The sequence below is a fragment of the Rhipicephalus microplus genome, unplaced genomic scaffold, assembly GCF_043290135.1.
Source record: "Rhipicephalus microplus isolate Deutch F79 unplaced genomic scaffold, USDA_Rmic scaffold_24, whole genome shotgun sequence".
NCBI classification, from domain to species: domain Eukaryota; kingdom Metazoa; phylum Arthropoda; class Arachnida; order Ixodida; family Ixodidae; genus Rhipicephalus; species Rhipicephalus microplus.
The window spans coordinates 3,582,119-3,726,297 of record NW_027464597.1 but is presented as its reverse complement, the minus strand read 5'-3'; the positions used below and the strand labels follow the sequence as shown (position 1 = coordinate 3,726,297).

Sequence of the window (144,179 nt, the reverse complement as noted above, 5' to 3'; positions counted from 1 at the left end):
TAATTTTGAAGACGACGCCTCGATGTTTGCGGCTTTGCTGTGGCTGCATATATTTTTTACAATTTTTAATCCGCAACCGCAGTGTCGACTCAATTGAGTCAGCACTGTGTTTTTTGTTGCCCTGTTCTTTATGGCATTGAATAGTGTCGCACTTTACCCACATTTATGATGAATGCCAACCAACTGGCTCAACTTGCCGCCCGAATTACAAGTTCTCTTGTGATTGCGGCAGTATTATTGGCAGTAATATTGCGAATGTGGTATAACGTAATAGTGTTAGTAACAATGTTGCGCGAATGAAAACGTGCCGATGCTGATTGCGCCGAGGGCGAATCCTCCGAGCCCGAAAAGCAGCTCGCTTTGGAATAGCGTGCTGAAGTAGGAAACGCCGAGGCAGGACATGGCGAGGAAGAGGTCGAGCACCACGAGTAGCACCTGCGGGTTGACGGGTCTCAGTAGCACTCCACCTGGGTGTCAAAACAACCCATGCAATACTGTCGACTTCACTGTGCATACAAGTTTCTAGCTTGTCCGGTACTCCGGTGTAGACCTATTCCATGATTATGAACATCGGTAGGTGTTGTCAACATACTGAGGTGCTTGTAGCGACGTCATGGCGTGTAGGTTGCTCCCTGTCCAAAGCTCGCCACCCATCTGTATGATCACGTGATAACCGACACTACAGCTACAAGGATGCACGCCTCCGACCACTGCACGTCGGGGAGCGTTCCGCGTCCACGTGAGAAGCAACTCTGCAGTTGCTGTGCTAGTTGTCACGTGATCGTAGAGGGTGGTGGTTACCTTTGGGCAGGGGGCAGCCTACGCACCATGACGTCGCTGCAAGTGCCTTAGTATGTTGACGACACTTGCCAATGTTTAGAAGCATGCAATACGTCAATAGCGGTGCACCAGACAGACTAATGACCTTTATTAAGAGACCCGCGCCTCACTAGCAATGGCTCCGAAGAAGTAGCCGACGCCCCTGGCGGCCAGCACGAACAGCACGTGGAACAGATCAACGTCCATGGTCACCGCCAAGTCTTGCACCGTGGGACCGAACACCGCATAGTACATGCCCTGTGCAGATTGGAAAGGTTTGAGAATAATAATGTCCTTCTGAGTCAAACAAATTTTAATCGCAGCAGTACAGAGCTTTCATTATGAAACTAAACATTGTGCTACTATTAGTTCTTTACACAAATATATTGGAAACTATAGAACACCAAGATGTAAATACAGTAAAAGCTCGTTTTTTTTCTAACTCGGTTCATTCATACCTTGTTTGAATTGACGCGCTGAAGCCGTATGCACATCTATGAAGAGAACTCCCAATAATTTGGACGCGTATCTAGAGCGGCTAATTCGAACTGGAGCCTCGTGGCTTTTGTCTTTCTTCGTAGCTAACAGTCCAGAATTATCACTCAAATTAGTCATTACAACGCAAAACAAGTGTAGTTGCTGCTGTGCTGCTGCTGCTGCTGTTGTTCTTGTTGTTCTTGTTCGTCTTGTTTAATGGGTGGCGCAAACCAGTCAGTCACTGTTTGCCTTTAGCCTTGTCCCGTTCAGCAGTTTCAATGTTGTTTCAAATAGACTAAGAAATACGTCAAGTTTTTATTCCTTTAGCTCTGCGATGCCAATAAACGTGTTTTGGAGCACAGATATGGTTCTTATAAAGTGCTCACATGAATAAAATTGATTTTATATGTGAGTTTAACGTCCCTAAACCACGAGATGATTATTAAAGACGCCGTAATGGAGGGCTCCGGAAATTTCGACCACCTGGGGTTCTTTAACGTGCACCCAAATACGAGCACACGGGCCTACAGCGTTTTCGCCTCCATCAAAAGTGTGGCCATCGATGCTGGGATTTGATCCCGTGACCTGTAGGTCAGCAGCCGAGTACCTTAGCAAATAGACCACAGCGGTCTATTTGCTAAGCTACTCGCTGCTTGCTTTTTTATGGTAAGGTAGACATTTATTTTGGCAGCCTAGATAGATGAGTTGGGCTGCCCCGCCGCGGTGGTCTAGTGGCTAAGGTACTCGGCTGCTGACCCGCAGGGCGCGGGTTCGAATCCCGGCTGCGGCGGCTGCATTTCCGATGGAGGCGGAAATGTTGTAGGCCCGTGTGCTCAGATTTGGGTGCACGTTAAAGAACCCCAGGTGGTCTAAATTTCCGGAGCCCTCCTCTACGGCGTCTCTCATAATCATATAGTGGTTTTGGGACGTTAAACCCCACATATCTATCTAGATGAGTTGGGCTGAAGAAAACGAGGAATGTTTGAATCGGGAAACGTGCATAAGCCGTGATTATGGCTGCGCATAGATTTTGTCGTCTATTTCTTTATTCATCGTTATTACAGAAGAAGGTCTCGCAGTTATAAAACTGTCAGGGGGACCGCCTTCCTGCTGTATCACTGACTGATAAATTTTGTTCGCTGTTAGAGCATGTATTTAATTGACACGATTGCCTGCCATAAACATGTAACATTGCCGAACTTGAGGGAACGAGTACAGATTGGAGGCTTGGGATTATTTCCGCAGAGTGTCACGCGATGTCTGTTCATTCTAGCGCCTCCCCGCTAATTCGAACTTCACTTTATTCGAACATTTTAGAGTACCCTTCGAGTTCGAACTAGTTTTTACTGTATCTGGTTGTTTTGCTTCGGAATGCTTCGTAGACACCCGTGCACACCCCGCCTGTATTCACTGTTTCTATCTAATAGACGTTAAAGTTGAGCGAGATATACCTTTGGAAGTATTGAACCTCCTTAACTATATTTCTCTTTGTATACTTTCATTTCGCTGTGTGCTATTGCATATGACGAGAGCGTAGCCTGAAACGTTTTCAGGGAGGGGGGGAGAAGTTCCAGCTTCCTTTAAAGTATTTCCATTTTGGCTGTGCATACATTATTATTATTATTATTATTATTATTATTATTATTATTATTATTATTATTATTATTATTATTATTATTATTATTATTATTATTATTATTATTATTATTATTATTATTATTATTACTTCGCGCCATAATCTTGCCCAGATGAATTATAGTTTTCATTCAATAAAAAAAACATTTTCACAGCCCAATCCTCTGAGCCTTCCAGCATACTAACATTACTTTTTCTGCTTTTTTGTTTGCTATTTGCCTACCTTTTCGACACCAATCCCTGAGGCATCTTTTATTTATTTCCATCGCCATTCTGTCAACCTTTTAACTGTTGTCCCTTCAACCCCAGAGTTACTCTTCTACCCTACCCCTGTGGAACTCGCTCGCTGAATTTCGTGCCGACCGGTTGTGCCACCGCGATCTCCGACGAAAGCGCAGCTCTGGCCGACTGGCTCGCCCTACGCCATCTCCTGACGCCGACAAGAGCTCTCGCCGAGTGGTGCCCCGTCCTCGGACTCCTGCAATCATGTCCATCTTTCCTATCTTCTCCTTACTTCCGTATGTGCCTGTTCCTGTGCCTTGCTCTCCTTCCGCTCCCTCTATCTCTATACCTTCTAATCATATCATTTTAATCCCTCCTTACCCCCCCCCCCTTCGTGAGCTACTGTTGAGGTGTCCTGCCCATGAGAGACAGTTACGGGGCTCACTTTTCTTTTAATTTAAAGTCACTCCCCACCCCCCTACCCCTTGGCTATGCCACTGGCACATACTCACTTAGCTGAACGCACTACCACGTTCGCCGTGCCGCTTCCTGTGAGCCACGCAAACAGTATAAATATCAAAAATAACACGTCACTATATATACGCTCTTACTCGCAAAAGGAGGGAGCATCGTCTTTACTTGCTAACCAGTGATCCTATTTGAGGGCACTGCTTGCCGATGCGCGCTGCAGTCTAGTCACATGTCGTTATTGAATGTTCATGGGTTTTTTAGGGCGAAAAAGGGAAGTTTATTGTACACTTAACTTGTACGTACACAAACGAAACATCGAAAACAAGTAAAGACGGTGTATACATCTTACAAATGAGCACCAAAATCTAATTGATCACTGGGTATCCAAATGTTACAAGTGAAAGGAAAATTAAAAAGAATCAAGTTAATCACATTTTACAGGATAACACTTATGCATGCGTACTACAGTGGGCGCATGGCTAGTCCGGGACAACTGGAAACCTCAGCTGTCCCTCTCTTTGAAGAAACGTGTGTGCCATCGCCGAAGGAAGGCCTCTTCATCGTGCGTTTCCAGCTGCTGATCTAGGTAATTCCACACAATGAGCCAAATTTTCTGTGGTGCGGGATAGGCTCCTCTATGCGGCTTGTGCCGTACATCTGCTAAACAGCGTCGCCGCTACCGTACGTACAAGGTTACTGTAAATACCAGTCTTGCAAACATTGATTGATTGATTTGTGGGGTTTAACGTCCCAAAACCACCATATGATTATGAGAGACGCCGTAGTGGAGGGCTCCGGAAATTTTTGACCACCTGGGGTTCTTTAACGTGCACCCAAATCTGAGCACACGGGCCTACAACATTTCCGCCTCCATCGGAAATGCAGCCGCCGCAGCCGGGAATCGAACCCGCGACCTGCGGGTCAGCAGCCGAGTACCTTAGCCACTAGACCACCGCGGCGGGGCAGTCTTGCAAACAGCCCCACCTTCTGTTCCCATGCGCGCCGTGCGAAAGCCAAAGAGGCGTTGTACCATGTGCCAGACGCCCCTCGTCACCGAGCACTGAAACAGAGCATGTTGGGCTGTCTCTCTTTTGCCGCAGCTTGGGCAGCGGTCATTTGGAACGACTCCCCAATGTGCTAACCGGTCACGCGTAGGCAATGCCCTCCATCTTCTCAACGAGTAAAATTCGGGCACCTGGTTAGGTACGGGATTGCAACGCCATCGTTTTCATTTTCTCGTGCAGGATGCTGTTTCTCCTCTTTGCTCAGTGTTCTACTTGTCACCATTCCGCTTATTTCTTGCGATGAAACACCTTCCAGACTGCATGAACCTATTGATTCCACTGTTCTTTTAAAGCCACTGGCAGCTCTGTAAAACGTAAGCAGAATTTCTGCTCGTGGTCCGATGTACGGATTGGCCGTGAAAGTACCTCTTTAGTGTACTGCTCCAGTACATCATGAGCCTGTACCCGGGGTATTTGCTGTCATTGAACAGCTTCTGCGTTGTTTTTGCAGCCAGTGCTCTCGTGAACGTTGATATATCTAGGAGGCTCAAGCCTCCACGGTTTGTGGGAAGCTGTAAAAATTTCCTCTGTACTTTTGCTGGTTTTCCTCCCCAGAGGAAGGTCCCCGCCATAGAGGCGAGGCGTCCTGTCACACGGCGAGGTAGAAAGGCGATGTGTGCTATGTAAAACGCAAAAGCCTGTGTCATGACGACTGTTGCTTTAGCCGTTAGTGACAAGTTAAAATGAGTGGCTGCTGCTATGACATCGGTTGATCTCCTAAGCACGTCATCCCAGGTCTTTTTTATACATCTCCTTCCTCAAAGTAAACGCCCAACACCTTAACAGCTTGAAGTATTCTAAGTCTCCTGGCAATAGTTCTCTGAGGCCTCCAAAGCGCAATGCCTTACATTTGGTGGTGTTTAAAAGAGCACCAGACAGATAGGAATACTCAGCAAAAATATCAAGGAATGTACTATAGCTGGGCAGGTTACAAAAAAATACCGAAATATCATTGGCGTATGCGACAATTTAGAATGTTTCCTTGCCTGGCATGGGGAAACCCTCTCTGCGCTCGCAGTTTGCAACCTTTCTAATCATAGGCTCTGGAGACAAAATTAATAATACCGGAGACAACGGACAGCCTTGTCTCACCCCTTTTTGAATTGCAAAGCTTCTAATCACTTCATTTTGGAATAAAGACAGCTTGACAGGTCCTGATAAAGTATTTCTACCAGTCGCACATACTGCTCTGGGAGGCCAAATATGCGCAAAATAGCGAAAAGATACCAATGTTCAACTCTATGAAATGCTTTGGTCTGATCAAGAGATTTAGATCAAGGATTGATCAAGAGATATGCTCCTGAGATTTGTTTTTCTTTAGCATATTCGAAAAGGTATTTGATGATTGTAAGAGGTACGAAGACGGAACGTCCTGGTACTGCACATGACTGCAAGGGGGACACAATCTCTTCCAAGAAAGGCCGCATACGACATGATAGCAGCGTGAGTACTAACTTATAATCTGTGTTTAGAAGGGTAATGGGCCTCAACGATTTAGGATCTGACGGCTCCATACCCTCTATCACTAATATAATCACCCTTCCTTCGCTGAAGGACTGCGGTTTATGGCCATTACGCAACAAAATATTCACGATATTGATGATAGCATCTCCCAAGATACCAAAGAAACGCAGATAAAATCCCGTGAGTATTCCGTCTGGGCCTGGTGATGTGGACGTATTCATTGATTTTAGGGCGTACCATACTACTTCTTTATCAGTTTCTGCATATAATACTAAACCGTCTTCTGAGCCTAGCGATGGCAAACCTTCGCAAAAGGCTGAGAGTTTAGCAGTAAACTCGTCGTCTTGTGCGTGTCCAGTAAACAGATTTACAAAGTAGTCTCGGAAAACTTTTTGAACTTCGTCTGGGTCATTAACAATGGTACCATCCTCTTTCAGCACCTCATCGATGTAGCGGGGCTGGCATCGAAGATCTTGGTTTCTTTGCGCATATGTCAAGTTTTCAATTTCATCTGTTGATAAGTGCATTTCTCTTGCGAGCCTTGTAGCCTGGGACCTCTGCTTTAGAAGATTTTGATACTTAATTTTTTTGTGCTTCAAGGTATTCGGGCATAGTGAACGTAGTTGACCCACCTCTTTCAATAATTTGAATGCATCGAAGAATCTCATTCATCTTGGCCGTGAGGCGAGCGTGGCGCGCTTTTCCTGCCTGTTGAGCTATGAGGCACCAGCGAGAATTCAAGTGGTCCCATGCAGTCGGACTTATGCAACTCACTTCTGCCAGTGAGGCCGCCAGCTCAGTTAAAAGTACGGAAATGCTTTCGTCATTATGAAGAATAGTTGGGTCCATCCTCCATGGTTTGTGGATTCTCGTTGTTGTGAGTAACGTTAAACGTGAAGAGTAACGGAGCGTGATCGCCGAGTTTCTGCTGGCTTGGCACAAGCTGGACCACCTCACATGCTTATAGGTTCGCTAAAAAGTCTTCGGGCACATAGACTCCATCGATTCGGCTTTGGTGAATGCCACAAGCGCGGGTAGCGACGAACCCGACTCTATGTAGAGTTAACCACTCATCTGACAGCGTGAGATCTTGAACAGATTGCTGTAGTTCTCTGGCGTAATAATTGTTGGCGCCTTGGCCGGGACCCCTGACGTCTCGTGTAGTAACGAGCACGCAGTTGAAATCTCCGACAAGCACATATAATATCGGCTTGATCTAAAAAAATCTGACACCTTTATAGAACCAGTTCGTTTCTGACCTCGTTACGGGCGCATATACGTTGTCAAATCTTACTCGTTTGCAGTTAAGTGCCACATATACTGTTATGATGCGGCCTTCGGTGTCAACAAGACAGTGAGTACCCCTCCTTAGCGTTGCGTTCATGAAAACAACTTCTGTGCCACGTGCACGCGCATCTGTGACTGAGAATAAGGCCTCTACACGAAACCTTTCCTGAAACTCTGCAACGTCAAGCTTAGTACGAAAGTTTGTCTCCTGCAAAAATAGCATGTCTATGCGATGCGCCCGCGCGAGGTCAAGTACTGCCTGCTGCTTCACCGCGATTTCGGAAACCGCGAACATTGAACGACGTAAAAGAAAGTGATGCCATTGTTGAAATAAAGGCGGGGAAGTTGCTTAAAGGAAAGAAAAGGTAAGAGAGGAGTGAGTGAGTAAAAACTTTATTGAACATGTCCGGCGTCATTGAGCGGGGTGGGGCTAGAAGCACCCCGGCCTAGGTGACGGCCTTGAGTCCTTGGACCCGGGCGGCATCCTGGGCTTGCCGGACGGCCCACAGTTGATCAGCAAGGTCGTGGCTGAGCAGAGCCGCCTCCCATCGCGCCTCGCGGTTCGAGACTGCCATGTCTACCGGGTTCGTAGGGGACTGCTGCGCGTTACCGGTACACTTCCACAGCATGTGCTGCAGCGTCGCTCTGGCTCCGCACGCCTTACACGCGTCGGACGTATAAATGCCTGGGTAGCAGAGGCGAAGGATCACCGGATTCGGGTACGTGTGTGTCTGTAGTTGTCTCCAGGCAACCTGCTGTTTCTTGTTTAGTTTGGCGTGGGGTGGTGGATATTTGCATCTGTTCAGTCTGTAGTGTTGCGTGATGTCTCTGAAAGTGGTCATGCGTTCCCCCCACGTCCATTCCCGCATCGCTGTCGAAGTGTGCGAGACATCGGGACTGTCGGCAGGCGTCGCAGCTCGGCGTGTAAGTCCTCGAGCCGCGGCGTGGGCAGTCGCGTTGCCCGCAAGCGGAGGGTCCGTGTGGGCGGGGGTCTATACGAGGAAACTGTCGTTTTTGCGGCAGATGTTGCGTTCGTGAATTTGGAGAATGCGGGCCGCTTCGCGGGAGATCCGGCCGCTGGCGTAGTTGCGTATCGCCGCCTGCGAGTCGCCTATTATCACCTCGGCGTCCGTGGTGGCTATCGCGAGGGCTATGGCAGCTTCTTCGGCCGCCTCCGTGTCTTCCGTGCCTATCGTCGCACTCGTGACGCAAGTTGCTACATGATCCGTGATCGCGACCGCGAAGCCGCGGTGGCAGTCGTAACGGGCCGCGTCCACGTAAACTGTGTCTTTGCTATTGCCGAATTTCTTTTCAAGGTCTTGGGCGCGCCTGTTGCGCCGACCGATGTGATGTGTCGGGTGCATGTTCTTAGGCAACGGCATAACGACGATGCGCTCGTGAATACGTCTGGGTATCCCGACCTTTTCGCCGCGCTGCGTATGGTAGTTGATACCCAGTGTCTCGAGGATGTGTCGACCAGTTCTGGTCTTCGCCAGACGTTCGTACTGGGCGATGTTGTGTGCTTCGATTATCCCATCCAGAGTATTGTGCAACCCCAGCTCGAGAAATTTTTCCGTGCTGGTATTGGCCGGTAATCCGATTGCGCGTTTGTACGCCTTGCGGATGAGACAATCTAGTTTGGTGCGTTCAGTCGCCTGCCACTTGAGGTAGGAGGCGACGTACGTTATATGGTTCATAGCGAAAGCATGTACCAGGCGAATGGTGTTGCTTTCCTTCATTCCGCTATGCCGATTTGTTATTCGTTTCAGCAACCGGATTGTTTCATTGACCGCGCCCTCTAGTCTGCGAACGGTTTCGCCGTTGTGGCCGTTGGCGGACAGGCGCAAGCCCAGTACCCTAATGGTGTTAACTTGTGGGATGACAGCGCCGTCTGATGTGCGTACATTAATTTCTCTATATGCGCACTCGAATGCGGAATCGGCGTTCTTGGATTTACGGCCCCTGCGCGATGGTCTATAGAGCAGGAGCTCCGATTTAGCTGCGGAACATTCGAGGCCAGTGTCGCGAAGGTAGTCCTGCACCACGTCGACGGCTTCCTGCAGCGTTTGCTCTACGTGGCCGTCATTTCCCTCGGCAACCCAGAGGGTGATATCATCGGCGTACAAGCTATGGTGGAGGCCTTCTATCTCAGCGAGTTTTCGTGGTAATCCGACAAGCACGAGGTTAAAGAGCATGGGCGAGATTACGGAGCCCTGCGGCGTGCCCGTACAACCCATGTATATGTCCTGCGATTCTAGTTCGCCGATCGCTAATCGGGCCCGGCGGCCCGTAAGAAAATCCCGTACGTAGTGGTACGTTCTCTCGCCAAGTCCCAACGCTCGTATACTTTCAAGTATCGCAGCATGGCTAACGTTGTCGAACGCCTTTTTGAAGTCGAGCCCGAGTATCGCTTTGGTGGATCGTGTGGGATTGTCTACGATATCGTGCTTGAGTTGAAGCATAACGTCCTGTGTGGAAAGGTTACGACGGAACCCCAGCATTGTGTGTGGGAGCATGTTTCGGTCCTCGAGGTAGTTGGTAAGGCGAGCGAGAACCACATGTTCCATGACCTTACCAACGCAGGACGTCAGGGATATCGGTCGAAGGTTGTCAATCTGTACTCGTTTGCCCGGTTTGGGGATCATAGTTATGCGCACCGTTTTCCACGAGTTCGGTATAGCGCCCGCATTCCAGCACTCGTTCATGTAAGCCGTCAGTTGTTCTATCGACTCATCGTCCAAGTTACGTAGCGCTTTGTTGGTTATCCCGTCCGGGCCTGGCGCCGACTTTGTGTTGAGCCTGTGCAGCACCGCCCTCACCTCTGCAACGCTGAAGTCCTCGTCTAGCTCCGCGTTACCCTCACCCTCCCAGGCGTATGCCGAGTGCGCGAGGGGGCTACGTGACTGAAAGTAACGGCTTCGCACGTCATCTAGAAAGTCCGCGTGGGTGCCTTTGTAGTCGTGCAGCAACTTGTTAAGCTTATGTGCGTGCGATGTTTTCGTCTCCTCTGGATCCAAGAGGTGCCGGAGGAGATGCCACGTCTTGGCCCGTCCCAGCTGGTTCTCCATCCCATTGCAGATCTCTTCCCATTGAGTTTTGCATACCTGTAACGCGTGCTCTTCCATGTCCCTGCTTAGCCGTGCTATGCGTCTGCGCAGCGTTCGATTGTGGCGTTGACGCTTCCACCTGTCTTGCAGGCTGCGCTTGGCTTCCCACATGTGTAGGAGTTTGCTGTCTACCACTTCGAGCTGAGCTTCTGGCGGAACCTCCCGCGTCGCCGTTTCTAAATCCCCCTTGAGCGTCGCAGTCCAGCTATCTATATCCTCAATAGCCGCATCGCCACGATTCTACTCTTTCCGGACTTTGCGAAACGCGTCCCAATCCACCAGCCGTAGGTTCTTGCCCTTGGTACCTTCCCAATGAACGCGGTGGTGAGGTTCAGCGTCGACCTGGATCTCGATCACTGAGTGATCGCTACCCAGGTCCTCCTGTGTATTGTGCCATCACGCGCTAGCAACGTTCTTGGTAAATGTGAGGTCGGGTGAGGTGTCTGCACATACGCTGTTACCCCTGCGCGTAGGCGCGGAAGGGTCTGTGATGAGCTCGAGGCCCTCATTCTGCGCATCGTCCCAAAGGCGCTTACCTTTTGGCGTTTCGTAGCCGTACCCCCACGCCGCGTGGGGCGCGTTGAAGTCGCCCGCGATGAGCAAGGGCCCGTCGGCAGCTGCCTCGCGCGCCTCTCGCAGTAACGTGCTAAAGCGGTGTCTGGCTTTGGGTCTGCTATACACGTTCAGCACAAACAGGCTGGGGCCGCGCCCTTTCGTCGGAATGAGCTCTATGAATACATGCGGTATGCTAACGTTCATAAGTTCGCGTTGCGCCACGGTGAGGTTGCGTCGCACTAGCGTTGCAGCGGCCGGTGGGGCTCCCGCGGTCACAGCTTCGTCTATAGATTTGTACCCCGCCAGCTTGACCGGGTCATTGGTTTCCTGCAATAGTATTACGTCCGGTCGTTGCCGGCTGCGTAAGAATTGTTGGAGAAGCGCCCGTTTCCTCCTGTACCCCCTGCAGTTCCACTGCCAGATAGTGAACGTGTTTCGTGTGTTATGCTGTTGTGGGCGTTGTCTTTGTGTGGTTTCGTGTCGAGCCATGGTGACTGTACGTGTTATGGTTTGCCGTCCGGCTGATCCTGCGCCTCTTCATCGGGTAACGGCCTAAAGTACGGTTTCCCAGTCGTTCGTACTGGGCGACCCACTGCGGCCGGAAGTCGCATTTCGATATTGTCTATGCGCGTTTGCAGCATCGCGACCATTTTTGTGAGCTGAGATATTGCAATGCTCAACTGTTCGGTTTGTGCGGTTTGCTGAGCGATTGCGTTGTTAAGTTGCGCGGTTTGCTGCGCGTGTTGGGTCATCATAGCGTCTACCTTGTCGTCGAGTCTATCGACTCGTTCGCGGAGTTTCTCCTCGCGTTTCTGCGATTTGACGTCGAATTGTTCCCGGTCAAGTGCCTTACGTTTGGTGGGTGCGGGGTGCGCGTCTTGAGCCTCCATGACATCCTCCACTCTCTCGGCTGTACTAGCAGCCGCGTTGGCTGCGACGGGTTTAATTGGAGGAGGAGGAAAGGGAACTGTCGGGGCCTCCCCCTTCAACGTGGCAATTTCGTTTCTTAACCTTGCATTTTCCTGCTTTAGTTCTTGGATTAATGATTCGAATTGATCCAATCGTTTCTGCACTTGACTTTCTGGGTCGCTGTTGCGTTTGTAAGCAGAGCTGCCGCGTCTGTCTACATCTGGGTTTCTATCAATGGCAGTCTCGGTTCGCGTTAGCGGTGCGCTGGGCGCGCGTCAGGAAGCGACGTCCACCCACCTCAATTTATGGGGGTCAACCTCTCCTCCGCCTTTGGCTGCCGCTGTGTGGTTGGCTCGGGCCGTCGACGTGCTGCGAGGCTTCGCTGAACGGGGTCGGGAGACGCTGCGAGAGCGGGCTCGAGAACGAGTACGGGAGCGAGTGCGGCTCCGCGCGCGGGTCTCCCTCGAGGCCGATCGACTGTTGCCGCGACGTCGTCTCGGTGCGTGGCGTCGTCCGTAGCCCTCCTCCCCGTCGTTGACGGTGCTGCTCCTGCTGTAAGCGGCCTCAGCCTCCTCGCGCATTCTGCGTTCCCACTGTCGGCGCTTGACTAGGTAGGGCGTCTTGTACTTAGCTTTGCACTTGCGGTCTCCGGTGAGGTGACCCTTTCCGCACAGTTGGCACACCAGCTCGCACCGATGATCGTCGGGCGGGTTGCCGCATCCGCACCCACGGCACTTCTTGTCGTTCGGGTTGGGGCACACGTCGGCCCTGTGTCCCAGACGACCACACTCGTAGCACATATCGATATGTTTCTTGTAAAGAGTGCACCTTATCACCATCCCGCCATAGTTCACGTAACGAAACACGTAGTAGCCGTCGAAAAGGATTATCACGTTGGTCGTGTTTCCCATGCGCTTGGCATGCAGGACGTTCGGGTTGCGGTGGTTAACCAGACTTCTCACGACGTCCGCCGGCTTTTCGTCTAGCGATATGCCCCTGATGAGGCCTTTGGACGTGTTCTCCGGAGCCGCTCTGTAGGCACTCGCTTCGAACTCACGGTCGCCAATTCGCAGCTTGCAAATGCCTCCATATTGTCTAGCGCGATCTTCTGACGGCGTGCTTACCACAATAACGTTTTGTCGCTCATTGAGACAGACGCTGTCCTCCTCGGCTACCTCACGCCCTACCCCTGCAGCGTTGCGTATGCAGCAGTGGACGCGGTCCTTCTGGTAGTGGGATACGTTGAAGCCATCCCGGGGTCGCACGATGATCTTGTAGTCATCCGTTGGCAGGTTGGGCATTCGGCTCGTCATGGTGATCTTCCGCACGTACTGCGTCGCTTTCTGAATAAACGCCGCCTTCTCGGTAGACGCTGGCGTTGCTTGCTGGTTCTTCGCTGGGTCGGCGTCTCCACCCGCCTTCTTGGTGTTTCGTTTGATCTCGCACCATCCCTGCTCTTTTCCGAACTCTGTCGGCGATATCTCCTCCCCTTCGACTTGCACGAATTCCATTTCGGGCGCCGGTGCAGCGGATGGGGCACCCACTTGCTCCGACGACTTGTCAGGCCTGCCGTGCCTTGTCTACTGGCTTGACTGTCGTGCCAGCGTGGCGGTACGGGCAATCTTCGAAAAGTGACCGAAACACGGGCTCATCTGGACAAGTGGTTTCGGGAGAGACCGCAGGACTTTCGCAGTCACTTGGGAATACTCTGAACTGAATGGCTGGAAAGAAATCGCCGAAAACCATAGAAAATCTGCGGAGCCGATGCGACGCGCGTCCGCACACCGTGGCCCCCTAGCGGCCAATCCCAAGAGAGGAGAGCCAAATTCTAAATGTACATATTGCCACCAGCACGTAGTGGGTTGACAGCAAGAGCGGCTCTCAATCTGGAGAAAAAAAAGAAGATCGCGTGCTTCTTCTCTGCTTGAGAGCCAGCCACGACTGACGCATCGTCCTAGTGCTAGCTACCTGGTGGTTTAATAAATCCCCCAGTACTTGTGACTCATCGTGACAAACTGGTGGAGGTGCTGGGTAGTCTCACGGATGCTGCAGACCCCCCCAGGAAGCCGCGATACGAGTCCAGTGCCAGTGAATACTCCCGTGCATCGGACCAGCCGCCGAATCAGGGGATTGCCTCCGGAAGCCGACGATACTGCTCCCACCACGTCGACAAACATGACCAGCGCTTCGGTGCAAACATCGGCAACCGGCACGGGAAGCACGACGTCGAACCGCTACATGTTGGAAAGCCCACGTGCACCGGCGACGTTCCATGGCTCGGAGCACGAGGACGTTGAGGACTGGTTGGTGGATTTCGAGCGCGTAGCCACCTTGAATCAGTGGGACGACGCAGCGAAACTGGGTCGTGTCTACTTCTATCTCGAAGACGGGGCACGTACATGGTATCAAAACCGAGAGGAACAGCTGACGACGTGGCCCGAATTCTGTCGTAGACTTCTGCAGACCTATGCCAGTGCTGATCGCCAAGAACGAGCTGAACGAGCTATTCTGGCCCGCGTCCAGCTGCCAAACGAAACTGTGACCACGTTCGTCGAAGACATGACGCGCCTCTTCCGACGGGCTGATTCAAGAATGACGGAGGACAAGAAGTTGCGTCACTTGATGCGCGGTGTCAAGGACCAGCTTTTTGCCGGCCTCGTGCGCAGCCCTCCGAAGACGGTCGCGGAGTTCTTGTCCGAGGCCGTGACAATGGAAAAAATGCTGCAGCAGCGATCCAACCAATACAACAGGCAAGTCAATGGCATGTCTACTGCCGACATTTTCACCGCCACTAGAACCAACAACGACTGTCTACGTGAACTCATCCGTGGTATAATACGTGAAGAGTTACAAAAGGCTGGTGTAACACCTCATCCTACAGTAAACTCTATTGCAACTGTGATCAAGGATGAGCTGCACCAGGCCCTCCGGGACACCTTGCCTCATGATACAGCTGTGCCAGCTCCTGCTGAATACCGCCGTGAGACAACCTACGCGGAAGCTTTGAAACGCCCTGCTGCATCGCCGCCATTATTCGTCCATCCTGTTCCTGCTGTTTCACTACAGTCAGCGCAGCACATACCGTACTACGAAGGCACGTACACGCCACCACCATTGGCCTTTGTCCCTGGTGCTTCTGTCGCCCATCGTTCAGTGCAACCAATTCAGTACATCGACGATCGGCGCACGTCTCCTCGAAAGTCTGATGTTTGGCGCACACCTGATCGCCGGCCTGTGTGCTTTCACTGTGGAGAAGCTGATCACTTGTACCGACAGTGCCCATATCGCCGTCTTGGGCTTCGCGGCTTCTCTGCGTACTCACCACCACCCCGTTACGGCCAGAGACCGCGCGACATCGAAAACTACCTCTCCCAGCAGCATGCACCACCATCTGCCGGGCGCCAGTCGCGCTCGCCATCACCGAGGCGATTTTCATCAACGCCCCAGCGGTATTCTACCACACGGTCTCCCAGCCCCCGTCGGGAAAACTAGACCAAGCGACCTCTGGCGGCGGGGTCGCTGAACGTCGAAGCGCTGAAGACCTCCCATTGACTCAGAACTGTACAGAAACCGGTCCGACATCACGTACTGCTGCAAAGGATGGCCGACTTTCACTCGACATAGCAGTGACAATTCATGGTTGTGCAGTTAATGCGTTAGTGGACACCGGCGCAGACTATTCCATACTGAGCGGGAAACTGACAACGCAGCTGAAGAAAGTCATCACGCCGTGGCATAACTCGCAGATTCGGACAGCTGGTGGCCACGTCGTAACTCCACTGGGTGCCTGCACAACTAGAGTACAAATTCAAGGGTACACATTCGTAGCAAGCTGCCTTGTTCTACGCGAATGTTCCCGTGACGTCATTCTGGGGGTTGACTTTCTACAAGAAAATGGAGCTATCATTGATCTGCAAGAGCGCCGCGTCACGTTCTCAGCCCAGCGAGCAATCAACGTCCAGGATGGTGGAAGGCGTGTCGACGTACTACGTATTTCTGAACAGAGCGTGACGCTTCCTCCACGAACAAGTGTTCTAGTCGACGTAACATGCTGTGGTTTGGGCGATGGCGATGTGGTGGCTGAGACAAATTTAGAACACCTCCTGCAGCAAGGCATTTGTGTAGCTAGAAGTGTAATACACCTTCGTGATGGCCGATCTGAATTGCTCGTAACCAACTTCAGCAACGAGCATCGACATCTTTTCCGTGGCACTTCGATAGCGTTTGCCCACGAAGTAGCAAACGTCACCAACTGTCTCACGTCGGAAAGAGTGGATACCGCAGACACGTCACTGAGTAATATTGACATCAATCCTCATCTGTCCACCGATAACCAGACTGCGCTGTGAGCGCTCTTGTTCGAGTACAGGTCTTGCTTCGCAAGTTGCTCAAAGATCCGCCAGACGTCCATCACTCAGCACAGGATCATCACGTACGAGGACGCACGCCCAATACACCAGCACCCCTACCGCGTGTCGGCTAAAGAACGTGAAGCGATACGTGCGCAAGTTCGCGAGATGCTTGACGATGGCGTTATCGAACCATCCAACAGCCCATGGTCATCTCCAGTCGTACTTGTCAAAAAGAAGGACGGGTCGCTACGCTTCTGCGTCGACTACCGGAAGCTTAACAACGTGACGAAAAAGGATGTGTATCCGCTACCACGTATCGACGATTCGCTGGATAGATTTCGTCGTGCCCATTATTTCACTTCTCTCGATCTCAAAAGCGGGTATTGGCAAATCGAGGTAGATCAGCGAGACCGTGAGAAAACAGCCTTTGTGACTCCAGACGGCCTATACCAATTTCGAGTGCTCCCTTTTGGCTTGTGTTCAGCACCGGCAACTTTCCAGCGAATGATGGACACTGTCCTCACAGGGCTCAAGTGGCAGACTTGTCTTGTCTACCTTGATGATGTGGTGGTGTTCTCTACCACGTTCGAGCAGCACCTTCACCGCCTGCGCAGCGTGCTGGAGGCTATCCGATCGGCGGACCTCACACTAAAGCCACAGAAGTGCCACTTCGGCTATAACGAACTAAAATTTCTTGGACATGTAGTTAGCGCCGAAGGAATCCGTCCCGATCCGGACAAGCTTGCCGCTGTTGCCGAATTACCAGCTCCTGTCGATAAGAAAGCCGTCCGGCGCTTCCTTGGTTTGTGCGCCTACTATCGCCGATTCATTCATGGCTTTTCACACATAGCAGAACCTCTGACTCGTCTCACAAGGGACGACACGTCGTTTGTCTGGGAAAGCGAGCAACAAGCAGCTTTTGATGAGCTGCGACAGCGCATGCAATCAGCGCCCGTTCTCGCTCATTTCGACGATGATGCTGACACGGAGGTCCATACCGACGCTAGTAACATTGGGCTAGGTGCAGTGCTCGTTCAGCGTCAAGAGGACATCGAAAGAGTGATAGCCTACGCCAGCCGCTCTCTATCCCGTGCTGAGGCGAATTATTCCACTACGGAGAAAGAGTGCCTCGCAGTCGTGTGGGCAATCACCAAGTTCCGCCCGTACCTTTATGGTCGTCCCTTCAAGATAGTGACGGACCATCACGCGCTCTGTTGGTTGGCAAGCCTGCGCGACCCTTCAGGTCGGCTAGCACGGTGGAGCTTGCGGCTGCAGGAATTTGATGTCACCATCGTCCATAAGTCCGGCCGTAAGCATGAAGACGCTGACACACTGTCACGCGCACCCCTTCATGTCGTCAGTCAGGAAGCAGAGGAAGACGAAGGCTTTCTCGGCGCCGTTAGTGCATTAGGCTTGAGCAAACGACAGCGAGATGATGCAGAGATTCGTCCAATCATTGATAATTTAGAGGGCCAGGGCGCAATCATACCACGTCATTTATCCCGCTCGTTGACGTCGTTCTGCCTGCGAGGCGGTGTGCTGTACAAGAAGAACGCTCGTTCGAACAACCGTGCTTACCTCCTGGTGGTTCCTCGAGACATGCGAGACGACGTCCTCTTCGCTTGCCATGACGAACCCACATCCGGTCATCTGGGCTACTCAAAGACACTTGCCAGAGTGAGCGAGAGGTACTATTGGCCAGGACTTTCAGCAAGCGTAAAGAAGTACGTCAAGAGCTGTCGGGAATGTCAGCGCCGAAAGCAACCATCTGTTAAGCCAGCTGGTTTGCTTCAGCCCATTGAAGCACCCTGCACGCCGTTCGACCAAGTCGGCATGGACATTCTCGGGCCATTTCCTATGTCTGTGGACAGCAACAAATGGGTGATCGTCGCGACCGACTATTTGACACGCTACGCTGAAACCCAGGCGATCCCACGAGCCACGGCTTCTGAGGTAGCACAATTTTTCATGCGCCACATCGTGTTACGACACGGTGCTCCTTCCAGTATAATAACGGACAGAGGGACGGCATTCACGGCGCAGCTTACGGACGAAGTTTTCAAACTGAGCAACACCAGACACCGAAGGACAACTGCGTACCACCCGCAAACCAACGGACTTACCGAACGACTGAATAAGACCCTCGCAGACATGATCTCAATGTACATCGACGTACAACACAAAACATGGGACCGGATCTTACCTTACGTGACCTTCGCGTATAATACCGCCGTGCAAGAGACCACGCGATTCATGCCATTTCGGCTTCTCTACGTCCGCGAAGTGCAGACCATGCTAGACTCAATGCTACCGTGTCAGGACGAAGACGAGTTTGCAACAGACGCCAAAGAATTCGCAGAGCGTGCTGAGGAAGCCCGGCAACTCGCGCGACTTCACATCGGCCAGCAACAGCAGGCAGACGCACGGCGCTATAATACCCGCCACAGAGAAGTGTTTTACAGCCCCGGAGATCAAGTTTGGGTGTGGACGCCCGTCCGCCGCCGTGGCCTTAGTGAAAAGTTGCTGAGCCGGTACTTTGGCCCATATAAAGTGTTACGCCGCGTCAGTGACGTGAACTACGAAGTGGTTCCAGACTCAACACCCCATGCACGGAGCAGGACACGGCTGAGGCCGGACGTCGTTCATGTGTTACGCATGAAACCATTTATTGCGCGTTGTTCGTAACTTTTCCTTTACCGTACAGCGTTCTTTGTGTTTTTGTTTATTTTGTGAACTTACTTTCTCGTTCATTGACGTTTCCTATATTGGCACGCTCTTCAATTTTTACTTTCACTTTATCCGAATTTTCAATTTTTTTTCACGTGCCTATGTAGTAGCATCGCGGTGCTGCTATGTACTTTCCTTTCCTCTTTTTGGTACTTGTTTTTTTTCTTTTCGGAAGGGGGGATAATGCCACCAGCACGTAGTGGGTTGACAGCAAGAGCGGCTCTCAATCTGGAGAAAAAAAAGAAGATCGCGTGCTTCTTCTCTGCTTGAGAGCCAGCCACGACTGACGCATCGTCCTAGTGCTAGCTACCTGGTGGTTTAATAAATCCCCCAGTACTTGTGACTCATCGTGACAATATCGTCGTCGCTCACAGTTGGTGACGTTTGCCGTGGTGGTGATCCCATGCGGGGTTCCTTAAGTGTTCCCTGTTTAGCCAAGTCGCTGCCGCTGCTCCCACTGCCTGGCTTGGATCAGCGTTGTGAACTCTACGGATTCTATGCGTCTGCAGATCGTCGGGGTTTGGTAGAAACCTCGGTGTCCGCCGGTTTGCTCCACGTTGGTGGTCGGCTTCTTAGCTGCTTCATCGATGTCGAAGGCGTAGCGTTCATGTTCTTCAAGGTCGTCGACATTCCAAGGTTAGCGTTTGGTGTGCTGTCACTGGTGTCTGTCCCTGTCTTGGCAGACGAAATCAAAGCAGTGCTTTCTGCGATGCCTCTTGTAACGGGTACCTGGTCGTCCGGCGTTTGGCGCTTCTCGGACGCCAGTGATGCGCTGAAGTTATGTCGAGTTTCGATGCTGCCTACTAGTGAAGAAAAATAACTGGACGTTTCCGTTGAACTCCCATTTGGGTGTTCATGTTGCGTCTGAGCGGGCTCTTCATCCGAAGTTGCCCCGTCTAGCGTACTGGCCGGCTTGACGTGAGCAGCGACTTCCAACTTCGCGTCTACAAAATCATCGGGCAGGCTCTCTTCATCCCAGTGGTCTGGTGGCTTGACTCGTGTTGTTTTCTTTTCAGGACGCGGTACTTCATAGGTTCTAGATTGCTTGGCCACACTTGAGGAGCTTGAAGAGGATTCTTCAATTGTTGGGAAGTCTTGGACACTTGGTGACGGCGTCTTCTGAGCTGCGTCTGCGTATAATCTGCGCTTGAAACATTCTTTGGTCGAGTAATCACCTCCACACGTTCTGCAGGCTCCAGTGCACTCTTCCACAGCGTGTCCGTACGCGCTGCATCTATGACAAAAAGGTGTTGCACAGACCATGGCCATGTGGCCTTCGTTGTAGCAACGCGCACAGACGCGACGCATGCCACGGTACTCTAACATAACGTGGTTTCCATGGATTGAAATGAAGTTTAGTACCGGCTTTGCCATTTCCATCTTCACCACTCGTGTACCGGTAAATGTAGACTGACCTCGTTGCAGAGTAACATATGTTATACTACGTACTTTGCCGAAAGGCTGCAAAGCAGAGACAACCGCGTCATCGGGTACGTACGGCGGAAACCTGTACACACTCACGAGCACACTTGGTGGGCCGACGACTTCCCCTTGAACTTTTTTCTTCTGAAGGACAAAACCTTCATTCAACATGAGCTTGGTGGCTTGTTCTGCTGTCCTCGTTGCTACCAAGAGAGAGAGACAGAGAATTAACTTTAATAAAGGTCCTGAAGGGGACTGGGCATCCCTTACGGGGGCCAGCCCGGTGGCTCCACCCATGCGGGGACTGGGAGTCGGAGCTCGCCAGCCACCTTTTGGGCCTTCTGGACGGCCTGGTGTTGAACGGCCCTGTCGGGGCTCCTGAGATGGTTGAACCAGTCGTCCTCGGTGGCAGGGGACCCGAAGCTAGCGTTTAGCACGGGACACTGTCACAGCATGTGACTTAAATCGCACCTTGAATTTCGGCATTTGGGGCATTCTGGCCTTATATCTGGTAGGTATTTGCTGCAGATATAGGGGCTGGGGTAACTGTGCGTTTGCAGCAGTCGAAGCGTTAATTGTTGTGCTTTATTTAGTACTGAGTGAGGTGAGGGGAATTCCTTTTTAAATAACTTTTAGTGCGAGCAAATTTCATGATATGATAGGAGTGGCTCCCGGTGCGTGTCGGTGTCCCTGGCCAGTGAGCCGGACCACGACCCCCCGTGGCACGTAAGATCACGCGCGAGGTTATGGGTCAGCTCATTACCATTGGGGACCCCTGGTTGAACGTTGATCCCTTCATGACCAGGGAACCAGTGGATATACTTGTCTACAGTTATCTGAACAGATGCTAGAACTCTCAATGCCACCTGGCAAAGTGTACCGGGGCGGTATGCCAGTGCAGCGGGTTTAGAGTCGGTAAATACTGTGTCGCGCTGAGGGAGTGCTAGAGCAAGGGCAATGGCCACTTGTTCAGCCTCGCAGGCTTTCTGTGTTTTTACGGTAAGAGCATTAAGAGCTTTTCCGTCTGGGGCGACCGCCACAGCTGCAAAGTAGGGTTTGTCCACGTATTTAGCGGCGTCTACGAAAACCACGTCTGTCGCGTGTAGGTTGGCCGCTTTTAGTAAGGATTAAGCTCGTGCCCTTCTTCGAGCCTGATTGTGCACCGGGTGCATGTTCCTGGGGAAGGGTAGCACTGTGATTTTAGCGTGAAGGTGTTGCGGTAATGGTTCTGGTTCGTTGACTTGAGTTGGGATAGGAAGACCTATGTGTGAGAGGAGTTCCTGACCCGCAGCTGTCGAAGACAGGCGTATGAGTTGGGACATTTTTTGTGCTTCGATGATTTCTTGGAACGTGTTATGTACCCCAAGAGATAGCAGGCGCTGCGTGCTTGTGGACATGGGTAGACCAAGTACTCGTTTTGTGCATTTTCGGGTGAGGTTGTCTACTTTAGTTTCATCGCCTTTGCTCCACGGGTGAGCGCAGGCAACGTAGTGAACGTGGCACATTAAGAACGCATGAAAGATGCGTAGTAAGCTTTCTTCTGTGAGTCCTGCGTGTCTATTAGCGATGCGTCGGGCAAGGTGCATGACTGCCTCAGCTTTTTTGGTGAGATGTGTGATGGTTAAGTCGTTTTTGCCATTCTCCTGTAGGGTAACGCCCAGAATTCAAACCGACGACACTATCAGGATAACCGAGCCATCCATTGTGGAGAGGTGTATGGTAGGTTCGGCTTTGGTGCGGCCGTACTGTGGTGGCAGAAGCAGCAACTCGGACTTAGATGCCGATACTTTGAGACCCGTGGGCTTTAAAAATGTTTGTACTGCAGTGACTGCTTCCTGAAGGCTCGCTTCGATTTGTACATCACTCCCTCCAGTACGCCAAATAGTAACATCGTCGGCGTAGAGCGCGTGTTCTACGCCTTCGATGTGTCTCAGCTTTTGCGAAAGTTGTCTGAGGGCCAAATTGAAAAGAAACGGTGAGAGCACCGACCCTTGCGAGGTGCCACGCGGGCCTAGGTTGTAGGTGTGTGACTTGAGATGATCAACTTTAAGTGTGACCGTTCTGGCTCTTGGGAAACAGCGGACGTATTCGTAGAAGCGGCGGCCTAAGCCTGCCTCCTGGATCTCGTGTAGTATATGAGTGTGGCTTATGGTATCAAAAGCTTTCTTATAAGTCAAGAGCTAGGATTGCTCTGAGGTCTTTGCTCCTTACTCTAAGTAACGTCTCCTACAGCATGAGAAGTACGTCCTGCGTGGCCATAGCCGGCCTGAACCCTACTTGATTGAATGGGAAGAGGTGCTTTCGCTCTGAATATTTTGTGACTCGACGAAGAATGACGTGCTCCATGACCTTACCCACACAAGATGTGAGGGAGATGGGTCGTAGAGAGTCGAGTTCCAGGGGTTTGTTCGGCTTGGGAATGAGTATGACGGTCGCGGCCCTCCATTCTGGCGGGACGCTCCCTTGCTCCCAAACCTCATCCATGTCGGTGGCTAGTGATTCAATGTCATGGTCAGCCAGGTTGCGGAGTAGCTTGTTGGTGACTCCGTCAGGACCCGGGGCTGACTTAGTATTGAGCTCTGCTATTACCGCGCGTATTTCAGCGCTAGTTATAGCCTGCTCAAATGGGTCGTCTGTGGCCACCGCGTAAGGTGGATAGTCTTCATGTGAGGTAGGTTCTGTGCATAGATACTGGGCTGCTGTAGCATCTAAAATCTGCGCGTTGGTAAGTTGCTGTCCTCGCGCTTTGTGTAACAGTCTATCTAGAGTTAGTCGTTGCTCTGACTTAGTGGGCTTGTCACCGAGCAGATGCCTGAGAAGGTCCCATTTTAGACCCTTTCTCATGCGTGCGTCAAGCGAATTACACACCTCATTCCACTGATTGCGTGCTAGTGTGTGACTGTACTCTTCGATTTGTCGGTTGAGCAATGCAATTCTTTTTCGTAGCCTACGATTGAGTTTATGCATTCTCCATCTTTCTTGAAGACTTTTGTGAGCCTCCAGGAGATGTGCGAGGTGGCTGTCCATGTGGTCTATGTTGCGTGTTGTAGAAATATTTTTGGTAGCTTGTTTTACGTCCCGCTGTAGTCTCGCAAAGAGTTCAGAGAGTGAAGAGTAATGGTTTGTGTCTTGTTTGCATGTTTGCCTACAGAAGTTCCAGTCTACTACTTTAAAGTCTCTGGGCTCGAGGCTGTCTATATTGACTGTTGTGCTACAGATAAAGTGATCACTACCGAGGTTAGCTTGCAGATTAACCCATGTGGGATTCGAAACGTTGCGTACTAGGGTCAGGTCAGGGGATGAGTCGCGTGACACTGAGTTACCTATGTGTGTGGGGGTAGAGATGTCGTTAAGTAACATGCGATTGTGTTGAGTGATGTGTGTTTGTAAGCGGCGTCCTTTCTGTGTTGTGCGATTGTAACCCAATTCTACATGGGGGGCGTTGAAGTCCCCCACGATGATGAGGGGATGGTTGCCTGCTATCTGCGTCGCTTTAGTTAGTAGTGTGGTGAATGTTTCTGTGCTGTGTGAAGGTTAACTGTACACGTTAAGGATGAATACTGATTGCTTAATGTGAGCGTTGGGGATGATCTATATCATCTGATGCTCTATTTTGAGGTCTGGGCGTACTGCATGTGTCCTGTAAGCATAAGGCTTAGCCACACAGGCGGAAATTCCTCGAGCTTTGTTCCCACAGACGGCCTCTACTCTGTATCCGCGAAGAGCGAATAGGTCGATGCGCGTTTCCTGCAGGAGAATGACGGCCGGTCGTTGGGTCATAGAGCCAATGAATTGTTGTAACGTTCCTCTCCGCGTACGGAGGGTACTCGCGTTCCATTGCCAAATTGTGAATGATTGTGACGACGCCAATTTAAGGTCTAGGTATTAGCCCAGCGCGCTTACTGCGTGCCAGGTCCTCCTCCAACACCTTAGTCCTCGCGTCCATTTGTGCTGGCCACGCAGCCAACTTGATAAGTTGTTTCTGCATGCTCTCTAGTTTAGCGTTGAAAGCGCTATACTCGGCCGTGGTCTCTGCGCGGTACTGCTCTAGTATCGCGTATATATTGGCTGTAAACCGGTCAAATTCAGATTGCTCTTCGGCCTGGAGCGTCGGGCCTGCCCGTTTCTTAGCGCTGCGTATCGAGACGGGGCCGCTGATAATGCTACCCTCGCGCGATTCGGGGGTCTGTTGTTTTGCTAGCTCTTCTTTAAGCGATTGGATTTCTTTAGCCTGCTGCGCATACATGCGTTTTAACTGTGCTAGTTCTGGGTCAGGTTGCTGTGGCGAGTGTCCCTGACGCTGCGCTGCGTGGGCCTCACCTTTGCATGCCACCTTGTCGGCCCAGGTAGGCTGGTCAGTGGGAGTTGGATTTCGTGGGCCTAGAGGAGGTCCTTGCGGTTCGGTAGTCTTGGCAGGAACCGGGCTGGGTGCTGGGGTGGGTGTTTGCTGTTGGGCTTGCTTTCGTCGGCGACGGCGCTGACGACGACGGCGCACCAGGTAAGGCAGCTGTAGCGATGTCGGCATTCGCGCTCGCCCGTGCGGTGTGCTTCGCCGCATAAGGCACACACTGGTTGGTTGCACACGTGTGGGTTGTCCGTTGGTAAGTGACCGCAGTGGTCGCATACCTTAGTTGAAGGAGTGGGGCACACGTCTTGGCGATGGCCCACTTGACCGCAAGTATGGCAGGTGTCCATTTGGCGCTTGTACAACGTGCAGCGGTAGATGACCTGGCCGCAGTAGACGTAGTTGGGCACTTTGAGCCCGTTGAAGATCATAATCACAGTTCCAGTGTTCTTGATGCGACGCGCTCCCAGTAGGCTTGAGTTGCGCGGTTGGATTAGCATGCGGTTGAGTGCGGCGTCGTCAAAGTCAGTGTAGACACCGCGAATCACGCCTCGGCTCGTGATACCGGCAGGTGAGAGGTAGGCCGTGACCGAGTGTCTCTGGTCGGTGAGAATTATATCGGTTACTTGACTGTACGCTGCTGCATTAGTAGCACTGGGCGTACTGACGACAAAAATGTTTTGCATCGAGTTGGGACAAATAATGTCCTCCTCCGTTACCGACGGCGCTAGCTGAGCTGCCACGGTTAGTGCGGCGAGAATCCTGTGCGGGCTGCAGGCTTGCACGTTGAGGCCGCCTCCCGGTCGCACGATGACTCGATTGTGACTACGTGGCATCGCCGGCAGTCGGCTCGCAGCTGCGACGCATCGTAGAGTAGCGTTAGGCGTCGCTGTCGCGCTTCGTTGCGTTCCAGACTGGTGGGCTGCATGTGACTTCGCGAGCGATTCTTGCCGGCTTTTTAGAATGGAGAACCATCCGTTTCCTTGTAATTCCTCAGGGGTGACGTCGTCCTCTTCCATGGCAATCTGCTGCGGCATCTCGCAGCTGGCGTGCGAGCGCCGTAGGCAGGGAGGCTCGCCTAACCTCGTCTAGGCTTAGCTCGCTAGTGCAACGAAAAGGCCTCTAAAATGATGAAAAACCAGCCCACCTTGGTGAACCAGGTGTCGAAATGTTCAGGTGAACTTTGCGGAAGAGGTTCCGTGCAGCTCAGGAAGATTCAAGGCCGTTGACCGGTCAGAATTGGCATTCGCAGCGGAGCGCGATGGGTGTGCGTCCGCCTTGCTACCAAGAACTTCAAAGCGCCGAGGTGTTGCAGGAACAACACCCCTTCGCAACCGGTCGACTCTTCGAGACACTCGATGATCTCACCAACGGAGACCACGCCTTCAGGAACGGCAAACGCGAAACAATGTTCTTTTGGCGGGGTGCATACTGGCCTCGACGTTATCCTCCCAGGAGCCCCAGGGGTCGGCGACTTCTCGGCCGCAGCCCCGGGGAACCTGAATGCGGGTGATTAGCAGCCATTGGCATGTACATTGAGCACTATCTGACAAGAAAGGGTTGCTACGTCATACTCGCAGGGTGTAGCCTCCTTAGTTTCAGAGAGTTTTAGCGAGCGTTGGGCCGAAGTGCCATGAATACAGTGAACTAGTATATACCATGAACTCGAGGTGGTTAAAGGTGGGAAGTAGACCCGAAGCGCAAGCCGTAAGAAACTGTGCGTGTGCCACCTCTCGTTTAGTCCTTGGAATGTCCGCTGGATGGCGGTGCTTCTGTATAGGGAATATATGATGAAAAGATGCGAGATGGTGGTACTTGGAGTGTTGAATAGATGGACGAACGGACACACAGACAGATGCATGGATGGACGCATGAACGGACGCAGGGGCGGATGCATGGACGAACGTAGGGACGGACGCACGAACAGACGCACGCACGGACGGGCGGATGGACGCATGGACGGTCACACAGATGGACGCATGGACGGATGGAAGCAAGAACAAATGGACCGACGAATGCTTCGCCCCACTCTCCATCATTCACTCCGTGGATATGCTGCTATTTTTTTAATTAGCCAAAACAAATGCGAACGTGCAATTAGCACGTTGCTGAAAAAAGCGTAGTGAGATGCCATTTTAACGTGCATACATGTGGATCATTGACACTTAAATAATTATGTGACTGCTTGTCGAGCTAGAAAAAAAGTTAGGAGTAATTAAGTTACGCTCATTCACGCAAAAAAATAGTAGTGCCTACTACAGTATCCTAGGAACAATATGCGCCAGGTGAGCTCCACGAAACAGCGTTCCTCTTTCTGGAAATCGTTATGCGTGATATTTTGGACCCCCGTACACTTCTTATCGGCGATTTGACCTGATGTTGCCCCGCCGCGGTGGTCTAGTGGCTAAGGTACTTGGCTGCTGACCCGCAGGTCGCGAGATCGAATCCCCGCAGCGGTGGCTGCATTTCCGATGGAGGCGGAAATGCTGTAGGCACGTGTGCTCAGATTTTGGTGCACGTTGAAGAACCCCAGGTGAACGAAATTAAAGAAGCTTGTTATTTATGTGTTATGTTCAAGATTTAGCCAGTTCCTTTCTCACTCTGATAAAGTGCATATTGAGTTGAATACTCGACGCTCAACGCTTAGCGTTGTTGCTTCTTTTTTCTGTAGTGTGATGCATTTTCTTTCTATATAATTGACACATTTCCTTTGAAGGATTTTTAACTGAATCGAATACATATTTCTTTAAACACTATGTTGTCGACCTTACACCAGTTGTCGATCTTGAGTCAGTTAGCCAACCAATCGTCTGAAACGTGCAAAATAAAATTGGTTTCACCGCAGGAGTGAAGCAACGAATACGATAGCAACAAATCTAAGCGTTATGTGAATTAAGGCTATCAGTAACTGTTTTGGATCCCATATTGCGTAACTCTACGAAACGCTTGTTTATAAAGGGGCCATGGCACCCAATTCGCGATCATAGTCTGTGTTGTGTGAATCAATCTTTGTGCACGCATTCACAAACAAGCTGGCGAACTATTTGCAAATTTGGTCAAGTGCTTGTTTTATAACATTCTTATAAGCACGCCAGCAGCCTGAAAGTCTGTGCACGCGCAAGACGTGACGTAACAAGCAGAGCTTGCCGTAAAAGATTCTGCATTCAGGCGTATGATGATATCCCGTGATCAGCTGCGCGTGAAATTAACCTATTTTTAGGCTTCCAAAGCTTGCCACTGAAACAAAGATTGCCCACGGCTACGACTTAGTATAGAAGACGACGGCTCTGCTCTCTGCGGACGCCATGGCGAAAGAGCGGTCGCTGACAGTCGGCGCAGTCTACAGCCGGAGACTTCTAGGACTTGTATTGCACTGAACTATTCTTTTACGCTGAGAACAACCCTTAAAGTAGCTCCAGGGAGTGATTTCATGCTGTCTGTCGTCTCAACGCGGTGTAAGCGATGAGGGGCACAACAAGAGCCGTCCGCTAATGTCTGCCACTTTTACAATCAGGGATACGCAGCAATGTCTCTCGAGGCAGCTGCCATAACTCGAAGGGTGGGAAAAAATTCTCTGTTGTAGAAAGCTACTTGCCAACAAATCTATAAAGCACCGTGGACAGCACTCGGACGGCTAATGCAAAAAGATACAAGATAGCGTGCCATTCCGAAGAAGCTGAGATGTAGGCAGAATGTGTGCACGGTCTTGACCAGCCTTTCCTCCCTGGGCGGTGGCGTATACTCGAGCGCCCCCTTGCGGTGGAGCTCCGACGCCGGAATCGTGAAGTCGGCAATGGTGGCCGACTTCCGGGGCAGCGACTGTGTCGTAGCGGCAATAGCTGCGATTAGACATTTTATCATTATTATTTTTACAAATACTGCTGTCTGAAGAGACGAGACATAGCACAAGCATCAGTTAATAAAGATCAAATAAAAATCGTACAATCTATTTCAAAAGCATCACAAAATGCATTTAGGCCATTAGACAAGCTATTTCAGGGACTGGGTTTGAGCAAACGGCTACAGGGACATTATGGAACCAGTGAGCGCACGAAGACGGGAACGCGAAGACAGCACACAGACGTATCCCCAATCGTATTCGTTTTTCGTTTGGGAGCTTACAAGCGCTCTGGAGCGTTCTGAAAAGTGTCCACGTGTTCGATCAATAGAGTTCCAGTGCTTGGACTACCTTCGGTTGGTTCTTTCGGAGCGTCAAACTCTTTTGATGAAGCAGCGCACAAAAAATACGCAAATACAGAGAAAAGACGCAAAAACAAGCACTGTTTGCGTCCTTTCTCTGTGTGTGCATCCTTTTGTACGCTGCTTCATTAAGAGATCGTGGCTTACCAACTAGCCCATTAATTCATATTAGGCACGTCAAAGTGTGACTCGGAGCGCTCCCAACCACTCTGACGTCGTATAGCGTGGCACGATCTGGCTGGGGGGGGGGGGGGGGGGATCATGTTTTCAAACATTGCAGGCAAGTGACAGTGTGAGAGCGCATTTCGGAAGGGAACGTTGTCAGACGCCTAATACTTCTTGCGCATGTGTTGATAGTGGCGTTTTTGAGCGTGTATGCGTGGCGTTGACATCTACGTAAGCATAAATCAACCATGTCCGTTTTGAAATTGTGGATTTCTTCCACTTAGTGAAGGTGGAGGGAAAATGTAGTCATGTCAATGGGAAATGAACCGTATTGCCTGCTTGGGTATGGTCTCAAGCTTAGTAATTGTTATGGTCTAATGTCCCAAACCGATGATGGGATTTCAGGTTCGCAAAAATTTTCACCGCCTCTGCTTCTTTCACGTGCACCTAAGTCCAAGCGCATGGGCCTCAAGTATTTTCGCCACCATCGAAAATGCTGTTGGCATTCGATCCCACGACCTGTGGGTCAGCAGACGAGCTCCATGACCACTAGGCCAGCTCTGCAAGCTCTAACTTATTTATCCTGGTAATTGTTTATCGATGCACTTGTAAACAGCTAATAGTGAATATTATATGCCCCGAGAGTGGATGCCAAATCCACCTTACCACGGGCGCGATAGAACAATATATTCATATAAGCATTAGCTGGACTATACGCTGACTGCAGAGTAAGGAAATCTCCAATGTTCAGCCAATCAACCAGATCCCGTGCTTGCTGCTGCCCTGTTGTACCCGCAATCTTTCTGATCTCATTTGCACAGCTAACTTTCCGCCTCCATCTCACGCGTTTGCCGTCTCTTGGAATTCAGTCAATTCCCCTTAGTGGCCAGCGGTTATGCTATCAACGTGCTACGTAACCTGCCCATTTCTATTTCGTCTTCTTGATTTCAAATCTGATGTCCTCCACACCCCTTTATTCCAACATATCCTAACTGCTAAAAGACAGATTCTGCACATTGTGTCTCTTTCAAACTTGGAGTCTCGTTCATGAGGGACCGCGTTCTCATGCAGATACGTAATTTTGAACATCGATCTGTTATTTAATCATAACACTTTAGCAGATCACAAGCACTCCAATCTGGCATTACGCGACAAGGCTATGTTTCTGAGATGAAGAACGGACTAGCTCCACAGTTTTTGCTGAGAGATCTTCCGCTGCAGCATTTTTAGGTACGAAGCAGCTTAGGGGCTGGTCGGAATTTCCTGTCGTCATGGCGTGTGATGTATAGTCACGCTCCATCATGATAACGCCACTGGTCTACTAAAAAGAAGAAAGGCAACAAGTAGCCGATGACGTTAGCGAAACTGAGACGTCTTTCATTACCAGCCGTAGAGAGCTAAAACGGGCATGTAGGGAAGAAGAACCGCCTTACAGTATGCTGCATTCCGACGCAATTTTCCGAAAACGTGAGTGGAGTGGAAGCACCTGACAATGATATCACTCTCAATACGCACTGATTGGCTGGCTGAGGAAAAGCGGACGAGCAGTCGCTTCAGTAGTTGGGCGAGTGAGACGTCACTCAATGTGACTGTGTCCTCGAAGGCGGTCATCTCTAATTATGTCGCACTAACAAGGTCTATAGCTGCCCGAGAGTTACACTTCGACAAGACTTGGTCGATGCACGTACAAGGGCATTGTTCTCAATGCGTCCATCTAGTGGATCATTCATGTCGGTCTCCCCTGATTGGCTCAAGTTCCGCGAGCGCCACAAACCCCCTCGTTTCCGGTCTTTCATTCGCAACATCATTTTGACGTGATGAAGTTTTCACAAAGTTAGACAAAAATGCGAAAGACAAAATGCCTTTGAATGCAACAAATGCTTCCCTCAACAAACAGCTTTTGAATGCACATCTCGGAGGCCACTCGTGGACCCTTATCACGCAAGCCCTTAAATTATATATAAATGCAGCCGCCCGCCTGACGCACCTGAAAGCAAGGAGGTTTTCTTGGAATGCCTGTACGCGTTCTCTGCATCGCTGTCAAACATCTAAGCCCAATAATACCCAACTTCAGGCTTATCAAGCTTGTTTAGTTGTCCTGATACTGTACACTTCGTCTACTTTCTTTTTGTGCTTGGGGCTACGGTGCGCCAAAGAAGTCAACAGTTCCACGAAGTCATGACTCGCAATTTTTTTCAGTAAGTGAGAGTGCTCCGACTAAGTCGATAATACATCATGTTCCGTTTCGCGCCATGCTCTGGCAGCTATGCAAAAAAATTGATCAGCGAAATGTACAACACCGTGCGTTTCACGCTTGCATTTTGTCATTGTAAATGAGGCCTCCGTGAGGGCCTCCAGCTGCGAGCTGCCGGAACTAATCACGCAGGCCATGATACGAAAAGCAAGGACGCTCAGCGATCCTGGACATACCTCTTGACAGCCGCACAAATAATGGGATTTGCTTATATCGCAGGCAAAAAGAATATACATTCATTATTAAATCAAACAAAAAACACATTACAGCATCAAAAATTGGCAGATCCCACGTACAGTAGGAATCGACTATATGAGAACACGAATGAGGAAGGTTGTTATGTCACTTTAAAATCAGCACAACTTCACGAGACGGGGGTAAATTAGGCCGTGCATGACTTACATATCAGGATTATCATGCAGGGAATTGTCATGTACCTTCGTCATCTATTCACGTCACCTGATACCAAATTTGGTATATGTGAAGCTAGTGAAACGGCCGCGAGCGTGTTATGAGCGTATCATGTAGTCAAGTTTTACATGACACCCATGCCATGATTATTATGTTTTGGTGGGTGTTTTACCTCTGTCGTCTATTCACGTCACGTAATACCAAATTTGGTATATGTAGAGCTAGCAAAACAATCCCGAGCATGCTATGAGCATAGCATCTAATCATGTTTTACATGACAAACATATCATGATAATCATTTTTGAATGTGTCACCTAACTTCGTCGCCTATTTACGTCACGTGATACCAAACTTGGTATATGTGAAGCTACCGAAACGACCGTGAGCGCATCATGAGCGTGGCATGCAGTCATGTTCTTACATGACACGCACCTGATAATTATCATGTTTGCACTAGTCACATACCTTCGTCATCCATTCACGTCTCTTCATACCAAATTTGGCATAAGTGAAGCTAGCGAAATGGCCACGCGCGCATCATGAGCGTAGCATGTAGCCATGTTCACACATGACACGCATCTCATGATTATCATGTTTGCATCAGTCACATACCTTCATCATCCATTCACGTCCCGTAATACCAAATCCAGTAAAAGGGAAGACATCGAATTAGTTGCTAGTGCATGAATGTGGCATGTAGTCATGTTGTTACATAACACGCATGTCATTATTTTCATGTTAGGGTCTGTCGCTTGTGTTCGCCATGCAGTCATGTCATACCATACTAACTTTGCAACATGTCATGTGACCGAAACCATCATCGCAAGGGCAGAAACACCGTGAAATGTAAATCATGACATTCATGACATACATGTCGTGATTTTTATGTTATGACTGGTCAATTATGCTTCTCATGCAGTCATGTTATGCCAAACCAATTTTAGTATCTAACATTATTGAAACGGGCAGGAGAGCTATAAGTCATAGACCGCTAGCTAGCTAGCTAGCTAGCTAGATAGATAGATAGATAGATAGATAGATAGATAGATAGATAGATAGATAGATAGATAGATAGATAGATAGATAGATAGATAGATAGATAGATAGATAGATAGATAGATAGATAGATAGATAGATAGATAGATAGATAGATAGATAGATAGATAGATAGATAGATAGATAGACAGACAGACAGATTGATTGATTGATTGATTGATTGATTGATTGATTGATTGATTGATTGATTGACAGAGAGACAGATAGATAGATAGATAGATAGATAGATAGATAGATAGATAGATAGATAGATAGATAGATAGATAGATAGATAGATAGATAGATAGATAGATAGATAGATAGATAGATAGATAGATAGATAGATAGATAGATAGATAGATAGATAGATAGATAGATAGATAGATAGATAGATAGATAGATAGATAGATAGATAGATAGATAGATAGATAGATAGATAGATAGATAGATAGATAGATAGATAGATAGATAGGTACGCTCAAAGCCACCGAAGTTCGCTAAGAAGTGCTTCTCATTTAAAAAGATTTCGCCACGCTGCGAGTGAATCTAACGCAAGATGTGGCATTAGCTTCCGTAGCCTTTCATCTGATGCACAAAACGGAGCACAGGTGAATGCATCGAGGTTCACGCTGTACAATATTCCGCTCGCCTCCATGCACCAGACGCACGCACCTTTCGTCAGGCCAGGGGGCGTCGTCATCGTCGGCGTCCGCGGTGGAGAACGCCGTGGCACCACCGCCACGGCCGCCGTCGGGGGCAGCGGTGCGAATGACGACCTCTGCTCAGCGGGCGGCGACTCCTCCTCGGCGGCGCTGGATGTAGTGCTCGCCTGTCGATATGCACTACCATGCAACAATGCGCCACAAGGAATTCGGCCACCGTAATCAGGTAGTAGCTGATTAAAGTGCAGCATTTTGCTCGAATGCGTGGTGGAAAGAACATCAATAAGATCCAAGTATATAGGGGTCAGATGGTTGTACATAGCGCACACTTCCTGCGCGCTATGAGGAACCCCAATCGACGAACAAAGATTCGCGCTTGCGTAGTCTCGTGTTGTTATTTCTACGTATATCTTGTTCCCTGCAGCACGCAAAAAAAGTTTACGTATGACATCAAATTAGTGTCGGTGGCCCCTCGACTTCGTTTGTGTTTTCTATGCCACGGCTGGGGAACAGAAGAAAGTGGGGGGTTGAAAGATATCACTGAGAAGCCATCCTTACGCTACTGAACTTGATATTTTAAGGTAGAGGTATTAAAAGAATATTCAATGCATTCCCAAGTGACACACTCTTTAGGGTTCTCGACCCTCGTGGTTTTGTTCGGAGTGAAAATCCGAAAATGTTTAAAGTTCGTGCCAGTATTCCTTTCTTAACCTCAGTTTTGCGGTCTCGTCTCTGCTTAAAGGAGTACTGACACATTTTAAACAATTTGGAATTGTGGCTCTAAACACGTGAACGAGTTTCTAGAACCCTCAAAAAAGTACTGTGATGAGTGAAAATTCAACGCACATATTTTGGCATAGCGCTACCTTAAAAAGAATTTTTCCGTTTCTATATCGAGGGGGCGTTTTATCCGTGACGTGTTATGACAGTGTGCCGTCACGGGAAGACAGAAATTCACGACGTACTAGCACTAGAACTGTCATCTTCTCATGGTACAAGTATACGACGTTGAGTGCATTGTCAGTGAATCCGACTGTGATTTCTGTTATATAGGCTGCATGCAGGACGTAAAATAGGCAAACTAAGTGAAACTGTGTCGACTCGTCAGGATAATGTTTATTGCGATGGGGCTAACTTGCCGATGCTCAGCGACGGAAACCTTAACATCAAAGCAAATATTTCTTACATTTTAGCGGACTTCACAATTTCGAGAACGTTAACATTCCATATCGACGAAAAGAAACAAAAAACGTCCCTTTTCCGGAGTCTTCAAACCACGTCAGCACACCTTTGGCGCGTACGATGCTTTTACCATTTGAGCTAAGGTGCCAGTCATTTTCCGACGGGGGATAGCCATTGCTGAAGCTCGATTGCTAGAGCGTCAGACGTGTCATCCAAAGGTCTGAGGTTCGATCCCTGCCAGCGGCAAATCGTCTTTTCGTCTGCCTTGATTTCCTCATGCACTCTTATATTATGACTGCTCCGGGCGGCATGTGCTATGCTTTCCTTGGATCTCCTATCTGTTAGCTCTCAATATTGTATCCATGTTTTATGAATGATATATATTTGTTAGATACACAATATAACTGGCACAAGTTCAAATATGAGATCTTGTTTCACAGGGCCGTCGTCTGCCTCAATCCCATTGTTTTATTGTTCACATGCACTTATGTGCATCATCCATGCTATAAAGGTAAATCCCATAGCTTCAATAGGACAACAGAATAGAAAGTTGGGCGAGTTGGTGTGTATTCATATTCAAAGAAAAGCGGCGCACAAAAAAGACGGAGACAAAGAAGAGAACCACACACAGCGCTGCACTCACAACTTCGGATTAAATCTTCAGTTGTGAGTGCAGCGCTGTGTGTGGTTCTCTTCTTTGTCTCCGTCTTTTTTGTGCGCCGCTTTGCTTTGAATATGAGCTTCAATAGGAATTGTGAAGGTGGCCCTGATTTTGTTCATGGCCTCCGATATTAGCCAACGCATTCCGGAGGCAATGTTCTAAATATATCGTGAAAGAACAGAATGTAACGTACCGTAGGGTAAACAGTGTAAACAGTAAAGGCACACATACGACCGCGTAGTGTGCCTCGATGCGTACGCCACCTTAAGACAAACTAGGCGTGCATAAAGGCACCCGCCAACCACACATAGAACAGCGCTACCAAGGCCATAACTGGGAATTTCTTCGGGGGTCTCTATTGTATAGTTTAGAACGACAGACTTCGGCAACTTGTGGTCAATGTGAAGGCGTGTAAGTACTTTAGTATCACCCGACAAGTTATAGTATTAAGAAATTTCGACGGATGTCAGAACGTATTCATTCCCCCTCACTGTAAGTCACGGCCCTCATGCGCTCCGTTTGGTTGTATTTTATTCCTTTACTGCCCCGGTATTTCGCTCTGTTTCCCCTATACGATGCGCTCAACCAACTGGCCGACAAGTTCCCCATTCAAGAGTGCAACGGTAGAAATGCCGAACATTCGCATAAGACTGTGGCCCTGCATTGTCTTCAGCGTTGTTGCCTATTCGTGCTCGTGTGACTTACGCGCGGCGTGGTCTGGGTGGCCTTGACCTCGGCCTCCGGCTCCTGGGTGATCATGGGCCGCTCTTCATTATCTGCTCCTTGATCTCGGGGCTCGGCCATGGCGGAGGCCCCCGCTGCACCAGACCCGCTGTCTTCTCACTGTGGCAGAGTGTGGCTCATACCCACTGCCACGATGACTATTCATGGGGGCGCGACTGTATCGCTGCAAGGACGATTACTAGCAACTGATTTTTTTTTATTTATAAAATATGAATATATGATTCCGGATGTCAAAGAGATAAGGCGTGCAAACACAAGAGGGAATTCAGCCGACTAGAGACGCCGACTAACAACTTGTTTTGTTTTATAGCGCAGAAGAACATGGCTTAACAAAACGTGAAATTGGGCGACATGATGTACAGCTGACGGGAAAATTTTGAGCGCAAGAGCAAGACATTCGCAAGAACAAGGAGTAAGGACGGGAGCAACATTCATCTTAATTTGATGCTTGGCCAGCAAATATGTTCTGAAAGACGTAGGCATGCGCACACAGGTAAATGCATAATCGAACACGATTTCACTTCGCACAAAAAATTATCTAGATATGCAGTTTCTGATTCCAAAAGCCTCGCCGATGTGTCACTGACGCACGTACGCCATCTCTTCTTGATATGGTATGGTTCTAGCAGCTTCCTTGGCATCTGATCTCTACCTCTACCCAGAATTTTTACTTTTCGGCTCATACTATAGGCTCAGACCCAACAGAGGGATTGGTCACTTTGAAGCTGCGTACGACGGCGGAGAAGAAATAAGTCTAAGTCTGCGTTGTCAGTTTCTGAGTTCCCTCACCTCAATTATTGTTGGAAGAATCGATGGTGTTCCTCCAGAAAGACCGAGATCGCACTTACCAATATACAATGCTGAGTACCCCCACTGATTTTTTACCTACACAGATCTGGTCTGGTACAGTCACCTTTATTTCTCCATTACAATGAGTGTGAATCTCTTGATCATTTCTTTCTAACGTGCAGATTATTCACCAATCAGAGGAAAAGACTTCTAGACGAACCGCTTCAAAGGTTGAGATTAAATTTATCCCTTCCGGTTCTTCTTTCCTTTAAGGCTACCGTGCTGGGTTTCAGCCACAGGAGCGTTTGCGAAGCCGTTTGCAATTTCCTTCGGAAGACGAGAAGCATTCAGTGCTAAGTTATTCGTTAAAACAATTATCAAAATCTAGCATATTCATTAAAAACTTAACATTTCGAAATTATGAGCATTTCCTTTTAAATAGCAAGACACCGCTCGTTTCATGTCCGATCCCCCATGTTGGTTTGCGCCAGGATAGAAGGTACAGACAAACAAACAAACAAAGATTGGCTAATGTTTATCCCCCTTCAGCAATCTCACGATCAGGTGACAGTTTTAGCAAAATATCGATGTAGGAAGTATGAGAGGTTATAAGGAAACTTCCGACGGCAGCTCTAGGCCCGGATGAAGTCACTTCAGCAATGTTGAAAATTTTATTAAATGAGTCACGAGAGGATGTACTTAATGTAATAAATTATTCGAAAAGAGAAGCTTGGATTCCACCTGAATGGAAAATCGCGAAAATCATACCTGTTCTTAAAAAACCAAGTGAAGGCTACGTTTTCGACAATATCAGGCCGATTACACTAACCTCCAATTTTGGTAAGGTAGTAGAAGATAAATTTGTAGACCGAGAAATGATTCTTCACCCATGTCAAATTGTATTCAGGCAGGGATGTTCCATAAAGCAAGCGCATATTGACATAGAGAGTCGCACTCATCTGGGGCGATGTCAATGGCAGTATGCAGCTCCAGTTGCCCTGGACATTACAAAAGCGTATAATAGTGCCGAACATGGTGTACTAGTCAGTCGTCTGAGAGAAATCAACTTGCCAGATAATTTAGAAGAAGGTTGCGGCTGGCTTGCTTTGGTGAGCTTTTTAAGTGTTTCGTATGTGATATCATCACTAATTAAAGTCGTGTTTGTACTGGAGAGTGATAATAATGTGGCCTCTGAATTGCTGAAAAGTATCCATTTTCTCCCGTCTGCTGCCGAGTTTATAAACTTGATAGCATACAGAATAGCGAAGAGCTCAGCTGTTGTAGATGTCATCGCGCGACATGATTTAAATGATATGTGAATGTTGAGCTGTGGAATAAATGCTGATGTTGAAGAGGTTGCGATGCTTGAGCCATCTGCGTAAACGTGTATATATCATGAATACCACATGTGTATCTGATAAAGCACTAGTTGTTGAGCAGCTTGGGTGCAAATGTCTGTCTTTTCAATGATACCATCGACTGACGATTCAATACTTCATGTTCCTAGCAGCCATCTTTTACAATTATTGTTTCCTGCCTTGCGACAGCGTGTCACCATGTCTAGCATTTTGCAGGTATCTCTGTTTATTCCCAATGTATGGCACTAATTGATCACATGAAGATATTGTGAATCGCTTAAAAATCTTGACGCCGTCTCTTAGCCACAATTTCTTCAATGAGTGCTTTCTCAAAACATACACTAAATGGCAGAAGTGAAAGTTTTTCACAGCGCCAGAAACTACATCCCCGATGCATCTGAGAATGCCACAAACGATTTGTGAGAAATGACAACACTGGTCAGCTATACCGGCTCCGAGATACCCGCCCTGCTTTGCGGTTTCGTCAGGCGGCCTAAATTTCTCTCCGGCCAGACACATCTGCTGTGTTACCACAGGCGTCTTCTCAAAACTCGCGAACATTAAGTCCTGCTTAGTAGGCTGCGGGTCAGAGGGATTTCCACACTAACGACGTTCGGCTCGATAGTCAAGGTTGCCAGACCATAGAGGCTAGAACGAACTGCATCAGAAATAGCGTTTATAATTGACCAACCATTCTCTCCATTTGCCTCAGCGACCACCAACACTAGGCAGGGCTGGGCAGTATCCCAGATACGAGTACCTTAGATAGTATGTATACGTTAGATATTCTTTGAGTATCTTGTATTTGTATCCCAATACATCTCGCAAGACTTGTGTCAGTACCTACGTATTTCTGATATATCGAAGAAATATCAAGGCACCAGCGTTACCATTATTTTGCGTGTGTGTGTGTGTGTGTGTGTGTGTGTGTGTGTGTGTGTGTGTGTGTGTGTGTGTGTGTGTGTGTGTGTGTGTGTGTGTGTGTGTGTGTGTGTGTGTGTGTGTGTGTGTGTGTGTGTGTGTGTCTTGCATTGCACAATTCTGAAATATGCTGTATTTGTAGCTTTCCCAATTTTAGTATGCACCGTACTTTTCCAGTATTTTTTGGAGTTTTTCTTGCAATGCCATAAGCTTGCGTTTGTTTTGTGCATACCGCAATACCGATGTGTAGGGGAGGGGGTGGGAGCATTGCGAAGCCACGAGTGAGTGGCTCGTTTTTCTGTCTCTCTTCTGCTTAGCCATGTCTTTCTGTATGCATGTGCAGAATAAAGACTCGGACTCAGCTCGGACCTTGTGAAACAATAAACGTTGATTGAGCTGCACTTCTGAAACCAATGGTGCAGCCACTAAGCCACCAGCGTAAGGCTAAAGGCAGTTACATTACTGTAAGTTCGTCTCGACATACAAGCGCCTGCACACAGCCGAACTTTTGTTTTCTTGGTGTGTGTTTTTTTTTCAGTTAAGTGCTCTCAGCCACTCTCCTGTGCCGCATACTCTGTTGCGTGCGGCGTCCTTCGCTCAAGTTGGGATGTTACTGTGGTGTCGTAAGTTTCAGTTGCATTGTGTCGTAATCCAAGTTTCAGTTGCGTTGTGTTTCGTTACGAAGCCTGAAGAGTGCCCCACCAGCCACCACGGTGCATAGTGTGGTTGCTAAGGTACTCGGCTGCTGACCCGCAGATCGAGGGATGTAGCCCCGACTTCAGTGGCTGCATTTCCGATGGAGGCGAAAATGCTGTAGGCCTTGTGCTCAAATTAAGGTGCACGTTAAAAAATCCAAGGCGGTCGAAATTTCCAAAGCCCTCCACTACGACGTCTCTCATAACCGTACTGTCACAGGGTCGTGACGTGGCTGAAGGCAGGAGCCTGGATGGTTGGATAATAAACCGTTTATTCAGGCCTAACTTGTGGCCACGTAAAACAAAAGTCAGATTACAGCAAGACTCTGGCACTGATAGTGGCGAGCAGAACGTCAGCCGTCGGTCAACTGACAAGCGGAGAAGCGCGTCGTCATTTATACACTTGCCATCGAATGTTCTAGCGTTATCGCTAGCGGCGCCGTAGGTTCGATTGATTGATATGTGGGGTTTAACGTCCCGAAACCACTATATGATTATGAGAGACGCCGTAGTGGAGGGCTCCGGAAATTTCGACCACCTGGGGTTCTTTAACGTGCACCCAAATCTGAGCACACGGGCCTACAGCAGTTTCGCCTCCATCGGAAATGCAGCCGCCGCAGCCGGGATTCGAGCCCGCGACCTGCGGATCAGCAGCCGAGTACCTTAGCCACTAGACCACCGCGGCGGGGTGTGCCGTAGGTTCCTGAATAATCTGTAATGTTCCCGAAGTGGGCGTAATCTTAACAAAACGATCTGCTATGGCCTCGAAGCTTTTCGAACGTCGTAGGGGTTGTTTGCGCTGAACGTAGTGTAATGGGGTGATAACATAACTTGAGGAAAGGAACGTGCAAGTACGGTGGTTTTGGGACGTTAAACCTCACATATCAAATCGAGCCTGAAGAACGCAAGAATCAGATTGTTTTGGGTGCCGTTGCTTTCGCACACAAGCGATTTCAACGACCTCATCAATGCAAGCTTGACTTACATGCATTGACAGTTGCAGATAACCGCCGTGTCACCGCTATTGCCGATGCTGAACCTAAGAGAACAAACATTAATATAACAGAGGCTATCTTGGCCTACGTCTCTTTCCCTTTTATTCAATCAGTTTTCAGCATCATATTTTTTTATTGTTAGCACAAGTTGTTTCGCTGTCCTCTCTCTCTCTCTCTCTATCTTCATAAGGAATTATAAAATGGAAAATAAAAGTGCCACCCGTAACTGTCAATCTTTACGATGTCACCTCAACAGGTCGACAGAGAGTGGGGTGCGGGGAATAAAAGAGACAGGTAAGAAAATTGCAAGATAAAAAAATAGGGCACAATCGCTCCGCCTCCCCCAGCACGCGCCCGAACCACCGCGAAAACACGCAACCGTCAGGAAAAGCCGCCGAAAAGGCCGGGGAAAATTTTTTCGCCTAAGAAGAAGCATGATGAGCTGAAGTGGTGCATTTTAAGAGGGGAGTGCGTGAAGCACTCAGCTGGGCGCGTGTCTCAGGTACTAAAAAAAGAGAGCTCAGATGAGCTCATAGGGGAAAGGGGGGGGGGGGTCCAGATATTTTAGATGTGGTAATCCAGCCGTCTAACTCACCGGGACGATGACTTCATGCGCAGCGAGAGCCGCGGCACACAATCCGCGCACCGGAGAGTCAACCGGTGGGAGCACAATCACTGCACGAACTGTCACCGCAAGTGCGGCAATCGCCACGTCCAATCGCCACGCAATCGCCACGGCTGGAATATCCAGAGGAGGGGGTAATGGGGTTGTGCTCGCAAATGCAGGAGGCGCACTCGTAGCAGGACGAGGGGTGGTTGCCGACGTCCATAGGTCACAACCAGCGGCGGCATTGCGAAAGCAGCGACCCTTCACGACCACTGCGCTGCACCGCATGTCGATGTTGCTGACAGTGGTCCTGGCTTTCTCCAGCACTGGGTGGCGCGTCACGGGGCCATCCAAAGAGGCAATCATGACGGTGGCCGTGCGCTGAATCCGCCAGGAAGGGCAGCGCGGCTCGCTGACTGAATGGGTGCTGCTTTAGTTAATATAACGAGGGCCCTCCGCAGAGCACGGAACTTTCGGGTGACTGCCACTGCAACGGAGGCAGCATTCGTCTCACGAACAGGTGTTTGTGGCATGGCCGAAACGGCCCCAGCGGTCGCACTGCAGGGACCGAGGCAGCCTTGGACACACCGGCCTGCACAGCTTGAAGAAGAACACCTCCGCTGGTAGAATGGTTCCCTGAAAGGTGACGGTGAGGCACCTGCCTCTCCTTGCACGCCCACGGGTGGCGATTGATTCGCCGTATGGCAAATGCCAGGGATGAAGCTAGCAGTGGTTGCTGCCCTGGCTGTGGCGGCAGCCGCCAGTTCCGCATGCTTCGCTTGGGATGTGGCGTCATGTACCATCCCCGTGCGTTTCGGCTGTCTTCCCCTATTGGGAGGAGCTGACTCAGCTCCCATGACAACTCGCACTTCTACCGCCTCTCAGTCCAGCGCATGAGTTCGGGGCAGCTTCAAGAAGTCATCTCTCCAGCCAGTCGCAATGTATAGCCTATAAAAGGGTGGCGTGCACGCAAACGTGAAGTGGCGGCGGGAAAAAAAAAAGAAACAGGCCGATGAGAACACAGGCCAAAAAAATCCTAGCTTGCCATTTGAAAGCTCACACTGCCCTTCCCTTCTGTCCTATACCTGATATATACATCCTCTGCTTCCTATTGAGTAAAATATCGAAGCTGAGGAGGTAGAGAAGGAATGAAGGTTTATTGTTCGCAACAGTAGGGCGGTGCAAGTTGCTCTTCTACCCTAGGTGGAAGGTCATCTCATTCCAGCTAAGAACCCTCTGGCCTTCGCTGCCTTCTTGGCTCTGGCCATGAGACGCCGTTTTCATTGTATTAACGTAAATTATTAGCAGTCACCTTCAAGCTGGTGGTAACAAAGGGAGCGGAGAAAAATCCTTTTACCACATTATCTGTTTTTTTTTCTATTGAGTGTCCCATTAAACCACGTCACTATATATATATATATATATATATATATATATATATATATATATATATATATATATATATATATATATATATATATATATATATATATATATATATATTCTATGAGCAATGAAGTTTTGTGTGGTCTTAACCTAAATGCTAAATTTCACAGCTGTCTAGAGGTTACTCGCCATGGTGGTGCAGTTATTAAGGTGTTTGGCTGCTAGCCTGTAGTTCGCGGCAGCCGCGTTTTGTTTGCAACCAAATGCTGGAAACCTGCGCATACTATTTACAATATACAACCCCATGTGGTCAAAAATTTTTGAGGCCCTCTACTACGGCATCTCTCATTATCATATCGGGGATTTGAGGCGTAAAACGCAACAGTTATACACTGCAGTTATTGCCAGCTTTTGGGGGTGCCGCCTGTTTCGTGTTTTTATACTTGTTCAATGCGTTTGATATACAGAATAACTTTTCTGTTTTACTCTAATGTATTTTCTTGCCTTTGTCAAGCTTTCCTAAATGCTTGAACTTTTGGTAATCACCCGGTACCAGCAACTTTAAGTAGTAATAGCGTGTGATAAGTGGCGGTGTCCCGCAGCGCTTTTTGCAGTAACACAACACGTCAAGGCGATTCTGGGCTCTACTTGTCCCTTCATTGGAGGAAAATTGTTAAATGTTGGTACACTGTGCCCATTTGTTTAAATAACGCTTTACTGTATAGCAAATAAGCAGAATGCAAAACGTCATTGCAGTCTCATGCCCTTGTGTAAACCCGATACGGCGCGAAGTGAACCGCTACCACTACAAGCGTTTTTGCTAACATATCCCAGTCCTCTCGTCTGGTATTGCAAAAACTGTAATACGTTATGGGGAAACGTATAACTTAACAGTAGTAGTTGAACAATAAAGTTTTTTTTTTGCAGAGTCATGTCATTATAATACAATTTCTGTTATCAGATGGCGACCCGCTAGCTGGTGGGCAAGCGGAGCAGCGACTTCCGCCAATAGTAAACGCGATAAGCAAAAACCGCTAGTAGTGAATTGTACGAAGACCCGTCTGGTTAACCAGATAAACCAACAAATGCGCAGTTTTCGTTTTTACTTACAGACATATGATTCCAGTAAAACAAAACCGGCCACGCGTGTAATAAATTTTCGGGCTGCATTATATATACATACACAATAGCAAGTTTGCGAAGTATCTCAAAATACAATTAAAATATATCGTATTAGATATAATCAGTGTGTGGTATTTTCTATCTGTACCTCAAATACTTTTGGCTTAGTTATCTCGTATCATATCGTGATACAATTTCAAAGTACCTATGCCTAGCTCTGCCACCAGACGGACCCGGTATAGTTGCCGCGATTTTCCGAGAACCGCCGGCTATATACTTCTGGTAGAGGCACGGTGCTAATCCACTCGAAACCAATAAGCGTCGGGGACGTTGAGGATGAAACGGTAGCCAAACTCTGAACTGGTCTCATTGTGATATATTGCAACTCTTAACACACAGTCCTCGCCATACGTCGAGCACGTTCACTATACATGCAGTGTAACGTTTCAGTTGCGTCCACTAATATCTCTATTCAGTTGCGTGAACGTTCCCGTAATTTTTTCTTCTTTACAGGTATACACCGTGTACCATTTTCAGGACACCATCCTTTCTGGGCACCCAGGGGCCTTTACTCTGGAACCTTTTAAATGCGCCGACTTCCCCAACTTATCCAATGACGAGGGGTTCAGATCATTTGAACGCTCATGACACGAAAAATTACTCTGTATGGCATTTTTTATCGTGGCAAGATGTCCACCGAGTTCGGGATCATTTCTCAAAGCAGTTTCAAGACGTGGCGTGGCACTGTGGTAGAATACCTGACTTCCGGGGATAATGCTTGGATTCCGTTGAGGATATTCGGGTTTTTCTTTTGTTTCGCTGTGCTTGAACTTTTCGCGGTGATTGCACATGACTACCTGTGCTGTCCAGCTAGGAGAGCAGATGAGACTAGAAAGTTGGCGGGGATAAGCTGACCACAAAAATCACGCTACAGGATCGGCGACACAAGGGAGAGCCACTTGCCCTGCAATAGGCCCAAGCAGGACTAGGGTGGTGATTATAATTACCTGTACGGCCTGGATATGTTGCAAATCCATGTCCAGCATATTAAGAACATGTCCAGCATATTAAGATACTAAAAGAAGTACGTGTCACTTCGTAAAGCATGGAGCATCTGCACTCAAAATGTGCGAATGCCTCCCAAGATACAGAGGAAGACATATTATACATGCTGGTATAGCTGGTAATACTGACAATTTTTATTTTACTACTAGCGCAGTGTCCACACTTCTGCCAGAACGATAAAAATGAGTTAGTGATAACACTTACAAAATTTCAATCCTTGTTAAGACTTTACTTGAAGTAAATGAAGAGTTCTGATAGGCGAGAACATGTGAACATGTCGCAGCAGCAACGCCATAACGTTACGACACCCTGCTTGGCCTCACATTTCTTTTCCAGACACCAGCAATTTCTTACAAAACCGATAGAAATTTTGAGCTGACCACGAGAAGTGGCCTTGTTCACGACAAAAAAATGCTCAGTCTGAGCTTCAAGAAGTTTTCGTAGCTTATCGTGATGTAGCCGTCCTGGTCGGTGTCGTAACTCTTGAAGGAACAGGTGAACGTCTCAAGGGTAACGCGACAGAGGATGTAGTCATCGAAATTTATGGCTCCTTTCTTATCACGGTCGTATTTCATGAGCAGAACATCCGCAGCTTCATCACTCAGGTGGTATCCGAAGCTCCTGAGCGCGTCGCGAAGCTCGTTTCTGTCGATGGAACCTGATCGGTCCTTGTCAAAGTCCTGGAAACACCGTAGCCAGTCATTAATGTAGTTCCGAAGTTACACGAAGTCGTCGAAGCTCAGCGTGCCCGTGTGGCTGCGGTCGAAGATGTTGATCATCATGCGCACCGTTACAGGGTCGAAGGGCTCCCAGGTGCCATTGGACAGACACTGCTGCAACTCGACTGCGTCCACACGTCCGCTGCGGTCCTTGTCAACTTTGCAGAAGATATCGCGCAAGTAGTTGACGTCGTCTCTCTATGTCTGAGGTCTGGAGGAGCCATACGATCCGCATGTTGACATCGCTGGCCGCGGGGCGACACTTGTATTTCCCAGCTTGGACAAGGATTGCACGGGATCGAGCCGTGCGCAAGAGACCGGAGGCCGACGGACGGGTGCAGAGTTCAATTTGCCATGTGAAGTACTGAATCACTGCTCTGAATAAGATTGCAATGATAAGTAACCTGCTGCATCGACTGACCCCCTCTGTGTGTGGTTGGCAATAATTTGGTTAATACCGCTAAAAACATAAAAGTTAATGCTGATTCGGGCTCAACTGAATGTGCACCGATGCGATATGTATAAATGCGTCTTCACACATTCAGTTACGCATGCAGTTTGCGGCTAAATTTGTCAAGTGAATAAAGATGCCAGATTTTTCAATATACGGTTTCTCCTACAAAAAGCAGCCTATCTTTCAATCATTTGTCCCCTTGCCCCCTTTTTCATTAAACAACGACACATAAAGCTGTGAAATAATTCATTTTGTACACTGTATAAGCAATCGCCTGGATTTTAATCTCCTCTTGATTCTCCAGAAAACTACATCGTACCATTGTAGATGTGTTAAAGGGCCAGTAAAGATGCTCCGACATTTTTTTTTTTTTTTGACACCTTTCATACAAGCTCGGCTATTCGTAGATTAGACCGCAGCGATCACGTTTTCTGAATATTACAGTGCTGCGCACCGCGCAGAGCTTCTATTTCGAAAAACAATTCCAACGCATCTTTCCTACGCCTTACCGACCCCCTTGCACGCGCAGTGACGTCAACTCGGTGATCGGCGACGTGGCGTAGCGCGCAGCTCGCCGATTGGTCAGGTATGAAAAAACAGTAGTGAAGTCAATGTCAGTTCCTGTTCCCACTGCCCTTTGTTTCTTGTCCAGCCTCGAAATTGTCGCGTGCAGTTGTACACTCCTCGCACAACTACAGCGCCTGTGTGCACGTACGAACGTATTTCGCCCTTGACATGAGCGACACGGGTAAAAAGCGTTGCTCTGTCGTCGGCTGCAAATCGAGCGACTGGGGCAGCGTAGAAGTGTCGGCACCGGGTGCCTCACGCGCTGCATGGCTGAAGCGAAGCGGCCATACAGCGACGTACGCCGGGGACCTGATCGTTTGTGGTCGACGCTTCGCACCTGACGCTTACACGGTTGACCCGCGGCTGGTGCGGCAAACGGTAAACAAACAACCACGCTTCGCAGCAAGCGGAAGTGCGTTGCGACTGATAGAGTTCGCCGATGACGCCATCGCTGACGTGGTGTCACGTTGCTGAAGTGGGCGGAGTCAGGACGATGGGCTACACTCTCCCCTTCATGGAAGGCAGAAGGGCGCCGAGGCCGCGCGAAAATTTGAAACCAGCTTAGATCGATGTTCTAACCCCTGTAACTTTTTTAATATAGCACGTATTCACAAAATTCTTGCGGCAGCATGTTCACAAAGATAAACTGCACCTATATCTGTTTTTTAAAAATTTTGGACCTCAGGGCTGTTTACTGGACCTTTAAAGTTGCAATTGCTAGGCTATGCTGTCAAATACTATAATTGAATTTTCAAATGCACAGATGTGGTCTGTCATGCTCCCTGCTTGTTCCTTATGTGTAGAATACCAAAAAACACTTTCTCATCCTCTGTCAAAGATTTTACGCATTGAAGAGACTGCAACAGATTTTCAGCATGGTCAAAAAATGCTGCCGATCCGTAGATGAGCCTGCCGAGAGCATGCGCGCCAAAATTATCGTGCAGTGCGAGGCCTGGAATTTATAATTAATTCGCAAGTACCGACATCTTTGCCTCTTTCCTCTTATTTTAATAAGTAATGTCGTCCCGGAGTCGTAGAGAATTGGGCAGAGCTACTCGGAAAATTATTCTTCAATGTGCATATGAAAATACAAGTGTCGGAAGACTAAAATACAGATGTGAGGTATACATTGACTTTTGACGTAACGGTGTATTTTGGAAATATTTTGCAAAAATTTTGCAAAAGCATTGTGGAATGCACATACAGCAGTACAGATACTGTAATACGTATTTTTGTTTTGGGTATGCTGATATTGTACACTAAAGGCAGCATAATGCTCTTGGTAAAGTTGGAGCGGGGGGGAAGTTGCAGCTGATTTATTTATTTATTTATTTATTTATTTATTTATTTATTTATTTATTTATTTATTTATTTATTACAGCAGCTTCAACGCAATTACGACATTACAGAGGGAGGGGTTTACGCAGTACATAACTAGTTATAATGACATAATTGCAGCTTTTAGTTAGGGAAAACTCCACTACTTCCGAGTTCAAAAGTAACAAGCACCGGACACCAAAAAAAAACGGCATACCTGGTGGCAACAAGATGATGTATGCTATAAATAGTATAATTCAAGCAAATCACTCTATTCACTAACTAACACCAGTGAACAGACAATAAGTATACATTTATTTTGCCCGTGTTTCCACAACATTCGCTGAGCAGTTTTTTTTTTTTTTTTCAACAGCCGTTGTTATTTCATTTCGAGACAACGTAAAGACTCGAGCAACCGCTCTCTCTTTTTTTTTTTTTTCAAGACATTTGCAATATGCGCTAATGACAGAGCAAGCGCCCCACACACGCCTTTTCCGCCAATGGGCTCCCCTTACGGGAGCTCACTGGCGTCGGCCGCGCCACGGGCATGCTCAACCAAGGCCCGTTGGGCCATCTGGTAAGAGAGACCGAGCAGGAATGCCTCCCAGCCCTCCTGGAAAAAGTGGGTGAATGAGTAAGGTTTGGTTTTTTTTTTTTTTGTGCGCTTACACCATCTGGAAAATATCACAGGAATGTTTCCTCGCAGTGTGGGTACTTCCCCGTGCAAGAAGGTACAAGTGTTCAACTACTGCCGGGCACAATAGAGTTTCGGTGTAAAGGTGAACGATGATTCCTTCCGTCTTTGATGGGGTCTCACGGCGTTTCAGATAGATGTGAAGGATGGATTGGTAATATTTTATTATCTCCTTAAAGGTATAAACGGCATTGGTTACGAGTCGAGGTCCGGATTGGTACGGGATGAGGACGGTGCCCGGAGAATGAGCGCGCGGGCTGAGGTATCGGCGGTCTCATTACCAGCGAGGCCCGTTTGAGCTGGAGCCCATACAATCGTTCGTTGCACGGGGGCTCCAAGGTAGTTGATTCTTTGCTGAATTTCGTCGGCCAAAAACTGATCGCAGCCCTGTTTAATATTCCAGCCGGCACCCCTTGAGTCGGTGACAATGACCCCCAGGGTCCTTATCTGCGGCGGCTGGTGCGATGTCGATCTCCTCCGCGTGCGTGATGTTATGTGCATGGAAGGTGAGTGCGTGCACTAACTGCGGTGTTTCGGTGGACTACCACGGCCGTGTGCCAACCTCCGTGATACAGGCCGGAGGCGTCCACGCAGAAAACTCCGAATTTGTGGCCGTAGTGGTGAGCAAAGGGTTGTGCTCACGCCAGGCGTCGGCCACTGCCGCTAACGATTGCCGTTAACTTTACGTGACAACTGTAAGATATAAGTGCATGTGCCATGTTTATGAAACTGTATCATCAGCATTCCAACCACCACTGATGTTTCACTAACATTACGCCTGTCTTTTTCTCCAATGTTATCGAGGCCTAACGTCTCCGTGGTGGAGTATTAAATGCGAAGCTTTTGTTAGTGAACTTCGACGACTTTGAGCGTATCTATCTATCTATCTGTCTATCTATCTATCTATCTATCTATCTATCTATCTATCTATCTATTCTATCTATCTATCTATCTAGCCGCTTACGTTTGGGTAAGCGGCTAGATATTCACAAAGGCCCGTATTCACAAACCAACCTCATATTTTCCTAGAGTTTTTCTTATTGGTTTTAAACCATTATTGCACATGATAAACAAATTGACTGATTGATTTGTGGGGTTTAACGTCCCAAAACCACCATATGATTATGAGAGATGCCGTAGTGGAGGGCTCCGGAAATTTTGACCACCTGGGGTTCTTTAACGTGCACCCAAATCTGAGTACACGGGCCTACAACATTTCCGCCTCCATCGGAAATGCATGATAAACAAATTGGACCAGTCTACATAAACCAGTCTCGTCCTTACCTTTCACCCTGTTACCATTTTTGTGTCTTTATAGCGCATGTAGAGTGTACAGGAAGATTAGAAAAACGTGATGTAAGGCCAAGGTTGATTTGTGAATATGGGCTTAAGATGATTTGACGAATATGATGGGCTGGTCAAAAAAAAAAATAATGTCACGATCCCGTCGCGTGCGTCGACAAACACTTGCAGTCAGACAGTGGCACATATCCACGGGCGGGCATGTGCCGCTGGTATGCAGGTACGTGCCACGCGTGATTTAACACTTAGTGTCTACCCAGGAACGACGTGAACACACATGGGCAATTTTAACGCGTGAGCGTTAAGCAGTACCCGCCATCGGTAGCGTCGACCCAACGATGGCATAGAATGAATGTCAGTGTTAAAAAAAAACCTGACATATACAGCATTGATACCCCGACAAATGCAAATAATAAATTTCAGCATCCCAGCAGGAATCTAAGCCAAGCATTATGCGTGGTAGACAAGCATTCTACCACAGAGCTATGCCAGGTCTCGCAACTACTTTCCAAATAGACGCTAATCTTCGTGAAATGTCAGTAGTCGTTGCAGTGCTGCCTACCCAATTTTACAAACATACATATGTACTCCTTTGATACAGCCGTCACGTCGGGTTAACGTCATTCGTGGTTACGTGTAATGCGCTGAAGTTGATTTATGTGGCATATCCAGTGTCAGCATCCTCGCGAGCATTAGCGCTTCATATCAGCTTCTGGTGTTGCCAATACGCATGTTCCAGTTGACATCGTTGCGCAAGTGCAAACAACTGATTTTATAAACATCTGCAACTCTTCGATATATCTCTGCACGTGCAACATATCCACAAATATTTAGCGTCATTTCATGACGTGTTGCTCAATGAAAAAATTGCTACACGGACGCGTCCAGTGGCCCCGTCACCGCCATCTGATAGACGAGCTTGAAAAGCGAAATTTTTGTGCTGATTATGAGCAAACGTGCTGCGATACTTGCTCGTGGAGTGTCATTCGCAGCCTCATTACGGCTCATATCGGGACTCTACAATGAGCCGATAACGGCCCATTGCCGTTCTCGTGTACAAAGCATCAAGAGCCGTAGACGCTACCGTTCTCGTCCTGGAATTACGACGAGATTTCAACTGCGAAGGACGCATGTTTTGCGCCCCCGTCCTTACCCCGATCTTTGCAACACGCTCTTAGCGCGCAGCCAAGGGCTACAGATAACGCCTCAGCGAGGCAACCGGAAGAAAACACCGCAGCAGGATGTCGTCGTGGCAGCCTCGGCATCATCATCAGTGCCAACAAAGCAGCAGCAGGCACAATCCAAGCCGGCACGCTCCAAGAAAACCCAGCTACATAAAGCCAGCAGCCATCACACTGCCACCCTCTCCCCGGCTTCGAGCAAAGCGAAGGTGCAGACCGGAGCTTCCTCATCTCCTGCCACGGCCGTGGCTTTATGCGAGGAATGCCTCCCTGGCAGCAATACCTGATCTCGTCCCTCAACTACTGCGGCCGCCGAGCAAGCGGAATCCACCCTGTTACGAAAGTCGGCGACGCCAATACGGCCCCGAAGGCGCCACTGCTCCGATCTCCGCCGACACGGTCACCAGCCGTTTAGTAGCGTAGGTTTCTCAGGTCGCGACTGCTTATGCGCAGACCTGATAGATGAGCGGACGAGACGACGGTGAGTTAAACATGGTTTATGTACAGCATATATACAGAGTCGTTACATATTTTACACTGTGGCCGACAGCTTAGAGACCCGAAGAGCCGAGCTCTCCTCTCTAACACATAGGTCTACTGCTCGCGACGCACCGCAGTGCTTTTTTTATATGCACCGGGAGGATTCTTTGAGTAACCAAATGTCCAACCAGAAGCGCCGCTGGCCGTGAGGTCAGAATCCTCCAATGAGGTCACCGCTGGGCCGCGTCATTCTCATCGAATCCGGAACAGCTGCGCGTGGTTGCAGCCAAGGACGAGTGACGTTGCCACGCATTGCGTCAGACTCGCCAGACAGGGAGGCGCCGACTGCTTCGACGGGATCGCTGTGCGTGCGCGACAGAAAGGCACCGCCGCGTGATGACGCCGTTGAGTTGTTCGCGTCAGGCGGGCTCGCGTGCTGGCCTTGACACAGATTGCCTTTTTCAGAGGCATGGACGTTCGGTGTGGACTCGCAAGCCCCCAGTGCGCGCGGTGTGCCCCCAAGCACGTTTCCGCGTTCCGATGGTCCCCACGTCGTTGGCGACCTTCCTCTGAGTAAATGTTCGGCCCGTCTGGAAGTAAGCCAACTTCCTAGCTGCATCGAGGGATGCTGTCGCCGCCTTCCTTTTGGGGTTCCTAGCCACCCAGCGAGTACGTGCACGTGAATTTCCGGCGCAACCTCGTTGCTGTCGACACCCACCCTACCGCCGATCTGACCGCCCTACTCCAGGTTGTGACGATCTGCGGACCAAGGTTCGAGCCAAACAACTCGACCTGAACAACTGTGTTGGCATGGTTTCTGGAGTGTACACAACGATCCCCCTCGAGGACCTCACCGACAACATTGCTTCACCAGTGCCCCTCGTGTCCGGTGTGCGCAGAGGCAACTGCCTCACCCTCACCTTCGCTCAAACTACCGTCCCGCTGGATATACCCCTTTACAAGCAAAGGCGCCCTGTTCGACCCTGCCAGCCCCGATCCCTGCAGTGCTCCCGTTGTGACCGCTTCGGGCACGCAACCGCCACCTTCTCTTGAAACGAACGGTGCCAGCGCTGCGACATCAAGCACGCCCCAAGATCATGCTCAGCACACCCTCGCTGCATAAACTGTCACGGGAAACATCCTGCAACCGAGCCGCGCTGTCCAGCCTGGCAGCTCAATTGCAGGACCGTGGTCATCATGGCCTCAACCGACGGCACCGTGACTCACCGCCCAGCCCCGGAGCACGCTAGGACCCCTGGCAGCAGCGCTTCCATCATCAAGGGACGCTCCTCCCGAGATGCGCTCATCGGTACCGGCGACACCACCTCGGAGGCCACCCTCGTCCTACAAGGAGCGCGCCCGTCGTCCTCACTACAACGACGACGACCTCGCACTCTCAGCCAGCCTCTACCATCGTCCAAAAGCGCTCGACAGCGACGCAGACACCACGCGCTTTTTCACAACCACCGGTTCCTGTCGCCATCCCCAGAAGCGCGACGGCTGAGCCCGCTTCCTCGACCTCGCAAGAACCTTACATCAAAACCAGGAATGACATCATGACTGGTCTTGCTTCGGGACTTCGAATAGCGCTCAAGGCCCTCCCAGTTGGCTCTCACGAGCGCAATTTTTGTGTTGTGCCCCTGGTTGCCTTTCGAGTCCATGGCTGATCGGTTTGGCCTCTCCCTGGACGAACCGACTGCACTTCGTGAGTTCTTTCCTTGCCCGTTTTAAAACGTGCACATCACTGTACCTCTGGCCTTCTTGGTGTTATTCGCAATCGACTGCGTGTGGCATGCGGGTCTTCTTCCTGCGCGCATCTCGCTGATGCTGATGACCTCGGATGGATGCGCTCACCCACAGAGGGGGATGGGCCAAGAACCGGGTGGCAGGATACTTAAATGAAACTAAAATGAAATTAAAGCCAATCTGAAAAATTAGTTGAGGTTATACTGCCAATAAACAAAAAAATGTTTGCTGAGCAAGCGGTCAAACCATCTCTTGTTCCTGACAGACATCACTACGAATTATAAACTAAAGATCTGAAAAGGTTAGGGTTCACTAGCGCGGTAATCTTTTAGTTGCATTGATGTAGTCAAACACAGTGGAGCATACATCCCTGTGGCAGTAACCAAATGAAGTGCCGCCAAGTGATAAAAGTACTGCTACATTTACTTGTATTCCTAGCTTTTGTAATGGGGCTACTAAATATTTTTTTCTCTGTTAAGAGTAACGATGACAGAATAAAAAGAAATGTTCAATTGTTTCAATTTCGTTGCAAAAAATGCACAGTGGTGACGCCTCGAGTCTAGCTTTGTTAAGGTAATAATTTAGTTGTGGAACTGTACAGCACAATCTAGTATAAGTGACCTCTAACTGGCGAGATACACACTACTGTTTATACCAGCAATACCTTCAATGCTCGAAATCTTTAAATTTATCCAAATTACGTACTCCCCATTGCAAACAAGCATTTCGGAAGCTTAGCGCTGTCACGTAAGCTGTATCCGGCAAAACTGGGATGGTGGGCCCACTAAGGGATACTGCTGCTGGCAGATCGAATGCGCCTTTTTTTTTTCTTCCTCTACTTTTCTCTTGTCTCTTCTCTCCTGTCCCTTTAATTCCCATTCCCCCATCCCCTGCGCAGAACTGTGGAGGTGCCCTCATTTGAGAGAGGCAGTGATGGAACTGCGCTTATTTCTTCTTTTTTTTTCTTTTGAAAGTCACTTCACTTCGTCTTGGAATTATAGGTTTCCTTCGCTGAGGCACGCGCTCACAGTGCCGCAGGAAAACAGCCGAGCTGCGGCGCCAATCATTTTGGGAGAAGTGGTCACGAGCTTCGAAAACGGCCGCTTTCGACCTCAAGCGCTACAAAATAAGCTGGCAGCCGTGAAGACAAGCACTCACTGTGGGCTTCCGACACATTGCGTCATTCTTGAAGTGCAACAGCTGCATAAAAATGCGCATTCAGAACTCCAGCCGGCTATCAACAACGCGGTCATTCGAGTGGCGAGGCAGAGGACACGAGACGCCGGCGTGCTCTTCTTGTCCCACAACCCACTTCCACCACACTCTTCGCTCTACAGCTCGCATAGAGTTTTATACAATAATTATTGCATGAAACTCTATTGCAGCTCGCAATACGAGGGCCTCTCCTCATTTCCTTTCTCCAGAAGTGGCTAGAATGATCTACCCATGAATAACCTCCTTCATCGCAACTGGTGCTAGCGCCTTTCTTAAAACTCGTTTCGGTTTCGTTTTCAGCTGTTAGGAAGATTTATTGATCTAGTTTCTCTTGACAAAAACAGTTTTGTTTACTTAGAGTAAGTTAGCGTAAGTACACGAACACGCAATTTTTTAATAGCTGGCTTATGAGACGCTCGGTTGTGTTTTGCGTTTTTTTCTTTACTTCATTTTTTGGTGAACGGCGCTGCGGTCGCGACTGGCTCGTCTCAGCTGGTGTCATGGCAGCGGCTGAGATGAACTTCCGAGCCCACTACTACGACAAAGTCGGCTTCCGCGGAATAAACGAGAACAAATCGCTCGAAATACTGCTCAGCGAGAAGCCCATAGACCTGAAGAAGCTGTCCAATTTCTGCCGCAAGTTCTGTCTGCCCTCGGTTCACCGGCTCACGGTCTGGAAAGTGTTGCTAGGTGAGTCCCCGCACAAGAGAGAAAGGAAAAAAAAAAAAAACGAATCCATCTTGCTCTGTCGTCTGCTCCCATGTCGCATGCCGCCGTCGGTGTCACTTTACCCATTGTCTCGCCCGCGCCCATGCCCGTCCTCCGGCGCCGAAATCGTCTAAATTCGATCGCTTACCATCTTACGTCGCCCAGTGTTTAGCCAAAAAGGCTCGCTGGTGATCCGCTCTCGCTTGATAAACAAGTGATCGGCGAACCTCCACAGGCAGCTGCACATCTGTTCGCCTTCCTCTCCGGTCGATGGTATGTCAGTCTGAGGCTCGCTGTGGCTTTTTTTTTTTTATACTGTTTCCACGGCGTACTGCAGAGCGCTGGTTGCACCGCTCATGATCAGCTTTTGTGTCGTTCAAATAGTGAAACTGTAAAGGCACCCCTGTGGCTCGATTGTCTTTATGCTTCACGCGAGACATGTTAACTCGCCTAGCTAGGTAGAATCTTTCGCTTCTTTCATATGATCTTTAAACTACGCGCTGGTCGCAGTAAGCGTGAGCAACAAACGATCCACGCTACTGCAGGATATGGTACTCGCTATAACGACGTATCAGCTGGAATAGAACATCCGCAGCTATCCGGCCTAGCTGTGATTCCATCCCATTCACGCTTATAACCGGCCAAGACATCCAGAACATAAGGGAAAACTAGTTCCAACTAGCCGATGACGAATCGTCGGAAAGAAACTGGAGACACTTGACATTTCGACGGAGGTCTTCGTCAGGCTCTGGTGACATTCGCGATTGTTTCCCATCGATCCTCCTTAATCCCTCGAAGCCGTTTGAATTGCCACACGTGGGGTGTTCGAGAGGGACTTGACTGGACCAATCTGTTTGTTATTACTTCGCCAAGTTTTCTTTATTTATTTAATTACTCGTTGTTTATGTTTATGGGCTATACTTGTATGTTGACCATCCGCTATTCGAGCAAAGATGCACTACAGGCTGCGCAGTTCTGTGTGCGCTGGCCCGTTGGTCGTAGAATCGAATCCCGGCCACTGCGACCGCATTTAGATGGAGGCTTTTGCATGTACGTTACGGAAACCGAGGTGGTCGAATCTTCCGGAGCCATCCACTACAGCATTCGTTATAATCATACTGTGGTTCTGTAAAACCCCGACAGTTTATTATTATTATTATTATTATTATTATTATTATTATTATTATTATTATTATTATTATTATGGTTCTTTGTAGTCCAGCTGTTGTGTGTTTACTAGAATGACGAGTGGGCAAAATTTTTGATGGGCGTCCAGGGAATGATACATGCAGAGCTTAATTGTTTCTTCTTTTTGAGAGCAGCGCAGACGAATCAGTAGTTTGTGAGTAAGGACTGCGATAGATCACTCTGCTATGTTATAACACTTGAGTTGCCGTGGGACAAACAAGGAATCGCACTGGCAGACGTAAACAAGAAGATACGCAGTCCCTAAGTAAGGGTAAACAGTTGGCCTGGCATTTTGACAAGGCAACTCAAAGACGTAATCAGCTGTTCAAAACAATGCCACAGATGAAGGTCTCTTATTTCTTTTTTCTAGAATGCTGACACATGAAACTATAAAGCTTTTCTTCTGAGCATGCTGTTGAACTGTCGGGTTGAAAGGGAATTGGTTGCTCATTGCCACAGGTAAATTATTAGGACAAGCGATTTGTGAAATCGATGCTTGTACTGACACCCGACCAGTGAGGAAAGACACAGCGACAATTAAAACACAATGCTGATCTCGATAAAAGCAAAAGGCAAGACGAAATGTCTTGCCTTTTGCTTTTATTGTAGCCCCCGTTGTGTTTTGTCTTGACAAGGGATTTGTAGTAGACAGTGCCTTAACTGACTTATTTGGTCCACTAGCATGTACCTGAACAATGGTCAAATGTGAGGTTAAAATAGTGATACGTTTGGGAGCTGAGGCATGCAAAGGGTTCGTCAAATTAGGGAGGCCTCATATCACTGAAAATTGACCTGTCCCCCCCCCCCCCTCCATTTGTACAAGAAGTCCAATAGCAAATAAGCTCTGCAATGAATACAGAAATGAAAATGCAGCCTTGACATGCTTCTCCTGATGGCCTGTCTTTGGTCACCAGCTTTCTGGAAGAAGTAAGCAGTTCTGTGAATGCAGCATCAAGGGCCTTCGGGTGCCATTGTCATCTAATAAGGGAACCATGTTCTTGTGATAGCAGTTTATATTATTGTGATCATAATTAATAAACACAAGTCGTCACCATTGGCCGCATACTGAGGCCATCACTTAAGAAACATAACTGTGGTATGGCTTTTAATGCACGCTGGGAGCTGCTTGAGGAAAGGCAGGCCAGGGGCCACATCACTCATGGCTTTAGTGCTCTAGCACTGTCCGAAAATGACCAGTCATAAAAGGTGCCAGTTGGGAAAGATTATAACTGATTGTGCTTAACAAGAATGGATGTATCGTTTGCAGATTGCCTCTTCTTACTGCATTGAATGAAGGTTGGAGCACTCCATGCCCTATGAAGCATCCTGGCGAGTCTGAGAGTGTTGGAGATAACTTTTCTTATGTAACAGTGTTTGTTCTTACAAAGGAGAGCCTGCACTTCGTAGTACACATAGATGGGCTGTGGCTGCTATATCTGCGACTGCCGTTGCACTACTAGCTTTTCCTTTCTTCTTTCTTTTTCGGTAAGGAACTTTCTTTGAAAAGTGCATTGCACGAAACTTTGGTCCGTCATCACGACACTACAAGGTGGACGATTGGGCGAGTTGGTGATTCATGATCGACGTATGTAACTGCGCGGTAGTAAACACGGACGACAAGAAGATACAAGGACAAGCGCAGTCCTTGTATCTTCTTGTCGTCCGTGTTTACTACCGCGCAGTTACATACGACGACACTACAGTGACGTTGACACCACTGCTTCTTGCTTTTGTAGACCAACCTTAGCCACAAACGAGAAGCGTTTCCGAATCATTTTGCTTGGCGAGTGAAATTTGTAAAAGAGCCACACAATCACTTTGTGCAGATTAAAAACAGGTTTATATGCTCCTTCAGGAGAGCTGTTTCGACTGATGTCAATAGCACGCTACCCACTCGGCAACCAAGCTACACGAGTCTTTTGCTGACGAAGTTGCGATCAAAAGATGCATTCACAAATACATCCAAAAGACTCAAACATGCATGGAAAAGCAAGGACAATCCTCGAGGTCATGGAAACTGATAAACAAAAGGACAAATGTGTCGGTTGCTTTTTAGGACCATTCTCCAATAAAAGAAGTGCTCTGATACCTTCCACAGTAATCATATATGCATTAGAATTTTTTTCATAAAAATGCATCGTTTCTGTACAGTTTTGCTGTTTTTTTGATCATGCACCACTGCTGTCATAGTGCATGTGCCTGTTCTTTTATATGAGGTGAGTCTTTCGACAATGAAGCACAAGTTGTGGTCCAGCACTTGCGTCCAACTTATGTGGGGGGGAGTGAGTACTTTGTGCACGTCTTCATGAATATAATGGCCAACTAGCTAGGCCATCAGTACATGTTAGAGGGCCCCTGAACCACCCAGAGGTCGAAATTTAGTTATGCAGTTGCAGTTTAGCGCAGGTCTACAACAAACTTGTAGCGGTGAGATTTTTTCAAAGTGGTGCCTCAAGTGAACAAACGAAGCATATTTACATGTTTTTGATAATTCAAAAGAGGCCCTCACTCATTCTGCCCTTTATTACACCTCGTTTGTCAACTCGTCTCTCCTCCTGGCCAATCACTCTTCCTCATTGTGTGGGGAGAAAGAGCAGCAAGCACGGATACTTGCAAGCAGACAAATAAGTTCTTTCTGTAGATGACGGGAGCAGATACAGTGAGTGATAGAGATAAAGGAAAGGCCAGGATAGGTTGGGATTGTTTCTTGCAATTTGCGGGGTGCCTGTCGCTCATGGTGATGCTGTGTTTAGCATTTTGCTTGTGATAGCATCTGAAAGTGGACCATGACATCCAATTTCTTTCTCATAATCTGTGTTATGTGGGCTAATCCTTGAGCATTCACAAACAAGCTGGCGACTTTTCAGCTCATTTGGTTGAGTACTTAACTTATAAGAAATATTTTTGTAAGCACGTGTGTGGCCCAAGAGTCTGACAACACTGGCATTCCAGCAAGCTGCGACATCACAAGCCACTTGCTTTGCTAGTGCCAGTTTATCGGCGTAAAAATTTTTTTCGCGCTCAAATTCGCGAGCAATGAAGCAATTTCAGCTTTCCTCAGCTTGACTTTGAAACTTGAGCGATTAGTAGCGGCTGATACTTAGAAGGTGACGACTTCATTCTATGAAGCTCATGACATTGCACACACCATGCCAAAATGACGGTCGTCAGCGGTAGGTCGAGTTCATAACCGGCAGCTTCTAGCGCTCATTCCGCAGTGAAATACTCTTTTGTATTCTGTTTTTCATATATGTACATGCACAATAGACCCTCTACTTCTTTTTCCAATGAAAACCACAATTAGGTGGGTGACCGTGTCATGGTCCTTCAACTCAAGGGCTTACTTGAAATGTTAAAGTGCGTTTGAAGTGCTTACTTGAAACGTTAAAAAAAATCATAGAGGTGGTTTAAGGGCTTCTTGAGTTGTTTCTTAGTGCTCCTGGAAATTCACCAATAGCCAACTTTCTAGTAACAGAGCTTGTGCCAAAACATTCTTCCTATTTCCAACGTCCTTCACAGGAATTCTGCCGACCTTTGAGGAGAACATTACCAGTTTCGAGAAAGACGAGGAGGACCAGTACAACGACCTAAGGCGTGCCCTGGAAGTGATGAGGGTCGTCAGAAACGGCACACCGCAGGCCGACACCATCGTCCTCCTCTACCTCGTGGGCGAAGGGAAGCTTCACCTTGACATTGAGCAGCAGGTAACGCTTAAAAGGGTTCCTTTGGAACGACAAAGCAGCAGAGTCGTGCTGTCTCTTATGCATTTGTCAAAGACAGTCTGAAGGTGAAAGCCGCCTTCTTTTTTCCCTCATCAGTCTGATCCCCCTCCCCAAAAGCTTTCTGCACCGAACATGGTTTTTTGATGCCTGTAGGATCGCAGGCATTGGAATCCTTTTTGCACTTCATTTGACTTTGCAGTGGCTTTGGAATTGGCCCCCTTCAGCCAAGGGATGATGTCAGGATAACGTCATCATGCAACATCACATTATATGACATTGTAGCAATGTTATCAGGATGACGTCACAAATTTCGCATTGTGAGACATCGTGATGACATCTTTCGGTGACGCCATTCGTGATCATGATTTTATTTATGACTCGCATTGGACACCTACGCCGACGGTCGATTTTCACATTTTGGGATTGAATATTGGCTGAGGCTGCTATATTTTCGATGAAAGCAAAGATGCTGTAGGCCCGTGTTCTCAGATTTTAGTGCACGTTAAAGAACCCCTGGTGGTCAAAATTTCCGGAGCCCTCTACTACGGCGTCTCTCATTACCATATTGTGGTTTTGGGACATTAAACCACACATATCATCATCACAATTTTCACGTTAGATGAAGTATCAAAGTCTTTTGTCTTAAAACTTTGCTCACTTCACAGAGACAAAGAACTGAAAGGGGAAGTGCATGCAGTGACTGTTTAACCTACCGAAGATCATGCATTCACACAGTCTTTTTTGGCTGATGTCCTTTATCTGGTTTGAGGGCACGCTGCTGTATTCATCAAAGGACAAACTGACGGCTTTAAGTGCCGCAAAGACGTAGCCTCCTTTCAGTAAAACTGCTAAAGGTTTTCTTTTTTTTTCTTTGCCACAGAAGAAGGGACAGACGATTTTTTTTTAAGAAGGGGTCAGTCCAGCTAAGTTCAGTTTATTTTCCCTCAAAACCATCAGTTAACAGGGTGGGGTGCAAAGTGTGGATTTGCAGATTTAGTGAATAACCTCATCTGGAGGACACAAGCTTGTGTGAATTTCAACGTGAACTTGGCTTCTCAGATTTCATGTGCTCTTTGGAAAGGCACTGGGTGCAGGGTCTTAGTGCAGGGAGACATCCAGCAGCCTTATTGAATTAAATCTGTTACACTGCTTTAATTCATGCATAATATGGGCCGGCAGCACACATATAAACACACATATACATCGAGGTTTGTGCCTTGGCGCTTTGTCTACCCACCAAGGGGTCTAGTGCTTATGATGCTCAATTGTTGACTTGCTGGTCACAGCAATGAATTTTGGCCTCGGTGGCTGCGTTTTCGATGCATGTAAAAATGCTTGAGGCCCGTGTATAGTAGACTCCCAATAATTTGAAGTCGCTGAATTGGAAGTGGAATGGAGGTCCCGTCAGTTTTGCATGCAATTCAATAGATAAGAATGCTCGTTAATTGGAAGCTAGAAGTCTGAAATATCGATTAATTTGAATTTTCAATTGAATTCTCAGAGAAAATTCTGATAATATTTTATAAATTTGCTAGTTTTAAAGTGCAAAAGAACGATGTCTGTGCGACTGCCACTCAAGGGCATTGCCACTGACCACAGCGCCACTGTTCAACGCTTCCTGGAGCTTAATGGCGTTGTTGGCATCGCAGCTGCTTACAGTGCCTCAGACCACGAAGCGGCGAGGCGATTCTGAGAGCGGCCTGTGCAGTGCTAATGGCAGTGAGCAAGCACTGGGCTTAACTGCTTCTCTCGTTGAGCGGACAGTGTTTCCACGTGCAACAGAGCTCTATGTGTATTTCAGGTTCAGTCACGACTATGGCAACTCGCGGGCCCTATGAGACGCTAGACTAGGCGACGAAAGCCAAGATTTTAAAAGAAGTGGAAGTAGGAGGCACCGCCAAACAAGATATTGACCGGAAATACGGTATGTAGTCTAATACGCTGTCGAACATTCTCAAGAGCAAGCGCTCGTTGCTGGACTGGCACCCACCTGGAGTTGGAGCAAGCGTTGCTCGTGTCTGGATTCGGGAGGCGCGAAGCAACTGACTTCTGCTCAGTGGCAAGATATTTGCAGTGAAAGCCTCATCACTTGCGACTATGCTAGGCATCGAGAACTTCACTTCATCTGATGAATGGCTTACACACTTTACGCAACGCATGATATGGTGTTTAAAAGTGTGATTGGAAAAAGGGCTGTCGTCGACGCAGCAACATGTGCCACGTAGAGGGAAGATAAGCTTCGCGAATACTTGGACGAATATCAGCTGCAAGATATTTTCAATGCCAACGAGACGGCCCTTTTTTACAGGATGTTGCCAGAGAAGGTGCTGACCTTTAAAGACGATGACTGTGCTGGAGTTAAACGGAGTAAAGAAAGAGTGTCAGTGCTGATGGCGACCAACATGATGGGCTGTGAGCTATGTTGCCTGCTCTTAATCGGCAAAGCCGCTAAGCGTGGTTGTTTCAAAGGTGTGAAAACGTTGCCTGTAGACTACGTGTCTAACCAGAAAGCATGGATGACTGCAGACATATTCAAGGATTGGCTGATGAAATCGAATCACAAGTTCACGTTAGCGAAACGCAAGGTGTTGCTGCTTGTGGACCAGTGTAGTGCACACATGAGTGTGCCGCCCTTGAGTGCCATTAGTGGTGCTTACGTGCCAGCGAACACTACATCAGTGTTACAACCTATGGATCAGTGGATAATAAAGAATGTGAAAGTACTTTATCGAGAACATCTTCTTGAGCGGATGCTGTTGTGTATGGACAATTCAACTTAATATGAGGTGAGCCTTCTCAGCGCTATACATATGCTGGCGCAAGCGTGGGCTTGCGTAAAGGACGAGACCATCGCAAACTGCTTTAGGGCATGCGGTTTCGTTGCAAGCGCCCCAGATGACTTGTTTTGTACAGCGGGAGAAGCACACACAAGTGAGATTGAAGTTGACAGTCGCCTGCCAGCCCTCGGCGACGTCCCTTTCGAAGAATACGTTGCTACTGACAGTGCCGTAGAAAAGGGCGGTGCGTTGACGGTCGCTGAGATCGTCGAGATGGTTCGGCCCAGTGACGATAGTCACGAAACTGAGGTGGACGACGACGAGGTTGCAAGTGAGCTACAACCGCGAGCTGCTGATGTAGCCGCGGACCATGCCCTCGCGCAGCAGTTTTTTGCTGCTGAGAGCAACGCCGAAGAAGCTTTTGGGCCCATACCATACAGACTGTAAGATTTCCTTTCTGCTGCAAGATTTAGCAGGCAAAGGCAAACTGCAATCACTGATTCTTTTTCATGAACTGCTTTGAAATAAATGTATTTTTTGTTTGTTGTGGTTAATTAGAATTCCGTTTAATTGGAAGTTTTAGGTGGTCCCCGTGAACTTCGTATTAACGAGGGTCGACTGTACTTGGATTTAGGTGCATGACAAAGAACCCTAGGGGGTCGAAACTTCAGGAGCCCTACACTCCAGTGTCTCTCATAATCATGTTAGGGTTTCGGGATGTGTAACGTCAGCGATTATTATATTAACCCTTTAGTTTACCGGGTTTTTCAGCCGGAGATGATTCAAAACCACTGATTTTTTTATTTGCCTATTTGACCACAGAAATTGCCCTACCCTTTTCTCTCTCCAACGCAGAAAATGTCTTTTGGAAATTTAGAAAATAAAGCAGAGGGAAAACAACCTTCTGAACAAAACCTAAGACACTCCAACAAAGTTTGTTTACATCTATCGGCGTCTACTGCCAGTAGGTCGAGGCACAGTGGTCGTCCGAAACTTGTGACTTAGAGGGAGTAAGCTGCCCTATGTAGTCGTTGCTCTCACAGGAGAACTGAAATTCTTATTCCTTCCACAGAACTTCTTCAAGCAAGCACTCTTTTCTTTTTTTTTTCCCTGAACAGAGCTGTTCTTGGCGCATGCGTGCCACTCAGACTTGTAGAAGTATGCCACCTTCTAATTCTGATTACCAATGTAAAATATTTTCTCCACTAAGATGCATGCATGGACATGCTTTTAAATTCTTTACTGCACCACCTGTTGAAGCCGAAGAGAACTCTGCAAAATTAATCAAAATAGCTTCACTGCAGCAGCCCAACACGCTTCTTTTAGTGTGGACGAGCTCTGCTTATCATCGATAAAGAAAGGGTCAAAGGGCCCAGTACCACGCTTAAGGCTTGGTCAGAGAACACAGTCAACAAACAGCAAACGCTTAAACAGCTCAGCGAGATCTTTGAGTCCTGCACAGCAAGGAGAGTTTACAAGTAGAGCACGAAGTTTCCACTTTCTCAAGCGCTCTGTCTTCGTACAGAGTTTTGATGCTGCCGATGCCAGCTCTAGGTCATCATTCAGCAAGTTTCTGTTATTAACCTATGGCGGCGTTAAAGGAAGAGCGGCGTTTGGATCAGATGCACTTCTGTTCTTGTAGTGTGGCCATGTTTGAGCACTGCGCTTTGTAGTTTGTTACACAGTGGTAACATTGGTGCACTCCACAATCAAACTGAGAGCGAGCAACTACATTCTATGACGTACACTGGCATACTTTTTTTGTCAACCACTCATGTGTAACTTTTAGTGGGCTTGTCAAGACAAAAGAAGAGAAAGCTTGCGACAACTTCCTGCAACTTTGCTCATACAAGTTTAAAAGTGCTTTGGGGTAATCAATTTGTGAGTTAGTAAACTCTGATGCTCACGTTATTCAATGATGATGTACTTGGGAAAGTTTTTCAGGACTCTTGAAGGCAAGTCTTTATAGTAAAATAAAAAAGGAAAGAAAAGTTGGGAACTTGTTGAACACTAGCTAGCACGGGTGTAAGAGAGATAATAACACAATGCGCTAACTTCAACAATTTTATTTCCTGGAAACACCAAATTAAAAACATAATGCACTAACTTCAGCATTTTCATTTCAGAAAACACCAAACTGAGAACACAGTGTGCCAACTTATTTCAACAATTTTATTTCCAGTAAATGCCAAACTAGCTAGTTTGGCATTTCCTGGAAATAAAATTGTGGAAGTTAGTGCACTGTGTTGTCATCTCCCTTACATCCCTGTTTGCTAGCGCTCAATATGTTTTTGAGATCTGTTTACCAACACACCCAAAAAATGTCAATGGGAAAGAAAAGAAGGCTACTCAGCTACAATTTCATTTACGCTCTATCATTAGCAGAAATGCTGTTATGTAACACCCCCTCCCATCCAGACCACGCCGACCCTTTTACTTTGAAGTCTCATCACTTGGGGGCACTTGATCATCTTTAATTTTTCTTCAGTGCTTCATGTGAAGTAGGAAAAAAAAGTAGGTTATATGGCTACAACAAAGCTGTGCATATATTAAAGATATTGGAGTAGTTTTCCAGAGTGGTATTCTGTATGTGTGCACCAAGCAAAGTTTCTAGTATTTCCAATTGCTCCGCTGGTGACGCACACCTCCAGAGCCAGCTGTCTGGCACCAATCACGAACACCAACATCTGTTCAAACAATGTACGCCGAAATGGGCATAATCGCTTGACAGGAGACTTTTTAGGGAATACCGCATCATCTTCATTCTAACTGGATAGTTGCTTCAGTTCCACCAATTGACAGAAATAAATATGCTTGCTGTTTCTTGAAGAGGTGTAATAATTGGAGTTTTTCGCCATTTTTGCTTGCCGTAGATGTCGGACGACGAAGTTCAGCACATCAGGAGCATCGCGTCGGTCTTCACGAAGATATGCAGCAGGCCGGAGGAAGCATACTGGATGACGCGAAACTTCTGGAAGCACCTCAAAAAGCTCGCCATTGACTCAGACGCCATGGTGAGCATGCGCGGTGCTTCTCACATATTTTTTAAGCGAAGCTTCCATGAATTACAGATTTTGGTGGTGGCGATGGCATAGTTCACGAAAAACATGGTGTCAGCGAGTGAACATAAACACTGGAGTACACTAATTTGGCCATCGAAGCATGGTCACATGCTTATTTGTATGCACTGTTTTGTAATAACTGATCTAGTATATATAGTATTTCCAAATGTTTGTACTGTTTGCTTATAATCGATCTAGTATCTAGTATTTCCAAATGTTTGTACTGTTTTTTATAACTGATCTAGTATCTAGTATTTCCATCTATTCCTACTGTTTCCTAATGACTAATCTCCCTCAATTGTAGGATTGTTGCGGATTGGACGTGTCAGATACGGGAATATGATTTCTTATCAAAGTGACTTCTGGCTTCACATTGCCAGATTTCTTCATTGCATTTTATTGCTGCATACCGTTGTTTCACTCATGACCGTCATCGTTGCCTCTCACAGCAGAATCGTTGCACTGCTAAGCACATTGTTGAACATCAATTTGTGGCACAGAGGAAGGAGAAATTGGCGAAGCTTTTGTAAAGCTATGCAATGCTTCAATCGGCAAAGCTCGACTATTCTCAAGATTAATCTGGTTGCATCTAGGTCGTTTCTAGGGCTTACCTAGGTGACGCAGGTTTTTTTAGCTTGATTCTCAGCGCAGAGTGGTCCTAGTTAAACCATAGATCGTCACAGACATGACATGGATATCCAATGTCCAGAGACAGAACGTCGCGCTGAAACCAAGCGCTCACACCTCTCCGAGATGTACAGGCACATTGTCGTTGGCGTAGGCCTTTGATTGCGTCGCGCTCTTCTCGCAGCTGCTGTTGCCTTTCTTGTTCCGCTTGTGTTTTCTCATTATATTTACTTGCAGTCTTCGGTTTACCCTCATCGCTTCGCAGCCATTTGTTGATCTGACTGCTTTTTTCTTTACAAGTGAACCAGTGATGAACAGTGGGAGGAACCTAGTTTCTGTGGTGCACGGCCGCTTATGGTGGTGATAGTTTTCTGATGGGGCTGTGCGCACAAATTATGACTAGCCTAAACAGCTTTGCAGTTAAAAGCCAAGGGAAAGCATTGCGTCGTGCGATAAATAGATTGAAAGAAAAATGTCATATCAGGCAAGCACTCACGCCAAGCTATGCTTGCCCTCGTTTTCCCATTAAGGGAAGGGGTCCTGATTTTTCTGTCTTGTGAGGGCTTGTTTCTGGGCCCTGTCCGAAGGTTTTGTAGTCTGATGGCCATCACAAGGCGCCATCTATTGACCGTCACACTAGAACCGTTCTAAAAGATGGCTTATTGATCTAGGAGTTGAAAATTATATGAATTCTGCTAAACTCAATTTTTCTCAGTATTTAATGTTGCCCCTACTAGTACAGGGTGACCGGAAAAAAATACTGTAGCACACACAGTATTTCATTTTTTTTATTATTATCTTAGTATATTGTTTACATCTTTCAGCAGAGAGAACGTTACAATAGGGTTTGCGTTTCTTATTTTTTATATATGATTGACATTTTTTACTATTGTTGGGCTCCCACCTTTTTTTTTTTTAATGGAAACTGCTTTATGAAGGGTTGCACCACACAATGACGTACAACTATTCAAGAAGCACACTTTCTCTAGTCTGCTGAGTTGTTATACACCGAGACCACTTGATTAAGATTTCGAAAAGTTGTTCAAGACATCTTTAAGCAAAAGTGGGGGAATTATGGGAGGTGTGCATCCACTCAGCGCCACTCCTTCTTTGTGAACTTTGTTGAAAATCAGGCTCTCTTTGTTCATTTTATCACAATTCAGTGCCCTATGAGCTGTCTCATTAGATGCACGCTGCTTATCATTCCCTGTAGAATGATCCCATTTATGAAGCTTTGCACAACCCAGATATGCTGGTGTTGTGTACTAAGGACGCTTTCATTGCTGCTTGTGTTCTCTCTCTGAGCCATTGTTCATGGCCACTACTAACACGTGGGACAGAAACAAGAATAACGTAGAAACTTGGCAAGTCATTTGTCGACAAGGGTGAGTGATTTCAAGCTGACTGAAATTTGATTTCAGATTCCAGTGGGGCTGAACAATTTAGCCATGACATGAAGAGATGGATAGAGAGCCGAGTGAACCAGAGAACAAACAGGAGTAGCCGTTAACATAAATGACTTTGGTAAACCCTTGCAACACTTTTTGGACATGGTCAAAAAACGCCTTTAAAGTCGTCGTGCCCGCAAGCATTTGAAACTGTGTGAGCCAAACATTATAGCATGGCCCACAGCATAGAATCTGCTATCAAATTTCAGTCAGCTTCAAATCACTCGCTCTTCTCAACAAATGATGCCATATACCCAATGTCCACGGTCGTCCGCTTATTTGGGCATCATGGGCTGCGTAGTTACTGTGCCTGCCACAGCTCTGCCAAGTGTCCGTGCATGCTTTCGCTGTTGGCCGCGAGATTGAGCGGAGTTGCTGCCTGGCGGCAACTGGCTGAAGCGCGCCTAGTGTAGATCTTCCTGCACTGTCTGCTAGCCGCGTCGTGTTTGTGTGTGCAAGTACGTCATGCACATTCTCAAAGGATGGTTTGTTCGGTTCTGTCAGCAGGAGTTTAACTGCTTGTACCTATGCCTGAAATTATGTACGAAAGAATTCAGTTTTGCTTGGTTGTTAATGCTCTGTGGTAAGATTAGCGAAGCCAATATTCGAGAGTGCTGTGTATTGTCGTCGTAACCTGCATTTGCCAAAATCATTTCAATGTGGAGGCCACTTTCTGATTCAAGCACATCGTAATATGCACTTGGCATTGTCCCAAACATCTGGACTATTCAATGGTGTGTGAATTCGTCATTTTAGCGACTCAGTTGCAAACAAAAACGAGGCTCTATAGGCCAAGCACTTTCGCGTTGTTGTTAGCTGTATAACTATGGCGCTGTAGTTTCACCGATTATGCGATGAGCTTTAGTTTTGTTTATCTGACCATGGTACAACTGCAGAGTAATATTACTATCAAGTAAAGTGTGACACTTCAGTATTTACCCTGTATTTAAACGGAGTTGACGCACGCAATTGTAGCTTGGGGAGAAACTTACGCAGAAATACTCGCATGCTTAGATTTAAAATCACTTTAGAGAACCGAGACATTCAAAATTTATTCAGACGGCACCTTACATTTATGTTGTATTATTTCATAAAAAAAACTTACCTTTTTACGTTGTCTTGACCGATTGTGTGGCCTTGTTATTGACTGACTGAAGGCATATACTCCAGCAGTACTCGATGTTTGGCTAGTTGGTGTATGTCTGAATTTAATAATCAATTTTACGCCAAATTCACGACCACACTGCGTGTGAAGAAAATGCACAGACAGGACGGAGCTGCCATGCATTGATGAGAAGTCGATTTATGTTAGCTTGTTTCCTCAAGGAATACATTAGACAAGTGAGCACCCATCCTGTTTGTGTGTTTTCCTGGTTTGCAGTGTGGTCGTGATTTTGGGGTGACATTGACTATTGAATTGCGACGAGAGGCAGTGGCCATTTTTTATTTGAAAAAAAAAAAAAAAAAGCAAGCCCATCCCATAAAGTAACCAGACCTCCCTTCTTTCAGTTTTAATAATTAAATATGCATCAAGTGCATAACACTTGTACCATTGTCATGCATGTAATCCATCAATGAAAGCTTTCTGCTGAACTTTTATAAGCTTTTTATACTTTTACTGGTGCAAGAACATGTGCATACATGGTAAACATCAATTAAGCGCAAAGCGCTGTCAGCCACTAAGCTTTTCTGAATAAATTTATCGACTTTCCCACATTTTATGGTGAACAAAATGACAAAAAAAATTCTTATTCGTACGAACAATGGTACTGAAATCGTCGCATAGATATGCAGGCTTTCTCCTATCTTTCTCTCTCTCTTTTTTTTGTGTTACCAGATGAGCAAGAAGTAAACAAGTAGTTCAGTCATGCTGCAACAGTGTGTAGCAGGCGGAACACAAGCTAAACACGGACAAACAACACAGCAAAATTGTGATTTAGTGTGAAACTATGCAGATAGTCAGCTAGAGCGAGCAAGGCAAAATGCTCTTCATTTGCAAGCAATAGTAACATTGGATAAGCTTCTTGCATCGATTCGGCGGAGAAGGGCATGGATATTACCAGTAAACTACAGTCAACTCATTTCATTCGCTAACAATTGGCTCAAACCGCACACAACGAAGCACCGCTACATGTATTTGTATATGCACTGCTGACCGCCTATCCACACTACCGTGGGGACAGTGCTGCTACCTATAGCGCAATCTCATCGCAAGTTATTACTGAAAGTAAGCTGCTCGCTCGAAGGAAAAAAATTCGGCAGATCCCACGTACCTCGTGAATCGATGTTATGCAAAACATGCGAAAGGAAGGCGGCTGCGTTATAATTTTTTCATTGAGCAGCTACAAAGTGGCACTAAAGATATGTAGGAATGTGCGTACAGAAGTACATTGAGGGAGCAGTGACATCAACTTGATGCATGTCGCGTTTTTGCATTAAAGCGTAGTTATCGATCCCCTAGTAACTATTCAGTATTAATAACACAATAGAGGGACGAATTAATATATGTAATATCGGTTAGTAGGACCAGTATTGAAACCAATTCGAAATAAAGCCCGCCGATTTTCAGTGATGCCAGCACTTCCAGACGGTCACCTCCGACGGTCTTGCCCCATCTGACCACGTCACCACACAAAATGATGGCGTGAGTTTCAGTTGACTTTTCGTCTGCTCGGCGCACACGTGCATAAACATGTCATCGCCATCTCCATTGTTGTCGCCGCCGTGATCAGCATCCACAAGTGACGATGAAAACACTGAGGAATACGGAATCACGACGATTCACAGCGTGGTGAATCATTTTGGGTTCGATCCTCTTCTGAGTAATCGTGGTTCTGCAATTGACACCGGACCGAGCAGCAACGAGGCAGCTGAAGACGCACACTTGGGCCACGGTGGCTGGTAAGACATATGAGCACTGCGTGCTTGTTACTTGTTCGCAATGGCCGTAGTTTCAAATAATCATATTTGTGCTAACGACTCCACAACAAATCACCTGAAGTGGCACAACAAAAACACGGGATACACACGAATGTGCTGCATGAACTAAGCAAAACGAAGTAAGTGAAGCCGTTGGTAGGCAGCCAGGCGTCGCCGTCAGGTGGTGCATCGTGTAGACACTGCGATGACAACCTTAAAATTGACGTCATCGCTGCTCGCTCATCATCACTCAGCGCCTGAAGTATGGCCTAGGAGCTAGCTGAACACAGCAAAATGCTGTAGATGTCTCATGGGCGGGAACGCACCAATGACCTTTGGACGATCATTGCACTCGAAATAGAATAACTTATACGTAACGGACGGGATTCATACTTCGCTCTAAAAAAACTTGTGCATACCAAGTAGTTGAATGAATGCCACCTCTCAAGTTTGAAATTTAGTGTCACTTCTCCTTTGAACAGCATATGTTTTATATAACCACTAGTTTACAGTTGTGTTGCCATGCCAACAGCAGCATTGATATTAGCAACACCAGAAGTGGTAAGCTGAAAGCACTGGTGCTCGCGAGGATGGTAGCCCTGGACTCTGCTACATAAGTCAACTTCAGTGGATGGTGTCTAACTACAATTGACATTAAACTGATGTGACTGCTGTATCAGAAGAATACATATTTATAGTTCATAAAATTATATTGCCAGCACTGCAACCACAGTTGACATTTCACAATATTAGGGTCTATTCGAAAGTAGTTCTGAAACCTGGTGTGGCTCTGTGGTAGAATACTTGATTGCCATGCAGAATTCTCAGGTTCGATTCCTGCTGGGACCCTGACTTTTATTGTTTGCATTCCTCGAGTCAACGCTGACGATGTCAGCTTTTTCTTAATACGCACGCATTAAAACTACCCATGTTTGTTCTCGCCATGCCTGGGTAGATATAAACCGTCAATCACTTGTGGCACATACTCGCCCGCGGGCATGTGCCACACGTTTGGCAGAAAAGGTGTGACGATGTATGCAACATGATTTTACATTATTCCTGTCATGACCAGCGAGTACTACTATTCGTTAGATCATTCATTATCCTCTCATAGTAACTTTTGTTAGCGCCAAGTTGAGTTGGTGATTGCGGGAGCACCCAGTCGTAAGTGGCTAGACGGGCAGACAAGCAGACACTGTAAGTGGCTGCAGTATGCAAAGAAATGCATTTAAAAGAAGGGAAGTTGCTCAGAAGCATGACGTGCACTCATCAAGAGAACACATCTCGCCCTTTGTCATCTTGGCGCTGCGATCGTTCAGCCATCATAAAAACGATGGGCAGCGCACAAATTTGCCTAGTCATTGTGCTTGTCGGCTTCGAACACACCTGTGGCTTTGTTTGTTGCCATGCTTTAGTTTATTTTCAAACAAAAGAACGAACCGTTGGGAACTTTATGACCTGATTTGAATTAGTGAGCCTAAAAGATTAAGGTGGTGACCTGCAACTGTTGAACATTTGCCAATTGTTGTCTAGGGAGAAAGTAGCTTCAAGCCACGCGAATCGAAACGGAGCCGAAAGTACGAAGAATAGACAAATTTGTGTACGACCCATAATTCCTATGCTGGCTGAAGCGCTGTGGGTTACAGCTGCCGTGAACACTAGCCACAGGGTTCCCTCTGGTGTATTTATAGGAAACTCTATGGTATGAAAGGAGAGAGAAAGTGCATGAAGCGTATGACCAGTCCCTGTAACTCTGTGCATACTTGAAATCGATTCATGGTGTGATGAACTCTGGTAGTGAGATCATTCAATCGTTACTTTGAAAAATATTTTGGGGGCCGTTTTGAGAGAGAAAAATAGACTTGGACAGATCGCATAGTGCGAAGGACAGATAATGAGTGGCCAGAGTGGTGGAGTGCACACCACGAGATGCGAAACGTAGACAAGGGAAGTTAGAAATACGATGAAATTAAGAAATTTGCAGGCATAAAATGGAATTGCCTCACATGAGATAAGTTAAGTTAATGTTCGTTGGGAGAGGCCTAAGATGAGTTCATTTTGGGAGGAATTCTCTATTCTGTTACATTATAATATGAGTTGCTGATAGTTTTGATGCATAATTATGGTGATGCATGTGTTCTCTGTTGCCGCAGGGCAAGCAGGTGGAAGACACACTAGAGAAGGAGGACTACGAACTGTTCCAGCAACTACTAAAGATCAAGGCATTCCCGGTGTTGCCCATGGAGACGTGGTTCCAGCGGTGTTTCGCTGAAGTGCTCGACGAAGATGCCTTGGTTAGGTAATGTCATCATGCAGGCCCTTGTCACGACAAGTGGTCAAGGATAGGTGCACCTGCGCGAATTCAGCGATGGTGCTGCGCGAGAAAGGTTTTTAGGGGCGAAGCTCCTTAGGGCGTGGGCTGTGCGTCCCCTGTAGCCTGTATGTAGCCACCTCTAGTTTAGTTCTTGCAGTGTTCACTAGATGGCGGTACCGTCCCTTGTATGTAGCCACCTCTAGTTTAGTTCTTGCAGTGTTCACTAGATGGCGGTACCGTCTCCTGTATGTAGCCACCTCTCGTTTAGTTCTTGTAGTGTTTACTAGATGATGGTACTTGTAGCTGATGATGAAAAGATGCAAGATGTTATAAACTAGAAAGCGGTACTTGTAGTTGATGAAAGACGCGAGATCTTATAAAATAGGAATGATGTCACATATGGCGCGTGTCATTGGTTGAAGGCAATCGTTCAATTTAGTGCGGCGACGTACGCTAGGGGGAGCGTTGTAATAAAATCCGTTCGCTGTTGGCGCGCGCTCGGAGTCGCCGGATGGATAAGGCTGCACAGCGGAGAGAGCGCAAGGCACAGACCATAAAGCCGTCATAATGAAGGGACATCGCAAGCCATCCATCGTCTAAGAACAAATAAAAGTTGATTTGTGTATATACACACACACAGCGTTTCTCACGTCTTTACATCATGATCGATTGGACGAATTACACGGAAGATTCACAGTTTACCGATGAATCCCTCCGGAGCTTCGCCCATTCATCATCATTCACCCCGTGAATATGCCGTAATTTTTTTAGGGGCTCATTTCTAGTGGAGGGCGAATATACAAACAACCGTTTTACCCCCATAATTTGCGCCCTTACATAATTTGTGCATCCCTAATATTTTGCCAGCTTTCCGGCAAAAAGATATTTGTCCGCATATTTCACGCTCCCCGAATCGTCCAAGCCAGCTCGCGCACCTTTGGACATTTCGATGCTTTAGCCAGGTGCGCGTCTCGCTGAGCAGACCAGTGCAGTCAAACAGGCTGCGAGTGCAAACTCCCTTCTTTCGAGGACTTCCCCTGAACTAGGGTTCTTAGAATACCACACCCAAACAGAAACCGGTTGACAGGTTGCGGGAACTGCTTGAGCACTCGCCTCCCCTTATCTTCCAATCTCTACCACCGGGATAATGGCGAGAATGCACGATCACGTCACGGCATGGACGACTTTCTGTATTGGAGGCGTGCGAGGACCTGTCGCGCCAACTGTTCCCCTCGTTCTCTGCGTTCGCACTGCAAAGCACGCTCGGTCGATTTCAGAAGTTTAGGTTTTGCCATCCGGCCGAGGCGTTTTGAAAGTTCCTTGCGATGTGCTATAGTAATTATATTCTGCAAAATTGAAGCTTGCTGTTGTAAATTTCACTGAAGAAAATGGGAAGCATGCCGCTGAAAGCACTTCAAGGGGGCGTATTTCAACGTGACGACGTTAAGGTACACGAGAAAGCGGCAGAGTGCGCACTTGCTAATTCAAGCTTCCTGCCATTGAAAGGGGCTTTTTCAATTATGTGCAGATGCTTAGTTACTCCAGTATTGCCGTGTCATGGGACCTAGTTTCTCCTAGCATTGTCGAAAGGGCTTCAAGAAAATGGGGTATCGACGAACCGAGGACAATGCGCTTCGGGAGGGCAGTGGCAGCGGCTGCGACGATGATTCCCATCAGACTTCGAGATCAGTGATTCTCGCTAAACCGCGCATGACTGAATCTGACTGATTAAAGTACGCACTAATTCTTTCAAATTAACAAGTACACTTCATTTGTGTTTGAATTTATTTCTTTTTTTATGTATATACAGCGCACGTTAGGACTGTGACACAATATTTCGTATTTGTGCACCCCCTTTTCGGGGCCCTAAAATCTCAAAAAAAAAAAGGCACAAATTATGTGAGTAAACAGGGTAATATATCGTGGTATCTGAATTCGCTTCAAAACAAATTTACATTATTCAAAGAACAAACATATATCACCATGTATTTAGGCAAATGTAGCTTCTGTAAATATGACTTTATGATAGCTTAAAGGCGCTATGCCGTGAGACCACCTATATTGTGAGCATCCCCACTGCCGTAAAGAACACTTCAACTTTAAATGTTCCTAAAATGTTCATCTCATTTCATTATATTTAAATTTACAATTCTATTATACAAACTTATATGCACTAAGTATAGTAACGTTTATAACGGGATGTATAGTACTAGTTATAAGTTTCACCCTGGTGCTATACAATTCTTGCTGCCAGTCAATGTTGCTTTCACTTTACTTCAAACCAAAAGGTGACATTCACGCATGCCTAGTTCTAATTCTTTAAAATATTGTACAGGTTAGTTGAGTCCTGACGAAAATTTTAATTTTTTTATGATATGTAATATATGCTATTTGAACTGTTTGATTAAAAACTTTTTGTCCAAATCACTATTTGCTTCCAAGGCACTTCGAACCTTGAACTTGCTCTTTACCCATGCCTACTCACTTCTTTCTTAGATGCAACCAAATTATTTTAACACACATTTGAACCAAGGAAAGTATAGGGAACATAATTGTTTTGTTTAAAAAGGCACTGACAGAATGTTAAACTCGAGAAATGTCCTTCGTTTGAATGCTTGATACACATAAGACTTTTTGACCAACTTTGAATGGCATCCATCGCCTGGAAGTTATTTTATTTTCAGGGCAAAACGGTGCACGAAAGCTCAACAGAGCATCCAGTACCCTGCGACGTCGACATTACTGTGACATGGTCGGTCTGACCCGTACCATTTTGAGTGTTGATTCATTAGTAACGCCGAAACATTCTGAGTGACGATTGGCTGTTAAGGTTGGCAATCAGAGTGTGCTTATTATGACACTGAATAGCATCACACCTGAAAATGCTCTAACTCCTGGTGGCTCTCCTTATTCTTCATGCCCGATCTTCATCGCACCACTTTGAATGGTTTTATGAAAGTACTAAATGTAAGCCACGAAGACAGGAAAAAGGAAAGGGCAATATTTCATGTGCACTCCTCAGTCAGCGTCTGGGAAAACAGTTGTGCGCTGCGCTTGTGTTCCTTGAAAAGTGGAAAAAGTGGAAAGAGCGTGTTGCTTCATTGCTTCACACAGCAACATGACCACAAGCTATCAAGGTGGAGCTAGGATAGGAAGGTAGGTTATGGAGTAATATTATTGTCAGAGAGTGACATGCAGATATTGTTCCTAAAAAATTTTAGTTAATGTGCATGCTTCTGTGTGCCAGCGCTGTACTGAAATGCCATAGTCGTAGATGCTAGAGGTCGTATAGGTGAGGCCATCTAGCGACATAAAAAGGAACCTGGCACCCACTTAACTATTTTTGTAGAAACCTAGCATATTGCGCTTTTCTGCTGATGTGCATTCGTGGTAGCACGATTCCAAATGTATTGTCTTGTTAAACTTTTTTCGTTAAGTACTACACTTGGCAAAAACAAAGAAAGATGCTAAGCAACTATCATTGCCATTGTCTGAATTGTCTCAAAGCTTTGATATTATTGCCATGCTGCTTCATTAATACAATTTCCAGCAGTTAGCAATGCTATAATTAAAGAATTATGATGCACATGTGAAGCTGCATTACCATATCACATATAGCTGTACATAAAACATGCGAAATAAGGACAGTTGTGTCAACTTCGCCTATTAGAAGGCAATTAAATTCTAACTGTGTTATGCTATGCTAATATATGGTTTGAATACACCTCGCAGCTGTCTAGCCCGTCAGAGTGATCGACAGACGCTCGTTACATCGTGACCAAGAAGAAAAGCCCTCTTTAATGTTTCGTCGTGAAATATATACAGTCAGAATGATCACATGACTCCCTTGATAACCGGATAAAGGAAACCAAGATAGCGCGTGTCTTGGCGCTTGTCTCTGGAGCAGGCGGACACGGAATGCATCAGGATGACGTCACATCTTCCCCGTTTTATAAGCATCGTGGGCCTGCCAAAAAAAGGAAAGCATTTCAGAAATTAATCATCAATACCAAGTCTTTTCGGAGCTCGTATGACGCTCCCATATCGCGTCGTTCTTTGCTCAGGACTTGAAGTTTTGTTCGATGAAGGAGGCTCTTGGATGTCGGACGACTTGGTAGCTACGATGTCTTTGTCCGTCGCGTCCGTTGGCTCGCTGTTTCGTGGATGCTGCTCCATCCTTACGGGGCTTCTTTCTCCTCCGTGTGGGAGAAGGGAGAGATGATGCCTGTTTCTGCGTACGGTTTTTCCTTCAGTTTGGACCCAGTAAGATCTCGGTGTTTTAGAAGGACGAAGGACCGTGCCCTCGGCGCCTCTGTCTTTGAGCCATACTTGAGTGCCTGCGGATAGACAGGGAACAGGTCTCGCAGCATGATGTTTGTCAAAATACATCTTTTGTTTTTGTCTGTATTTTTCGTCTTGCTCTTTCCAAGAAGCCTTTACTACATCTGGCTTTAGCGCGGATGGCCGGCAGGGTACTTTTGAGCGTAAACGGCGGCTCATTAGCAGCTGCGCTGGACTATAGCCGGTTGGACCCGGCGTGTTTCTATAGTTCAGCAATGTGATGTAGGGGTCCTCTGCCTTCTTCAAAAGTCTTTTAAGAGTCCCTACCATGCGCTCAGCTTCCCCGTTAGCTTGAGGGTTACGAGGACTTGTTGTGACATGCCTAAAGCCGTAGTTTCTTGCAAAATCAGCAAACGTGAATGAGATGAATTGTGGTCCGTTGTCTGATATTACCGTTTGCGGTATCCCATGTCTGGCAAAGCAGCTTTTCAGGTGCTGGATGACCGCCTTCGACGACGTTCCTCGATCCAGCAGGGCCAGCTCAGGATACCTGGAGTGATAATCAACAACGGCAAGATAGACAGCTCCTTTCATCTCAAATAAATCAATTCCGATTTTCTGCCATGGCAGCTCGGTTGTTTCCGGTGGAATCATTGGTTCGGAAAATTGGGTACACTCTGTGGCGCATGCTTGGCAGTTGGCCACGGTTTGTGCAATGTCTTTGCTAATTCCTGGCCACCAGAGAGATTCTTTAGCGCTCGCGCGGCAGCGTGCAATTCCCTGGTGTCCCTCGTGAACCCTTTAAAGCATTTCTTTCTGCAGCGCTCGTGAAATCACCAGCCTTGAGTCCTTCAAAAGCAGCTGCTTGCATACCGTGATGTTACCACGATGTGCCCATAATGGCTTGAGAAGTTGTGGTGTCAGAAGTGGTTCCGATGTAGCCAACTAGCGCTTCAACGGCCCCGTCAACAAGCAAGCGACTGGCAGCTGCGTCTACGAGAACAAGCCGTATCGGCGACAACGCTTCAGAATGGCAAGAATCAAGCCTCCTAAGCCCTACGACTTCCAGAACGCAGCGGATTGGCCCGCCTGGATGGACGAATTTGACGACTACAGATTCGCGTCTGGGCTACATGAGAAAAAAAACGAAGTTCAAGTAAGGACTCTTCTCTATACTATGGGCAGAAAGTCGAGGGAGATTCTTAGATCGCTAAACGTAAAAGACGAAGAAATGAAGAACTTCAAGCTCGTAAAGTCTAAATTTAATGACTACTTTGTACACACCAAGAACATAGTCTACGAAAGTGCTCGCTTTAATCTACTCCGCCAAGAGCTGGGAGAAACAGTAGACCAGTTCGCAACCGAGCTTAGCAAGTTAGCCGACAGATGCGAGTTCGCAGGCATGAAGGAACGCCTAATAAGAGACCGCTTCGTAGTAGGACTACGGGACCAGGTTCTTTGGGAAGAACTGCAGATGGACCCCAAGCTAACGATGGCCACTGCTTTGGCAAGAGCGCGTACGAGCGAAACCGTAAAGCAACAGCAAGCAGAACTGAAAGAGCATGAGGGCACAGTTCCAGAATCTTGCGTCGCGCAGTAAAGCCCAAGAAATCCGCTGCAAAGAGCACATTTACTCGCTGTCAGAAGCCCGCTTATCATCAAAATAACTGCAGTTATTGTGCCGGACCATTTCACCCGCGAAACAAATGTTCAGCGCAAAAAGAAACGTGCAGATTTTGCCGGAAGTTGGGCCACTATGAAAAGGCATACTGAAAAAAGAAGCAAAGAGACACAAATCTCAATAGCATCGCCGAAGGTGATGGCAAGTTTATAGGCACGGTCGAGCAGTGTGCGAACACACAATCTGAGCATTTCGTGACGGTAAAGATAAATGACCAGACGCTCCGCATGAAAGTAGATACGGGAGCCGAAGTGACAGTCGTCGGTGAAAATTATCCTTTTCTTCCGCCTTCTCTGGAAAATGCAGCCGATCTTAAAAGACCTAGCAATACTACCATCCGTACGATCGGAAAGTTTGACGCTAAAATATCTTGGAAAGACAGCTGTTCACAACAAACCATTTGTGCAGAACTTGCGCACGCCCTTGTTGGGACTACCAGCCATAAAAGCTCTGGGAATTGTTCGTTTCCTAGATGAATTAGACACTGCTGACAATATCGGAAGCAAGTATTCCAAGATATTCCAAGGCACGGGTACCATATCGGGAGAACACACCATACGCCTTGTGCCACATGCAATCCCGTACAGTCTGTCTACACCGCGACGGGTTCCTATTCCCATGAAAGAAAAAGTCAAAGAAGAACCGGACAGGCTATAACGAGAAGGAATGATACAGAAGGTCGAAGAACCGGCAGAATGGTGCGCGCCTATCGTTCCTGTAATGAAGCCGTCTGGAGCAGTAAGGATCTGCGTTGACTTAACTCAATTGAACCAGTTCGTCAGACGAGAGCATCATCAACTGCCAACAATTGAGCAAGTTATGGGAAGCTTCCAGGAAGCCAAAGTCTTCTCTAAACTAGACGCGCATTCTGGTTTCTACCAGATTAGGCTTTCCATGGAATGTCAAAAGCTCACGACGTTCATTACGCCGTACGGGTGGTACTGCTACCGCAGGTTGCCGTTCGGGATTACATCCGCACCTGAAATTTTTCAAAGAAAGTTCTCGCAAGTCCTAGAAGGCCTAGATGGCATACTGAACTACATGGATGACAATCTGGTGTACGGCAAGAACCAAGTGGAACACGACAAGTGGCTTTGTACGTCCTCGAACGACTTCAACAAGCAGGCGGCCACGGAATGCAGCAGGATGACGTCACAGCAGCTTCCACCCTGCTGGAACCAGCTTGTCAGATGGAGTATGGCAGCAATGGCTTATGTAATTAAGTAAAACTTCATTTTTCCAGATCTCATTATCTCGGACTCTTGCCACCGTCCCAGCAAAACTGTGGGTACTTCTATGGTGTCGAATTCATTTGGAGGGATTTAGCTGCGCATCGGTTAACTCAGACAACTCTAAAAAGGGCTATTGCAGTGGTGGAAGTGCTGTGCGAATCGCGCCATACTGCACCAATCGACCTGCTGCGCAACACCGCGCCTAAACGGTAGTTAGCACGTGCTACGCCAAATTTAGTTGAGAGTTTTATCATTGACCAAGCAACATGTGTGGACTACACAAAAGACGCAACCACACCCATATGAAATTCCACGTCCATATCAAACGTCGTATTTTAGATCATGCATAAATCCTGTGCCTCATGAACACAATTCATGATTCTTGTCAAGGTAGCGTTTTTGTGCATACCTTATTATGCAGCTCTATATATGTCTTACCTGAAAGGCTGTTAGGCAAACTATAAACAGAGCAGTGGTGTTGCAAAAAAATCGCCACATAATTGCCGAGCAACCGCTGAGCGCGTGCTGTGCTCGGCAACGGTGCGGCGAGTTTTTGCCTTATAAACTGAAAAAAAAAAAAAAAAAAAAACTTCAGTGTCACTGGTGAAGCAATGACTGCAATAGCAACAATTTGTAATGTTGTAACAGTGATGCTGCACGCCCTCTTTTTTTTTCTACTTTTGTTACCGCACTTTTGCGCGTGTAACTCTGCTTTGCGCGAACTGCCCCCGAATGACTGGGAACCATCTAGGTAATCTTAGAACCTTCCTCAGGAATTTCGCGTTCAACGTGTACATTAAGTTTGTTCTGGAACCTACGTGGCCGCTAGCGATAACTCTGGAATCTCCGATGGCTCATGTATAAATGCCGACGCACTTCGCTGCATGGCATATTATAGACGGCCGATGCTCTATATGCGTTCGCTGCTATCAGTCTACACCGTGCATTGCTTATAGAGTTATGGTTCTTTTTTCGGGCATGGGTTGTTAGCCCAAATAAAAAGTTCACTCATGAAAACAGCAGCTGCAGCCATTGTCGACATCACGACCCCATGACAATATGAAGGCTGACAGCCAACGCTTCTGGATCTGACATCCCGACCCCCACAACTACAAAACGCTGGTGGAAGAGAATCAGTACGTCCGCTCCGGGTAAAAATGCTGTTATCGCACGATCTCTTTCCATTGAGAGCGCACCACGTAGATCGGTTTACGAACCGTGCGCTAATGATTGCCGATATCGCACGGGCCAGCTATCACAACCACACGCTTGATTTGAGTCAAAGTTCAATGCTGCCGTTCGAGTGACCGCCCTTTGTCTCGTGCCTTTTCACGCTTGTTCAAGGCGGGCCGCGTGTTTGCTCTCTGCTTGACCATTCGACGGAACTTCTAACACGCATTGGGATGCTATCTCGTGCGCCCTCGGAGCGACGGAGATCGGCCGTTTCGTTTAATATCTGCTTAAGCAGCTCGTACCACCCCAGCTTATGCAATTTTACATGTGGGCCGAACTTACGATGCGCGGGGAACAGTACCAACTTGTAGTTTATACAGAATGTGGCGGCGACGATGAAAGCCCGTCAAGTGCCTATATAACTCTTATCGCAATAGAAAAATGTTCACTTAATTTTTTAGCAATGGCGCTCATTTAAACTTTGTCATGGTTCTCATGTTCGCTGCGCCACTTCAATGACCGAAAACATAAGTTTTTTATATTTATTTTTATAGAGCAATATGAGTTTAGTATAAAGATAACTTTTATTATGTAGTAGCTCATCTCTAGTCTTGAGTTGCTGTTCATGTTGGAGGCGGTGTTTTAATCACATTTTGAACATTGCAAAATTTTAACATTAAATTTTTTTATTTGTCTGAGGTTTAGTAGCTGTCCAGAACGCCGCTTATGTTTTTTTTTTAAGTTGCTGCGCTTTCGTCTTTGATGTTGTAAAGTTTAATATATATGAATTTCGGGTATGTCTGGTCACTTGATCAGCATTGCATGTTTAGTAAAACGACTGAAATGTTTTGTGTTTACCGGAAAGCAAAAATTATAATGTGTGGCCCGAGAAATCTGCTCCAAAACTAGATTTCGATGCTCCAAAACACACCTTTTGCTGAACCAGAGCTGCCACAAAACTCCCTTTTTACTGCTGCAAAACTGCTCTAAACCCACATTATTCCTGCTTCCAAAGTTGTTCCAAAAGACTGAAGCCTGCTTCCACCCCTGCTATTGGGACTCCAGCTTTGAGTAATGCAATCTCGGTGTCTTAGGGGCTCAAGCACTGCTTGTCGTAACCTACAGCGGTATCAGAATTTTGGAGAAACCAAACAAACTACAGCAGAATGTGATCATGATGATAGTGAATGAGGGGGACGTGGCTAGGTGGCGCTATTCACCCAACCACCGCCAGCACAGCTGCTTGTTATGCCTACACTGCTAGTTTCATTCTGTTGCAACTTCTCACATAGGGGGCAAGCTCGCACATGTTACGTTCTCCAGTTGTGCTTGTACACGTTGCCACCACCATCATGCTTCTTAGTGATGGCGACCATCACCGGGCTGAAGCGGCCACAGCAGCCAACAAATGGTTGGTTGGTTTCTGGAATATAAAATCCCAAAATCACCATATGAATATTAAAGACGCTGTAGTGGAGGGCTCCAGAAATTTCGACCACCTGAGGTTATTAACGTGCGCCCAAATCTGAGCACACGAGCCTACAGCATTTTGACGTCCATCAAAAATGCAGGCGCCGCGGCCAAGATTCGATCCGCAGCCGAGTGTTTTAACCACTAGACCACCGCGGCAGGGTGCATCCAACAAATGATCTGCTTTGTTCTGTGTCGGTTATTACGACAGCAAGCGTGCACACCCCCTCCAGATGGGGTTAAAGAAGATCGTTCTAGCACAAATTCAGATGACGAAGCTGACAAAAATAATGTAGTTTTTTTATGAAATAAAAGTTGGTCTGTGCCGAGTACATTTTTCTTTTGTTTTCATGGTCCACTCGACAATCCGGAACTCGGTCAACTCGTACATTTTCGCCGGTCCCGTGAAGTCTGGGTTAATGAGGTTTTATTGTTGTAATAATGGTTATAGTGGTGTGCATAGTGGTGTGCAAAGTTATAGTGGTGTGCATAAAGGACAAGTCATGTGCCTACTAACACGCCTCGTCTGCGTAAACACATTACCGCCCCACGTGCCACCCGTTACAAAACATTGTTCACATATCCAGTATCATCGCCAATATGTGCGCACATAAGTCCCAGTTCACTGTAAGCTTTAAATGTGCTGGGGCTTTGGACTCGGGCTTTCCAGGGAGGTTTTCTTTAAAATGACACTTGTCGCACGCAGAAACCGAACGTGCTATGCTCGTCTTTGTCTCTAATTGCTTAACAAAATACACGTCATTGTATATATTGCAGTGAAGTCAACATATTGCATTACTTTTTGTCAACCCAGTCAAAAAAGTTCAAGTGGTCTAATTGGCAAAATCAATAGGCATCAATTGGTTTTCAACCCATTGGAATTTCACCACCAGTCAGAAACGTACCGATTATATTCAATTGATAAACCAGTTCATATCCAATTGGTTATAACAATTCAAAGGTACGTGGTGTTCAATTGGTTAAGAAATTGAATAGACGTGGTCGTTCAATTAAATCTAACAGGTGCTCAACTTGTCAGCCAGTTGTAATAGACTGGTTCCCAACTGGTTAACCGGCTGAGCGCATATTGTCATGAACTGATGCTCAACACAAAGAGCCTTTATTAGACAATAATAGTTCGACAAAAATGTCCCACACAGAGCGAGCTTCGTAGTACAACTCCCCATTTCTGTTAGTAAGGGTATTTGTAGTCAAACTGCTGCTCGTTCTGCTGCAGCTTCTGGAAAGGAGGTCGCTGATATATTTTTGCTTTTGCTTTGTTCTGCATTGCATCAGCAATCATGCAGGCAGGCTGCGTGAAAGAAAAATATGATAAGACAGAGAGAAAAATTTACTACATGGCTGTAGTAAACAGGTTATCACACTAGTCTAAAAATCTGTAACTGCACACTCTGGCACTTCAACACGAGTAGTTCAAGATTTTCCAGACATGAGCATTAATCCTTAGTGGTCATGCATGCCAACATCAACAGTGCAAGTCGGAGCGCGTCATTTGAGTGTTCCAGATGGATGGACAAGACTTACCATGTACAGCAGCTCCCACACGTCATGCTTGCCACGCCCATGCACCATGCGCGCTGCAGTGCCAACACTAGTTATGGTAACAAAATGTCCAAAAGGTACTAATAATACAACAGTTAAGGTGGTTAAAGAGTAAAATACTTGCCTTCATTGTAAAGAAACAGGGCTGAATCAACGGACCATGCCAACATGATTACTGCAAAGACGCTGGATATAAAACATGCCAGTAAAGCTTGTGACCTGTGTCCACTGTGGCTGGCTGTGGTAAAAAAGTGCGGTCCAGTCGCGATGACAATGCTGATGGCACTTGCCGCAGTGCATGCACTGTGAGCCCATGCACTTTTATGAAAATATAAATTATATGACTATTGCTTTTGTCAAAAAAACAAAATAAAAAGATTTGTCATGAGAAATAGTATTTGAAAGTTTATTTCTATTGCACTTTATCACATCAAATGCAACGTTTTTGGAAGGTTTGTTAGAAGTAAACAAACGCTTGTTCAGCCGCTTTCTCACTATGTTCTCGAATGAATAAACTGCGGCGTCTGCTCGCGTCAGAAAGATGTGAAGTGTCAAGAAAAGTTTGAAGCAGATAAAGTACTATAGTATGGTATTTTATGATTTTGGAAAAAAATTTTACAAAATTTTTACCACCTTACTCATGGCCGGCTTCACAGAACTTGCACATGGCACTCTGGTTAACCAGTTGAAAAGAACTGGTGTTCAGCTGGTCAGCCAGTTGAAATTGACTGGTTTCCACCAGGTTAACCAGTTGAACGCTTACACCATGAACTCTTTACAACTAGAATGTTTCCAATAACGGGTCTACTCCAATTGGAAAGTGTTTTCCAATTCGGGTGTGCACATCCAATTGGACCAACAAGCATTCCAATTGGGAGACCAATCGAAATTCACTGTTCCAATGGTTTACCAATTGGGATGAGTGCAACCAATTAGAGTGACAAGCATTCCAATTGGGAGACCTATCGGCAACTGCTGGACCTCTTGGAATGACCAATAGAAACTGTGCGGTCCAATTGGTCCTCCTCATTGAACTTAGAAATGTGGCAGTTTGGGCTAGTTGGTATGACATGACGATAGTTATAGCACGAGAACAGAACGACCACAAAGAGACAAGAAAAACACGAGCGCTCGTGTCCTTCTTGTCTTTTTGTCGTCGTTCTGTTCTCGCGCTATAACTAGTGTTCACATTGAAGCACCACATCTAAGTTGGTCTCCCATTCATACCATTTAGGACCAATTGCTAGGAACTGGTATGTCCGATTGGACCCATTAACTTTTTTTTTGACTGGGAAGAAATGTGTTTTTCCGACGGTTGCCCTTCTCTTTTTGTCTACATGAAAACAATTTTCATGTCCACACATGACGATAATATGCACGAAATATTGATTCGAGGCACCGATACTTCTGCTCCAGACTACTTTAAGCGCAGTTATTCGAGCTCCGAAACCACTGCAAAGCACAATCATTTCTGCTTCTGCATTTCTGCACAAGCTTTCTTCTTGCTATAAAAATTCATTCATATTCTATCTTAGTTGGATCACCACTGAGTGCAACAGTATTGCATAAACCACCAGCATATCTACAAAAATATGTAATGTATGAATATAGTCAGTAAAAATGCATCTGAAAACTGAGTGATGACTTCTTAAGCATTGCAGAACCATTTTGTTGTAGCAAATTTGCTTTCTGCTCAGCTATTGCTATTGTTTCAGGCACAACTCCGGTGTTTGGCATCAGGCAACTAAATGAAAGCATGTGGTGTGCACTCTCAACTGCATATTCTAGCCTGGTTTAATTTGACCGCGTCACATTATGGCAACACTTTTCTACATTTGGTGAAGTTGAAGAAATCTTGCAGGCTCTCGTTTCGAAGGCAATTAAAAATTTCTGTGTTTCATGTAGGAAGGCAAATTCAGGGGCTCATTTTTCTTCTACACACGACATCATAATGACGACATTTAATTTTGCAGTTTCATGTGATATAAGACTTCATGTTCATTGCACGTATTTTGAAAAATTTCACTCAATTTGTGTTGCTGTCAACAGTATTTAAGGTGTAGCGAACGAGAGTAGAGAGACGTGAGACGACGTTGAAGGCGGCCGACGAGGCCGTGCCGATTTCGCCACTTTGTGAAAGGCCAGAAGCCGAGCTGTGGTGGCTGCCAGTGTCTAACACGCCTGGCGCGTGAGCTCATTCCGTCCTCGCACAGCTAGAGCTAGAATCACCTGCACGAGAGGCGCGTCGCGGTGGTCAGAATATGATGACGATGATGGCACTACAGGGCTCCCCCCCCCCCCCTAGCGCTTTGTGCGATTTGAAGGTATATGGGGAAAGAAAGAGAGCGACAAATACTATATACATGAACGGCAATTCATAAAGTGTCCGTTGGAAAGTCCAGGTCATCAACGGGAAGGGGCTATCAGCAACCACTGGGTCTCTGGCAAATGACTCTGGGAAAAACGCAGCGGACGAAGCTGAAAGCGCCAAGTTGCGATGGTCATAGACACGTGCGTCTGACGATGACTTGGCGAGATGATTAGAGAGCGCACCCGGCGCGGTTCAAGGAGAAGTGGCTGACAAAGGCACCCACAGGAGAAGCCGTAGGAGGGCGTCGAAAAATCCGCACTAGTGACGTGGGCGAAACAGTGCAATTCAATGACACGAAAGCATGACGGTTGATTGCTGAAGTTAAACAGCTGTGGCGGCGTCTTCGACAGTGCACATGACGGCGACATGACTGTCGACAAGGAGCAGTAGTCCGGTCATGCTGGTGCGGGCATCGGCGGCGATGGAACACAGACATCAGCATTTCATTTCGGCTCGCCTGACAGCACGGGTGGTCGAGTCGACGTACGCGCAAGAACTGTGCTCGTAGAAGTGCACGATGGTCACAGCGGGCAGGCAGTTGCACGGCGAGCGGTCGATCGAACAATCACGCAGATGCAGTAGACGCCTGGGCCATGGCATGCCTGAAGTCATGGTACATTCCTGCTGGGTCGTGTCACCCTTCAAGTACTCTGAAGGATGGTCAGTCGTCGTCCCATGACTCTTAGAAGCACCTTCGGTGGTCGGCGCACGAGGGCTCGCGTGCAGGTCGCATGGCTGATGGTTGCCTCAGTCGCAGGCACAGTATGTGTCATGTGCTCTGCCATAGGCGGACCAGGCACGCCGTACGCAGGTGCATCAGTCATGGTTGCAGCATCCCGCACGTCGGTCGTACCTGGTGAGAGGCATGAGCTTCGGCTGCAGGGTACATCGAAGGCGATGCTATTGGCTTCTGGCAGGACGCCCATAGCGCTGTCGTGGATAGGTAGTCACCTTCGGACATCGGCAACACCTCCGCGGACGGGCGGGTGAATAGCGGGCGTGATGATGTCTATGATTCTGGCAGGCTGCAAGGCATGCGGCGAGGTCGCCGTTGTGGAGCCTGACCTGCCGGAGTTGTCTTAGGCGGACGAGGTCGAGGGAGACGTGCGAGTGGCAGGCACGTGCGACGGATCTGCGTTCGCTGACTCCAAGGGGACGCACCTCTCAGTAGTGAAGTCACTCGAAATGGCAGCGTCGACTACCTTGTCGTCGTGGTCAGGTGCAGGATTGTATGTTCCTGCGACCGGAGCTGAGGTAGAAGGAGTCGTAGCTGGGGTAGTGAAGTCGTGGTCGATGGAGGGTTGCGGGCCGGTTGATCGTGCGCGCTGCGACACAGTGGCAACCCCAAAGTAGCGACCCTGTAGCAGACGAGCATCACAGTGCAGAGGGCGTCAAATGGTTGCGGGCTTGTGGTTGATTTTGCAGCAAGATGGCGAAACTCAAGCGGCAGCACGTCGAGCAAGATGGCGAGCATAAGCGGCTAGTCCGCAATGCCATTCACAGCGAGAACGGCGTCGAGCCGCATGAGCCATGCCTGTGGTTAAGTCGGGTGGAACGGCGGCACTGACGGGCAGAGTCGAGAGTCGTAAGAACATGGCAGCCGATGGCTTATCGAAGGGTGCGTTCTCCGGGTCACTACTGTAGCGAGCGAGACGAGAGAGAGACGTGAGACGACATCGAAGGCGGCCGATGAGGCCATGCCGATCTCGTCACTTTATTCCAGGCCTGAAACGGAGCTGTGGCGGCTGCCAATATCTGACACGCCTCGCGCGTGAGCTTGTTCTATCCTCGCACAGCTTGAGCTAGAATCATCTGCGCGACAGGCACAGGGTGGTGGTCAGTAAATGATGATGATGATGATAGCACTACAAAGAAAATATCTGATTTCATTGTGATATGCCAAGTATTGCACAGTTGACGTACCTTGTACATACTTTGTATATGCAAGTGTATTGTTCTCTATGTTGGGACCCTCTACGAGGGTTGACAGTATTAATATATAAATAAATAAATACAAATCAAGCCAAGTAATGTATAGGGAACGGCATTTGTAATAGGACATAAATGTGAACAAATTACATGGAAGAAATACTACCAGCAGGAACTGAATTGACAACTTTGAATAACACGTCCGGTGCTCTACCAATTGGGCTTTTTATGCCCTCATCCACTATATGGGGCGTGTATGTGCATTTAAACTTGGGAGTGTTGGTCAGTGCTTCCAGTAGCCATAACGGCCAGTGTGGAAACCCCTTTTTTGGCCAGTTGGCTTTACCCCATAAAGTTGACTGGGGGATAACCACCGCTGTACTCCACTTGGTAGAGCATTGGGCGTGTTATTCAAAGCTATTATTTGAAATAGATATTAATTCAAATGAGTAATAATTGAAAATGAGTCAGTGAAGGTCAACCACTTGATAGAACCTCAAAGCATTAGCGTCGTATGCTAAGTTTCAGAAATAGCATTTATATGTGAGGACCTTGGCTACAATAATGTTCTGTTGATGCACAGTGAAGAGCACTCAATGCTTACACTAAATCAATGCATTTGCTACTTGCCGTTTGAGTGAGCTCTAGAAATGCCCAGATAAATGTGCTGGAGGAACTCCCACAATGCAGGACTGTATAAGAATCAATCGATTGATCGATCAATGGGGAAGTATCTCTACACTCTATACAGTGAGTGAACTGCTGTGACTGTTGTGTTGCAGGTTATGGGACAAGGTGATTGGCGGCTCGACCAGGGTTCTGCCCGACGTGGCGGCGCTCCTGCTGATGTCCTTGCGAGTGGCCCTGCTCAGTGCTACAGTCACGGCCGACGTACTTACGCTGTTGAGCAAGGTGAGACGATTTCTCTCGACAGACACGGTCACAGGTTTCGGGTGTTCAAGCAAGGGTGTCGAAGCAAAATGTTTTTCGCTTCAGCTTTAGTTTTAGTGCACCAAAAACAGTTCCGTTCTGTTCATGTTTCAGAAAGAAAGAAAAGTAACTATAAAAAAGTAGATAACAGCATAAGTTTTTTTCTCATAAATGAATTATGCATTCTTTAAGCAGGCTAAATACTTTTGCATCAAGGGATTGAGCATCATTTCAGAAGCAGCATGTTATAGAGCGTGGTCTCTGGTATGCAAGAACACTGTTTTCATGAAACAAATTTCAGCGCCAACGATTCCCTATCCACGCTGGCACTTCAAGGTCCAATTTAAATGTTGTAAAAAGCGTCGGTTGCCAACCTTTTCCTTTCCCACAAAATTTCAACAGATCTTTACTTTTGAAATTCCTTCCTGAGATATGCACTAATACTGTACCCTGAGATATAAATTAATGCTCACGCTGACCTCAGTTGTTTTGAATTGCTAACATTTTCTTTGAACCAAAAACAGATAAAACAGAAATCGTTTTCGCTTCAAAATAAAGTAATTGATAACATTTCAGTTACATTCTCATTCCTGTCACAAATATGTTTTTTTTCTTCTTCTTCTTTGTTCTGACACCCTGGCTCAAGCAGCTGCCTGATGCCATAGTCAATGGCAAAGGAAGATGCCGGTCAAATGCAAGAATAACTATAAAACAAGAGGTGTTTCAGCTCCCGTGCAAGGATCTCGTTACAATGATGCAACGGAAGCAGGGGGCAGTTAAGTACATGGAAATCGCTGGCACAAGCAGCATGCACAAACAGAATGAAGGGTGCCAGAATCACAATTTGGATTAGTAATGACCCGAGATCAAGTCATGAGGTCATATTTCTCTCAGTAGCTAGCACATCCGCACTGGCCCAGTCAATACCGTGTCCTTTCGTTACAGAATCTTTTGAATAAACACCGGAAGACATTTTCTCTTTTTCCACATCATCACAACATTGCTTCGGGTGCCATTGAGAATGACCAGTGTCGCCGATGTACGCATTACCGCAGTCTGCACTGGGAATATTGTACGCGACACCAAGAAAGTCGTCTTTTGGAAGCTCGTTTTTAACACTGATGAGAACGCTTTATTTAGTTTTTTTCAATGGCACAAGTGCCACTTTTACATGAAAAGAATGAAGCCTGCGTGCTAAGGTCTCACTGATCCCTGGAGCACACGGTGTTGTGGCACATAAACGATGAGCAGACACGGAGTATTCACCAATAGCTGAGCGAGACAGATAGCACTGCACCGAATTTACGAAAGAAGCCGAGCAGCCGTTGCTTGAAAGCTGAGCATGAAATAATTCCAAGTCTATTTCCAAGTCCTGATAGGCAAAGATGAATCAAACTGAAGTTAAGTAGCGTCTTGTGTACCTCAACTTCCAAAACACACTGAAGCAAAGTCCTGTTCCTCCGTCTGGCACCCTGACATCGATGAATTGAAGGCGGCGATCCTTCTTCAACTGTCAAATTTTTGGCTAGTTTAGTTGACTATGAAAATGCATCCAGTTCATCATTCATTATTTTGAAAAACTGCTAAGAAAATATGAGAAGGTGAAGATAGAAACTTGCAATGAGAAATTTGTAAATAAGATGTGGGTGCTGGAGCAGAATTTTTCGCGAACGGACTCGTTTTTTTCGATGCTGCAACTGATTAACTGAGGGAGGGAGGGAAGTTTGACTGGAGGATGTAAAGTTCAAGGCATCGAAGTTGTGACCAGCTGTGCCACTTCTTTTGGTAATTTTTTTGCCGTGTCCATGTGATGCCCATTTAACCTAATATTTACAAATTTTCCAACCCTGGGTCAAGCTCGCCGAGCTGTTGTCTCTTGGGAGAAAAGCCCCATTTGCGATGAATCACTTTTTAAAGACGATAGTCTTTCTAGAGGACCTTCGATGCCAAAATTTTAGTCTGTCTGTCTTTCTGTCTGTTTGTCCGTGCTAACGATGCTTCAAACAGCACCAAACGATACCTCAGATGGCCAGCCCCATCCGCAGTGCCCACCAATATTGCTCAAGTTTCAGCGTTCACACTTCTGTAATTGTCAATTAAAAAGCAATCATTGCATATATCTGAGGCACCATAACAACACGTCGATATTTTGTATGTGTGTGTTTATTCTAGAAAAGGCACACTCAAGTAATTCGAAGGACTGTAGCATTTATCATGCTGCGGTGACATTGCAACGTGATGCTCAAAAAAAGGCAAATGTTTTCAATGCTTTGCTAAGATGACACAGTGGTGGCATCTGCCCGTCGCTTTGCGTTCTACATCTTAGTCGCCTTTGAGACAGGCGGGCATCTTTCTCAGTGGGTGCGCAGGCCTTCCTTCATTTTTGAAGATAACTGCCAGATGGCGCTCGTGTTTAACGTGCCTCTATGCGCTCGTTCGCCTTCACTGCGCGCATCGAGACTCTCTAAGCGCTTCCACAATCCAATTCACCAATTTTCTCGCGCAGAACATCAAATAAAGGTTTTTTTATTCTCTTCACATGCGAAACTCTCATCTTTCGACGTTTGTAGTGAAACATGCAGATATGGGGCCAATTTTTTTTCTCAGAACAGGCTGCTGCGAGACCCTCCACCTTACAGAGTGATATTAGCGGGAAGGGAGGCCACCAAATTTGTGTCAGGCCTTGGGTTACCGTAATTACTCGAATCTAACGCGCACCGTTTTTCCGGTTAAGCGAGTTCATAAATCGCATGTGCGTTAGAATCGAGTACGAACAAAAAAATTACGGTCAATCTATTGCCATCGGCAAATCCAAAATGGCTGCCCCCTACGTGCGTCGGCATGGCGCGTCGACCATTTCTGCCTATGTGTTTCCCATGTGCGGCACTTTGTACGTGTGCTGAGAAGTTCGTCATCTAGTAGTGCATTAGCATCGACGGTGTGGAAGGGCCAACTCCAAAACTCGAGTGCACCACGATGCCGCTTTTAAAAGAAAAGTCATCGCGTGTGCCGAAACGGACGGAAATCGGGCCACATCGGGGTCGTTCGGAGTTCCCGAAACTGCGTGCAGGACCGGTGGAAACAAAAGCAGAAGATTGTCGACAGCAAAGCTTCACGCAAGGGCTTCAGTGGACCATAGCAGGGTCGGTTTCCGCAAATTAAAGAGCTGCTCGGCGAGTATGTGCTTGAGCAGCGAGCGGCACAGCGGCCCGTGACGACAGAACTGCTCCAAGTGCGGGCTATGCAATTAGTCTTAGAAAGAGGTCTAATGCGGAGCCATTTTAAAGCGAGCAGGTGCTGGCTAACTAACTTTATGAAGAGGAAAGGCTTTTCCCTCCGAAGGGGAACGTGCATATGCGAAAAGTTTTGCGGAGGAGTACGATGAAAAGCTTCACAGTTTTCAGAGGTTCGTCCTAAACTTGCGGCGCAACAACGGCTACCTGCTTGGGCAAATTGGGAATGTCGATCAGACGCCTCTTTACTTCGGCATGCCTGGCACCACAACCGTCGAGAAGAAGGGGGCGAGGCAAGTTCGCGTGCTGACATTGGTCCACGGTAAAACTACAGTGACGGCAATGCTCTGTTACACGTCAGATGGGCACAAGCTTCGCCCGTACCTCATATTTAAATGGAAGACGCTCCCGAAAGGAGTCGTTTTTTCGAGTGGTGTGATCGTGCGGGCCAGTGAGAAAAATGGGTGCGCGATGCAATTGATGTCTTGTTGTTTTTTTTTCGCGATGGAAATCGGGTGCGCGTTACAATCGAGGGCGCGGTAGAATCGAGTAAATACGGTATTCGCGGTTCGGCATGTTATTTTCTGTTCATCCTGACCAGGAAATTGAAATTACATCGCACAGCAATGCATGCACAATTGCCTTCATCATCGTACAATGTTATGTGGTGAAGAGTGCCAAGAATTTAAAGCCGCTGTACTAGATTTCGTGGTCATAGCATATTTCGCTCTGCATACATGCATAGTTAATTACGCATGCACACTATAATTATGACCACCAGGAAAGTGACTGGAAACTAGAAGCCAATAATTCAGAGCTGTGCACAATGTTTCTGCAACTCTGTGAAGCAAGAAGCCAGAGCATGTAATCCCTCTTTGTAATGAAGCCAGCAGGGCAGCGAATAAATTCTATTCAAGGGGTCTTTGAATATAAACAACCACTCGAGAAAAGCTAGAGCAGTCAACCTTTAATTGTACTACAGTTGCAAGGAATTTAAAAGACAATGTTCTCTCCAGTGAAGGAAAAGCACTATGGAAGACCAAATGCACAGTGCACCCCTTAAAATGCTATGGCACAAGTCAACCTGTGATCATTTGGCCACTTTTTAGCATCTAAGAGATAGGAGCTTTCTAACATTGTAAATGACCAGGTTCACTTTATTTTCGTGTTATTTCTATCACGGAGGAAAGAAGCAATGCGATTACAGCCTAGATTAAAAGTTCTGGCAGGCTGGAATTTGACAGCTGCCACTTACTCCAAAATCTGGGAGCACTGGGCACTCACTTGGTACCCATTAATAAGGCAGTCATCAGTCATAGTTCTGTGGCCTGTTCTGTTCATGCATGAGAAGGCATTAATATGACACATGTGCAGAGGGGCCACCGCCTCTTTGTTCTAAACAGGTCAGACTCTTCGTGCACTTCAATTAATACTGTTTGATACGCATGCAGTCGTGTCAGGACCGAAATGCGCTAACGTCAGGACGTTAGCGCATTTCATTGGGGGTTGCATATGAATGCAGGACCGTCGTCATTGCCTGTAGCAGTAGTTGTGCTGCTAGGCACGTGGATGAGGTACCGATTCCCAGCATGAAGGAAGGAAAGAGTTTGTGGGAAGCATTGTACAATGCGATATAAGAAACGAAAAGTGCACCCAAACATCATTTTTTTTATTGATTGAACGTTTATTATCATTTGTCACATGAGGTTTGCAAACACTGATTGGACCCATAGCCTGAGGCTAGTGTAGGGTCCAATGGCAAAAGTAATGGACAGAAGCGGGAAATATCAATTACACATAATACATATGTAGCTATACAGACACTGTAAATATACACATATACAGAGTAGAGAAGTCTTTCTCTTCTTAAACAATCTGGTCACACCAAACTAAGTTGCATCTTGCATGAAAATATGTTCATTAAATCTGAAAATTTGTTGTAAACAAACATACATTCTTGACACTGTGTCTTCTGCTAGACTTCATTTACTATCTATAACTGATTTTTTTTTTATATTCAGGCTCGTTAAATCAAGGTTACAGTGTAGTTTGGTCAGACACGCACAAGACAAGCTTCACTTTCCGCCCCATTTTCCCAATACAACAAGGGCTCCTAAATTTTTTTGTTGATCATCTCTCAAAGCTTGTTTTCTTTGGTACTGCACAGAGCTTTGCTGGTGAGGCACTTCTAAAAAACTTGTAAGAGTGTTCCGTCGGGCAGCAGGCATCAAGCATAAGATAGTTAAAACCACGAGCCGGTGAGAGGCGACACCAGCAAGCCATCTCACCGCATGTCGTGGCCGTAAACATCTCTTGTTTCATCGAGCATATCAGCCTGCACTTCTGGGCCATGCGCATGCGAAACCCTCTGGAAACACTTCAGCAGCTTATTAAAGGGAACGCTCAGACAGTAATGCCTAGGAAAGTATAGGGGATGTTATTACGAGTATTTGTAATGTACACATAAAGAAAAAGGGAGGGGGGTGAAAAGATAACTTGCCGTACACAAGATCCAAACCTGCAACCTTCAAATAAAGCGTCTGATGCTCTACCACTGAGCTACAGTGGCGGTCATCCCCCCACCCCCCCCACCCCATTCTCTTTGTAGGGTATTCTTGTGCATTTTAAACGTGTGAGCGTTAATCAGCACCACCAGCAGCCAAGGTGGGAGTGTGCAACACCCTTTCATGCCTGTTTGGCATCACGTAGTGCACAATCTTTTTATGAGATGGCAGCTGACCAATAATCCCTTGTGTACCACCTTGAAGCACCGAGTCTGCCAGAACGAGACCCTCGCTATGAATCAAGAAAAGTGTACCTTTAAAGAGTTGTTTTCTTTGTCAAGCACAATATTAGAACTAACAGACAATAATGCCAAAGAAAATATAGGGGACGTTATTAAAAGTAATTGTAGCGTAAATGTAAAGAAACAAAAGTGGACGAAAAGATAACTTGCCACCGGCAGGATCCAAACATGCGACCTTCGAATAACATGTCTGATGCTTTACCAGTTGAGTTACGGTGCTTCTGCTCTCTTCAGACAATCATGGAGCCGGGACAAAGCAGGAACAGTGCCTGGGACAAGGCAACACTGATTTTAATCGAATATATTGGAAGCCTGAATGAACAAAAGAAAAGAAGCATTGACATAAACTTCTTTTGGCAACAAGGCTGTCATTGTGCTTTGGCTCAAAAATGACCGGTGTGCGCAAAAACATTCTCCAACATCAGTTCTTATTTCCCCATGCCATTTACTTGCCTTGCCTTCAATGTGAGTTAGACTAGCTAAAGGAAGTTTCGATACAAGCATATTTAAACAGATTGATGTCACACACACACGACAGAGCAAGATTTTTCAATGTTTTTCTTGTCGGTGTTGCTGATCAATGAAAGTGATGGTTATAGAAACATGTGTGCGGCTTCTTCAATGGCTTAAAAGTGAATTCCAGTGATTTTATGATGTTAATGGGTCTCAATGAAGTTCCCTGGGTACGTTTATTTTCATATTTGCACCATTCATGCCAAATTGCAGGCTTGAGAGTTTCGCAGATTCGTTTCAAATGCTTGGATCAAAATGCTCACCTCCCTTGCCAGAATCAATGGCAACATTGTGCATGTGGCATTGAGTTTTGCTTGGCGGAAGTGACGGAACTGATCTGTTTGTCTGCTAAGGAGCCCCACCGCGTTGGTCTAGTGGCTAAGGTACTCGGCTACTGACCCGCAGGTCGCAGGATCGAATCCCGGCTGCGGCGGCTGCATTTCTGATGGAGGTGGAAATGTTGTAGGCCAGTGTGCTCAGATATGGGTACACGTTAAAGAACCCCAGGTGGTCGAAATTTCCGGAGCCCTCCACTACGGCGTCTCTCATAATGATATGGTTGTTTTGGGACGATAAGCCCCACACATCTATTTGTCTTCTATAGATTCTGTAGGTTTAGCCGGCGCTTCCTTGGTTGAGCGTGCGGGTTCCTTTTCCGTGTCTGTGGGCGTGCGATAGGTAGCAAGTGGTGTTGCATTTTGAGCCACGCACGATTCGCCATGTACAGTGAAACCTCGTTAAACTGTACCCGCGTAAACAGTAGTTTCGTTTTAAAAGTAGTGAAGTCAGATCCCCGACTCGGCAGCCATTGAACATAATGCATTTTGTATCCGCATAAGCTGTGCCAGCTTATCGCGTATGTATCGGTTAATAAGTAGTTTTTCCAATTTTCGTTGCGCACTCGCCGCGGCATGTCGTCCCCCACTGGGCGTCCCCACAGAACAGCAAGCCCCAGAGATCGAAACTTGCCTCGCTTGTTTGTCTTAATGATGATGGCAGCTGTGTTGGTGAGCGCCATCTCTTGGATTTTTCTGCAACAAGAAGCACGCGATGGCGCTTTGCACAAACACGCAAACACGGTGTGCGCTTGCTTTGCTTTCTTTGCTCCTTTGGCGCCGTGCATAGGTGTTCTCTAGTTGATCCGTGCCCTACAGCTCTCGCGTCGTTTTTCACGTGTTGTGTATGTGTGCTTTTGCTGCTTTGTACTTGCGTCATGCCGAAGCTGGGACAAAAGCGTCGAGTGCTGAAAATAGAGGAGAAATCGGACATAATTCGTGCTATTGAAAATGGCATGAAAAAATCGGCGCTGACATGTGAAAAGGACCTGCCGTTAACCACGGTGTGTGGAATTTGGAATTCCAGAGAGAAGTTGCTCGGCAGTGCTGCTGCAGCTGCGAAAAGGTGCCGGCTACGCGGTTCGGCATTTTCGGTTGTAGAGGAGGCGCTGGTCAAGTGGCTAAAAGCTGCACGGTCAAAAAATCTGCCTATCAGCGGACCCCTGCTCATGAAGAAGGCCCTGGTTTTTGCCTCGCAGCTCAACCATGACAACTTCGTGAGCAGCAATGGCTGGCTGGCCAGATTTAAGGCGAGGCACGGCATTACCACGAGGACTGTTTCGGGAGAAGGTGCTGCTGCTGACTTGGTCGGAGTGTCGCCAAATGATAGTGATGAAAACGACATGGAAAGCGACAACACGGGTGATCCAGGTCCGACCGTGGCCGAAGCTGCGCATTGTGTCAGTGTCATGCGGGTATTTGCCGAGAAGAGGGGGCTGGCGGAAAAGCTGGCTCACAGCATAAGTGAGTTTGAGGCCACTGTCGTTGCTGCTAGGCCGCCGGGTCATCAAATAAAGATTACAGACTTTGTCACGCGAAGTTAATAAATTACTGCACGTTTTTTGTTCTCTCATAGCACTCCCTGAAGGTTTCTTTTTTTGACGGGTAAGTAAGCGACTTGACGCTATTTCGGTTAAGCAGTACTACCGTTTAGTACGTACTTTTTTCGAGCTCCGGCCAACTACGGTTTAACGAGGTCTCACTCTATCCACCATAACAGCATAAGCATTTCAGCCGATCCCGGCGGATGGCGTGGACAGGTAGTGCCATCTGGCCGGCATTATGTGCAATCAGACATGTTTGGGCCGATGATTACGTCACACGTAGAAGCACACTCGGGTGGGTTTCGGTTTCGGTATTAGGGTTTCTCGCTAATTATAAGTTATGTTTGAATTTGTTGAGCATTTCAGCTATTGGGCGCATGACAAGAGTGTCTCGGAACATAAAAGCACCATTATCCTGACTTGGTCAAAAAATCGCCGGGGTTGGTCTTTAAGATGAGAATATCTAGCAGAAATCGCCGCCGCAGCTGCAATGTTCCATAGCGTGTGCCAGCTATGGCGGCTCAAGCAAATAGAGAAAGCGGCGGACATTTTTTTTCGTTGCACGAAAGGCACAAGGAGGGTGATAGAGGTGCAAAGTAGGGGAGGCGGGTAGCTGTGAGGCTCTGGCAAGAGCTGCATGCTTCGATCGACCGGCCACGTTTGCCTGCAGTCATGCTCTGTATCTTTACAGGGCTCAGCAGATGCTTCGTACCTTTGTGCACATAGCGTTCTCATCACATAGTTTGCTCGAAGGTCACTTCACTTGCTGCAGTAGCCACATTTTTTAGGGCCAAGCTCCTTATAGCGGCACCGGCTCGTGCCTCGTAGCCGTTGTAGTAGTGTGTAACAAGTATAACATTTTGACCTCCAAGGTGGTGCGTGTGAGAGATTTCTTCTGTGCGTTGTTGAACAATAAAAGATAGTGCTCAATGTACATGCCAATGACTGCTAAGGGCGAATGAGAGACAGGAGATTTCAGCTTTTAGTTAACGCGCACGCTGCGAATTTTTTATTGTTCAACAATGCACAGAAGACAAGAAAGGGTTGCCACATTATACTTGCTGGGCGTAACCTCCTAGGTTTTAGAAAGGCTTAGCGAGCGTTGGGCCGCAGTGCCATGAATACTGTGAACTAGTATATACCATGAACTCGAGGTGGTTTAAGGTGGGAAGTAGACACGAAGCGCAAGCTGTAAGAAAGTGTGCATGTGCCTCCTCTCGTCCAGTCCTTGGAATGTCCGCTGGATGGCGGTGCTTCTATATGAAGAATAAATGATGAAAAGATGCGAGATGGTGGTACTTGGAGTGTTGAATAGGTGCACGAACGGACACACAGACAGATGCATGGACGGACGCATGGATGGCTGCACAGACGGATGGATGGATGGATGGATGGACGCACGGGCGGCCACACAGTTGCACACATGGATGGACGGAAGCAAGAACGAATGGACGGGCGGATGCTTCGCCCCACTATCTATCATTCACTCTGTGGATATGCTGCCATTTTTTTACGACAGCGCTTTGTTCAGTTACAGCTGGTCACGCGCTAACTAAGTATTGATGCACAATTCCTGAAGGTCTGGTCTGTGCGCTTTATCAGTGGCTACTGAATCATCTCGTTTGCCCCAGTACAAGCAAAATTTTCAATCATGTGCTCGTATGCTATGACTGGTGACAGTTTCGATATCAAACACTAAGTGACATTGCTATAAACTGAAGTACATGGCAATTTTTATGAGCAGCTATAATCGTATGACCTCACATACTACTGGGGCCACCAACACTCACCTTTCGCCGTGTTATAATATCTGGGTTCTTGCATGCGAAAACCACAATATGGTTATAGGCCACACTGCACTGGAAGGCTCGGAAAATTTTGGCCACCTGGTGTTTTTTGACATGCGCTGACATAACACAGTACACGGGCTTCTAGCACTTTGCCTCCGTCGAAATGATATCATTGGGGCGGGAATCGAACTCGCGACATTAGGGTCAACAGCTGAGCACCCTAACTACTGCACCATCATGGCAGACACCTTTCAACAGCACTCCTATTTTTGTCAGCACTCCTATTTCGTCTGCTACGTGAGGCATGTGTGTAATTCTTTCCTTGGTACTCTAACTACTGGGGTCATTGGCAAAAAAGCTAGAAGGACCATGAATGTGAATCGGGGTTCACTGGTCAAATCTTACTTGTCAGTGCTCTGTTCTTGTTGGTTTTCTCTCGCCAAGGCAACAATTTCTGCAAGCCTACAGGACTGTCACAATATAAGACATGCTGAACCATTTTCACGTCGTCATTTATTTATTTATTTTTTTTTCACCTTCCATCGCCGAAACATTACTGAGGGAAGCGGGTTACAACATGAGCAATACAAAACAGCAAAACAAAACGTGCTATGTAGGAACACGACTAAAGCAAAATGACATCTCTATTCAGTGAAATGGAACAAAGTGAAACAGTTATAAAAAAAGAAATCACGAAGAGAAAATAGTGATTGTCATAAAGTTATATAAATATAATACTAGCAAAAAAAAAAGAGAAATCAAGAACCTGTTGCAAAATGCCGGCATCTTGACAAGTGTAGACAGAAAGTGGAGGGGAGGGGAAACGGGATGACTAAGGATTTGCGAAGCAGCATGTTTATGAGTGACAACAGAAGTTGCAGTTGGTCGCGCAACATTTACATGACCTTTAGATCGCGCTCCCAGGCTGCTCTGAAGTTGCACTTCATGGCGGTTTGGTGCCATACATTTCTGTGCTTTCATGCACGAGATGTAAAAGTGTGCAACGTGTTATTGCAGTGGTGTAACGCTTTTTCAACTCAAGCAAAGACTAAGCAACATGCAGTTATCAAGGTATACAAATCACACGTGCCAGGCAATTGTCTACGTTCATTCATTGCTACATACAACAACTGTGCTAATCACACATGTCAGTGCCACCATTCTCACGTGACAACGAGAATCGAAGTACTACTTGTATGTTAACTACATTGCACAGTCCCAACTGCAACGAACTTTAGTTTTTATTCGCAAACTTCCTAAAGTTCGTGGATACTGGGTTCCCGTAGCCATTTATGGCTACGGGAACCCGGTGATGGCAACATCTTGTGGTGTGTCAGTCATTTTCAATACATTAGAATTTTTTTTCTTTTTCAATCATCTCAGTGTTCTTGTCGAAATAAAATAATGAGAGCATTGTTAAATAATGTCTGTGTAATGTTCAGCTTTGCGGGTTTCTTATTAGGCTCTCCGTCATCAGCTATTGCTACCAGCATTGTCTGTCACATGTGCGTTGCCGGCAACCACATAGGCAACTAGTAAAACGTCGACGAACAAACTAAAATGAAACACTAGGTGGTTGGTACAGCATCTTAGTAGCTACAGTACTACAGGCACAGGCAAAAGGCAAGGCTGGCGCATTTGTGACGCTGTTGCCATTATGTAGAATTCACCGGTGTGTCGGCAGTGCAAAGCACTGGAAGTCACAGTGACTGAAATGCCTATGAACAACGCAGTAGCCAGTGTGGGAGAAGATTTAGACTCCGACCAAAAGTTTTGAAGAAACCCGACGTTTCGGAACCGACTTGGTTCCTTCCTCAGGGGTGACTGCAGAGGCTACGTAGCAGCGTCGTCTTCAAAGCACTCGCGGGATGGCTAATGACCCCCTCTCTTTCTCTCGTTTTGTCTCCACGGCAAAATGAGAAAGAGAGAGGGGGGTCATTAGCCACACCGCGAATGCTTTGAAGACGATGCTGCTACGTAGCCTCCGCAGTCACCCCTGATAAAGGAACCAAGTCGGTTCCAAAATTTCGGATTTCTTCAAAACTTTTGGTTGGAGTCTAAATCATGTCCCACTTTCATACCCAACCAGACAGACTTCTGTTGAATGTTTACATTCAAGTAGCCAGTGTGGTCCAGTATCACTGAGACTAATCGCCTAAACTCGTGACGTACGTTTCTTACAGTGGTCTCGCTCATGAATATGTTGCTAGCTGCTTCACTCTCCTGCTCGGCTCATTCACAAACTTTAATACTCTGTGATAATACTCAAACCTCAAAATAACAAACCCTGATATTACAAAATAATGGTTAAAATGAAGTAAGTTAAAATTGTTCTTACAATAGATAATAGTGTTAGGAAAAGAATGTTATAACGAAATTTTGGATATAGCAAGGCCATTTTCGTATAAGATGCAACTTTGTTATGAGGTTTGAGTGTATCAGGCTGCACTTGTGGCTAACTATGTGTCATAGATAGCAGCTTTGACACCCCAACAGCACGGTATTACAGTCAAAATATCTCCAAATTTCTGTGTCATGGCACCTATGAAGAAGTGGGCTGCCAGTCTTACTTTTATAACATCCTAATTTGTTGCTGTCCCATTCATTGCTTCACGATTGTAATGAAATTGGCTTTTCTTTTTATTTTTGTAGTTTCAAGGCATGCTACGCAGGCCAAGTATGGGACATTTTAAAATGTAACATAATTTATTTTTCCTATCCTGCCCCGGCAGGGGCACCTGCGCAAGTAGGCGTTTGGTGTGTAGCGACACCACGGACCCGAGCTAACAGGGGAGTTTCTATCTCTCCCACGCCTAGCCGTGCGTGACTTTTCCGTGTCCGGGGAAAAGGGGATCCTGGGGGTTGAGCCGACGCACGGTGGTTGGACCTTTAAGGCCCCCCGGCAGAGGCAACACACCCCTTTGGCCGCGGCTTCACGTAGACGGCACGCCTGGGCTGACCCACCCAGGGGAAATCGGCAGTCGCCTTTTCCTATCTTTTTCTACCTACGTGTTGGTCTTTATCGCTCACTTCTTACCTGTCCTGTCGTCTTCTCTTTTTCGTTTACTTCCAAATTTCCTGACAGCTAGGGTTAACCTTGGGGGACTGACCTCCCTTGGTCAGGACCACAGGGTTATAGTAGCAATGTAAGGCTAACGTGTGTATACGTTCTTCTTGTTGAACTCCATGGTGGGTGGCCAGCATAGCTGCCAAATGATCATGCTTTTCTATGGATGAAAAAAGTACCCCCCTTTCCACAATGATCGGTCCCGTAAAAGGCGTCGCACCAAAGCAAATAGAAACTTTCTGACTAAAGATAGCGATTACACGAAATTCTTCGTTGTAACGTTATTGACTAAAACTAAGATTCAGGACATATCACCATTCTCGATTGCAAAAGCAATCAAAGAATGCATTGGAAGCAATTACAGTGCAAACAAATGGATTCAGGGGATCTTCTCATAGAAGTGAAAAACAAAGAACAAAGTGACAAAATCAGACACCTTGGAAAAATCGGACAACATGAAGTTCGTGTAACAACTCACCGATCTCTCAATTACACACGAGGTGTAATACCTGACAATGAACTGCTCACGTGCACCGACACAGAAATTGAGGATGCTTTAGCAGATCAAGGTGTACTTGCCGCACGAGCAATCATCATTTGTAGGATAAGAAGGAAACCCGCACAAGGAATGTAATACTAACCTTCGCAAGCACGACGCTTCCTGCTGCACTTAAGGTAGCGTACCTTTACTAACGTGTGAGGCCCTACATACCTAATCCTCACACGTTCTTCCAGTGCCAGAGGTTCGGGCACGGGTCTCATTCATGCCGTGGTAATCCAACCTGCATGAAATGCGGCCAGAATGAACATGAAGATGACGAATGCACAAACGCTTTAAACTGTGTGAACTGCAAGGGGCCCCATGCAGCGTACTCTGGCTCCTTCCCAGAATGGCAAAAAGAAAAGGACATACTTACACTGAAAACCAAAGAAAACATACCGTATCTAGAAGCACGCAAGCGAGTGGTTCTTGCCCAAAAGAGCACCTACGCTGAAGCGGTGCGAAGGCACCGCCGACGGTCTCTGTAGGCACACAGGTTGAACTCCAGGACCTAGTGACCACGGTCCGTCCCCCAGACAAGAGCGAAAAAGGCACCAAGTGCCTTTTCTCAGGGAGGCCCCAAAGCCTCGACCAGTGTTGGTGCCAGCTAACCTAATTTCGAGGCAAAAGAGGTCTCAACAAAGGTGCCGAGATGCCAGCCTCCCTTGAGGAGGCCAGCATCCTCGCCGGGCACCAGCACTGTTGAGCACCCTGGTGGTGCTGAGTCCATGGATGTGAGTCCATCGGACACTGAAAGCCTGACAGACCCTGCTCCAACTAGCAGGGCGATCAGGCAGCCCATCATCCCTTCCTGCAAAGAAGGGAAAGGGAGCCGAAACACATTTTCGGTTCCACAAAAAAAGAAGTGACGAAGCACACGAATAGCGTCGCTTTGTAGCTTATGCACAACTAACTCGAAATACTAAATTTTATACACATCATTTCACGTAATGGCATACATCATCCATTGGAACTGCTGAGGCATGACATGAAACTTAAGCGACATGAAGGACATATTTACAAGCTTCTCTCCTGTAGCGTTATGCTTGCAGGAAACGAATCTGGGACCAAAAAACACCAAAATACTCAAAGGTTACACTGTTATACGTCGCGACCGCTCACAAAGCAACCGGCTGTCGGGCGGCGTCGCCATTGTTGTCCAAAGTGGTATAGCGGTAAGAGAAGTTATAGTTAACAGTTTTATTGAATTGGCCGCAGTCACCATTTTATCACATAAAACTATCACTATTTGTTCCATATACATTCCACCTCATACACATTTTACTGTAAAAGGTCTAGAATTGATTGCAGAACAGCTATCCAAACCTTTTTTAATGGCAGGAGTGTAAAGACAGACAGTAGAGGGCAGGTAATTTAAGATTTTATTCTTACTGTAAAGGGGGTTTAATGAAGGAACTGAGCAAGCTGGTGGTAGCTTGAAGGGAACGCAGGCGGACCCAGATGACGGTGTTCGATCGTCGATCTCGTGCCTTTTTCTTGTGTTGATGATAGTTGTCCTGATGGTATCAACATCTTCTTTATTCACTATAATTACCCCCGGCGAAAAAGTTGAAGCCATCCTGGCAATCTAACACGTAGGGACAAGCGGGTCGAAGTAGGGCTTGAGACGGTTTACGTGAACAATATCACGTCCAAGCCGACGACGGTCACTCGGTGGCGTGAGGGGTTCAATGGCGTAGTTCACGGGTGAAGTACGCTCGACCACGCAGTAGGGACCATGATAATTAGAGAGTAGCTTGGGTGATACACCAAGGGCGCAGGGCGGTACATGCAGCCATACAAATGCTCCAGGAACAAATGTTGGTGCAGAACGATGGTCGTCGTCACGGGTCTCCTTCTGGCGCTGTTGGTCGGATGTAGTAAGCCGCTTGGCTAGCTTGCGGCACTCTTCTGTGTAACGAGCGGCTTCGAGACAGGCTTGCATTCGGAGGGATCTGGCGAGTATGGCGGTAAAGTGTCGATGGTGTGCGATGGTTGGCGACTGTGCAGGAGAAAAAATGGGGAAAACCTGGTAGTGACTTGCGTAGCGGAGTTATACGCATATGTTACAAATGGGAGAACGAGGTTCCAGTTTGTTTGATCAGAAGTGACATGCGTCGCGAGCATGTCCCCCACAGTGCGATTAAGCCGCTCAGTCAAACCGTTCGTCTGTGGGTGGTAGGCTGTACTCTTCCGGTGTGCAATATGGCACTGTTGAAGAGATGCTTGGATTACATCAGAGAGGAAAACATGCCCTCGGTCACTGAGGAGTTCATCAGGAGGACCATGACGAAGCACAAAACGAATGAGTATGAAAGTTGCGACGTCTTGTGCTGCAGCTGTGGGGAGAGCAGCAGTTTCAGCGCACCGTGTAAGATGATCCACAGCCACGATAGCCCATCGGTTGCCTGCCGTTGTCAATAGTAGTGGTCCGTAGAGGTCAATTCCTACACGGTCGAATGGGCGGTCTGGGCATGGAAGGGGCTGCAATGAACCTGTTGCAGGATGTGGTGGGTTTTTCCGCTGCTGACATTCGTGGCAACCGCGAATGAACTGGCGGACGAAGGTAAACATTCCACGCCAGTAATACCTTTTTCGTAAACGCTCGTAGGTCTTGAAAACACCGGCGTGAGCACATTGTGGGTGGGAATGAAACGACGCGCAGATAGTAGAGCGCAGCGTTCGGGGTATGACTAGTAGCCATTTCCTACCATCTGCTGAATAGCTGCGCCGGTACAAAAGGTCATCCCAAATACTGAAGTGTGCAGCCCGGCGGCGCACGGTTCGAGTGGTTGGAAGTGTCTGTGCCTCGGATAACGCGTCAAGAAGCCAAGCGATCCATGGGTCATTGCGTTGTGCAGAAGAGATGGTGTCGTCTTCGAGAGCTGACAACGTGTTGTCCGAGGAAACAAATGCAATTTCCGGGGATAGGGGAGATCACGATAGTGCATCAGCATCAATATGTTTGTGGCCGGAACGATATACAACGCGGATGTCATATTCTTGAAGTCGAAGAGCCCAACGGGCAAGACGACCCGATGGATCCTTAAGCGAAGACAACCAGCATAATGCGTGGTGGACTGTTACTACATCAAAAGTACGGCCATAAAGGTATGGGCGGAACTTGACAAGTGCCCGAACGATCACCAATCATTTTTTCTCGGTGACGGTGTAGTTCAATTCAGCCTTGGTGGGAGTTCTGCTGGCGTAGGCGACGACATACTCTGCGAATCCAGGCTTGCGTTGCGCGAGAACCGCACCGAGGCCGACACCACTGGTGTCCGTGTGGACCGAGTCGCGTGTTTCGAATTGCATGTGCAGAAGATCTCCGAGTATTCTCCTAGTTATCTTATCAGTCCCCATTTTAAACTGACCTTAGATCAACATGGCTGCGTTCTCGTGCCAGCAAACATCAGAATTGCTACTCGAGAAGTCACCATCCCTATCACTACTTCACTTAAACATTCGCAGTCTTAGAAAGCACCAGGATGACCTTGTTGCGTTGATTTCCTTGCTTAAACATTCATTCTCTGTCATATGTTTATCTGAAACTTGGTTGTCTGGTAATGAGGATAACTTGTACGGATTGCCAGGTTATTATTCCGAATACTGTAATCAGGAGCTCTGTCGTGGTGGCGGTAGTGCCATACTTGTCAACTCATCCTTAACCTACACACGCCGTAGTGACATAATCTTTAATAATATTTTATGTGAATCTGTTTGGCTTGAATTCAACCATAGTGTTATACCATTGAATAGCCGTAGTACTATTATAGCTTCCATTTATCGGTCACCTTCATCGTCGTATTCCGATTTTTGTAATCAGTTAAGCATCATTCTTAATAACCTAGTGAGGGAAAATAAAAACGTTGTCTTATGTGGTGATTTTAATATAAACATTATTGATCCTGATAGTGCATCGTGCTTAGAATATATGAACTGTTTATACTGCTATGGCTTTACGTCGCATATCTCAGCACCAACTAGAAACGATTTACTAGGTTCGAATACCCTAATAGATCATATTATCTCCAACATTTCCACTGAACACGTAGCAGGTGTAATAGATCATAGCATTACAGACCATAATCCCGTATTTTTTATTCTGGGCTCCGAAAATACCAAGGCCAGTAACATCTCTACGAAACGCCGATTCGACGCGGACAAGTTTGTGCAAATAATTAGCACAGTAGACTGGACATCGGTGACTAATCTAGACTGCGCAGAAAAGGCTTTTGAGTCTTTCTCAGAAGTAATAACTTCAGGTATAGATGCATCCACCACTTCCACTACTGTCACGAAGTGGTATCGTTCCCCTAGAAATCCATGGATAAGCAACTCGTTGTTGAAGTCCATTAATAAAAAGAATAACCTTCATAAGAAACTAAAGTCGCAGCCTTGTAATCTCGCATTAAAATGCCGCTTTCACAAATACTCAGCAACATTATCTTCCTTACTTAGGTGTGCTAAGCGCAATTACTACCGGAATCTCATTGTAAAAAACACGGGTAACACGAGACGCTGCTGGGAAATCATTAAAGATTTCTTGAACATGAAAAAATGCTCAGATCCCACAATAAAAATAAAGCAAGGCGACGAAATGTACACCGACCCTGTAAGAGTGGCCGCCACGTTCAGTGAGCATTTCTGCGCATCTGCGGATACGCAGCAATCACCAGGTCATTTACGCAATATACCACGGTGTACTCATTCTTTTTATCTTCATTCCACGTCTGCAGATGAAGTCCTTCAGGTCATCACATCACTAAAGACCACAAGTGCTGGTTTAGATAATATTGATCCTTTTAAAGTAAAGCTAGTTTCAAACTTAATATCCCCACCTTTGGCAGTAATTATTAACAAGCTGTTTTCAGCGGGTGTGTTTCCGAGCTGCCTTAAGGCTGGTAAAATAGTTCCAGTTTTTAAGAAGGGTGATAAGACTTTTGTACAGAATTATAGGCCAATCTGTATCCTGCCTTTCTTCGGTAAGGTAATTGAAAAGTTATTCCACATTAGATTAATGCGTTATCTGAAAAAATTTAATCTTTTATCTCCACAACAATTCGGATTCCGTCATGGATATTCAACTGAGCTGGCACTAATTACCCTAACGGAGGAAATTAAACAAGCTATTGATAGAGGGTTACTTGTGGGATCTGTGTTTATCGATTTGACGAAGGCTTTTGACACTATAAATCATCACGTTCTACTTGCTAAACTCGAATCATTTGGTATGTCTGGTCCGCCACTAAGTTTTATTAAGAGCTACCTCAGTAACCGGTCTCAAATGGTTCATGTTAATGGCCATCTTTCAACGCCCAAGTTAATTAACGTCGGTGTTCCACAGGGATCAATTTTAGGCTCACTTTTATTTTTGATGTTTATTAATGATCTACCTACAATTCTTACAAGGACCAAGTGCATACTTTACGCTGACGACACAACCATCTTTCAGTCATCTAAATCAGTTTCTTCACTCCAGTCTGACCTCAACACAGATTTACATAACATAACTTTATGGTGCCAGGCCAATTATCTTCAGATCAATACTACTAAAACCGTGTTTATGTTGTTCCATTCCCCGCGCATTTCACTTGACATACAACCCTCCCTTCACATTGGTAATACCGTCACAAACATTTCCAGTGAAGCGCGGTTTCTTGGCGTCATCTTAGATAGCGAACTAAAATTTCATAAACATGCAGCATCACTCGCTAAAAAGATTGCATTTGGTATTCACGTTATCATCAAGACACGAACTTATTTTCCGCCTCACATCATACGTACTTTGTATTTTGCTTATATTCATAGCCATATTTCGTATTGCGTATCATCTTGGGCCAACACATATTTCACGCACATCGAACGTTTGCAGCGACTTCAGAATCAAGCAGTTAGATTAATGACTTTCAGCCCATTTTACTTCTCCTGCAGCTCGTTGTTTTCTCAGCTTAACATACTCCCATTGAGACAATTATTTTGTCATAGAATGTCTATTGTCGCCTTTAGACTCATCACGCATGACATTTTTATTGCATGCATTGATCATCGTCACTTAACTAATGGTAACATCACCAGGTTTTCTCAGTGCTATAATCTTCTTTTGCCGGCCGTAAGGACAAACTACGGCAAGTTCTCAACCTTATTTACTAGCATAGCCATTTGGAATTCATTGCCTTTCGAATTGAAATCATCGCATAACATCCATATTTTCACTTCGCGTAGTAAGAAATATTACGTTCAGGAATTAATCAACTCATCCGATTTGTGTAATTAACTGTTAATAGCTCTCCACAGTTCTGTGCTTTTTTACTACTTCAATTTGCCATTGTATAATTGATAACACTGATAATGAAACGTGTTACATTTGTCACGTAGAGTTCATTAATATTGTTTTTTGTCTTAACTTGCTTTTGATTGTTTCCTTGTTATTTTTCAATAGTGAGTATTACCATTATGTTGTGTATTGATCGTGTTTTTATTGTTAATCAAGATTATTCATTAATACTCACAAGACCGTATACTATTGCTGTATTTTTTGTAATTACCCCATCCATGTAGCCATAGGAGGTCCCCCTGTCAGTTTCTCTGAAACTTTGGGACCTCCTGCTGTAATAACGCTAACCATGTAACTCAACTGAACTATTTAATAAACTTGACTTGACTTGACTTGACTGACTTGACCTCAGTTGCCGCCGTAGGATCGTAGTGACGCAGCATTGGTGGTGAAGTGAGGAGATGATGAAGGATATAGAAGGCTTGGTCACACTCAGAAGACCATGACGAAAGATCAGTGGCCCTGCCTAGAAGTTCGGTCAAAGGCGCAATGATAGAGGCGAAGTTGCGCACGAACCGGCTAAAGTAAGAGCATAACCCCACGAAGCTCCGTAACTGCTTTATAGTCGTTGGTTTGGGGAAGTCGGCGACAGCACGTAATTTAGCCGGGTCTGGAAGTATACCGTCCTTTGATACGACGTGCCCGATAATCGTAAGTTGCCGCGCAGCGAAGTGGCACTTTTTGATGTTGAGTTGGAGCTGAGCATTCTTCAGGCACGTGAGGACGTGTTTCAGGCGCTCGAGATGTGTCGCAAAGTCTGAAGCAAAGACCACAATATCGTCGAGATAACAGAGACATATTTGCCACTTTGAACCCCGAAGAACCAAGTCCATCATGCGCTCGAAGGTGGCAGGCGCGTTGCAGAGGCCGAAGAGCATGACATTAAACTCATATAGACCGTCGAGTGTCACGAAGGCTGTTTTTGTTCGATCAGCGTCTGCAAGAGGGACCTGCCAGTACCCTGAGCGCAAATCTAATGATGAAAAAAGACTCGGCACCTTGTAAAGTATCAAGAGCATCATCAATCCTGGGTAAAGAATACACGTCTTTTTGAGTGATCTTATTTAGGTGCCGGTAATCCACGCAGAAGCGAACAGAACCGTCCTTTTATTTAACGAGCACTACAGGTGAGGCCCATAGACTTTGTGAAGGTTGAATGACGCCGTGTTGCAGCATACCGTCCACCTGTTCAGTAATAACTTGGCGTTCCGGTGCAGAGACACTGTACGGTCGTTGTCGTAGTGGCGCATGGGAGCCGGTATCGATGTAATGTAGAGTGGTAGAAGTGCGGCCAAGTGAAGGTTGAGCAACATCGAAAGATTCGCGGTATTGGTACAGCAGTTGGAGGAGTTCAGATCGTTCAGATGGTGACAGTCCGTCTGCAATCGCCGAATCGAACACTTTCGAAGCCTGTAAGTCAAAGTGGTTAATAGCACTGGCGGCGGCGAGGTCACTTTGCGAGGATTCTTGCGGCACGGTAAAAATTCGTCCATTATTAATGGGCTGTACGCATCCAAGAGATTCGCCTTTAAACAGTTTGATGGTATGTGGAAAGGCATTGGCAAGGCAGATAGCACTGGTTCCATGACAAATTGCGAGGGCTGAATAAGGAAGCAGAAGTGGTTTCCGACTTAGAAAGAGGCTTGATGGCTCAAAAAATGCTAATTCATCACGCATGTCGTCGGAGACTACAGAGAGCAAAACAGCTGTTGTCGGTGGAATGTCAGTATCTTATTTGACAACTAGCTTGTGTGTGGCTCGATTCGTCTTGTCGTAGGGCTGGTCAAACAACAGAAGCAGTTCAAGTTCGGAGCGGGCACAATCTATAACTGCGTGATTACGCGATAGGAAACCCAGCCAAGTATTATGTCATGAGAGCAGGAGGAAAGGACAATAACTCAACAATGTAGCGGTCCTCTGCAATTGTGAGTTGGGCAGTGCAAACGGCTATAGGTCGAACAGGTTCTCCATTTGCTGCACATAGGGACATCATACCAAGCAGCTTGGTCACCTTTCGGAGCTTGCGGCAAAAGTTTGGCGCCTATAACAGACACAGCGGCACCGGTATCTACAAGAGCATATGCATGGGCGCCGTCAACAAAAACTTCGACGATATTTGACAGCTAAGTGCGAGGACATGAACGTTTCGGTAGCGCAGATCTTGCCTCCTGAACTGCGACGGCTAGTTTCCCTCATTTTGAGGGGCTGGTCGGGGACGCATGGGTGACAGGGAGCGATGATTGGGTGAAGGTGAATGACGAGACGAAGTTGCCGGATAGTCACGGGAAGGCATGCTTGACTGATGATCCGAACTTTCACACCCAAAAGGGGGTCGGTCCATGTAGTTGATCCGGGATCGGGCGTCTGTGTAGCCGGGCACGCGACGACGGCAGTATCGGGAGATATGGCCAAGGCCGCCGCATGCAAAACAGATGGGCCGGTTATCACGCATTCGCCAGGCATTTGCAGCGAGGGGCGCCGCCCACGCGACATACGGCTGAGTCGGGGCTGTAGTAGCGAGGGGAGGGGCCCATGCGACAGAAGACTGAGTAGGAGCGGTGACATGTGGCAGTCCATTGAACGGCGAGAGCTGGTGTGGCTGCTGCCTCTTTACTGCGTCAGCATAAGTAAGAGGCGCAGCGACAACTTGCTGCTGAAAGGGCACTGGCATAGTCTCGGCAATCTGGTCCTGAAGCACATGTCGGAACATGGGAGCTAACGGGGTCGGTGGTTACTCTTGCTGCGGCTGCGGGAACTCTTGGCGCTGACGAAACGGCAGGAGGGAAGGCTGACGTGCGACCTCCTCACGCACAAAGCCTTTCATTTGTGCTAGAAGGCGGGAGTGGTCAGGCACGGCGTCCAGTGCAGCGAGTGATTAGTTATTAGGCTGAAATGGATGACGGGTGAGAGCTCGTTGCCGTCACAATTCGTCGTAGCTCTGGCAGAAAGTTACAACTTCAGACACTTTACCAGGAGACTTCGCAAGGAGCATTTGAAATACGTCGTCATCGACACCTTTCATAATGTGCTGGATTTTGGCACTTTCGCTCATTGCGGCATCGACGCGCCTGCAGAGATCGAGTATATCTTCGATATAGGCGGTAAACGTTTCGCCAGGTTCTTGTGCCCGTGTAGGCAGGGGTTGTTCGGCGCGCAACTTCCGCACGACCGGGCGACCGAAAACCGAGGATATTGCCTGCTTGAAAGCGGTTCAGTTTTCGAACACGGATTCGTGGTTTGTGTACAACAGCTTTGCCACATTAGCCAAGTAAAAGTTGACAGTGCTCAACTTTGCAGCGTCATCCCACCTGTTTGGTCCATTGACTTTTTCGTATACAGCCGGTCCTCGACGTCCTGGTCTTTGGCGCCCGAAAAGATCGGGGGGTCTTGCTGGTAAACCGGGGCAAGTAGCGGCCGCGAGAGGTGGTGTCTGTTGGGCAGCGTCAACTTGCATGGTCGACGGCAGGGTGCGGGATCGGAGTTTCAGGGTGTAGGTGATGTAGTTACCCAGCACGATCCACCAATTGTAAAGGGGGTTTATTGAAGGAACTGAGCAAGCGGGTGGTAGCTCGAAGGGAACGCAGATGGACCCAGATGACGGTGCTCGATTGTCGATCTCGTGCCTTTTTCTTGTGGTGATGATAGTTGAGCTGATGGTATCAACGTCTTCCTTATTCACTATATTACGAACAATGTGTGTTTTAAACACTGGATCACCAACATACTGCTCTCCAGGCACAGGAACCATGAGTTGCTTGGATTTGGCACTGTGCTCTAGCTCACTGTTTGCTGATTTTACATGGGAAACAATAAACAACCCTTACGGTAGTGACCATCTACCGTCGATTGTAAAACTAACATCACCACTTCCGACCATACGCTCTCGACCAAAGCGTTGGAAGCTTCACAAAGCTAACTGGCCTTTGTTTACACAGAGAGCTAATCTACAGGATGAGCTCTCTGAACACCTAACAGTAGATGAAATAAATGACAAGTTCACCGATTGCACACTGTCTGCGGCAGAGCAAGCTATTCCCCAGTCTTCAGGACTAGTGAGAAGAAAGCTAAAGCCATGGTGGACCAGTGAGTGTGCAAAATCCAAAAAACTACAAAATAAAGCATGGTGCAACTTCCCTAGGTACCCCACTTGTTACAACCTCCTCGCATTCAAACAAGCTAAAGCAAAAGCACAATATATTCGTAGAGATGCAGAAAAATCGTCCTGGCAGAAGTACATATCTACAATCAATAGCACAACCACATACAAGAAAATGTGGAACCAAATTAGAAAATTTAGCGGCGACTACTCCTCATACGCAATACCCATACTTACAGACCCAGGCACACAGGCATCACTAGAGGAGCAGGCGAACATTTTAGGCGAACACTTTTACACTATATCCAGTTCCGCTAATTACACGCCACCCTTTCTGGCATACAAACAGACAACCGAAAAACAAAAACTACCAGTAACCTAGATGAGCTGTACAATGCTCCCTTGACACTACAAGAGTTAAGCACTGTGCTTTCGGCGGCAAAAAAGACAGCAGTCGGGCCAGACAGAATTCATTACACAATGCTCGCGCACCTGTCTCAAGCTTCCGTGCAAGCATTATTGAAGTTCTTTAACGTGATTTGGAAAACTGGCAAAATGCCTACAAAATGGAAAATGGCAACCATAGTGCCATTTCTAAAGACTGGAAAACCACCCACTTCACCGGGTAGCTACAGGCCCATAGCACTTACAAGCTGTATGGCAAAATCATACGAAAGCATAATAAACATAAGGCTAACATACACCCTTGAAATAGAGAACCTACTAGATGGTCATCAGTGTGGGTATAAGAAAGGCCATTCAACGATCGATCATCTTGTCCGTCTCGAACACACAGTACGTGAGGCCTTCTTACATAGGCAACACTGCCTAGCAGTGTTTTTTGACCTGGAGAAGGCCTACGACACTACGTGGAGGTACGGTATACTGAGAGACCTGGCGAATCTCGGAATACGCGGAAGAATGCTCGACTGCCTCTCTGACTTTCTATCAAACCGAAACTTTCAGGTACGGTTGGGCTCCACACTATCGCGTGTTTTTGTCCAAGAGAATTGTGTGCCGCAGGGTTGCGTGTTAAGCACTACACTCTTCGTAGTCAAAATGAATTCAGTTAATGAAGTAATCCCACCCTCCATCATGCACTCATTATATGTTGACAATCTTCAGATAGCATGTCGAACCTCAAGCATATTCACATGTGAAAGGCAGCTGCAGCTAACCATCAACAAACTGACCAAATGGGCAGATCAAAACGGCTTTCGCTTTTCTACCCGGAAAACCATTACCCTACTTTTCTCACAAAAGCGCGGCTTGTATCCGGACCTTGTTCTTAAAATCAACAACAGTGTACTGCCACTCAAGTCAGAACACCAGTTCCTAGGCCCAGTCTTTGACAGGAAACTAAACTTCCTCTTTTCTCGTTTCTCTCTAAACTTCATTTCCCACATGAATTACACAAAAAAGAAAGCAAACAAAGTGCTCAACATTCTGAAAATACTATCGCGGAAACACTGGGGTGCCGATCGAGTCTGCCTTTTACGCATATACCGCTCGATCGTGGGCAGCATACTTGACTACAGCAGCGTTATTTACGGTTCAGCCAGAAAATCTTACCTCAAACGTCTTGACCCAATACATAATCATGGATTGCGCTTGGCGACTGGAGCGTATAGAACTTCACCTGTCCAAAGCTTATATGCCGAGAGCAACGAGCCTTGCCTGGAACAAAGAAGAGCGCTACTTACTGTATCCTATGTATTAAGAACCCGATCGAAACCAAGCCACATATGTCACAATATTGTCTCTCACATCGGTACCAGAATACAATACAACAGACCGCACATGATAAGACCACTTCTCCTGTGCTTTGAAGAAATATGTCTAGACTACAAAGTACCGAATCAGGCACTAGGCGTTGTCCGAATGCCAGAAAGACTGGCTCCATGGTTGGACTTTTCGCACTACACTGACCTTTCTTTAGCTCATTTAAAGAAGAAGGAAACTCCACAGGAACAAATTATCCAGGATTTCCTAGCCGTACAAGAAAAATATAACACACACTTTGAATACTACACTGATGGGTCAAAAGCACAAGAATATACAGGAAGTGCTGTCATATCAAAACACTCAGAAACATGTATAAGACTGCCGCCATTTGTATCTATCTTCACAGCAGAAGCATATGCTCTTTTAATTGCTCTTGAAGAAATTTCATCAAGAAATCACAAAAAAGCTGTCATATCCACTGACTCACTTAGCGCATTAAAAGCCCTACATTTAAGGTCGGAAAACGAACCGTTTCTCGGGGACATTTTACAGAAGCTAGAAAGAGCTGAGAAAAATGGCAAGACAATCCGACTTGTATGGGTGCCGAGCCATGTTGGTATCCCAGGAAACGAAAAGGCAGACAGGGTAGCAACAAGGACAGGCCATCAAAGCATAGCAGAAATAAGGGCACCATTGAGAGACTGTTCCAACAGTTGTCGGACAGCCTTTAGGGCAAAATGACAAGAAGAGTGGCAGGCTCAAGTGCATAACAAACTTCAAATTGTCAAGCCTATTCTACAAGAATGGAAGTCGTGCAATCACCAAAAGCGCTTCATCGAAGTAACACTATGCCGTCTTCGGATAGGTCATACTCACCCACAACATTTTATTGCGCGGAGATCAGCCAGAATGCAAACATTGCAAGGAACCTCTATCAATAATATTTTAATAACATGCCCAGTCTTTGGAAAAAGAAGACACGCTTATTTGAAATGATTTTACAGAACACAAACACCTCTACACCCAATGTTAATACTATCAGAAAATGCACTTATTCCCATACAGGATGTTTTTCGGTTTCTAGAGGCCGCAGGTCTTTTAAACAAACTGTAAACAGAAATCTGTTTTTCACCTCACATTTTAACACTATTATCAAAATCACCTAGTGTCTGGTGCATCATAGCCATTGTTGCTTTTGTGCCATAAAACCCAACGAAACTAACTTTTCTTCTTCTGCGCCCCACTATGTTTCAAATCTAGCTATTGTTTGAGTTTGCTTTGAAATCACCCAGTGCTAATTACCATTTGCCTTGACTTCACTTCAAGTAAAAAAAAAAGGTTGTGATGTTCGCACAAGCCCATTGTTTTAATTTTCTTTGTTTCAGATTTCCAAAGAGACCTCCGAAGCTGTGGTGAACAGGGCATTGGAATGACGCCCGGGTGGCGCCGTGCAACTCTAGGACTGTTTGCGACGCGAGTGGATTCGTGCGGCCAGCGTGCTCTTCAGCAACGGCATGCGTGCTTTTTTGTAAATACGTGTGATTCTGCGTGGTGGACTGTTGGTGTCAAGTGGGTTACGTCAGTGGTGTGTGAGAGCGTGAACGTGCGAAGGTTGTGTTCGTGAATTTGTTGTGCAAGTTAGGTTCAGTAACTAATTAAATAAAAACGAATGTGATCAAATGTGTCTCCCCGGGTTGACGCTTTTTCTAGCCTGAGCACTACTCTTGTCTTTTTTTATTGACCGATTAATTCATTGCATGTTATGAGGAAGACAATCTGATGGGCTAGTTGGTCTACAATTGTTATTACTAAATAGAGTGCAAAAAATTAATATACACAAAAGAAAACAGAGACAGAGGAAGATGAGCATTCTTTCAGTATGTGTTCATTATTTCTTAAACATTACATTCACACATTAAATGAAGTTGCAACGTTGCGTTAACAAGCCTTGTTGTTTCTGAACGTCTGCCAATAATGACACGCACATCCACCTTTCAGTACCACAACTCTGTAAAACTTCTAGCTGACCAGGAGTTGGCGTAACGCTAAATCAGAAGCACAGATTTTGGATTAGCGGTGCAGAAAACCATCTAAGTTTCCACTTCTTGAAATGAACAGTACATGAGGCAAACTATATGCTGCAGCCACGGATTGCGAAGTTGCAAATCGAATACGGCACTTCTCCACATGTGACATTGTTACATTACTATATTTACAATGTCTTCGCATGGCAGTATTCCCCAGACAAAGAGAGTTGCAGAACTTCTCTTCTGGTGTAAACTGTCATTCTTGACTTGAGGAGTTTTTGTAAGAAAAAAAAAAGTTACGATGGTGACTACACTTGGAGATTTCCGCATTAGCTCATGATTTTGTCCGGCTCGGGTCTATTATGTCATGCACATCGTAAATGTTGGTGTCATATAATTGAGCCTAGTTAATTTCTTTAGTGCCTTTTAGAGGCTTTGTTACAAGGAACAGGCACCATAAAATCATGCACGCGTCATGGGTCTGCAATAGCAGGGCCTTCTATAAAAAAATGAATAAACAAAAAGATGCTCAGTACCAGAGAATTCTACACTTCTGGGTGAATTGGTTATGGAAGGTTATTGTAGGTCGCGATGCAATGTCATGGTTCAGAACGAAAACACGAAGGCACAAACGCAGGCTGGGTCACAGAAAGAAGCTTCGAAACCTTTGTTACAGTAAATACAAAAAAGAACAAAAGAAAATAAAAGAATTTCAATGAGGTTCAGTAAGATCCAAACATCGGACCGTGAGAACAGAATGTCAATTTTGTTTATTTATTTATTTTTATTTATTTAAAAATACCTTACAGGCCCTTGTTGCAGGGCATTGTGTAAGGGGGGTTACAAAGGGTGAGTGTCGCGACAAAACCGTAAGGAAACATCAAACTTTGAAAGAACTCAACAAAAAATAACGCGTTATATGTCACTAAAGAGAGAATGTACAAAAAGTCATCTGAAGTTACACATCGGAACATTGCTGGTGGGAGGAGAACAAATATCCGCAATACACTTACTAAAAAACACCTAGCACACACGTAGCCAAAAATATTTTAGAGCAGCACGCAGAAAGCAATTTGTTCTTGTTTAAGAAATACAGGATAATAAAGGGCGATAAGAGAGTTTTTCTCGTGTGTATAAGAACATTATAAAGTAGGAAAATGCAGGCGGTCACAAAGTGTGAAGCGAAAAAAAAAAAAAGTGCGTGCTCTTTACTGAACGAACACAAGGCCCTAAGCTGTAAGCGGGAGGAAAATGGAAAAAACGAATGAATATAATTACACTGGAACGATACAGGAGGTGCAAAAAATACTTGTAAAAAAAACCAATTGAAGTGTCTATGACTGAAAGAAAGAGTGAAGAAGTTGTCTGAATTTTTCGGGGTCTGATTGATATACAATGTCATTCGAGAGATCATTCCACAAGCGGATGACGCGAGGAAGAGCCGATGAGTTAAAGGCGTCCGTTGACCCATATAATCGCGTGAAACTTAAGTTATTATGCAGCCTACGAGATGTAACGCAAGGTTTATCGAGTTGAAATGGGAATGGTTTGTTACTGTAAACATACTTATGGAAGAGGCATAGGAGAGAAATATCCCGCCGAGTGCTCAACAGTTGAAGAGAAAGGCAAAGTTTAATTTCCGTTATGCTGCTATGGTAGTCGTAATTTCGTGAGATGAATCGGGCTGCCCTATTTTGAATAGCTTCAAGCATGTTGATTAAGTAATTTTGGTATGGGGACCAGATCGATGCGGCGAATTCAAGTTGTGGGCGAACGAAGGTCTGATAAGCTAGCTGCCGAACATGGGATGGGCAGCTATGCAAGTTGCGGCGTAAGTAACCCAATGATTTTGAAGCTTTCGCACAAATGGTGGTGATATGGTGTGACCAAGAAAGATTTGGTGTGAAATGAATACCGAGGTACTTGTAGGATGATGCGTACGACAGAGGGTAGTCATCAATTATGTACGAATGGCTAGGAATATGTTGCTTGCGTGTAAAACACATAATTTTGCACTTCTGCTTGTTTAGCGACATAAGCCATTTTTTGCACCAGTCATTAATCTTGTTGAGGTCATTTTGCAGTGTTAGGTGATCATCGGTACAGGTTATTGAGCGATATATAATGCAATCATCGGCGAAAATTCGCATGCGAGATGAGGTGCTGATTGGCAAATCGTTAATATAAATTAAGAACAGCAGGGGGCCGAGGACGCACCCCTGCGGTACACCTGAGGTTACGTGGGAAAGAGGGGATTGGATATTGTTTATTACCGTGAACTGCTGGCGGAGTGAAAGAAAGTTTCGAAGCCAAGATAAAGCGAGCGAATCTAATCGGAGTGAAGATAATTTAGAAATCAGACGACAGTGGGGTACGCGATCAAATGCTTTTGAAAAATCGAGAAAAATGCAGTCAGTCTGAAGGTTATTGTTCATGTTGCAATGTAGTTCTGACGTAAATTCCAGCAGCTGTGTTTCGCACGAAAAACCTTTTCTAAATCCATGTTGGTTGATAAAAAAGTAATGGTTAGATTCTAAGTGCCTGAAAACATGAGAAGCGATTATATGTTCCAGGAGTTTGCAGCAGATGCACGTGAGAGAGATGGGGCGATAACTTTCGGGTGAATGTTTATCGCCGGCTTTAAACACAGGGACTATTTTACCAATCTTCCAGTCAATGGGAAGCTGGCCTGTTGCTAATGATTGTCTGAAAAGGTGATACAGGATATTAACAGAAACAGAAAGGGTGTTTTTCAGAAGTTTGGAATTTATACCGTCAATGCCAGCTGAAGTAGATAGTTTAAGATTAGTGACAAGAAGTGCGATACCCTCAGGCGTTATTTCAATAGGTTGCATATAATCTATGTTGAGATCGGGAACGTTCGGAACGTCGGCGTGGTCTTCCCGGGTGAAAACGGATGAAAAGAAGGTGTTAAATGCTGAGGTGCAATGACTATCTGAGAGGGGAGCATGGTGATCATCTAGCAAGGAAATCTGTTGTTACATATTTAAGGCTTTGTGTTTTTTTCTCTCTGTGGCGATATTATATTGTGGGTGCATGCGTCTGCCGCCTACGTTTGAGGAATTCACTGTTGGCGGCTGCATCCATTGCGCCAATGCACGTGTGTGGGGATATGCATGGCGGATACAAATTTTGAATATACATGTGGCAATACCCTGCGATGTGACAGCTCTACGAAAAAAAAGGGGCTGCGAGAACATTACCTACGTGACTTACAATTACTTTATCTGTGATCGGCCCACTTTGGTGTGGTAATAATGGAGTTTCTTAAAGTTAACCGTATGAAACTCAGGCACTCCGATCGTTGAGCCATCATGGTAATCACGGGCAGTACACAAATTTGCCTAATTTTCGTGCTTTCGGCTTTGAACACACTTGTGGCTTTGTTCATTGTTGTGTTTTGGTTTTATTGGTTTTGTTTCAAATGAAATAACGGACCTTTGCGAACTTCAGGAGCCGATTTGAACTGGAAAGCCCAGAAAGGTCGAGGTGGTGAAGCGCAACTGCTGAACCTTTGCAGAACTTCGTCTTGCGACAAAGTGGATCCGGGCCCCAAGAAACCAAACAGAGGTGGAAGAACGAAGACTCGGCAAATTTGTGCACTACCGATCACTTCCACGTGGGCTGAAGCGCCGTACGTTGCAGCTCCCATAGTCACTAGCGCCTGAATTGCCTCTAGTAAGTACTGTAGGAAACCCTATGGTGGCAATGACAGCAGAACGGCTGATCCGAATAGGGCGGACCAGTTGTGGAGATAATGCAGCGGTGTACTATCGTGCTTACTGTCAGCTATGTGACTGTCGACGAGATCGAACTAGCAGGCACATTGCCTTGCAAACTTTAGAAAGGAGGCGTACAGTGGTCTGCTTTGTTATAGGAACTGTACCCTTTGTCGCATTCATTTGTTGGACTTATGTCATTCAAATACTGATAATCACTTTACTACATAATCAGATACATAACAGAGTTGCCTACCAGCAGTACAACCTGTCAAAGTTGTTAAGTTGCTGCTACACACAAGTCTTGTGTGTAATGGAGTCTAGACACAAGACTTGTGCACAATGAGTTTCGCTAGTACATGTCTCGCGGCAATTTAAGCATAAACCACAAAAATCTTGTTGTGATCTATTTCTGAAACCAGAATAGTCTTGCCACTAAGTGCACTGCTGTAACAGAGTTTTACAATTATTTACCCATCTGAGCTGGCCATTTGAGTGTCCTTAATCCTATTGATGCAAACATAAAAAGAACTAAATTTCATCATTTGCAGTGTGCACACGCAGTCCAACACGCCTCAACAACCAACGACGCTTACTTATACTAATAGATGCGACTTGATGAAATTGTGTAGCAATTTTTGCATTTGGGTTACGGGGCGTTTCTACATAAAAAAATGGAAAGTCAAGCACATCTGTTGCTAAATAGGCCTCTATCTCGCTGAGGCAGTTAGGGCAAAGAAGGGATTCCAGCAAGCATAGTAGCACTATGGCATTTGTGACATTGTAAAAGTGCAAGAGTGTTTTCACATTTCGGTATTGTGCAAAAATACCCGAGTTTCGCACACTGGGTGGCCTGCTGTCGTGGAGTGCGACACTACGCGAGTAGCTAGACAGTAGCAGTCACGAGTGAATCGGAAACAGAAAAGTGAGACAAAAAAATATGCTGCTCCTTTGTCCAGCACAGGCTGTGCACACCTTCCTAATTTTAATTGCTTGCTTTAGAGTACTCACCACCATTGGTTGAAACAATTAGACTATTTTACAGGGGAGTTTCCATGCCTCCATGCTGGGCTTTTATACTTTTGTTTTGCATCTTTAACAACTAAGCGAACAGCGTTACAGTGGATGCATACACATGGAAACGGTTGAATTGGTGCACACGATGTTTCATTGCCTTATTAACTCACACACATTGCAATATACAAAAACAAGGAAACATTGACTTAACAGCCCACAATTTCTGCACCTATATGTCTGAGGTAAAATAGTCTATAGATGCCGGCAAAAAAATTTTTTTGCAGGTGCTGTTTATATGGTGACTTTATCCTGAGAAACATCTGTATATAATTTATTTTGAAACTCAACTTGAATATGCAGCAGTGCCACAGGAACAAGCAATACATGACCCTTTTTAACTTATCCCCTTCGGCACTTGTTTCATATTTTGGGGATACAGAACATCAATTTCTGTCTACCTATAATTTTTTTCACCATAAATTTTATCTTCATTTTTTACATTAACATCTCACAATCCTTTGGACCCATTACGTAAGGGGGGGATGTAGAATAATTGCTAAGACTTTGTTGTATAGAATCACAAAGGCAGCTCCAAAGACAGCCTAAATATGAAAAGAGAAAAAAGGTACTAAAAGGGAACAACGTAGTATCATATAGTAATTATGGCATTGCATTACAATAGACACAATGAATGAATAGAAATAGCCAACAGGAATAAAATATGTATGCACTGACGAATATTCATAAACCAATAAAACATCGGGGATAAATTACAAGGCATGAGAATTTTGTGCCAGTAAGCAGGATTTTGGCACAAACAAAGTGCATGAAAAAGTAACACAGCAGCATTACAAAAGAGCAGCTAACATGTAATTACAGGTTAAATGCTAACGACAGTAGAAGATGCGTTGACAAGAAAATGCAATGGACGGCGCTTTAATAATTTCTTGTTTGTGTTTCTTGCATTGTTGCTAAGGTATGGCGTGCATCACGAAACCATTGAAAGAATCTTTTACTAAATTGCAAATTTGCAAAATAGAGAGCTCGCAAAGACTGTTTGTAGGATGCTTAATTGTAAAGTGCTTTTTATTATTATTATTATTCAATAGATAGGTGCAACTTCTTGTGGTCACTGTTGGAAACACTTCAAAATTAAACGTGTGCATCGAAGCCAGTTTATAATGGCAGCACCATTTGTCGCTTCAGCTGTACTTTGTGCTGAGGCATGAAGGACAGCATAAAGCACTTGATGCCATAGTTGTGACAACAGATTACCACGAAACACATACATACACTTATGATTTATTGTAAGCAAAATGGGTAGATGCGGTATCAGGCAAGAACCCACTGCAATGCGCACTGCAACGTTCGACTCCTGCACCAATCACCACATAAAAGAGTTGGAAGTTCATCTCTAAAGGTTATGTATAGCTTGTGCCTCAGGGACACCACAAACATGCCAAGACGGTTTGTCACTCAGTCAGTACAAGCCTAGACAGATGAGTTCAAAATCCATATCAGCCTGGACAAACTACCACGTGAAGTGTGGGTTAGCTCGAGGGCACACTGCGTGGTTGAGTGGACTCTGTCGAAGCGACCAAGGGCATCACGTCAACGTCAAAGTCTTTCACATAGTCCTTGGCATACTTTGGATTGTAGTAGACTAGAAGCCGCTTGTCCCTGTGCGCTTCCAAGCCAAGTTCAAGCCGGAGCAGCTCCCAAGGCACATCCAGCGCATGTCGTTCCGCCCACAGGTAGAGCTCGCCCCGCTGCTTGGAGCCTTGGATTGGCACCTTGAGTCGCAAAGAAGCGCAGAGTTGTGTGTAAGAAGGTGAAGAGATTAATGAAGGCACTTGACCACCAGAAGTGTTCTTGAATTATAGCTGTGTTTTCACCACAAAATGGTATACCGCACTAGAAGAAACCAAAGGCATGGGATGTAGTATGGCCAAGGGCACACTCAGATTTTCTTCAGCTGCTGGGGGGGGGGGGGGGGTCCAAGTGAAAGTCTTTCCAGCTGGAAATATGTCCTGTTCAATAAGCCTGCTAGAAATAGAGTTTCTTCACCTGACGTTCATCTTACGTGCACACGAGTTTTTGGCAGCCATACTTAGTGTATGGCTGTCAGAAACTTATGTGTAGCCAAATGAAGTGATCCCTGCATCGCATACCTTGGGAGCACTGTGTGAAGGGTACTGTGTTCACTCGTCTAGACATGCACTTTTGTCTCCCCAGGTGGGGTTAAAGAATCTTAAACCGAGACGTTTCATGAAAGATCTATGCCCATTTTCTTGCAACGACAATCTTTGGGCACGTGTTTGGGCAGAAAGCTGTGGGAACAAAGCCGAACTAGATCAGAAGTGCCAATTCTTGAATAAGTCTGTGATAGTATTAAATGTTTGCATTACTATGTTTGTGCATATGTTTTGAACGTCTATCAAGCATTTGTACATTATTTTGGACATCATTTGTAGTTTCATCAGACAGTCGTAAGCCTTATTCATGCGAGGGCCACACCTTGTGATGGTTTCAAAAAAATAAAGTGTACATATTGTTACGTCTACGAGGGGTTTATTCGAAGCAGACGTAACGGTCGACTCGACGGTATACCGCAGTGAACGGGAGCAGCGAGCTTTTGCCACCAACTGAACGTCCTCCTCTTCTGCTACCACCATGTTCCCCACTACACAGGTGCACATACCTAAATTACACATGTGGTAACATTTCCCTCCGCGCAGACGAGGCCCACTGGGCGAGTCAGTCTCTCGAGGAATAAAGCGCTTCAAACGTGCAACATGGACAAGTTCAGTTTTTGCAGACCGTCGGCCGTTTGAATGGAGACGCTCTATGCGGTAAACTAAATCACTGATACGGTCTACAACAAGATAAGGTCCCGCATGGTGCGCTAGCAGTTTCTCGCTCAAACCGCGTTTTCTAGTTGGTGTCCAGAGCAACACTAGGTCGCCGCGATTGTACGTCACGTGTCGGCGTCGGCAATCAAAATGTGCCTTCGAGCGGTCTTGCGAAGCAAGAGTGCGCAAATAAGCAAGGCGTCTAGCTTCTTCTGCCCGACAGATGATCTCGGATATGCAGGGATCATGATGGTCCAAACACGGGAAGATTGTATTCAGGGTATGACGAGGTGGTCGAGCATATAGAAGAAAGAAAGGACTGTAGCCGGTAGTTTCATGCTGAGCGGTGTTGAATGCATATGTGATAAAGGGTAGAATGCTGTCCCAGTCCTTGTGATCGGATGCAACATACGTAGACAGCATGTTCGAGAGAGTTCTGTTCGTTCGTTCAGTTAGACCGTTCGTTTGGGGATGGTATGGCGTAGAGTGCCGAAACCTTGAAGCACAGACACGAAGCATCTCTTCCATCACGTCTGCTGTGAATTGTCGGCCACGGTCACTGATTACGATTTTGGGAGGCCCATGTCGAAGAATGACAAAACGTAGCATGAAGGAAGACACATCAGCTGCAGTTGCCGATGGTATGGCAGCGGTCTCGCAGTACCGTGTTAAATGGTCGGTGCAAACGACTATCCAGCGATTTCCATTAGATGACCGGGGAAAGGGTCCAAGGAGGTCAATCCCGACTTGCTCGAATGGAGTTCTAGGGGGCGGCACCGGATGTAATCGCCCTAAAGGAGCACTTGTTGGGCGCTTATGACGTTGACACTCGTTGCAGCTAGACACGTATTGTTCCGTCGTGTGGTGCATTTTGGGCCAGTAGAATCTTTCTTGAAGACGGCAAAGAGTTTTTGCTGTGCCTAGATGACCGGATGTTGGGTCATCATGCATAGCCTGCAAGACATAAACGCGAAGACTCTTCGGAACCACCAGAAGATATCGTGAGCCGGTGTTGGTGTAGTTCTTTTTGTAAACTAGCCCGTCTTGGATGCAGAAGCGCGTAGGCGATGATTTTGGTTTGGTAGCAAGAAGCTGTTGTATGGTGCTGTCCCTTTGTTGCTCATCCTTAAAGGTCTTGTTATCAGGAAATGGTTGGTCGAGTAATGCAATGTAGGTATCGAAGGTGTCCGTGTCACATTCCATCGTTGGAAGCGGTAGTCGCGAAAGACAATCTGCGTCAGCGTAACGTCGGCCGCTTTTATACGAAACCGTGAAGTCATATTCTTGTAGACGAAGTGCCCAGCGCGCCAGCCGACCAGATGGGTCACGCAGATTAACCAACCAGCAGAGAGAATGATGGTCTGTCAAGACAGTAAAGGGGCGTCCGTACAGGTAGGACCGGAAGCGCTGCACTGCGAAGACTACTGCGAGGCATTCTTGCTCTGTGACAGTGTAGTTACGCTCGGACTTGCTGAGCGAGCGACTTGCATACGCTACGACGTGTTCTTGATTATCCAAGCGTTGAACCAGGACAGCACCTACACCAATACCACTGGCGTCTGTGTGAATCTCAGTGGGAGCGAGAGGATTGAAGTGTTGAAGAATCGGATGGGATATCAAAAGAAACTTCAACTCCGAAAAAGCAGACTCGCATTCCGGGGTCCAGTCAAACTGCGCACCTTTCTGAAGCAGACACGTGAGCGGGTATGCAATATTGGCAAAGCCAGGAATGAATCGGCGAAAGTATGAACAAAGCCCCAAAAAGCTGCGCAGTTCTTTCACCGAGTTTGGCTGCTTAAATGCCTCCACTGCGGCCGTCTTGGCGGGATCCGGTCGTATGCCTTCTTTGTTTACTAAGTGTCCAAGGACGAGTGTTTGGCGCTCTCCAAAACGACATTTCTTTGAGTTGAGCACCAAGCGTGCTTTGCTTAGGCAGTCCAGTACGAGGTCAAGGTGTGTGTTGTGCTCACAAAAGGTGCGCCCAAAAATTACAACGTCGTCCAAGTAACACATACACACTTCCCACTTCAATCCACGCAGAATGTTGTCCATAAATCGCTCAAAAGTTGCGGGCGCGTTGCAGAGTCCGAACGGCATCACATTGAATTCAAATAGTCCATCTGTTGTAACAAATGCCGTTTTCTCCTTGTCTTCCTCGTGCATTGGAATCTGCCAGTAGCCTGACCTCAGATCCACAGACGAAAAGTAAGAGGCCGATGATAGACAGTCGATAGCATCATCAATCCGTGGGAGTGGGTATACGTCTTTTTTAGTGATGGCGTTGAGACGGCGGTAGTCAACACAAAATCGCCATGTCCCATCCTTCTTCTTCACTAGAATTACTGGGGCGGCCCACGGACTACATGATTCCTGAATTACATTTTGCTTGAGCATCTCGCAAACCTGTTCATTGATCACTGCGCGTTCTGACGGCGATACACGATATGGTTTCTGTCGGAGAGGTCTGTGAGATGTCGTGTCGATTCGGTGCTTTATACGAGAAGCAGGGAGTGACGGTGAATCATGCTGAGCGAAATCAAAAATACCGGCATGTTTGCGCAGAATACTCGCCAGTTCATTACGTTCCTTGGTGCTGAGTGACTTATCAATCATAGCCATAATGGTGGTGTCCCTGGCGTGCAGATTATTCCAACGGGTCTTATCCGGGGAATCATTGCTTTCTGCGAGGGTGGCAAGCGAGAATACTTGGTGTTCACGAATCTCTGCAAGTTTCAGATCCTTCGGCAGCACTGTAGGTTCACTAGAGCAGTTAATCACCCACAAACCAGTATGCCCTTGCGCAACCGATAGTGTACAGTACGGTATTAAAACTGCCTTCTTTATGCAACTGAGATGCACGGGCTCCACAGTTGCGTCAAATGTTTTCTCGCTTGCAGGTGAACAGACAACAGGGACGCATTTTGCAGACAACGGCGGCACAGTTGTGTCCACAGACACGCAAAGAGCACTTTCTTGAGACGGCGAGTTTTCCATAAACGAAACTGGGATATCAGAATCTACTGTAATTTGTCCTGTGCGGCAATCGACAGTAGCACCACATAGCTTCAAGAAATCGAGGCCCAGAATGACGTCATGCGTAGTATGAGGGAGAACAGGAAACTCTGCGACAAAGTTCTGGCACGCCAAACTAACAGTCACAGTGCAGACACCAACAGGTTGTAACACCTCTCCGCTAACTCCACGAAACGTATCAGGACAGTCCCAATGAAACATAACCTTTCGTCCAAGAAGGCGGGTGAAAACTAAACTCATCACTGACACGCTTGCACCTGTGTCCACCAACGCCATCGTTGGTACGCCATCGATAAGTACTCGAACCTTATTTCTAAACATGGAAGCTAACGGAGGTATATCTGTTGAAATCGAAGACTGTCCGGCGACCTCACCTCCAACGGCCGCGCCGGCTAGTTTTTCGTAAGAGGCGAGGAGTGGCGGCGCCGAGGAGACGGTGATCGGTTGGCACGAGGGGCAGGTGGTGGTGTCACACTGCGGTCAGAGGCCAGAGATTGGTTTCGTAGTGGTCCTGGGATCTCGTAAGACGCGCTTCCCGGAAATGTCGGTGCTCGGGTAACGCCAGAACGGTTAAATCTCGGTGATCGGTCATACCTTGGCGGCTGCCGGTAATTGCAATACCTGGCAATGTGTCCTTCGAAACCACAGTTGTAACAGACTGGTAGAGGACGCTCACCGAACCAATGCTGGGACCGCTCAGCTGTGAAGGGTCGTTGACGAGCTTGTTGAGCGGGGGCTGCCCACCTCTGTGTGGCGGGGCCGTGCCGAAGGCGTTGGCCATATCGCTGGTCGGCCACGAATGAGTCACGACGTGGCCGCGGATTTCCAGTTTCGCTGATGTCTGCCACACATACCGATGGTGGCAAAGAAGCTGATGGTGCCGCCGTGTAGTAGGGTGGATTGGTAGGTGGATGAGGAATGGTTTCGTCAACCCTACTACCTTGTCGTTGCAGCTCTTCACGCACAATTGCCCGAATAGTAGCGGCAAGGTCGGTGGGCGGGCTCACGTCGACGCTGGCAACCGTTGTCACATTTGCCAGCCTACCGAATTTCGGGGCGATGCGACGAGTCTTCAATTTTTCAAACGTGCGGCAGTGATGTTGGACGTCGGAGGCAGAGGTGAGGTCATCCCTGCCTATCAGAAAATTGTAAACGTCTTCCGCTATGCCTTTCAATAGGTGTCCGACCCTGTCTTCTTTAGACATCTGCGGGTTTATAATCTTGCAAAGCTTAAGAACGTCCTCTATATAGGCAGTGCAGGTTTCTCCAGGAGTCTGGGCTCTTCCAGCAAGAGTCCGCTCCGCGCTTTTCTTTCTTGAGTCGGAGTCACCAAAACACTTCTTGAGTTCTTGAGCAAAAATAGCCCATGTTGTCAAGGACTCTTCGTGGTTTTCATACCACATCAGGGCAGTGTCCGTGAGAAACAGCGCGACGTTTTCCAGCTGATCGATAGAGTTCCAGTGGTTGTACCAACTCACCCTCTTGTAGTGCGTTAGCCACGCGTCCACATCTTCTGCTGCCATTCCTGCGAACGGGCGGGGTTCCATGTAGTGATGCCTTGGTGTAGCCAGTGTAGATTGGCGCGAAGTCGAGGCGGTTGATTCCTGACCTTCGCTCTGGGTCATGACGACTGTTGTCGGCGGCAGACCGGCAAGACGACGGCTCCGGCGAACTCCGAACAGCTGTAGCTCCGTGGTACGTCGATGTGTCGTACCCAGCACCTCCACCACTCTGTTACGTCTACGAGGGGTTTATTCGAAGCAGACGTAACGGTCGACTCGACGGTATACTGCAGTGAACGGGAGCAGCGAGCTTTTGCCACCAACTGAACGTCCTCCTCTTCTGCTACCACCATGTTCCCCGCTACACAGGTGCACATACCTAAATTACACAAGTGGTAACAATATTATTGAGTAAGTATGCTAGTGATGAGAAGCAAGAATTTTGAAACTGGTTTGGCTGATTAAAGTCGTCCCCAGGTTCCCAACTTCAGAAAAGTGGGCTTTGTGCCGATGGCAAGTAACATTTAATAGTAAGAGCCGGCACACATGACAATAAGAAAAATTTTTTCTACAATGAAGAAAGTAATCATGATCATATGTATGTTTATGTCTGCTGCATGATGAAGGGCTGCTCAATGAATAACAATTACCTCATGTCAGACAATTTATTTGTTTCCAATAACACAAGTGAATTTCGTGCTTTCATCCCACAACGCCCTTCTCTGATGCCCTCTGCAGTACCTGTGTAATTCACCCAGCATGAATTTATTTGAATGGACACTAAATCGAAACACTGACTTGGTTTCGATTGACAAACTGTACTATGAGAACTGTAATGCCATATGTTTCACAATGATAAGTTCATTATTTGCAGATAAAATCATAGTTGAAGCTTCATTTTTAGATTTCATGCTGAAATCTACGTGCATGATGAAAAAAACTTTCAAAATATATTTTTCGTATTTTCTTGAGATTGGCTTGACAAGATTTTCTGAAACATTGTATGCTTGGTCTATGGCACCCACGAATGACAATTTACTTCATTTTTATAAAGTAAAAGCTACCTAGGACCCGGTAGACACCTTCAAAATGTATGACGTCCCGGTGTTGGGTGGTGTGACTTCCCGGAATCGGATGGTGGCATCTCCCCCTGCATTTTCTTTACGAGTGATTTGTCGGTTACCAATCATCATCTCGCGGTAAGAGTAGTGTTTTCGAAATTATGAAATGGTAGTTTATTGACAAGTTAAAAATCAATTAGTTCTTTAGTTTCTCTAACACCACAATCAGGCGCTCGGTTTCAATGTCAACTAAAACCAGAGCTAACCAATATGTTCAACTGGCTTGAAAATCGATCATTGAAATTTCAATCTATGCCCAAACTGCTGCTCTTGTTTTCACTTATGATTACAAATAAGCTCACATCAGGCGCTCGGTTTCAATGTCAACTAAAACCAGAGCTAACCAATATGTTCAACTGGCTTGAAAATCGATCATTGAAATTTCAATCTATGCCCAAACTGCTGCTCTTGTTTTCACTTATGATTACAAATAAGCTCACATTTTTTCAGTGTGCATCGTGAAAAAAAAAACAAATGCTTTGACTAAAACTATAATTATGCACTAAATTAGCAGTTTGTCAACTAATTGCACACAATAGCTTTGCTGAGTGCAATTAGTTTATGAGTGCAGTGTTGCACGATAAATGCCGTATTTAACAGTTTTGATGCAACTTAGAATAGTTAATGATTTTTTAGTTTTACATTCCGCAAACACAATGTGATTAAGAGGAACCCCATAGTGAAGGGCTCTGTAAAGTTAAACCTTCAGGTGTTCCTTAGCTTGCACTAACATTGCACAATAAGCAGGCTTCAAGCATTTGGTTTTCATCGAATTCGACCGCGACGGCCGGGATGAGCCCGTGACCTTCCCATCAGCACCCGAGCACCGTAGCCACTCTACCACCTCGACACACTCGTGAATTTCATGGAGTGAAACGAGTTCAATAGTCCTAACCACTTGGTGCAGTGGTGATGCCGCAGATTATGGATCCTTCCCTTCTCACTCAATTCTCGGTGCTTTGTCACTCTGAAACTGAGAAGAAGGGAATGTGCCCGCTCTTTGCAGTACCAAGCGTAGCATGCGAACCTTTCCCTAAAAGTTACTGAAAAAGAGTAGAACCAGATTTGATTGATTTGTGGGGTTTAACGTCCCAAAACCACCATATGATTATGAGAGACGCCGTAGTGGAGGGCTCCGGAAATTTTGACCACCTGGGGTTCTTTAACGTGCACCCAAATCTGAGTACACGGGTAGAACCAGAGTAGAGCATTAAATTAGCAAAGCTTTTTCGTTACTGAAAAGGGGGGTGACTGTGTAAGCGACAGACCTGTCAATTTGTACGCAACATAACGCATATTTTTTCGCAGGTTTTGTTTCATGTGAGTTGATTTTGTATTGCATGCCTTCTTCCTTTATCCCCTTCCTTTTCAATGTGACATTTAAACTTACTGGTATATGCAGACTTAAGAACGTGTAAAACCAGTTGATAGTTTCCGTTCTCTTCTTTTAGATTGTTCATTCTTTGTTTCCTACAACTTTAATGAAAACCAACGCATAATAAAGCCAAGGAAGGTATAAGAGACATTACGTGTGCTGTTTTTTTAACTGTGATTGCAGTAATTTCCAAATAATTGCGAATGAAGTAAGGCGAACAAAAGGACAACCTTACTTTTCTACGTACTTTCTTCCTAATTATATCAATAATTATTAAAATACAGAGAAGAAAACAGTACAATTAACGTCCCCTGTACCATCGCGGGTTTCACCCTCTGTTGGTTTGAATTAAGATTGTATCAAAGACAGAAACGTACTCCTAAAATTCCTTTTCTTCGTTCGTTCGTTTATGTGCGCGCCATATCCTACGTCAGATAAGCGCCCGCTCACCCAGCAAGAAGTTCTTCTAAAGCTTCTAATCAAGTCATGCCAGCCTTAATTAAAGGGGCCTATTACTTTCATTTGAGCTCGATGCGGTCTCGTTTTGGTGCCGTCCGTGTCGCTGATGTCGATGCGACGTTCTTTGAGCGGTTCCCCGAGAAGTCTCATGGCCGCAGCATTTCCCTGCAGCGTGGACATGGCAATCTTGTAGTACTCCAACTCAGTCATCTTGTTGGCCAGGTAATTCTTGAAACAGAAAGTGCTGCCCACCAGACCGATTCCGACCAAACCGGAGATCTGCAGCAGCCGATTGAAGCTAGGCAAACGCATGGCGTGGCCACCACCACCACAGCTGAAGTCCGTGAAGACGGCTACCTCACATTGAAGGGATGGAAGACCGAGATCGGGCCTTTCTTGTTTCGAAATACGCCGAACAGCGCATCGGTAATTAACGCTAACACGTTTCAACAACGCACTGCGCCGGCTGCAGCACGATCGTCTGCACAGCTCACGCAAAAGTCAAGGTCGACTGGGATTGACTTGTCTTGACTTGGTTGAATTGGTCGACGCCGAATTCGATGATGATGGGACTGGCCGCGACAATAAGCGGTAGCTTCGGTGTTTATGCTCGGTTTTGGCCCGTCAAGTATCGTGAACGATAGCTGCCCTTAGATTCGAAGCGATTTTGATGGAATGCTTGAGGTCCGTGTGTGTAGTTTAAATTAGGTGGTCGTTAACATAGCTTTTCCTACAATATTTACGAATCTCTGCGCATGGTAAAGAATCCCGGCAGCACGTCTATATTTCAGGAACCCTCTACTAAACTTTGCTTTAACCTCTTACGCATAATCAATTTGTGCTCTTGGGACGTTCAACATCAACAATTATTATACTACTCTTATATTTGAAAGTGCAAACACCCGACTAGCGCATGCTGTTAAAGAAAAAAAAATGTTTATGAGCTTCCAGCATCAGTGCATGCATTAATTGAAAATAGCTCACAACACGTACGATAAATTTCTTCACGTCAATTCAGATACATGACCAATAATTAGCGCCGTCCAATTTAACGACAAGAATCATCTCCTCTTTTTTCATACTTAGGGTGCACTTCGTCATCTGGGACAATTGTTCACGTGTTTTGGCACAGCTGGTCGGGAACTTTGCAAATTTAGGGAGTTTTATGGCACTGCAGGTGAAAGCTTGCAATGCCGTGCCATTTAGTATTCGATTTTATTAATGAATGCGAATATCGGCTAGATCATCGCGATCCCTGCATATACCAAATATCAAATAGGCGGGCTGTTCGCGATGCAAGGTCGCCGCGTTTATCATTACAACCGTACATTCGCGAGCTTGGCACATCTATTAGTCGTTAAACAAGTATATTTATTTGTTCGTTATTCAATATTTCTTTTCATTCATTCATTCATTCACTCAATCATTTGAGACAGCATGAGCGCGTTGTCTGCAGCCCCGCACGAGTCATGAAAGTACAATGCATTTAAGCAAGACATTTTTTAAAAGCCTAACATGCAGCCTAACAAGCATCTAACATGTTTCAAAGCAGATTCGGCTGTAAGCTGTACCGATGTCATGGTTCTATTAGACATGTACGCACTTGCAGTAATGCGCCAACAACGTACAACGGAGGCAGAAAAAAAAAATATAAAACTCTGCACACTTTCTTGTACTTTTTTTTTTTCGCCTCGCGTGCTGTTCGCATTTGGTGGGGTCATATCCTGGTTAATCCGACGTCGCTTGATTGCAGCTTTGCGGTTCAGCGTGTCGTTTGCACAGATCTTAGACGTAAACAGGTTTAGCAAAGAAAGGTTATTCCGCCTCGGTTTCTTTGTTTACAACGTTCCGGTGAGTACAGACCTTTGACCTCGCCTTCAGCTGCCGTCGCGTCGTCTGCTCACTTTGACGCGCCAGTCCTCGGCACGCCGTCGCCATGGCAACCGCCCGGGTCGCGCCGGACTATCACGTGTTGACCTAGTCGCGAGGAGCCCTCCCCTCTCCTACCAGACGGGGTGCACAAAAACGAAAAAAAGGAAACCCGCGAAATGTAAGCAGTGCCGCCAACACAAACCCTTCGCTCTGGAAAGCTGATCGAGACCGCCAACAGCGCGTCCCAAACCTGTCAGCTCGCGTTTTTCGCACTGAAAAGGCACGTGGGCTTCCCATCGAATAACTATCAAACCTGCACATTTCTGGTAATTTGTTCGTTTCATTTCGCTCGGCCCGTGCCTTTCTGAATGCTTTCGGTGGCACCTATGACAACAAGCGCTGCTTCTTCAGAAAAAATCCGCGTCGTCTGCTTCCGCACTCGTCGCTAGTCTTAGCACGAAATAAAAACGGTCGAGGCTCTGACATGTTTGAATTAGCCAATGGCAGCGAAAAAGGTGCCCACGTGATGCGGTGTGCGACCAATAGTAGCCACGATGGTTGACCAAAACAACCACTCAAGGCCGCGTGTCGTCTGCTACTGCCAACTTCGGCAGAAGGGGGGGAGGGGAATGATGGGGGGGGGGGGGGAGTTCAGGCTTTCAGCGCCGATTTAGCTTTGCCAAATTGATTCCGTCTCGTAACCCAGATTTCTCATAGAAGCGCGAGTTTCTGAGCGACTGCATCGTCCTGCCGATTGGGTAGTTTTTTTCGTCGCGCGATACTAAACCTTGATGCATTCTTCTGATGACGAGCAGGCCGCTTATTACACGAGCAGTTCCTTGGCACGCGCCGGGGGGTCACAGGGGCCTGAAAAATATTTGGCTTGTGTGTGTGTGTGTGTGTGTGTGTGTGTGTGTGTGTGTGTGTGTGTGTGTGTGTGTGTGTGTGTGTTTACAGTGTTTCATAAAAAGGTAGCACTTATGTTTGTGTTAGCAGCAAAACATGACGCTTCAGCGTAGAACACTGCACGGGCCGATTTTTCCGGCCCGTGACCGGCCCGGCCCGAAAATTTCATGCTCCGGCCCGCCCAAGCCCAAGTCGGTTTTTTTTTTTTTTTTTTTTTTTTTTGATACGGTTTTCTACCCGGACCGAGCGCGGAAGGTTTGGGCCCGGCCGTTTCAGCCAGTTATGCCTTCAACATAAAAGAGGTACTGTCCACTCATCCGTTACTGTGAGTATACGTGCGTCACACAAGATATATTCTGGAAAGTGCTTTGGATTGTTTGAAATGCCACGACATTCATTGGTACTGGCCAGATAGTATTAGCCTCGAGGACACACCATGGCGCCACCTATGTGGTGACGTCACTCATAGAATGCCGGGTCGTGTCGTCTGCTAGAACATCACATTTCTTGCGCTTTTGCCACCACGCGCTTTTGTTGTGGACACAATGCGTGCTATCTTTGTTTTGAAGCGCGTTACTTTAAAGATGCGGTATGACCTGATAATACGGGCAAGCAAACCACGAATCGATGCCTCAGGTGGCACTCTCGTGTCTAATTTACAACGTAATATTGCGACCAAGAGACATCTGACACCATGTGGAAGACGGAAGCAGTGTCGCGAAAGGAAAGCTGCTAACATATCGTAAAATACTTTCCTCGTAACATAAGTATGTTCACATATTTTGTTTTTTTAAAAAACGCGTGAACATGTAGCGACGAGTGGAACGCGCCCCTCAACAGTAATATTGCTCGCCATATGTGCGTGCACATGAACTGTTAACACACATGTGGGAATGGGGATGCGGAGGGAATCACCTGACACGCCTAGAAGTTCTGGTGCGATCTGTAAATGGACAAATTACGATACACTGCTAATTTATTTGAGCTCCGATCTGATTGATGGTCCTCACAGTTTCGCTGTGCTTTTTTTTTTTAATGCGAAGCATTTCTTAGCGAACTTCGGTGACTTTCAGTCTATCTATCTATCTATCTATCTATCTATCTATCTATCTATCTATCTATCTATCTATCTATCTATCTATCTATCTATCTATCTATCTATTTATCTATCTATCTATCTATCTATCTATCTATCTATCTATCTATCTATCTATCTATCTATCTATCTATCTATCTATCTATCTATCTATCGTCAACGTTAGGTCGCAGTACATTGGGCCCTTCATGATGCGCTTGCGGCCGTTTCGCTAGCTCCACATATACCAAATTTGGTGTTACGTGACGTCATATGGATGACGAAGGTTTATGACTGGCGCAAGCATGATAATCATAACATGCGCCATGTAAGAGTATGACATTATACCACGCTCATGATGCGCTCGCGGCCGTTCCACTAGCTCCACATATACCGAATTTGATATCACGTAACGTGAATAGACGACGAAGGTAAATGATACGTCTATACATGATAATCATAATATAGTGTCATGTAGAGCATGACTACACGTTACGCTCATAGCGTGCTCGCAGCCGTTTCACTAGCTCCACATACACCGAATTTGATATTACGTGACTTGAATGGACGAAGAATGTAAATGACTGGTCGAAACATGATAATCATGACACGGAAGTCATGTGCGACATAATTTACCTCTGCCTCGTAACGTTGGGTTGATTTTAAAGTTGCATATCAACCTTGATTCGTGCTTCGCATGTCATCGGTTCCCACTGTACGTGGGACCTGCCATTTTTTTATCAACATATCGATTACAGCTTTCAGCGCCTTCGATGCGAGCGTAAAACAAACCGTTTCACAATGATCTTTTTTCTGTTCACTACTATTTTTAGTAGTGCTCCGATCTGACTGACCATCACAAGCATATCGATTTTGTTTTTTACTACTGATATGTTTACGCTTCGCCTGTGCTTGGTCGGTAATGTACCGACATTAGTTTTCACTATGAGAGATTTATACATAAACGTTGGTATTGGCGTCACCTATAGCTGCTCGTGCGAGATATCGTGAGTGACCTTCCCACGGTCGCGCCGCTGCGTCGGTGACTCACGCGGCCATTTGGAATGTTTTTGATGATGGACAAGCAGCCGTCTTGAAAGTTTTTGTGCCTGACGTCAGAACTAGCCATGCTTAGTGGCGCGTCAAATCACCAGAGTAGCTTGAAGCTACAATAGTGTTGATGTGAGTATGCCCACTTTTCAATGATCGACTTGATTAATGTCGAAATAAAATATCTAGTCAGCATTTACTGAACTTTACATTTGCTCTGTATACTGGACATTTTTGTGTCAGAGTGAACTCAACTTAAAGAAAACAAAACAAATGGACATCAGTATGCCTTCAAATGAATATAAAAACAAAACAACACTATTCTTCATAGACAGTTTAATTAAACTCACTTTGGGGTCCATCTAAGGGTACCAGCTAGTTGACCTGTTGCATAAACTCTTGCTTGAAAGCGCTGTGCAAGAAACGGTGACATTCGATTTGTGCTCGTGCCACCTCGCGTTCCTTTGTGTTCCTCCTTCCCACGACCAGGCTAGCAAACAGAAGCAGGGAGAGCACAAAAGAACGCGAGGACCGAACAAGTCTGCGTCTTCCCCTACATTGAAACTCTCTATAATGAGATAAAATGCCACAGTAACCACCATCGCGGGTACCCAGCACAGAGAACCTGTCTGTATAGCGTCACGTGAACACTATTTGTAAGCCTTACTTCATCTATGATTCCAAGTCGGGTGCTTTTCGGTTTCCTTTTCCTTGAACAGTTGATTGGATATCGTCCTAACGATTCACACTTGAAACGTGTCAACTATGCACAACCAACTAACCCTTACTCTGGCCCTTCTGGATGCATTCACAACACGGCATCACACTGTCGCCATGCGACTCTGCGAAGTCAAAGCTATATAGTTAAGTGGAGGATGGTGAAGCTTTCTACGGGCTCAGAAATTCATATGCAAGACAGCTTTAGGAATCAAGTGCGTGTTGGGAGCCGGCTACCCTTGCTCGTTCGTTACGGCAATCGCAGAGATTCTCTTGAGTAATACTAAAGCAAACCGTTCCGGTGAGACACCTTCAGGTCGCATTGAGCGACCCTGATGTGTCGGCCTACCGTCCACCACATCTTTCGCAATTCGGTGAAGGAGGAGGAATAAATGAGGAAGGACAGGGAGGTTAGCCAGTTCTCAGACCGGCTGGCTACCCTGTAATTTGGAGAAGGTTGCGAGCAGGCACAATATGCCGATGGTTTTCTTCGGTCCCGCACAAGCTATATATAGCAACGCTCTGCTCGGAACTGTCTCCTGATCAAGGAGGGTGTAGTAAAAAGCATGAGCTGCCCTATGAAGCTTGCACTGTTAGCGTTGCCAATGAGCGCCCTCTTTCATGTGGAAACTGGAAACCCCTATGTCGGGCCGTGGTCGTTTGTGCTGCTCCTACAGCCCGGCCGTGGTCGGGCAAACCTGATGGTGCAGCAATGTTCGTACGAGGCAACATGAGTAATCAATAATCAATAAATAAAATGCGCATTTGTCTGCGCATGTCCGTCCGGCTTTGCATGTGTGCTCCGAATTACCAATTCATCAAAATTCTGAGCAAAAGCCATGACAGCACTGCCCGGCATCTAATAAAGGCAATTTATAACCCGACAAGATGGGATGCCTGTGTTAACCAATTGACTCTTTCTATATTCGATTGTGAAATGAGGTTCTTGCATGACCTGTGGTGACCCGCAGACTCCGCACCGTTGTTACCACGTTAGGGATATGTGCGCACACATTCACAACAACAGCAAAAAAAAAAAAAAAACAGTTCTGTTGGAAGCCGTCTCTATATTACAGGGATGTTTAAAAACAGTGTTTAATGAATCAGGGTACTTGGTACTCTGGGAAAGCGTAAAACCGTCTCAGATATTTTAGGTTTAGAACGGATTTTCGACAAATTCAGAGTGCGATGTATCCTAATACAGGAAAGCAATAACATTTTCCAGTTTGTTTAGAGAAAGTGGTTAAAGATATAAAGTACTAGATACTCTACTGAGAGAGCATAAAGTCATCCCGGGGGCCCCACACTACTTGATGAGGCCAAGTTGACAAAATTGTTTAGACACATGGTTTAACAATTTGGAGTACTTCGAACTCTTCTGTGGGAGATACGGAGGAAGAAAAAAATTGGCTGCTCCCACGTACAGTGGGAATCGATGAGATGCGAAGCATGAATGGGGAAGGTTGATATGCCACTTTAAAAGCAGCAAAACGTTACGAGCTGGAGGTAAATTATGCCGTACACGAGTTCCATGTCATGATTATCATGCTTGGACGTGTCATTTACCTTCGTCATCTATTCATGTCTCCTAATACCATATTTTGTATATGTGGAGCTAGCGAAACGACCGCGAGCCCATCACGAGCATATGTATGTTGTTGTGTTCTTACATGACACGTGTGTCATGATTATCATGTTTGCAACAGTCATATACCTTCGTCATCCACTGACCTCACGTAGCACCGAAATTGGTATGAAGATATAGGGAACAACCACGAGCGCACTATGAGCGTAGCATGGCGTCATGTTTTACATGACACGCATCTCATGATTATCATGTTTGCACCATTAGTATACCTTCGTTGTCCATTCACGTCCCGTAATACCGAATTTGGTTTATGTGACGCTAGCGAAACGGCGGCAAGTGGATCATGAAGGGCCCATTATATTACGACGTAACGTTGACGCGCCCGCACGCTTGGCGCGGTGACGCGACGCTAGCCAGGCGCGACCGGCGCGACCAGCATCCGTCGGCGCGACCCATCGGCAACCGGCGCGAAATGCGACATGCTGCATTTCGTGCCGACGACGCTACCCAGACAGCACCGCGTCTGCCTCTCTTCGTAATGAAGGGACGCAGAACACGCTCAAATGCGCATGCGTCAAAGCAACACAGCATGGCGCGTGCCTGCGAACACATCGCAGGCAGATCGGCGTCTGGCGTGGCCTCGCCGGCGTGACGATAGTTATAGCGCGAGAACAAAACGACGACACAGAGACAAGAATGACACGAAAGACACGTGTCGCGACGAAACGAACGGTCACGTCGAAGTGTATTAGCGCCTTGAGTGTGGCATGTATAGTCATTTTCTTACATGACACGCATCTTATGATTATCATGTTTGCACCCGTCACATACCTTCGTCATACATTCACGTGACGTAATAGCGAATTTGGTATAGGTGAAGCTGGCGAAACGGCCGCGAGCACAACATGAGTGTGGCATGTTCATGTTACTAAATGACACGCATGTCATGATTTTCATGTTAGGGTGTGTCGGTTGTGTTCGCCATGCAGTCATGTCGTACCATTGCAGTTTTGCAACATGTGATGTGAACGAAACCATCGCAAGAGCAGCAACACCATGAAATGTAAATCATGACATTCATGACATACATGTCATGATTTTCGAGTTATTACTAGTCACTTATGCTCGTCATACAGCATTGTTATGCCATCCTAATTTTGGTATAGATGCTGTTACCAAATTTCAGGGGAGCTAAATGTCGCAGATAGATAGATAGATAGATAGATAGATAGATAGATAGATAGATAGATAGATAGATAGATAGATAGATAGATAGATAGATAGATAGATAGATAGATAGATAGATAGATAGATAGATAGATAGATAGATAGATAGATAGATAGATAGATAGATACGCTCAATGTCGCCCAAATTCACCAAGAAATGCTTCGCATTTAAAAGAAAGGAGGCAGCACACGAGTGAATCCCACCTTGTCGGCCCAACACGTGATCAAAACGTCACAGCTCGCGACAGGTTTTAGTACTCTCGGTGCTGTTTCGTCCTTGAACCACCTGCGTGAGCCGCCTGGTCTGCGCCGAACTGTACGGGTTTCGATGAAGAGCTACCGGGTTAGAGTGTACTAGCCCCTTCTCGTACACTGTAACCGGGTGCCGTACTCCGAAGTATCGGCGGAAAAGGTCACGTGTCGGGCCGACAATGCTGGCGTCAAAACAGCACGGTGTGCCAAGGCTGCTCGCGTGACGTCACGCTCCCTTTTTTTCTGTTTTTTTTTTTTTTTGCTCCATGATGAGAGAGCACTCAGCCGTCTCTGGGTGGAGGTGTGTTTAGAAAAAGTTAACGATTCAGAGTATACTTGGCACTCCACTACGGGTAAACATAATGCCGTCCCGTGGGCCTCACATTTGATGTTCACCTGTTCAGCGAAATTTTGTGTTTAGAAAAAATGGGGTAACGATTTAGAGTACCATTTGTACTCTACTATGGGAGAGCATAAAGCCGCCCCGCCCCGTGTTAACAATTTGCAGAACACGGTGAGTGTAGAAAAAGTGGGTAACGATTTAGAGTACTACGTACTCTACTAAGGGAGAGCTTAAAGTCGTCCCGTGAACGAACACCGGTAGTGGCTCCTTTTTCTAATAATAAGTTGTTGTCAGGATGTCAGGAATCCACACTCTTTCGCAATCTGATGATGCAGACTTACAATCGTGTCGCTGGTTTTATTTCGTAAATTGAAGTGGCCTGGTAAATTTCTTTTGTCACTCTGATATTACATGCTTAGCCGAACGATAAGGTATCAGCAGTTACGACGAACCTTTAACTAATTATAGCAGTCTTAGTGCTCAAATTTGCTGACCAGCAGCACCTGCTATTTCATATTTCAGCGGAAACAAGATAGCGTGATTGCCTTTCACAAGAAAAAGAACGGCTATTTCGGCTAGGTGGTTTAATTGCATTTTAATGGAGGTTGTAGTGCCGGAATGAACCTCACATTATAAATTCCACCGTAAGATTTATCCATAGCAACTAAACAACCGAACAAAAAAAATGGCAGCATATCCACGGAGTGAATGATGGAGAGTGGGGCGAAGAATTCGTCCGTCCATTCGTTCTTGCTTCCGTCCGTGCGTGCGTCTGTTCGTGCGTCCGTCCCTGCGTCCATCAGCCCATCCGTGCGTGCGTCTGTTCGTGCGTCCGTCCCTGCGTTCATCCATGCAGCCGCCCCTGCGTTCGTTCATGCGTCCATCCATGCATCTGTCTATGTGTCCGTTCGTCCATCTATTCAACACTCCAAGTACCACCATCTCGCATCTTTTCATCATAGATTCCCCATATAGAAGCACCGCCATCCAGCGGACATTCCAAGGACTAAACGAGAGGTGGCACACGCACACTTTCTTACGGCTTGCGCTTCGGGTCCACTTTCCACCTTTAACCACCTCGAGTTCAAGGTATATACTAGTTCACTGTATTCATGGCACTGCGGCTCAGCGCTCGCTAAACCTTTCTAAAGCCAAGGAGTTTACGCCCAGCGAGTATGACGTAGCAACCCTTTCTTGTCAGATAGTGCTCAATGTACATGCCAATGGCTGCTAATGGTGATCGCAGCCTGCGCGTTAACTAAAAGCCGAATGCTCCTGTCTCTCATTCCCCATTAGCAGCCATTGACATGTACATTGAGCACTATTTTTTATTGTTCAACAACGCACAGAAGAAGTCTCTCACTGGCACCACCTTGGAGGTCAAAATGTTATACTCGTTACATACTACAGGGGACGAACGGGTGCCACTATAAAAAGCTTTGCCCCTAAAAGGAGGAAATTATGTGGCGAAAATTGCAAACCAGGGTATTTCCGAACCCTCACCTGTATACAGCAATGGCACCTGGAAGAGTTTAACCGCAGATGTGTGCACTGCAGGTTTAGTGCACATGCTCCGGACCTGCCCTTCCTACAATGATCAAAGTAGAAACATAAAATCCAGGGAGGCCTTATTACACAGCCACGACGCCGAAGAACAGCGTCCAGTCATCGGTCTCGCCCTGACCGCCACCGATCCCAAGCGATTCCGGCCGATGGTGTAGGGGGATGTTGGGGGGGGGGGGGCAGAGGCTGAATCCTCCTCCCCCATCATCCTAGACGGGTGCAGATAAACGTTATTTTTCTCTTTCTCGCCTTCAGTTACGCTTTTGTTTCAGCCCTCTAGTGCTTGCGCTGCAAC

The 144,179-nt window shown here is 46.6% G+C and overlaps 2 protein-coding genes and 2 pseudogenes across 2 annotated transcripts; 2 read left to right on the top strand and 2 right to left on the bottom strand.

The window, feature by feature from the left end:
• Nucleotides 1–45,506: 45,506 nt before the first annotated feature.
• Nucleotides 45,507–48,714, bottom strand: LOC142786508 (programmed cell death protein 6 pseudogene; annotated as a pseudogene).
• A 6,539-nt stretch (nucleotides 48,715–55,253) lies between these two features.
• Nucleotides 55,254–117,845, top strand: LOC119181065 (TBC1 domain family member 7-like). The gene is made up of 6 exons (XM_075884137.1): nucleotides 55,254–55,473; nucleotides 60,199–60,383; nucleotides 66,052–66,192; nucleotides 73,388–73,533; nucleotides 90,031–90,160; nucleotides 117,551–117,845. The coding sequence occupies exons 1-6, from the start codon at nucleotides 55,284–55,286 to the stop codon at nucleotides 117,596–117,598; spliced, it is 840 nt and encodes a 279-aa protein (XP_075740252.1). The 5' UTR covers nucleotides 55,254–55,283; the 3' UTR covers nucleotides 117,599–117,845.
• LOC142786445 (uncharacterized) lies at nucleotides 73,546–79,779 on the top strand (annotated as a pseudogene).
• Nucleotides 117,846–118,943: 1,098 nt separating the features above from the next.
• On the bottom strand, nucleotides 118,944–133,799 carry LOC142786446 (cytochrome c oxidase assembly factor 1 homolog). The gene is made up of 2 exons (XM_075884138.1): nucleotides 133,349–133,799; nucleotides 118,944–124,742 (listed from the first exon to the last, which is right to left on the bottom strand). The coding sequence occupies exons 1-2, from the start codon at nucleotides 133,601–133,603 to the stop codon at nucleotides 124,500–124,502; spliced, it is 498 nt and encodes a 165-aa protein (XP_075740253.1). The 5' UTR covers nucleotides 133,604–133,799; the 3' UTR covers nucleotides 118,944–124,499.
• Nucleotides 133,800–144,179: the final 10,380 nt, after the last annotated feature.

What these genes read in the sequence shown, in the direction of transcription:
- LOC119181065 (XM_075884137.1), top strand. Translation starts at nt 55,284, where the DNA reads ATGGCAGCGGCTGAGATGAACTTCCGAGCCCACTACTACGACAAAGTC. An exon ending in GGTCTGGAAAGTGTTGCTAG is followed by an intron (nt 55,474 to 60,198) that starts GTGAGTCCCCGC and finishes CGTCCTTCACAG; the next exon opens with GAATTCTGCCGACCTTTGAG. An exon ending in ACCTTGACATTGAGCAGCAG is followed by an intron (nt 60,384 to 66,051) that starts GTAACGCTTAAA and finishes TGCTTGCCGTAG; the next exon opens with ATGTCGGACGACGAAGTTCA.
- LOC142786446 (XM_075884138.1), bottom strand. Translation starts at nt 133,603, where the DNA reads ATGCGTTTGCCTAGCTTCAATCGGCTGCTGCAGATCTCCGGTTTGGTC. An exon ending in CGCATCGAGCTCAAATGAAA is followed by an intron (nt 124,743 to 133,348) that starts GTAATAGGCCCC and finishes TTGCGACTCAAG; the next exon opens with GTGCCAATCCAAGGCTCCAA.